This window comes from Dasypus novemcinctus, chromosome 13 (assembly GCF_030445035.2).
Source record: "Dasypus novemcinctus isolate mDasNov1 chromosome 13, mDasNov1.1.hap2, whole genome shotgun sequence".
Classification (NCBI taxonomy): Eukaryota; Metazoa; Chordata; class Mammalia; order Cingulata; family Dasypodidae; genus Dasypus; species Dasypus novemcinctus.
Window position 1 is genome coordinate 42952563 of NC_080685.1, and position 116690 is coordinate 43069252.

At 44.7% G+C, this 116690-nt stretch overlaps 1 protein-coding gene across 3 annotated transcripts; it reads right to left on the reverse strand.

The window, feature by feature from the left end:
* Positions 1-17699: 17699 nt before the first annotated feature.
* RXRG (retinoid X receptor gamma) lies at positions 17700-87847 on the reverse strand. 3 transcript variants are annotated; one of them, XM_071207552.1, is made up of 11 exons: positions 69620-70113; positions 67643-67723; positions 54081-54328; positions 45652-45796; positions 43604-43783; positions 37036-37196; positions 36796-36925; positions 35572-35704; positions 34595-34686; positions 33214-33319; positions 17700-20822 (listed from the first exon to the last, which is right to left on the reverse strand). In XM_071207552.1, exons 3-11 carry the CDS (start codon positions 54297-54299, stop codon positions 20675-20677), a joined length of 1314 nt encoding a protein of 437 aa, XP_071063653.1. In that variant the 5' UTR covers positions 54300-54328; positions 67643-67723; positions 69620-70113; the 3' UTR covers positions 17700-20674. The 3 variants fall into 3 exon arrangements, with proteins under 3 accessions (XP_071063653.1, XP_058166033.1, XP_004464891.1); XM_058310050.2 differs by lacking the exons at positions 67643-67723; positions 69620-70113 and adding an exon at positions 87659-87847; XM_004464834.4 differs by lacking the exon at positions 67643-67723 and having other exon boundaries at positions 69620-70268.
* Between the last annotated feature and the right edge of the window lie 28843 nt (positions 87848-116690).

Here is a 116690-nt window from a genome sequence, read left to right on the forward strand (position 1 = left end):
CTCAATCATCTTCCAAACATGTCACCAAATTCTGCCTTTATCATCCCACTTATTTAATTTCTACATTTTTACCAGCTTCCAAAATGATTTGAAAAGACTCACAATACGTGACCCAGTTACCCACTATGAGAAAGGAAGAAAGCCAAAGGGCAGGTCCTGAAGAAGACTGGGAGGAAGGTGCAGAACAAGAGGCATGAGTGCACCAAAAACGAACGAACTAACTAACTAACAAAAAGCAAATATCAGGAGTTCCTGCAATCTGATATGTAACTTGGCCTAAGCATCCTGGCAGCCAATGTAAAAATAGGAACTCAGATCTATTATAACTCCCTTAGATGGCATGGAAAGGCAAAAAATTCCTAACTCTGAAAAGATGTGAAAGTTTTATTTTAAAGAGCTTTGTATATAGATGAATATTAAAAGGATGTAAAAGCGCTTTCTTTAAATTTAAGCATATGAATAAACCTGTTTTCAGAGATATGAAGGACAATGGAAAATACAAAGAGGCAATGTTTCAGAATACCATAAAATTCCTAAAAAGAGCTTCAAAACACATAAAATGTGAGATAATTAAAAGGAGGAACAGAATTTTAAAATAAATGACATTGGATACAAAAAATAAAGAGCTTTGCATAAATATCACTGAATGATAAATGATAAAATAGACAGTATCCTGAGAAATAGTTTTACCAAAATGGCCCTGTCTATAAAGGTCTCTTAGAGGAATAATGTTAAATTATCAGGTTTTGTTATTTTGGTGGAAAGCTAAATTAATATATTTTATTTTTTTAAAGATTTAATTTTTATTTATTTCTCTCCCCTTCCCCGCCCCTCCCCCCAGTTGTCTGCTCTCTGTCCATTCACTGTGTGTTCCTCTGTGTTCGCTTGTATTTCTTGTCAGTGGCACTGGGAAACTGCATCTATTTTTTGTTGCATCATCTTGCTGCGTCAGCTCTCCGTGTGTGAGGCGCCACTCCTGGGCAGGCTGCACTTTTTTTGCACTTGGTGGCTCTCCTTACGGGGCGCACTCCTTGCACGTGGGGCTCCCCTATGCAGGGCACACCCCTGTGTGGCAGGGCACTCCTTGTGCACATCAGCACTGTGTGTAGGCCAGCTCATCACATGGGTCAGGAGGCCCTGGGTTTGAACCCTGGACCTCCCATGTGGTAGGCAGATGCTCTATCAGGTGAGCCAAATCTGCTTCCATAAATTAACATATTTTAGGATTATAATTTGTAGCAGTTGGGCTGAATATTTGTGTGGGTATATATGGCTTCTGTGGGGCCTGAAATGGCTCCTATGGGGTCAAACCAAGGAGGATGACCTGGGTTTTGCCCAGGAGCTGGGGGTCAGGGTGGGTGGGGTGTAGTAGAGAGTGGGTGACAGTGGCTAAAGGATGAGACTCCAGGAGCCAGGTTCTACTCCTGCCAGGGACATGCCGTCTTTGTCGTACTTGGGAAAATTGCTAACCCTTAAGCATACCCGTAAACACACACACACACGCTGTGACAGTTTGAGATTTTTGTTAATCCCCAAAAGAAAAAGATTATGTTTGTAAACTAAGCTACTCGGGGTGTGATGCCCTTTGATTATATTGGGTTCAGTTGAGGGGCCCTGGATTAACTACCTGTTAGGATTAGGGCTTTGATTCGACCAGGTCAGTAGGATGTGACTCAGGCTGAGTCCCTGCCCCCTTGGTGAGCTGATAGAAACGACACACGGGAAGAGAGCGAGCTCTGTCATGTCTGATCCTGGGGCCCTGGGAAGAGGTGACCATTTGCCCAGCGGCCTAGAGCCGTCGGACAGGAAGCCTGGGGGGGGACTGGGCAGAGACCAGCAACCATCTCGCTTCAGCACGTGGCGACTGGCTTTGGTGAGAAGGCAGCCCTGAGGTGGAGCCTTCACAGCCTTGTAACTGTGAGCTTCTACCCCAAGTAAACACCCTTGTCACCCGTGGCTGACAGTACTGCCCCCTCCTCCTGGTTCTCGCAGCAGCGTCTGCTGCTCTTGCCCCGCTCTCCTTTTGGACTTCCCTGACTGGATGGTCTCCTTCTGCACTGGCTATATCTCCTCACGCGGGGACATCCCCCTGGGTTCTGTCCTGAGCCCTCCGCTCCTCCGGGGCAGCCTCTCACCTCGCCCTCCCCGCCTCCCAGGCCCGTCGGGGCGCTCCACCAGCACCTCAGACCCCTCAGCTGGAAACGAACTCATCGCCCTTCCACTCCAAACCTTGCCCTGCCCCGTGTCTGCCAAGGCCACCACTGCCAGCAGCCCAGGCTCCGAACAGCCGCCTCCCGCCCTCTGTCCTGTTCACTGCCCTCCTCTGCCGCTTCTACTTTAATTCTTCTGTCCCTCCCTCCCTCCCCCTGTCCCTGTTGCCATCCTAATTCAGTCCTCATTTCCTCTTGCTCAGCCTGCTGGGCCGGGGCCCCGCATGCCTCTGCTCTCTCCTTCACCGGGATGGGTGGTTCTGCCGAGATGATCTCCTAAGTCTCGGCCCTCTTCCTGTCGCTAAAATTACCAGCTGCCCCCGCTGTGAGTAGGGACCCCTGGAAACAGACTTTGAGCCTAAGAACTGCACGAGGACAAGAGAGGGCTGCGGGAGAAGGTGGCCCACAGGCAGAGGGGACTGGGATCTCTGCCGAGCCCATGGGGGGCTCATCACCAGGTCCCAAACCGAGGCAAGGGTCCTCACGTGGGCCAGTGCACCCCCTGGAAGGGGGTGTCCCCTTGGGCAGGGCACTGTCCAACCGGCGGTGCAGCTCTGGGACATCAGCAGCCAATAGTTCCAGCAGCTGGGGGGCGGACGGGCTGGCTCTCGTGAGGGGTCTAGGACGAGCACCCCATTATCCACTCCAGTTCCCACAGCTTGGCACCCAAGCCCACTTCCCATCTGACCTTCACTCCTGCATTTTAAACACCTGGACTTAACGTTGACCAAACCGCCCCCCAGCCTGTGAGGTGACTCCTGGCCTCCTGCCCTCCGGCCCAGCACGTGCCTCTCCACCTAGAACGCCCTGCTTCTCTCCTCCCGGTCTCTGAGTTCTTCCCATCCACAGTAGGCAGAAAAAATGCCCTCCATCCGCGAAGATACACTCCCTTCCCAGTGCCCAGCACCTGTGAACATGCCCGCCCGCCTCGGGTTGCCAGGCTGCGGTCACATCGTGCCACAGGCTACGTGGGTGAAACAACAGGGATTATTGTTCTCCCAGTTCTGGAGACCAGGAGCCCACAGTCGAGGCAGCGGCAGGACGGCGCTCTCCTGAGGTCGGCAGCTCTGGGTGGTGGCTTCCCAGCAATCGGCCACCGGGCTCTAGCTCCGTTGCTCGGCCGGCCGTTTGTCCCCTTCCGTCTCCTACTCCGGTGTCCCCATCTCCTCCGCCAGTCGTACTGGTGAGGGCCCCCAATTCAGCCTGCCCTCGCCTTCACGAACACCTTCAGCAATGTTCACAAAGATGTCCACACCCCCAGGCAGGGGCAGGAGGCGAGGGGGTCTCCGTGCGGGGCGTGAATCAATGCACACACCTCACAAGGCAGAAGACGGGACGGCGTGCAGCGCCCTTGGAGGAGGAGCTCAGCGGGACTCTCCAGGCGGGGCCTAAACGCCACCGCACGGGGCCTTCAAAGAGGCTGAGGCAGAGGAGACAGACGGCGACACGGGGCACGGCGCCAAAGCCAGGAAGCACCGCCAATGCGGGGCAGCCGCAGAAGCTGGGCCGAGGAAGAGCGCTCCCTCAGCGCCTCCAGGGTGGAACGCTCCTGCGGACACCTTGCTCTGCTGCCAGCCTCCCCACTGTGAGAAAATAAATTTCTGTTATTTTAAGCTTCCAAGGTTGCTGTAACCTGTTGCCGCAGCCACAGGAACCTAATCGGCATCCTTCAAAGTCCTGCTCAGACTTCACCACCTCCGTGAAGCCTGCCCTGAGTGCCCCTCGTGGAAATCTGAACTCCCTTCTCTGAACCCCTTTGCTCTTTGCTTAATCCTCTTTTATAGGACTTGCAACGTGGTTACAGGTGTGATGTCCCAATTTTTAAATCTCTACAAGCAGCCATAAACTTTAGTTACCTAAGTATTTAAAAATTAAATTCACACACTGTGTACTTAGTGTGACCCAGGCTCTGTTCCAGAGCCTTTGGTTTGGAGCGCATACATTTTCCCATTGTATTATTGTATACGTAATTCATTCATCTAATTAACAAATATTTATTGAACACTTACTTTGTGACAAACACTCTTTTATGTCCTGAAGACCCAATGGTGAACAAAATAAGCAAAGGCCTCACTCTCATAAGAGATACAGAAAGAAAGCACTGACAAGTTATGATGAGTGCTATGAAGCATTTTGGAAGTAATATATGAAACCATGCTCATTTTTAAAAAAGGAATTCAAAGGTGAAAGTACACTTCAACATCACCTCTAATTCCACCGTACTCCCCAGAAATAACCATTGTTAGCAGGGTGCATCCTTCTCAACATTTTTCTACGCGTTTCTATATAAAAATAAATAGAAGACCCATGTGGTTATATCTGGTGTAAATAGAATTATGCTTAAAGTATTATCCTGTGGCTGGGCATAGAATTTCACATAGCATAAATGCTTGATCTACATACAGTAGGTGTTTGACGAGTGTTGGATTTTTTAAACTCCTCAAAAGGCCCACCTAAGGCTGAGCTATGTCCCAGGTCAGCGCCTGGCCCTTCTGGCTCCTTCTGTTAACGGGTGTGAGCTTTGGGGAGCTCCTCAGGTGGAGAGAAGAGGTGCGAACGCCGTTTGCCAGTGCCCTGCAGAGGTTGGGGCAGCACTTCCTCCGGGCCATCTGGAGTTCAGCAGGTGACCGGTGCTTTCGCCCCCAGCTCTAGCGTTCCGTTATTCAAGACTTTCTGGGGAAACAGGAGGCCCCTTCATGTTCAGAGTCAGTATTGTGGACTGGGGACACCTCCCAGCCAGAATCCGCACCCCTTGGCCTGAAGGTGCCACTGATTCCTCAACACACATGACAGTGCAGTGAGGTGCCTGGCACGGGGCCTGTCTGGCCATGTCCACTTCCAGGGTAATGCCAAGAGTCCGAGTGGCACACAAAAGTCAAGGCGCCGGGAAGTGGACCTGGCCCAGTGGTTAGGGCGTCCGCCTACCACATGGGAGGTCCACGGTTCAAACCCCGGGCCTCCTTGACCCGTGTGCAGCTGGCCCATGCACAGTGCTGATGTGCGCAATGAGTGCCGTGCCACGCAGGGGTGTCCCCGCGCAGGGGAGCCCCACGCGCAAGGAGTGCACCCCGTAAGGAGAGCCACCCAGCGCGAAAGAAAGTGCAGCCTGCCCAGGAATGGTGCCACCCACACAGAGAGCTGACACAACCAGATGACGCAACAAAAAGAAACACAGATTCCCGTGGCGCTGACAACAACAGAAGCGGGCAAAGAAAGAATACACAACAAACGCAGCAAATGGGCACAGAGAACAGACAGCTGGGGCGGGGGGTAAGGGGAGAAAAATAAATAAAATAAATCTTTGAAAAAAAAAAGTCAAAGCATCTGCATCACAACCGCCACCAAGCCACAGCTGCCCTGGACAAGAAAAAAGTGCTTGTGATGTCTGCAGCAGCCGTGCTGCCCTCAGAGATGAACAGAAAACAATTCTACTCTTCTCCCAAGCCCGGTGCAGTACTATGCTGTGGGAAATCGTCCTGCTTTCCCCTATACCTCATCCATGGCATCCCGTGGGAGCTTCACCTCATTCCCTAAGATTCCATCCTGCGGGAAGCGGACTTGGCCCAGTGGTTAGGGTGTCCGTCTACCACATGGGAGGTCCGTGGTTCAAACCCCAGGCCTCCTTGACTCATGTGAGGCTGGCCCATGTGTAGTGCTGATGGGCACAAGGAGTGCCCTGCCATGCAGGGGTGCCCCCCGCATAGGGGAGCCCCACGCGCAAGGAACACACCCCGTCAGGAGAGCCACCCAGCACAAAAGAAAGTTCAGCCTGCCCAGGAATGGCGCCGCACTCATGGAGAGTTGACGCAGCAAAATGACACAACAAAAAGAAACACAGATTCCCATGCCGCTGACAACAACAGAAGCAGACAAAGAACACGCAGCAAATGGACACAGAGAACAACACGGGGGGGAGTGGGGGGAAGGGGAGAGAAGTAAATAAAATAAAAATCTTAAAAAAAAAAAAGATTCCATCCTGTGTGTGTGTGTGTGTGTGTGTGAGTCTATGGGCTCTTCATATGCTCCATGTTATTGTGCCCACTGTAAAATGGAAAGATAAAGACATTGAAGAAGATATTCCTGTCTCCAGGAAGCCAGTGGACAGAAAAGCCAACAGCTGCGTTTTTTCCAGCTTTTAAAGCTCTTCGGAGAAATTGGAACATGACTGATCCCAGTCTGGACCAAATTCCAAAATACACTTTTGCAGACACGTGAACTTCCTAGCTGTACCACCTGACTTTCTACTAAACCACACTCTCTCTCCAGTCACCACATGCCCTCAAATAATAGATTTTGCCTTCTCGTCATTACTGACAATTTTCAACTTTACTTCTTGCTCTTTCCTCATATAGGACTTATTTATATTAGATCTTTGCAATGCCATTTTGAAAGGAGGGATACAAGTCATTTGAAAGTATATATGACATATATATCTATTTTTGTTCCGTTTTCAAGTTTACATGCTTCCAACAGTTCGTCCCTTTTTTCTCACGTGAAGTGGTGCTCTGCAACCCAACCGACGGGCTCGTGAGTCAGTGTCGCTGTTTCTAATTATCAGACATCTAGAAGCAGTTCCAGGCAACTGCTCCGCATTACATTCCCACCACCAAAACCTGAGAGACAGAATTCTTGGTTGCAAAATGCTGGAGTTAAGGTTGAAAGACAACTTCCATTATAACCTCCTGTTTTCACTCACTCGTAATTGTCCAAAAATTGTCCTTTTGCTCCAAATCATCCCCTGCTCTGTTTCCACCCCAGGGATGAAATTGCTTGGAAAGTTTGAACAAAAGTGGTTTAGCCAGTTTGGACTCAGGCAAGTTGGGAGAGAATATCCTTGTTCAGCTGAAAAACAAATAAAGTGTCTCCCTGGCTGTGGACAATCCCAAAACAGCTGTCTCCTTCTAACATCGGCTCTCTTGTGTGGGTGGTCAGCTTTTTCCAAGGGAGGAAGCGACTGATAGAGCGGAAATCCAGAATTTCAGGAGAGAAATCAGAGGCAGTTGAGAGTATGGATCTGTGCTCTGCTGTACTACTGGGAGGTGGTGGGGGGAGCAGGTCACGTGTTATATTTTCTGTAGAATGCAGGGTTCGCTTTCCCTGGGATTAGCTGCTTTACTTATTTGCAATAGAGTACAGTGGTTGAAGGTGTATGATTTAAGTTAGACAGTCCTGAGTTTGAGTTTGGTTTCTGACCTTTACTAGCTATATGGCCTGGAATTAGGTATATAACTTCTCAGAATTTCAATTTCCTTATCTGTCAGATGAGGATGGCAGTAGCACCCACCTCATAGAAGTGTGTTGAATAAAATGAGGTAATGTATGTAAAAGGCTTGGCCCAGTGTCTGACACACTGTGTGTGTAGGTGGCCTTGTAGTCGAGTTCTTGGGAGTAATAGAGAAATACACACCTGTGGCTGCATGTGGAGTTTGCCAATTGTGTTGACATCTTGGGTTTTGCTTTCCAGCATCCACTCCCACCTCTTCTGGTGACCTCAGCTTTCATTTTAGGGAACCACCCCTTCCCCATTTCCAACGGTGTATCTGGAACCCAGTTGCAACCCAATTGGAGATGGTGAACACCTGCTTCAGGATTTCTGATGGAGCATCGGGAAAGAAAATCGCGTCTCTTCTGGCCAGGGTTGCTGGGCTGCAAGGACGCCCACTTAGAGCTCTTGGTGGCAATCTTTGGTTGCATTTGCCAAGAATAACTCTAACAGAGAGTAAAGCAGGCCCAAGGGTGGCAGGCGAGTGTCCAGAAAGCATCATCCGTGTGCCTGGGCCCGGCTGTACCTGGAGCTGGCCATGCCTTGAGGCTTTTGTTTGGTGAGACAATACATTGCCTTCGGTGGTGGAGCCAGCTTGAGCTGAGTTTCTGCCATTTGTACTAGTCCTCTTTGGCACAGAAGTGCAAAGCTAAAAGTATCCTTGGGTTTTTATTTGATCTAATCTCCAGCAGTGAGACAGAACTCGGGTCATCCAAAAAATAAGGCCTTGGAGTGAGGACATGTTTGAAAAATGCATTTTCTCTGCTTCTAACTTGATGGCAGCTTTGGACAAGTCTCTTTGGCCTCTGGGCCAATAGATTCTCAGCAGTAAGATCAGACTGTGGTAAGAAGCAATCCCTAAGCTCCAACTGGGTATCTATGATTTCGGGAAGATAAGACATGGAGGGATCATAGTCTATAATTCAGTTTTGGTAACAGAGTAGCTTATCTAGAGTCAGAAAGATTCTACAGACAGGTTTTGAATCCTGGCTCCACTACTTGCTGTGTGGCCATGGGAAGTTCTCAACCTCCCTGAGCCTCATTCTCCTCAACTGTAAATATTATCCAATGAAAGATGCAGGTATAATCCTTTTCTCTTCCTAACCTCACATTCCCACCTCAGATGAAAGACTTTTGCCTTTCTACAGGAGATAGAATTCCTGGAGGAAACCCTTCAGCTTCCTTCCCCATGCTGTTACTTATTCCTCCTTAGAGGAAGAAAGGCGACAAGTTTGAATGGTGAGAGTGGGGAAAACAGACATCTGCTCAGCCATGATTCTCCCGCAGGTCAAGGCCTGCCCTTGCATGTGTCCAAGTCCAGGGAGCCATGAGCTCCAAGCACCCATGGGGTGAACCCTTGGGCAGGGCCACTCTCACCACAAGAGATGCCCCATTCTCCAGCTTCCCAACTGGGAAAGGGTGGGTAAATCAGGTCCGTGCTTCACTGTGGACCTGGCATCTTTAATTCAGGAAGAAAGACCAAGAAAGCCTGTCAGTTCTCCAATCCAAAGCTATCATTTACAAAGATACCTTGACCCCCATTTAGCTCCTGGGGTCAGCTGTCTATCACTTAGGAACAGTGAAAGAATGAGTGGTGATTGGCTGACTGTCATAGCCACAATTCCTATCTTGTAGAATTCTAAAAAATAATTGCCAAGTAGAATGCTTGTAAAGTAACTGGAGATGATGCCTCACAAATAATAAGCACTTAATAAATGCCAGTTATATTATCCCTTATGCCCATTAGAGCTCATGTGTAGAAATCTGTCCATTTTCGAATTTACCCTGATCAAATTCAGATTAAAAACCATTAGCATTTTCTTCTACTAGTTTTCAAGTTTTATCTTTCATATGTAGGGTTTTAGTCTGTTCCATATTTATGGTATGAAGTAGGAATCTCACTTTATTTTTCTTCATATTGTGAACCAATGTTGTCAGTTTAATTACTAAATAATCCACACTCTGTTGGCTTTTTATGCCATTGCTATCAAACATCAAATTCTCATATGGACACAGATCCATATCTGAACTCTATTCTATTTGTATGTTCCTGTGCCAAACAATGCAGAGTTAATTGTGGAAGCTTTGTGTTATGTCTTAATATCTAGTAAGTCATTTCTCCCATATATGCTCTATTTTTTCAGAATTTATATGCTATCATGGAGCTTTATTTTGTTATATGGATTTTGAGAAACAATTTGTCAAGTTCCCTCAAAAATGTACTAGAATTTTTATCAGAATTACATTGACTATTTTGGATTAACTTCTTGAAATTTACACTTCAGAAACCAAGTAGCCCTATTTATGGACATAGATAAAGCTCTATTAATTTAAATATATATTACTTTGATTTAAATCATTCCCCCACAAAAGTCTTGCACATTTTCCCTAGATAATTTAGAAGGGGAAAATATTTCTGGAACCTTGGAATGAAGTTGGTTTCTCCAAAAAGACTCCAAAACTGCCAACCATGAAATGAGGAACTGATGAATTTGACTACATCAAAACTAAAGATTCTGCCCAAATTACTAGATAGATCCTAGAATCGGAGAAGATAGTTGCAACTTCTATAGTTTTCAAAGCTACACTATACATAATATTTAAGGAACTCCTGCCAATCAGTAATAAAAAGTCAAGAAACGTAATGGAAAAATGGCAAATATATATATATTAAGTACTTGCCAAAAAAATAAATAGGATGGCATCCTCCTCTAGGTCAAGCTTAATTTCTAGTTCTTTTAAAGTAAGCCATGAGGCAGAAATTTCAAGACACTACCAAACTATATTTCAGCTGTGCCTTTATTTTCTACTCAAAACAGTATCATACAACTTTCAGATCTACCATATGTATTTCCACATTATACCACTTCTTGAGATTTCTTTCTTCCTATATCCAGGCAAAACTGGACCCTCACCCACACTTATTAGGGGGATTTTATGTGTTTCTGCCTCAGAAAAAAAGAAATAATTATTACGTAAATACCTCTCTTAGAGCAGAAATGATTGGCAGTGATAGCAATCCATCAAAAGACCATTGCTTCATTTGAGGCTGGTTAAATGGGTAGATTACTCTTTCTTCTTTAGTAGTTAAGATAAACAGCAAGCTGGTCCAATTTTTTAACCAAAATTTCTCAGAGGAGTTATACAAGCATTATGTATTCCTTCTGTTGCTAAGATATGAAACTTACCTTTTTGAAAAGCTGCACAGAAATCTTGTGATTTGTTTAGGTAAAAGACAACAGGAGCAATTTTTTAAGCCCATTAGATTCCTAAAGGAAAAAAAAATCAATTTTTGGAATGTTATGAGGACTTCAGGAGAATTTTGTCAAGGGTCCATTAGCATAATATAAATAGGTAATTCACAGAACAGGAAATCTGAATGGCTAAAAAGAACATAGAGAGAAACTCAACTTTTCTAGTAATCAGAGAAAGACATCATTGCATACAGCACACTGGCAAATTAGAGAGTCGAACGCTACCAAATGCTAGGAAGGAAGCGTGAGAAAGGCACCCACAGGCACGGGCTGCCGTACATAAAGGTGCAATGGTTCTTGTAGAGAGCAGCATGCAAGTGTTAGCGAATACCCTGCAACTGGACAAGTCCTTCTCCTGGAAATAAGCCCCAGAGAATCTCCCATCCAAGTAAACAGGGAGACTACAGGAACGACTCTCGTGGCAAAGAACTGTAGGCCACCTCGGTAGTTCATGAATACTATGCAGCAATCAGAAGGAACTGGCTAGGTTTACACAGAGCATCATTAGTACATCTCAAAACGTGGTGCTGAGTAAAACAAAAAAGAATCAAAACGAGATTGATTTTAAAAATCCATGTATATTTTTAAAACACACAAACACAAACAGGGAACTTCAAGTTTAATCATGGACTATAGTTAATAGCACAATTATAAAAATGTGCTTCTTTCAATTGTAACAAATGTACCACACCAATATAATGCATTTAAAAATTGAACACACACATACACCAAATAATAGTATAATTTCCATGGAGGCCATATGTGTAAATACACATACAAAAAGTGAATTTTCAAGTACCTACTACAAATATATAAGAAATGAGTACCTGTGGGGGGATTTGGATCTGGGATAAAGCTGAGAGGTAAAAACTTAAACAAGAGAAACCTTGAATTGTCTCTCTGCCATGAATTGAAGAGGATAAACTCAATTCTGTGCTTTGGGGTTAGAAATGTTATATCTCTTACAGTTGATAGAACACTGAGCCCGTAGCAGATGCACAATTGATAATAATTTTTTCATCTGCATATTTTGTCATCCAGATTCTGGGCTCTCTAAGGAAAATGATCTCTCAGAGTTTTCTGTGGCACCTGTGCTGAGAGCGCAGGGTGACCTCTGCTTTCATGTAAGGTCATTCCGTTTCTAAAGGACACTGTGGATTCAGTGAGGGAGAAGACATCCTAGAGAGGGTCCAGTCAGAATCTTTGGTTTTACCGAGGAGGAATGGGAATCCCAGAGAGGCCCACAATGTCCTGAAGGTCAGACAACGGACATGCTGCGCCACCAGAACAGGAACCCGGGCTTCTGACTCCTGCACGCTGCTCTTTGCCTCTGAAGTTAGCCTGGCTAGTCATCTTACTTCTAAGTGTGCTGTGCCTTCCGCTCACGTTGCCCCTAGTTGGCCCTGCAAATGTGGGAAAGGCTGCTGCAGCGCTTCACTCCGTGCAGCCGCAGCTAGCCACAGCCAGCTCTCTCCCAGGGTCCTTTCTGTCTGGAAAAAAAAAAATCAACAGCATGTTTTCCTAAAATGTAGTGCCATTGAAACTCACATTCAGCCACTCTCAAAAGCTCCAAATTATCTCTCTGAGAAGGAAGTGAAACTGTTGCCTTGGGAACATCTATTGTTAGACACAGTTGCTACCAGCTTTAGAGAACCCGCCACGATGTGGCATTATCCTCCAGATTTGTATGTGATGTTGCTGATGTAACCATTACCGGTCTGCGTCCCCTTTGCTAGAGAGGCGGGATGGCAGCTGAGGAGGCGACTTCTCCTTCCCAGCCTAGACCCCATTCCAAAGGCTCTTCCTAGCATTCTCGTGAACCATCCTTTCTCCCCAGAGATTCCTCCTACGAGTTCATTTTCCCAGATTCTGAAGCAAACACTCCATTGAGTGATACCTTTTCAGAAGTATCTGGCCAAGGGTACCATACCCCCTGATTCTATTTGAGGCCTATTTTTAAAACTATACTTTTTGTTTTCTATTCTAAAAATCCTATTCCTAACTGACCTCCAGGCAAATCGCTTACCTGGGTAAGTGTGTGTGGTGCCCTGAGTTGGCAGCAGAGGGCGCCCTTGTCCAACAATCTTCCCGCAGAGTGTCCTGATAAGGCGGATTGCTCGCCTGGCCGGGCCGCTGCAGAACCACGGCGCCCCGCCCACCTCCTCCACTCCCCGCACCTCCTCCCCCCCCCCGCCTCCTCCCCCCCCCCGCCTCCTCCCCCCCTCCGCCTCCTCCCCCTCCCCCGCCCCCCGGGGTGTCTGGGCCAGGGCCAGTTCCTCTGTGGTCAGACATGGCTCTGTGTTCTAACACTGTCACAGGAGACTTTTCCATGGAGTTTTCCGCGAAGAGGAGTGAAAGCTGCTCTTCCCTGGCCGGGAAAGCGCTTACGTCTCCAGCGCAACTCGCAACTCGACTCCAAGCTAGCCAACGCTCTTTTCCCCAAATCCTTCTTCCCTGCTGGTCCTAGGGGAAAAGGGAGATTTTGTGCTTTCCTTGCTCTCCCCACTCAGCCCCTCCTAGTGATGCCCTGAGGTAACCCCAGATCAGGGGCCCTAAACTCTATCCCACTGAGAAGGCAGCATCAGTTAATTGCCTGGTGCCTTTCAATTATTTAGGGGGAGGATCCTCCAGAGGCTGAGCTTTTATTTTTTCTTCCCAATGACATCAGTGGTGGCAAATGAGCGTCCTTAGAGGGTAGATTCGATTTTTGGAAATAGCTAAAAGTCATTCAGAGCTAACTCTATGAAACAACGTAGGCAATAAGGCTGGGGATAGGAAGGTACGAGTGAAGGCCTGGTAAGCGGAGGCTCTGGGCTGATGGGGGGAGTGTGAATCTGGGTCATGCGATTGTTACTGTAGCTGTTATTTAATGAGTTTTTAATATAAAATAATGAGATCATTTTTTTAGGTGACCTTTAAGCCAGTTCTGGAGGCAAATGTGGAGAGAAATAGCCAAAGGAAACATCATTGTAGTAAAATTCCTGAGGGATATTTCAAAGCTAAATGTTGGTTTGTTTGTCCAAGTCCCACATATATTTTAAATAGAAATCCTTCCTTATTATTTTATATTTGCTGCTATGCACACCAATCCCTCCATCTACAGATATTTCTTGGGCACCACATCTAAATTGTTGGCTGAAGATCAAGGCCCAGAGATCTTGGAATTCTGTGACACTTACTCCGAGTTCCTTAGTACTACCACTTACCAGCCATTTGTCCTGGGGAAAATGTCATTTAATCTCCCGCGTCTTAGTTTCTTCATCTTTAAAATGAAGGCAGCAATAGCTCCCTGGCCTACTTCTCTGAGGCCAGATGAAGATCACGGATCTGGGTGTCCTCTGTAAACTTCAAAACACTGTAAACTTCTTAATTCTTATCACTTGATCCTTCTGCTTTCTGCTTTTCTCAATTACGAGTTCCCTGAAGGCAGAGAGATTGCCTCAGCCTCCCTGGTCACTGCCCACTGATCTCATAAAGAGTAATGGCAGGCAGCTGAGCCCTTATATTTTCTAATATAAGTCTACCCAAGTGTGGTTCCTGGCTCACGGTCTCAGCGGTGTGGCTCCTGGCGTTGTGTGGGACTGTACTACTCGTAATGGACTTTCCACCTATTGTACCTAGAGCTGTCAATCGATACCTCTAAACATATATCGAATGCCAACTTTAGGTGGGGCACTCTGCTCAGAGTTGTCGTGGACACGCAGTTAAACCAGACATGCTCCCTGCTCTTAAGGAGCTAATAAACTAGTTATTTTTCATTTTTGAAAAAAAAAAAGTTGACAGTATATACAACTAGTCAATGATGCAAAGTACAGTGTTAAATGTGTCTAAAATGAAGGCACAGATTAATGAGAAAATTATAGCGATCGAGAAGTAAGGAAAAGCATCGTAGGGACGCTGGCATTTGAGCTGGCTTTCCAGCTTGAGGAAGGCTTGGACAGGTGCAGATCATGCCGTAGTCCTGCAGCCAGAGAGGACAGCCTGAGCAAAATCACGGGCGGCAGGTAGTTAGAGCAATAGCTGGACCGGCTACAGGCGAGTGGGCCATGGGATGTGTGCAGAACGAAAGCTGGGGAGTTTTCCTTTCGGGTCTAGATATGGAGAGCCTTGATTGTCCCACTAAAAGGCTGGGCTTATCTCAGAGGCGAACTAAATCGTAAGTGAAGTATTGGCTTGATGGGCTCTGGCAGGTCATGTCGGCTCACTCCAAGGGGGCAACTGGGAAACGATATTGCTAAAGTTGAGGGGCTAGTAAGCCAAGGAGACAAAGGCTTGCTAGTATAATGGGTATAGCAAACCACCTAAATTCAGTGGAATGCAAACCGGAAAAGGTTTTATTTTCTTCTGGTGACAGCCTTCAAAACTGCTCTGTGGTGCCTCCCCTCCTTGTGCATGGATTGTATCTCAGGCAAAGCTCAGAATATCTCATTTGGGTAGTTTAAATGTCCAGTCTAATCCAAATCGCCCTCTTACATCTAACCCAAAGCCTCTAGCTGGCTCAGGGGCCTGCACTGGCAGGACGACCCGGTCCTTCTTTCGTTCCTCCACCTGCTCCCGGCGCCTTTCTCTTTTGGGTCTTCCTGTCCTCTCTCCACTCGGAAATTGGGGCCATGAAGGAAAGATGGGGAGAAAGGGGGGAATTCCTAAGACCATGTGCTATCTCTGCCTTCCGTGTGGCAAGTACCCAGCAGATGGCTCTCGGGCCCATGGTGAGTCCCTCGGTGGCTGGTGGGGATCGCTGCGCTGCGCAGCAGCCAGGTACGGGCAGTGCACGCCCTGCCTGGCCTCGTGTACATGAAGTCAACCTCCACTTGACCCTTATACTCAACCCACGGCCTCTTACTCTCGGGGTCCTTTCACCCTGAGAGTCCCTTACCTGGGGCTTCGGACCCAGGTATTCTAAGTACAACTTCCTTCCAGGTATCCACTTGGCCCGCATCCTGGCCAAACCAAGTGCAGGGCTGGAGCGTGCTCTGCCGCCCTCTTTCCTTGCCCGCTATCACCCTAAAGGTGACCTCCTGTCTTCAGAAGTCTCCAGTCCAGAAGGAGGCATCAGTCTCTATGATCGCATTGTTCCCAAACTCGAGGGGCCACCCGCCAAGCCCTCCCAAGCACTTTCCCTCAGCTCTCACCACCGAGGGGTGGGGGGAGCTGGGTTTCTGCTGCGGAGTGAGCATCCAGCCAGGGAGGAGAGGCCAGTCCAACGACAATGGGTGGCTCTTTATGTCCCTCATTAGGCTGGGGATGGGGGCTCCTCCCTCCCCCAGGCTCTCCACTGGGGTGAAGCCACAGTTCTCGCACTCAGGGACTCCTCAGTCCAAGTGTCAGAAAGAAACCTTCTTCTGGAAGAAAATAAGGCTTACCGAATTGCAAAGAAGGGCCCACAACCGGAAAACATGGCTGGCGCCCCGAACAAAGAAGAATGACACAATTTATACCCCTAAGCCTAGCACGCAAGCCCTTCCTCTGTTTCTCCATAGATTGGATACTTCAGAGGTTACAGCCTATCCAAGAAGATCTAACTTTCCTGCCCCAAAGTCTGTGATTAACCGCTTCTCCCATCACATTCCAATCATTTTAGTTTTTACCTGCTCCCCTTTGCCAAATAAGGAATGGAATTTTGTGCTGAATTGGTATTGACTAAGCTCTTTCTTGGGCATTTTTTTAATTGCCTATAAGGCTGGCTTAAGCTGGTTTCCTTTTTGTTCCTGTTTAACTCGGGAGTGGGAGACGGAAGCAGTAGGCTGCCAGATTACATTAATTAATATTTTCTTCCTTTATGTGAAAACTAAACTAATCTTCGTTTCTTACACAAGGAACACTCTTCTGGAATTTCAGCCTTCACTGAAGATAGGCTTGAGGTGTGATGAGCTGAAAGTCACAGAATCAAGTCACCCGCCCAAACAAACCTTGTGTGGATGCAGCCAGGAGCTCCTCTTTAGCCTACGAAGGGACTGCCTGGCCTCAACTTGGGACTTGAGTTAAAATTCCAGCACAATGGGAAAGTCCCCTTCAATGTTCCATTCCATTAATTATGCTTTGGCTTTACAGCAGCTTCTCAGCCTCAGAGCTATTGATATTTGGGCCGAGTAATTCTTTGTTGTAGGGCTGTCCTGTGCGGTACAGATACTTAGCAGCGCCCCTCGCCTCTAGCCTGCAGAACCCCCAGTCTGACAATAGACATTGCCTCCAGCCATTGCAAAACTGTCCCCTGGTGAGAACCGCTGCTTAGTAGACAAAAGGTAGTCACTGGAAGTGTTTGTGCAGGGTGTAACAATAAAATATAATCTGGCTGATTTCACTGAATCGATATGGTCAGGAGCAGTCAAGGCCAAAAAATATTTAACACTCCAATGGCACCTTATTGACATTCCTTAGAGTGCACGAAGTGCAGCATGACGTTTTCTCACTGGATTTCCACCCCCACCCTGAGGAGGGCAGGGGAGCGCATCTCACTGGTTATTTATGTGTGGGGAGGAGGGAGCTCTCAGGCTGAAGGATAAGAGTGTAGAGGAGAGAAGTTAGGCATCGGAGGGGGCTTTTCCAGGGAGCTTAGGACTTTCTTTTCAGGGAGGCTGTGGGAAATATTTGGATCAAGAATAAACACCACAACTAAAATTAGTAGTGAGTTCACCATGTTTCGGGCAAGGTTCTGTCTTCCGTGAATCAGCTCGTTTAACTGCCTCCACAAGCCTCTGTTATCCGCGGTTCACAAAGTAGAAAACTAAGGGTTCAAAGCCCGCTCAGCTGTCAGAGACGGAATTGCACTGGAGGCCAGCTGCGCTGACCCGGAGCCCTTGCTCCTCACCACAGTACCTTCCTCCAGCGGTTTGCTGCTTCGACTCAGAATACAGGCTCTGCAGTTTCAAAACCGCCCGCGTGTGCAGAGTCCTCTTGGCTGGCATAAGGCCTTCCCACCCAATATGGTTTTCTAGTCCCATTTGACGGCTAGGAAAAATGGTAGACCAAAAGTAGAAAGCGCAACTTTTTTTTATTAGAGAAGCTGTAGGTTCACAGAAAAATCATGCAGAAAATACAGAGTTCCCATATATCCCCTTACTATTAACACCTTACATTAGTGTGGTATGTTTGTTACAATAGGTGAAAGAATACTTTTATAATTGTGCTTTTAATTACAGTTGATGGTTTACATTAGGGTTCACTGTGCTGTACAGTCCTAAGTTGTTCTTAATTTTATTCTGGTACCGTATTATACAACCTAAAATTGCTCCTTCCAACCACATTCAAATATATGCTTCAGTGCTGCTAATTATGTTCCCAGTGCTGTGCCAGCAGCGCCACCATCCAGTACCAAAACTTTCCATCAACCCCAACAGAAACTGAATAAAGTGAGCACTAGCTCCCCACTCCCCCCATCACCCCAGCCCTGGTGACCAGAACTTTTTCATTCCTTGTAGGGTGTGTTGGATGGCCAGCCAGGCTGTGGAATGGGATGATCTGGCAATCTCCTCAAAAACCCACGATTAAATTTTAACAACAATCCCTCTCTTCAGTAAAAAGTGAATGACTATTTTTGTCACTCTTCTTTGCCAGTCACTGAGAGCTTCACACACGTTATCTCACATACTTCTCACAAGAATCCTGTGGGGTGAGTAGGATTATCACCCCATTTTACAGATCAGGATGTTGAGGCTTGACAAGGCCTAAGTCCATCGTGAATGGCAAAGCCAAGACTCAAACCAAGTCTATCTTGTGACAAATCACAAGTTCCTAGCACTGGGTTGTACACGTGGCATTATTATTCTCTGACTTTCACAGATAAGGGAAGTAACTGAGACTCAGAGAGGTTAAGCAAGCTTCTTCCAGCACAACAGCTCCAACGGGTAGACCCAGGACCCACGCTGTGGTGTCTTTGTCCAGAATCCATACTCCTCTCTCCAAGAAGCCAAGGACCCAGGGGCCACGTGAACCCTGTGGGAAACAAGGCCGAATCCCTCTATTTTGATACCTGTGTAAATTAGGCTGAGTATGTGGGGGTGTGGGGCCCAGAAGATATTCGTTGCCCCGGCCTGGACAATGAGTCCTCGCCAAAGCGCTGGCTGCGCTTGCTCGTGAGGCGAGTGGATGAGGGAGGTCTCTCTCTTCAGAGACTTGGGCCCTAAAGGCTTGTTAAGGACTCTGTGGAGCCTGCTTCCCGAGGAAGAGTGAATCTCCTTCCCGCTGGGGCCCAGGAGCCCCTCAGCTGCTTGGGGGGGGGAGGCCAGGTCAGGAGGAAGGTGGCCTTTGGGGGCCACTGTGAGGAGAGGCCTGGCGGCTCCTGCTGAGCTTCTGTGGTGCTCAGTGAGGCTCCCTAACGGCGACTAGGGACCCAGGCCTGCCGTGTGTGAAGAGCCCCCGCTGGCCTGCATCAGCCTCCTGTTTGCTTGAGGCAGGGCTGAGGAAGGCACCAAAGACTGGAAAGGGACCCAGGTTAAGACCAGTGGCGGGGGGGGGGGGGGGGGGGGCGGGCAATGGTTTTCCCCGGAGGCCAGAATGTGGACTGTGTGTCTACTGAATTATGCTGGCGGAGGGAGAGAAGTCGGGGAGACTACAATTAAATTTTAGTTTACCCTCCCTGCCTCAACCATTTTGACCATGGCTCACATTAAATGTACACTAAAAAAGAACAGGAAAACTACGGCAGAATTAAGCTCTTTTAATCCCTTTGTTTGGTGTGCAAAGCTAAAGGGTCGCTAAGCTTTTACAATAAGATAATTTTCGTTTCTCCTAAATTGTATGATCACCAATGGATGTATTTGGACTTGGTGAGTTAATCCTGGGGTTTTCTGAGAGGAAAGTTGTTGATGGGGCATTTACCGTGTGCCTACTGTGGGCCAACCACTGGGTTAGGTTCTGGTGGTATGGAGAAGAGGGAGCAGGGCCGCCACGCGCAGTTACTCAGGTTGTGCACTCTTCAACCCTGTGATGCAAATCATGCTCAGCATGGATTTGCATATCTGCTCAAGCCTATTTCAGTGGGTGGCAAGAGGAAGGACTGTATAGCCTGGCTGTGGTTAGATGCAGAGCCCACCCTCACCTCCAAGACCACTGGAGGCGCCTTGAGATCCTGGGCTGGAGACTGGGAGAGGTTTTCTCTCTTCCACTTTTAAAGAGCCAAACTACATAGGGTTAGATGATCACAGAAAGTAAATTTGTTGTGCTCTGGTGATTTTGTTGTTGCTGGTTAATGATACAAAATCCCTACCACTTCCCAGGAACCAAAAACTTTCCCTTATCAAGAGAACATCTTCTTTTGGCCTTAAACTCACTTGTTCCAAATAAGGACAAGACTCTCTCTGCTCCTTATTCTTAGAAGGGGGAAAAAACCACAGAAAACCCAAGCTGACTCTGTTAGACAGCGTTTTGGTTTTTCGGGGGTTTTTCATTGTTTTTTCCCCCCTCAGGCTCTCGAGGTGCTGCCCTGGGCGGAGCTGGCTTCACCTGAAGCCGAGCCTTGACTCAGGTATCTAGCTCGGATTCATTCATTGTCTCAGCAGCACAGCCCCGTCCCCCACCCCCACCCCCGACATACCCCCCTCCCACGTCTGAGTTAACCTCCTTGTGGCATAATAACACATCCCGTGCTCCAAGCAGTGCCAACATCATATATATTCTTTTATTCTTTGTTTGTTTGCTTTCCATGGCAAGTGAAAAAATAATTTAAACCAATTGTATGTACAGAGGTTTGGTTAGTTTTCCAAGAACTTCCAGAAAGACCCCCAGCCCCTTAAATAGCAAAGAAGGGTTACATTTAACATCTATACAAAACTCCACCTATAAAAGTCTCATATGTAGAAAGAGTTTCTTTATTATAAGCATCACATTTGAGGACAGGAAGGGGGCCGGGGGGGAGCGGAGGAAGGTGTGCAGGGGGGGTGCACAGGGCGGAGGTCCGCGCACAGCTGCCCAGGGCTGATGCTGGGTGGGGAGGCTGCGCTGAGGTCCGCTCAGGTGATCTGCAGCGGGGTTTCCAACATCTCCATGAGGAAGGTGTCAATGGGCGTGTCCCCGATGAGCTTGAAGAAGAAGAGGTGCTCCAGGCATTTCAAGCCAATGGAGCGCAGGGCTGGGAGGCGAAGCAGCAGCTTGGCAAACCTGCAGGGAAACCAAGGGAGCCTCAGGCACCAGAGGAGGGCACCAGCCTCTCCTGGCAGGAGGGCAGCAGTTTATTTGTTTCTACCAGTAGTGATCTAAGAGCCTGGAAGGGGAGACAGGGAGTTAGAGATGCTCTAATCCTGGGCAGCTTCAGAAATAGGCTAGTGGGAGGGTTCATCTTCTTACAGGTAGAAACCGGACCACTTGGCCTCTTGAGAATCCTTTGCATTCTGTGGCAACGCCCCAGAATTCCCTTCAGCTCCTCTCATCCATGGTGGTTGAGGGGACTCACGTGTCCACCCTTGCTGACTGAGTATTCCTATTCCCGGGAAGATTTGCTGAAGAACTTAGAATAGAACATGGCATAACATAGGCACTGAATATGTGGTAGCTATTATTCTTAGCTGAACATCTTTTAGTACCATCTCTGCACCGGGCATCACCATAGGTTCTGGGATACAAAAGTAAGCAAGAGCAGGGTTCGTCCCTGTGCGCTTTTCCTCACATTACAATATCTTTAGACAATGTGACCCCGATTTGCCTCAGTTACCAAATTTTGGTTACCAAGAATTACCAATTTTGGGAAGCGGATGTGGCTCAACTGATAAAGTGCCCGCCTACCATATGGAGGGTTCAGGGTTCTTTCCCAGGGTCTCCTGGCCCATGTGGTGAGCTGGCCCACGTGCAGTGCTGCTGCACGCAAGGAGTGCCATGCCATGCAGGGGCGCCCCCATGTAGGGGTGCACCCTGCAAGGAGAACCACCCCGCGTGAAAAAAGCACCGCCCACCCAGGAGTGGTGCCGCACATACAAAGAGCTGATGCAGCAAGATGATGCAACAAAAAAGACGCAGTTTCCTGGTGCTGCCTGATAATACAAGTGGACGCAGAATAACATACAGCAAATGGACACAGAGAGTAGACGGAGGGGGGGGTGGTTGGGGAAGGGGAGAGAAATAAATAAAAATAAAAATAAATAAATCTTTTTTAAAAAATTACTGTAAATCTTTAAAAAATAAAAAAGAATTACCAAGTTTTATGATCAGTGTCTCAGTCTGTGCTTACCTTTAAGTTAAGAAGAGAAGGGGATAGAAAACTGTGGTCTCTGGCCCTGAGAAGCCCAAGGTCTATCTGAGGAGCTAATATACACATACACTCAGGCACACATATGCACACACCCTCATTCTCTCTCATATTCATTTACACCCGTGCCTGTGCACACACACACACAGTCCCACACACTCTCACACAAATGTACTCTCACACAGCATGCACACTCATTCACACACTCATATACATATACCTTCACATAGTCTCACACACACATGCTCACAAAACATGCACACTCACACACCTCAGACACACACACTCACACGTGCATGTGCGCACATACTCTCTCATACAAGCACACACTCTATAATGAGGGCTGCGGTTGAGAAGTTCACAAAAGGAAGACAGACTATTGTGTAACAGAATTAGTGTCACAGCTGAATGTCATTTTAGGCCACTAAATCTATGACATTTTTCACTCTGCCTTGGTGGTCCTTCTGTATCTCTCAAAGTCCTTTAGACAATGAAGCTTATTTTTAATGTTATTAACGATAATTGGAAATAAAGTAGCTCTATTCACAACTTCTAATCAAAAGTCCAAGGGACAAAATATTAGTCACTATAGTTTTAAATTGAAGATTCCTGGTTTGGATTCCAATCAAAAGTACAAGGAACAAAATAATAGTCACTATAGTTTTAAATTAAAGATTCCTGGTTTTTTGTTTTTTGTTTTTTTTGGCTTTCTCTGGTACATGTTGTAGAATTTCACTTTCTATAGGGTACATTTATAAAGTATTTGAATTTTAAAATGATACACAGACTTTATTTTGAAACCAGAAAATAAACTCTGCAAAATAAAACCAAACTCTGAAATTTCGAATTGCTTTAAGATAAATGAACAGGGGGGGTTGGAGGACAAATCTGTGAAAATTTTCTGGGAGAGTTATCAGAATTTCAAGTACCTTGAGGAAGAGGCTGAGGCTGCTGGGTCCAAAGCAATTTATCTAGGGCTAACAAGATACCTTGGGGGCATCAACCTTATTTCACACATAAAAGAAAAGACAAGGAGGACTCTGCACTTGGCATTTGCCTTGGGCTGACCTTCTTGATAGAAGAGCTGAATTTTGAAGGAGAAAACCAGTCAATAAAAAGCCAATTTGCAAAGATGGTGAAAGGTGCTTTTTGCTTAAGTTTACCTGGTTTTTTCAGACTCTGGCACTCAAGAAAATATGTCATATCGCTAGCTGGATATAAACTTAAGCAATAGACATCTCAGGGAATAAACCCCAGAACTAACATTTTAAAATAGTAAAATGTACAGTGTGCCACAAATAATTACAAGACAAATAAAGAGACAGGAAATGATGCCCAATCCAAAGGAAGAGGATAAAAATCCAGAAAATATCAATGAAGAAGACAAAACTGTGGACACACTGACCAAAGACTTACAAAAAATGACCTTCAAAGTGCTCAGGAAGATGAAAGAAAATATAGAAAAAGAACTAAGGATATTAGGAAAACCATTAATGAGCAATATGAGAATCAAGGAGCTAGACATGTTTAAAAAGAACCAAATAGAACAACTGGAATTGAAGAACACAATAACTGAAATGAAAAATTTCCAGGAGGGTTTCAAGAGCAGACAGAAGCTTTCAAAAGAAAGAATCAGTGAACTCAAAGACAAGATGATTGGAATGAGTCAGGCAAAGGAAAAGAAAGATAAATGAATTATAAAAAGCAAAAATAGCCTAATTGATCTCTGGGACATCATCAAGCAGAAGGAGTTTTCAAAGAAATAATGATAGAAAACTTTACAAACTTAGCAAAAGACATGAATATGTACATCCAAGAAGCCCAGAAAACACTAAATGGGATATATTTGAAGAAAAATAGGCCCTGCCACATTCTGGTCAAACTGTTGAATGCCAAAGACAAGAAGAGATTTCTGAAAGCCACAAGAGACAAACAACATATTATATACAAGGGAGTCCCAATTAGATCAGAAATGATGTAGGCAGAAAGGCAATGGGCTGAAATACTTAAAGCGCTCAAAGAAAGTAATTACCAACCAAGAATTTTATATCCAGCAAGACTTTCTTTCAAAAACGAGGGAGAGATTAAGGTGTTCCCAGATAAACAAAAGCTGAGGGAGTTCATCACCACTAGACTTGCCCTACAAGCAATGCTGAGAGGAGTTCTTCAGACTGAGAGGAAAGGACACTAGACAGAGGTTCAAAGCAGCATAAAGACCTCTGGTAAAGTTAACAGTATGGGTAATTATAAATCCCAGTAGGATTGTATTGTATTTATTTGGTATGTAACTCCACTTCTTCCTATTGGTGCTGAAATGCACAAAAAGTAATTAGAAATCTATGGCTTTAGGTATACAATGTACAAAGATATAAATAGTAACAAGTACAAAAAGGTGAGGTGACAGAGGAGTATTGGAACAATGTATGTGTATGCTATTGAAGTTAAGTTGGTATTGAATCAAATATGATTGCTATGTATTTAGGATGTTAAATTTCAAACCCATGTGTAACCACAAAGAAAATATATGAAAAACATATCCAGAAAGAAATAAGAAGGGACTTAATGTGGTACAATAAAAAAATTAAATATGGTCTCAACAAACCAATAGCTAGTAAAGAGATTAGGCATCAGTAATCAAAAAACTCCCAACAAGGAAATGTCCAGGACCAGATGGCTTAACAGGTATATTCTACCAAACATTCCAAGAAATAATACCAATCCTGCTTAAACTCTTCCAAAGATTGAAGAGTAAGGACTACTCCCTAATTCATTCCAAGAGGCCAAATTCACCTTCATACCAAAGCCAGATAAACACACCACAAGAAAAAAAAACTACAGACCAATATCCCTTATGAATAGAGATGCAAAAGTCCTCAATAAAATACTAGCAGAATGAATAAACAGCACATTAAAAGTATTATACAGGGAAATGGACTTGGCCCAGTAGTTAGGGCGTCCGTCTACCACATGGGTGGTCCGTGGTTCAAACCCCGGGCCTCCTTGACCGGTGTGGAGCTGGCCCATGCGCAGTGCTGATGTGCACAAGGAGTGCCGTGCCACGCAGAGGTGTACCCACGTAGGGGAGCCCCACGTGCAAGGAGTGCACCCATAAGGAGAGCCACCCAGTGTGAAAGAAAGTGCAGCCTGCCCAGGAATGGCGCCGCCCACACTTCCCGTGCCACTGCTGATGACAACAGAAGTGGACAAGGAAACAAGACGCAGCAAATAGACACAGAGAACAGACAACTGGGGGAGGGGTGGGAATTAAATAAATAATCTTTAAAAAAAAAAAGTATTATACAGGGAAGTGGCTGTGGCTCAATCAGTTGGGCTCCCATCTACCATATGGGAGGTCCTGGGTTTGTGTCCTGGGGCCTCCTTGTGAAGGCAGGCTAGCCCACACACTGCAGAGAGCTGCCGGCTTGCAAGCACCACGGAGCGCCAAGTGGCCTGAAAGCACCACAGAGAGCTGACTCAGCAAGGTGTCACAACAAAAAGGGAGACAGATGAAAACACAGGAGAGCGCACAGCAAATGGACACAGAGAGCAGACAATAAGCAAGCTGCAAGGGAGGGGGGATTTTTAAAAAAAGTATTATACACCATGACCAAATGGGATTTACCCCAGGTATGCAAGGGTGGCTGAACATAATCGTTTCTTGATAAAACATTAGAAAACTAGGAATAGAAGGAAATATCCTCAATATGATAAAGAGCCTTTATGAAAAACCTGCAGCTAATATCATTCTTAAAAATCTACAATTAGACACATCCACTTGAATAGCTACTATTTTTAAAATAGAAAATTACAAGTGTTGGAGAGGATATGGAAGAATAGGGACACTCATTCATTGCTGGTGAGAATGTAAAATGGTGCAGCCACTGTGGAAGACAGTTTGGCAGTTCCTTGGAAAGTTAAATATAGAATTTTCCATATGATTCAGCAATCCCACTTCTAGGTATACACCCAAAGGAATTGAAAGCAGGTATTCAAACAGATATTTTCACACCAAAGTTCATAGTGACATTACTCACAATTGCCAAAAGATAGAAGCAACCCACCATTCATGCACCTCCCCATTCATCAACCGATGAATGAATAAGCAGAACATGTACACGCAATGGAATATTATTCGGTTGTGAAAAGGAATGAAGTTCTGATACATGTGACAGCATGGATGAACCTTGAAGACATCATGTTGAGTGAAATAAGCTAGCCAGAAAAGGACAAATACCGTATGACCTCACTGATATGAAATAATTAGAATCAGTAAACTCATAGAATCAGAATCTAGAATATAGGTTACCAGGGGATGGGGTGAGGGTAAGGAAAAGGGAGTTAATTCTTAAATTGTATGAAGTTTCTACTTGGAATGATGGAAAAGTTTTCATAATGGGTGGTGGTGATGGTAGCACAACATTGTGAATGTAATTAAAAGCCCTAAATTACATATTTCAATGTGGTAAATGGGGACATTTTAGGTTTTATATATGTTACTAGAATAAAAAAAAAAGATCCAAGGGACTTTACAGCACAGTGAACCCTAAGGTAAAACAAGAACTACAGTTGATAGCACAATTATAAAAATGTGCTATTATCACTTGTAATAAATGAACCATGTTATGTATGCAAGGTGTTAATAATAAGATGGCATAGAGAATCTGTATTTTATGCACAAAATTTCTCTGAGCTCCTACCCATGGCTCTGCTGTTAGAGTATTACGGATTTCATCAAAGGAAATGACTTCCCTATAAAGTACAAAGTTAGAGTGATACTAACTCTGAAAACATATTTTTTACTCTGTAAATGCCAAAGTTTTACACTATGCAAAATGCTAAATATATGGATAAACCCACAACTTCTCTACTAAAAAAAGAAAAGAAAAATGCTAAATATGCTGTGAACCCGCTCTCTTTGCTGTCTGGGATTCAGGAACTCAGATTAGGGTTTATAGAAATGAACACACCCCATTAATAGCCATGGTATTGGGGCGGCATTACACTCTTCACTCATGTGTTGGCAACAAGGGGGCAATCAACACTTTGGGAGGTGCTGGAAGAGTGTTGTAGAAAAGTATGAGTTTTGCCCCCTCCGGAGTTTTGATCTCTGCTTTTGAGGGAGTGACGCCGTGCTTAGCCCCAGTGAGGTGTACTTCTAAAAAGTCTCCACGGGGTGGCAGCACACTACCATGGAGAAAATCACCTTGACCTGGCTGTGCCAGGATACCTTTCGACCTGTTTTCAGAAACCAGAGGTGACCAGCCTTCTGCAGATTACCTGCCTGGCAGGGCCCCGTGACAGCCCTGCTGTGCCTGCTGAGCCTCCCATGGGCACTGGGTCAGGTCACCCTCCGTCCAGGCTGGGCTCAGCAAGCCCAGGGGACATGCAAGGACCCAGCCTCTGCACAACCTTCCTGGAATCCGGGCTCTAGTCCAGGTAACAAGAGTTGGCATGTCTCCCAGCTGCCTGGAGGAAGCCCAGACCCCTGCCAGCTCTCTTTCCAGAGCAGACCCAGGTTCCAATGCTTTTAAAGTGGTGCCCATTAGAAACAACTTAAATGTCAACCACAGGAGAAAGACTACATATATTCGGATACACTTACACTATGAAATATTACAAAACCATTGAAAAGGATAATTTTGTACTTTTCAATAATCTAATTGAATGCCTAGAAAGTCCAAGGGAGTTCAATGTGATCTATTAACTTTAATAAAAATAAAAATTAAAAATAAAATAAAAAATACCGCCCCCCAAAAAAGGAAAGTCCAAGGCAAGAAAAAGAAACACAACACTGTATGAATTCATATCTGCAAATGCATATTTCTATGTATACATATATAAACACATAAGTATACTGGAGAGAAAGATACCAAAAAGTTTGCATTCAATTCTTATTACCTGCTTTATTTAAAAATAGATATTTTGCCCTTATTCCCTACCAAAACATGCATTGCTTTTTTAATTAGGGGGAAAATAGAGTACTTTTTGAAAAAAGATAAACAGTAGAACTCAGAGCCAATTCTGGGAAAAAGGATGAACATGATACTGATTATTACTGATGCCTTACACACAAAATATATTCAATAAACATGTTTAATGTTTTAGAACTGGAAGATCTAGTAGAAAGCATCCAGCACAGGGCTTTGACTTGTCAAGGGCTCACACCAGCTCACACCTTGGGCAGGACTCTTTCAATGTTACCCCTTACAGTGTAGAAGAGATTGCCAGGTATCCACCAAACCCCATTCTCTCCTTCTCTTGGCACACAGCTGGGTATATTTCTCAACTGCCTTTGTGGCTAGCTAGGCAATGTAACTAAGTTTCAGCTAGTGGAAGTAAGTGAAAGGGTGTGGGACCTTACCAGGTCTTACCCACATAGCTTCTCATCTGTTTTCCTTCTATTCTCTTTTGTCTTCTACCACCTGGAAGCAAAACTCAATATGGGACGTTAGGCCCTGCCCTGATCAAGATGGTGGAATGAGACATTCAGGGCTCTGACCCCCAGTAAAAGGAAGAACTAACAGAAACATCTTTATCAAAACTCCATGAAAATGTTAAAGGATTTTAGTCACAGAGTGATTACTAAATCAAGAAAAAGCCAACATGGGAAACGGACTTTGGCCCAGTGGTTAGGGCGTCCGTCTACCACATGGGAGGTCCACGGTTCAAGCCCCGGGCCTCCTTGACCCGTGTGGAGCTGGCCCATGCGCAGTGCTGATGCACACAAGGAGTGCCCTGCCACACAGGGGTGTCCCCTGCGTAGGGGAGCCCCACGCACAAGGAGTGCGCCCGTAAGGAGAGCCGGCCAGCGCCAAAGAAAGTGCAGCGTGCCCAGGAATGGCACCGCCCACACTTCCTGTGCCGCTGACAACAACAGAAGCGGACAAAGAAACAAGACGCAGCAAAAAAGACACAGAAAACAGACAACTGGGAGAGGGGAGGGGAATTAAATAAAAATAACTTTATTAAAAAAAAAAAAGAAAAAGTCAACTTAAGAACAGTGGGATCTTATGACACCCTTTTTGGCCCTTCCCTCAATCCTTCAGCAGCTTGGCATGGAGCCAGCCTGCAATCCCAGTGCAGGTCCCTGGTCCTGGTTCTGGAGGGATCAGAGTAACCCTTGTGCATATACTGGGAACATGTTTGTCTGGGCAATCTGTCTGGGGGCAGCCTGAAGGACTGAACCAGAACAAGCAACATGGACCTGCATGTAGAAGGCAACCCACAGAGATCTCCTACAGAATGCTATAAGAGAACAGTCAAATCACATTGCCTGGATCGAAGGTTTACTGACTGTGAGACATACAGAGCAGTGCTCAGAACCATGAGGAAACATGTTTCATAAAGTATAGGGGACATTCATATCCACGTAAATGTGAGAATTCCTAGGGCCATGCATGCATGCCCAGGACAAGACATATGTGCAGAAAGAACCAGTGAAGACCCTTTGCTTTTGCCTTGAGCTATACTCTAAATTCCTTCTAGGACTGAAGCCTTAGAAAAAGTACTCATACAAGTCAATCTGCAAAATCTGTGAAAATATGTATTTTCATTTTAACACTAGCAGTATACAAGTTTAAGGAACATACCCCTCAGAATTTAAATTCCAGTGAGAACACATTAAAATATCAAAACATCCAGGTTTCAGCAAAAGATTACAAAACATACAAATAAATAGGAATCGATGAACCATGCAAAGGAGAATTTCAACGCTTTAGAAATCATCAAGGAGGACCCAAACTGGGACATATGAGATGGCAGCATGTCCTAAATATGCTCAAATGGCTAGAGGAAAACATGGACAAAGAACTAAAGGACATTAGGTAAACAATAGATGAACATAAAGAGAATTCCAATAAAGAGGTAGAAATTATGAAAAGGAACCAAACTGAGCTGAAGATCACAGCAACAGAAATTAAAAATTCTCTAAAGGGGTTCAACAGCAAATTGGAGCTGGCAGAAGAAAGAAACAATGAACCTGAAGATAAGACAATTGAAATCAGTCTGAGAAGAAAAGAAAAAGAAAGGAGGAAAAATGAATAAAGCATTAGAAACCTGTGGGACACCAACAAACATACCAATAAACAAATTATGGGAGTCCTAGAAGGAAAAGAAAGAAAGGGGCAAAGAGAATACTCAAAGAAATTATAAATGAAAAGTTTCCAAATTTACCAAAAGACATGAATATACACATACAAGATGATCAATGGACTCCAAGAGGGTAAACTCAAAAAGACTTTCACCATGGCATTTCATAATCAAGCTGATGAATGCCAAAGGTAAAGAAAGAATTCTGAAAGCCACAAGAGAGAAGCAAACCTGTCCTGGAAAAGGGAACTTCAATGATAACATTAAAGGTCAATTTCTCATTTAGTTATGGAGACAAGAAGACAGTGAAATGACATATTTAAGTCGCTGAAAGGAAAAAATTCCCAACCAAGAATTCGATATCTGGCAAACTGTTTTTCAAAAAGACGTTGAAATTCGACATTCTCAGATAAACAAAAGCTGAGGAAGTTCATCACCACTAGATTGGCCCTATAGAAGATGCTAAAGCGTGTTCTGCAGAATGAATCAAAACCACATGAAGGGGAAACGGCCTTTGGCCCAGTGGTTAGGGCGTCCGTCTACCATATGGGAGGTCCGCGGTTCAAACCCCGGGCCTCCTTGACCCGTGTGGAGCTGGCCATGTGCAGCGCTGATGTGCGCAAGGAGTGCCGTGCCACGCAAGGGTGTCCCCCGCGTGGGGGAGCCCCACACGCAAGGAGTGCGCCCGTGAGGAAAGCCGCCCAGCGTGAAAAGAAAGAGCAGCCTGCCCAGGAATGGCGCTGCCCACACTTCCGTGCCGCTAACGACAACAGAAGCGGACAAAGAAACAAGACGCAGCAAATAGACACCAAGAACAGACAACCAGGGGAGGGGGGGAAATTAAATAAATAAATAAATCTTTAAAAAAAAAAAAAAAAACCACATGAAGAAATAAAGATTTCCAGTAAAGGTAAAAACATGGCTAAACATAGGTGCCAGTAATATTGTATTTTTTGGTTCGTGACTCCACTTTTTGCTTCCTACCAGATCTAAAAGACAAAACATAAAATGTAATGATAAATCAGTGGTTTTGGACTCATAATGTATAAACATGTAATTTGTTAAGAACAATATAAAGGAGGGAGAATGGAGGGGTATAGGAACAGTGTGTATATAATGTAGCTAAGTTGGTATGAAACCAAATGAGATTGTTACCGATTTAGGAGGTTAAATTTAAACCCCATGGTAGCCATAAAGAAAATAACAGAGAATATGCAAACTTACAGAAACAGAGAGTAGAGTACAGGTTACCAGGTGTGGGGGTAGGGGAAGTGGGGAGATAATGCATAATGGGCATAAGGTTTCTGTTTGAGGGATGGGAAAGTCCTGGTAACATATGGTGGTGAGGGTACCACAGCACTATGAATGTGATTAATCCCACTAAAGGGTACATTTGGGAATGGTTGAGATGGGAAAGTTTATATTGTATATATGTTTTCCACAATTAAAAAAAAAAAAGAGCAACTAAAAAGGCAATGACAATAAAATGAAATAAGGCAATTCTGGACAGGATCTAAAAATAGAGGAGAAAGGGCTCAAAAGGACATTATTGGCACACATGAAAAAAAATGGAATATTGACTATAAGCATTATATCAAGGATATGTTTCTTGAACTTGATTACTGCACTTAAGGTGGTTATATAAAAGATCGTCTTTGTTCTTAGGCAATGTATATGGAAGTATTAAGTGTTCAAGGAGTATAATTTATACAACCTATTCTCAAATGTTCAGAAAAGAGATAAATAGATGACGAAGAGGAAGATTATTAAATAGGTAGGTAAGTAGACAGACAGACAGATAGAGAGAGAGAGAGAGAGATGATGGATAGATTGGTAGAATAACATGACAAATATGGGAAAATGTTAAAATTGGTGGATCTGTTTACTGGGGGAGAGTAAGGACATGTTGGAATACTCTATACAGGGTTTGTTTTATTTTTGCACCTGTACTGTATGTTTGAAATTATTACAAAACAAAAAGTTTGAAGACCAAAAATACCCAAAAACCTCAGTGTGGTTCTGGGATATGGTACAATCACAAGAAGGAAGGAAGAATGCTGGGTCCCTGAGTGACGGTTTGGGGAAGAGTGACCCTTCTGACCTGATCATCCACCAAGACTGATTTGTGAGCAAGAAACAAACTTCGATAGTGTTAAACTACTGACATTTGGGAGGTGTATTATTGCAGCTTAATCTCCCTAATACACAAGGCCCACCCATTCATTGTACCAAAAAGGCTGAAATCTACCCTCTTGGATTTGGATATGTATTGCCTCTGGCAAACACAGCTCAGCCTCTTCTGGACAATTGATAGATATTGACTTATGATCCAAGATAATCAACTTATTGGAAATTAAACTTCATGGAGGAATAAAAGTCATTAGTGAGAAGTAGAAGGATGTAAAAAAAATTTTTTTAAGTCTTAAGGACAAAACTAATGTCATTAAGGCAATTTTTTCAAGTTTCACTTTCAGTTTCCTATGAAATTTGAGGATCTTATTTTCTCTTCTTAAGAACTGGAGTTAGCAGAGGACGAGTTTGAAAATTCTTTTATTTAGCTATACTTTGGGAAAAACTTTGAGATAAACATCTTTTTCATGACCCAGGAATACCTATACTACTAGACAACCTCAGAGAACTTCTAAATCAAAGTCCTCATATTTGGATGAGGAGCCCAGACTCGTCATTGGCAGAGGTCACTTAGATGGCACTGTGGACACTAGCAGCCATGTTTCCTGGCTTCCAAGACCTGTCCTTCCTAAATACAGAGGGACTTCCATGGGAGCAGACCAGAAAGCAACACAGCCTTACTTCAAAGCACAGTCTCTCTGAACTAAAACCAACCTAGATTCTCATTTCAGTTTCTCTACATCCCAGCTTTATAAATCTTAGCCAAGTTACTTAATCTTTCTGAGCCTCAGTTTCCCTTTAAAAATTGGAAATAATGATACTCTACATTCATTCGCTAGCTTGATCACTCAAAATTATAGTGTATATATCATTTTTCAGGCACTGCATTAGGCTCTGATGCTAGAATGGTAGAGTGAACAAGACAGACAAGACCTCTAGCTTTATGGAGCTAACATTTTAGTGGCTTGTGGGTTATGAAGATTAAATAACGTTGACAAAATCTCAACAGTTCCTGCTGCACATGCAGTGCTAATAAATGAGAAAATGGGAGGATTTGCTGTTGTTACTACCACTCTTTCAGCACACACTCACCTGCCTGGTTGTTCCGGATACTTCTGCTTGGTGTAGGCCTCAAGGGTGGCATAAACCTTCTCTCGCAGAGTCTCTACCTCAGAGGGGTTGGACAGACCCTTAGCATCTGAAAAAGATGTCTGAATTAGCCTATGGCTACAAACATCAGAGGGCACCCTCCCACAGAGGCTGTCCCCATTCACTCACGTCCCCTTCCCTAGAGTTCCTGGAGATACCCTGGATGGGGACAAATGCAAAATAAACAAAGTTCATGTTTTGCATCCCCTACCTCTCCTTTCTTTGCCCAATCCACCCAGTAAATTCTTGGGGCACAGGTTTAAACTCCCTTAACAGCCAAATGTAACCACCAATAACTCTGGGAGGAGAGTTTTCTTTTATCCAGGGCATTCTAGAAATATGACACGTTTATTGAGTGCCCACTATGTGCTAAGCATGAACGAAGTGATAAGATGGGGTAAAAAAATGGAATCAATGCAGGATCTTCATCAATGAACTGCCTAATTCAGCAGATAAGGTGTATGCATAAATCACTATATAATTCTGAGGCTCATCCTTCTTGACCCACAGCAGCATTTGACAGAGGGGATCACTTCCTCCTTTATGAGACACTTTTCTTCACTGTGCTTCCAGGACAACCACTCTTCTGGCTCTCACCCTACCCCACTGACTGCCCTTCCTCAAACTCCTTTGCCAGCCTTTCCTTTTCTCCCCACACTGTAAGTGTTGGAATTCCCCAGGTTTCAGTCCTCAGTTCTCTTCTCTACTCAGTCTTTACTTACCTTACCTGCCAGGTATAGCTCCCAAATATGTATCTCTGCTCTTGGATTTTCTTCTGAACCCCAGACTCATATAAGCAGTTGTTTCCTGGAGAGCTGCTCTTAGATTCCTACTCTTCATCTCCAACCTTAATGCCCAAAGCCCAACCCCTGATTCCTACCCATCCACCCTCAGAACTTGCTTCCCTGAAGTTTTTACCACCTCAGTAAATGAACTCTATTTTTCCAATTAATCAGGAAAATAAAATCCCTGAGAGTTACACTTAACACCCCTCTTTCTTTCACAGCCTGTATCCAATCCACCAGCAAATTCCATTGGCTTTCCCTAAAATTATGTCTAGAATCTGACTACTCTTTACTGTCTTCCCTTGCTCCTACCCTGAGGCCACTGTCATCTCTTGACTTTCCCACTTGTTCCACTTTCCACACCAAATCAAAACAATTTTCAAAATGGCTCTAGGGGCGGAGGCTGTGAGTAGTTGATACTCTTCCCTCTCCAAGGACAGGATTCCTGGCCCTGCCTTCTTTGTCTCTGCTGAGCTAGAGGACTGAAGAAAGTAGGGGCACTGGAGGCCACGGAGGGTAGCTAGCCACTTCCCCGTCACCTGGGTTAAACAGCACGATGGCTCGCAGACACCCCAGCTCTGATTTATCCATCTGCATGTCCTTCATTTTAGAAACCAGCTCAGTCAGAACTCTGTTCATAGGAGACAAGGACAGGTGATGAGAAAATCATGAGCACCAGGCCAAGGGCTAATAAAATTAATTCAGCCAATGTTTATTATGTGTGCATCCCCTTTTCCAAATGATGTGCCAGGCACCAGGCATACAGAGATAACTAAGATGCAGTCCCTGCTCTCAAAGAGCTCACAGTTTAATTGAAGAAATAGAAACTGCAGGCAGTAACACAAAGCCCACTGAAAGTACTGCCATGAGCAAATTTGAGGCAACACCAAGGAATGAACTCTGAGGGCAGCCCTAGAAAGGCATAGTAGAGGATTGGCAAGTTAGCAGAAATCCAGCAGGTAAACTGGGCAAGGGAATTGCATGTCTAGAAGAGCACAAGAAAGAGCAGCATAAAGGGAAAGGGTAGATACCTCCAGGCACCATGCAGCAGGGTTGAGTCATTCCGGAGACCGGCATTAATCTCCATGTGGGACGTGTTGTGGGAATGGACAGGGAAGGAGTTCGGGCATCTTAGATGAGCATGCGCATGATCCAAGAAGACCATTTATGATCAAGGTGAAAAGGGAACCACTGGGTCCTGGCATTGGCTAGGATAAGCAGTTCAATCCCTCAACTTAGTAGTTTAATAGCAGCAGTCCAGTTTCTCCTTTTAAATCCCATTGGGGTAGTAGGTTCTTACATCTTCCCAGCTAGCCTCTGACTGCATCTTACACTAGCCTCTGACTGCATCCATCTTCTTGTAATCTTGGTCTTTCTTTTAATGTCTCTCTCATTCCCAAGGTTTATTTTCTTATATGCTTAATGGTCTCTGCTTCTAGTCGTGTACAGTCATTTGCACTACACATGCACACATACACACACACATAAGCACTGGAGGCAGAAGGGAGGGAGATACCTGTCAAAGATGGAGCCAACCCCAGCACTATGGGCACTGCTCCGGTGGACATGCAAACCCGTGGCTAGAAGGATGCCATCTTGCACGGAAACCGAGCGGTGGGAGAAGGAGGCAATCAGCAATTCATTCCACCCTGCAAGGATGAGAAGTCCTTGAAGGAAACCCACCATATTCTTGCTTCATTGATAGTCATTCAAGGCATACATCATTATCCCCATGTAATAAAAGGAGAATTGGAAATCTATGGAAGTTAAGAACTAGTTCAAGACCATGCAGCTAATTAGTGAAAGGAAAAAAAAAGGGTAAAACTTGGGTTTTCTGACTTATGGGTCTGCACATCCCCCCCAGTCTCCCCAATGCAGCCCAGGTTGGCAGCTTGAGGGCAAAGGCTCTTTTTCATCTTTTTCAGTCAATCAATAAATATAGATTGAACATTTAGCAGGTAATAGCCACTCTGTTCACTGCCATGGTGGATTAAGTCAGTACACCTTGCTGTCTCTGCCCCCAGGACCTGACAATCTAGTTTCATTTCTTTGACACCATCTAGTGGCACCCAGCACAGTATGTAGCTTTCAGTCGACACTCAGTGATTGCTCATTATCTAACAGGGGATGAAATGAGTGGACCAATTCCCAATGCTCAGCGAATCCTCATGACATTTTCCTGCTGGTTCACTGACAAAGAGGAGACATGGCATATGTCAACAGACTGCACAGTGTCACAAAAATGGGAGGCAAGCAAGAATATAACACATAGAATTTTAAAATAAGAAGGGACCATGGAATCCAACTAATACAAGCTTGGGAAAAAGTCTTTGATCTGCCTTATCTCATCTGTGAAATGGGAATAAGATGTATTTGCTAATTTCAGGACCACTATGAGGCACTGCTTCAGATATTCTTTAATAAGAATTAATTAACATTCTTTGAAAATTATGTGTAAGAAGACCATGGTAAAATCTGCATGGGAGAAAAAGGGCTGCTCCTCCATTAACAAACAATGTTTCATTGGGGAATGGAAGTTTTGGGGGCAGACCATACAAACTTAAGAGTCACAAATAACATTAAAAAAAAAACCCTATGTAGGGTTTTCCCATTGTCAACCTGTTTTTCAGCCTGGATGGGTATAGCCCATCAGGTTACATGCTTTTAGGATTCCAGGATCATTTCAAATGAGCAGCCCAGGGGATTATTCCAGGAAGAAAGAGACCCCAATACGCTTTACCTGCCCTGAGCAAAATGACCTGGTCCTCCAAGGTGAGGTCAGAGAAGTGGGGAATGCGCTTCGCCCATTCAACGAGGGTGAAAAGTTGCTTATCGGCAGCATGGCATATGTTAGTGACAGGGTCGTTTGTCTGAAAAAGGAACAACATATTCTGAGGGTCAGGTCTTAGGACTCTAATGCACCCCCTTCTCCAACTCCACCCAAGAAATGGAAGATGGATGGAGTTCTGAGACCACATACCGAGTTCTCCATGTTCATGTCCCCATAGGATTCTGTCTTTGGCTCAACAGCGAGTTCGGCTTCTAGAATCCTCTCCACAGGCATGTCTTCATGGCCACCACTGGCGCATTCGGCCTCGCTCTCGGCCCGCTCCCGGCTCCTCTGCCTTTCCTCTTGCACAGCTGGCATGCCCAGGACACGCAGAGGTTACCATAATGCCCAAGGCAACCACAGCCAAGTTGGCTAACCTCCCTAAGCCTCAAAGTCCTCATCTGTAAAATGGGGATCCTCATGGTACAAGACTCAGGGATGCTGAAGTGTTGACAGATGAAACACGGAGGCAAAGCAATTGCTTAAGCCTGTTGAGAACTATGGGTTCTGTAGTCCATATTCTTTCTAGGTCATCATGGTGACCACTCTGAGGTTGGATTTTAGGCTTTAACAACCTCCAGTTCTGCCCTCATTCTCCTTCTCTTTTAATGAGCCACCAACTCCTTGCTATTGCTGCAGACTCCCGAATCCTTCCTTTACCTGCTGCCTCTAATACCCTGTGCGCATGCAATAGTTAAGGAGCAAGTGCATTACTTTAAAAGCTACTTCTGTCAGATGCTGAGCATCATCCTTGGCATTCACGTCCCATTAAGTCTGCCCCTCGTGCACCAGCGTGAACATAACATCACCTGATCCGACCTGTCAGGGGAGATCTTCTGGGAGTCAGCTGCGGGTATTTTGTAAGTGAAGGGGTGGAGAGATATCACCTCAATGACATTTCACAATCAGCAGCTGATTTGGGGAGTAGGGGGAGGGTATATAGGCAAAGGTGTAGATTGGAATTATCTTAGCTTCTTAAAATGTAGGATTTTCATCAAACTTCACTCCAACTCTTAGAACGCCCTGGATCTATATAGTAAGATTTAACCCAGACACCCCCCCCCCCCCAAATTCTGTCCTTCTGGCTGGGAGCACAGCCTCTGCTGGATTAATTTCCACCCCCTAGGAGTGGGTGGTTGCTAGCAACTTCTTCCTCTCAGCTTCTCCTTCCTCCCCACAGGCTCCGTGCAAATGCAAGTCCTGGTCTCTGAGTGGATAAAGAGCCACACAGGCTACAGAACGAACTAGACCAGGGATGCAGGGTGCCTAGTCAGGCAAGCAATACTGTCCAGCTCTCAACGTAGGTCAGAGAAGGGATGACTGCAGAAACACAGCTATTCTCTCAAGTCTCTGGGAGAGAGATGCAACAAAGACTCAAGATGAGAATGTTACTCCGTGGTTGGCAGGAGGGAGGGAAGACAGGAGAAAAGGAAGAAAGGGAAGAGAGAAAAAGTAGATGGATGAGAAAAACTAAAAACAAAGGAGAAAGAGAACAAAGAGAAGAAAACAGGAGGGAGGAGAGCCGAATACATGTACTTTGTCGTCAAAGAAATAATTTCAAAATGTAGCTCTACGACTTGCTTACTAGCTAAATGACATTGGACATATTACCTGGCCTAGCTAAGCCTCAGGTTCTCAACCAGTAAAGTGGGATTATAGTATTTAACTGAGAGGGTTTTGAGAAGAATAAATAAAATAATTACTAAAAATTCCATAAAAATTAGCTATATTCCCCCCTTCGCTTTGTCTCCCTTTTCCCCCTTGGACTTGTCTCTGTTTCTCTTCCCATCTCCCTTTCTGGCCTCTTCTTTCCTCTCCTTGTTTCCTCTTCCTCTCTTTCTCAACCTTTCTTTCTGTCTAGTCTATCAGTCTTTATCCACCAGCAACATGTGGAAACTATAATATGTATTTTTATTAAAGTTACTTTACTGGCTAAAGTTGAGTGCCTCTTGTATTATTTTTTTTAAAGAAGGGTTTAATAGGCTTCTACTTGTCTTGATTTTAAATGATGGAGATAGTAAACCAAGTGAAGTTCCTTTTGGGATCCACGATTGATTTCTTCTACAGATTTGTAATACTCAAAGAAAAGAACCTTAAAGCCTTGGCTTCAGGATATTAGATTTGAATTCTGATTCTGCTATTAAGACCCTTTGCCAGACACTCGTCCTCTGTGTACCATAAATATTACTGTCATACCTGAAGGCTCACATATCTGTTGTCGAGCTGCTGTCTGGCAGACATTTAGGGCTACTGCCACTACCAGCATCAGGGGACACTGGGTGATCAAAAATAGTACCTAACTCATGCCTTACAACAGGATTTTATCCATTCATTCAAAATATATTTACTTTGCATTTACTATAAGAGCCAAACTTTATGGAACACTTTCTCTGTGTCAGGAATTATGCTCAACACTTAGATTATATTTCACTTAATCCTCACAATAACCACAAGAGGTAGGGTGCACCACAAAGAAGTTAAGAACCTGGCCCGAGTTCGCAGAGCCAGAAGTAGGGGAGCCAGTATCTGAACCCAGGCCGGCTGTCTCCAGAGCCTACTCCAACCCTTCTGCATTGATTCCAAGGCGCTGGGCTAACTGTATAAATAAATACCACAGAGGGTTCACAGGGATGCCCAGTGCTGCCCACAACTGCCTCAGAGACAATCCATTCTTCAGTTTTGAAATTAAATATATAAGACCAGCAATCTTGGAAACAGACCTCCCTAGAATCCCCTAGGATTGTCTGGTGGTCTGGGAGTCGGACGGTCCTAGTCTTATTCCAGTTCTGCTGTTAGCTTGCTATGAATGCATGGGCAGTTCCCTAGCCTCTCTGAACCTCTGTTTCTTCTTTCAGGAAATGAACAAATTACATTAGAGAATAATGAATGTCCGTTTCAGCTATAACACCAGATAGCCTCAAAGGGCAACAGGTCTGAGCCCTTGGTCCTAGGTGGACAAATTCTGAGCCCAATCAAATCCTCTCTCTTTCTACCTGTCCAATTTGCTGGGAGCATAAATTTCATAGTCCTTCTCAGTTATCTGTTCCAGAATTTTATTATTCCTGCCCTCAAGAAAGTATCCAAACTGAGATCAAATTCTGCAAATCAAGGCCGGGAACAATGGTGTGAAGCATAGTTTGCCCAAGAACATCTTGAAAGCAGTCCTTCATATAGTAGATGAGAAATTAATTAATTTCTTTGGCTTCTCATTGCCAGGGTAAATGGTACCAGCTTCTTTAGAAATTTCTCTGAGTCTCTTTCCCCCTCCTCATTTTTATTACTCAGGTTTTTTTCATTGCTCCTATTTCTCCACATCCTTTTTAAAAATGCACATGCCAAAACTAGACCCAATTTTCTATTAAAGAATCAGACTAATGCTAAATGTCTTAGTTTGCCAGGGCTGCTATAACAAACACCTTAGACGGGTTGGCTTATACAACAGGAATTTATTGTCTTGCAGTTTTGTAGGCTAAAAATCCAAAATCAAGGTATTGGCAGGATATAGCTTTTTCTGAAGTCTCTAGCTTTCTGGTATGGCATGCTGGCAATCTGTAATTCAACCTCTGCCTCTGTCACATGGTCATCTGTCTCCTGCTGTGTCCTACAATTGCATCCAAATTTGCTTGCTTTTAAGGACCTAATCATATGGGATTAAGGCCCACCCTACCTCAGTTTGGCCTCCCCTTCACTAATGACATCTTCAAAGATCCTATTTACAAATGAGTTCACATCCACAGGACTGGGGATTGGGATGTGAACATGTCTTTGTGGGGGGATATGATTCAATCTAGCTTTTAAAAAAGGACTGCTCAGGCTTTTACAATCACATGACCCTGTTTTATTTACTTTGTTTAAATGAAAGAACCACACTTCTTTCCATTTAGCCTGTGGAACACTCTGACCCTAATCAATCTAGGGGGATATATGGGTTGAGTTTTGAGGGATAGAATTAGATAAGCTGTGAAGAAGTAGAAATGATCATTTCTTTGAAGTCATTTCATTAATTTAATCTCATGTTAAAGAAAACTGTTATTTTCCCAAGTCAACTTGACACTTTTCTCTTCTGGGGAAGAAAAATGACCCCTGCAGCCATCTTGCTTTTGCTGATGGGAGACATATTTTGTAGTCATTAATTTTAAGTTCTATCATAGAAGGGATGGGGCTGTACAAGAAGTAATGAGTTTGAAAAACAAAAAGAAGGCAAGACTCACGCCTTCATGAAGACTGACAGTGGACAAGATTAAGAAGTATGTTAGATAGTGATAATTGCTCTCTCTGGGGAGGAGATGATTAAAAGTTGGAAGTGATTGATGCAATTGTAGATAGCAGAGCCAGACAAGGCTTTACTGAACGTAGCAGTTTGACATTGTTTATGAAATCCAAAAATAGATATTGGATTATGTTTGTAAACTGGTCTGCTCCTCTGGGCATATTAGATTGTATTAGATTCAGATGTTTCACTTTTACTTGATTAAATAAAGATTGGGGTTTTGATTTGGCCATGTCAGTAAGGCATTGAGCCCTCACCCCACTGGTGAAACAACAGAGCAGAGGAGAGAGTTGAAATTTTTGATGCTGGAGCCCTGGGAAGTAAACACACAGAGAAGAAGAACACAGAGGAAGAGAGACAGCTCATTGGCCATGGCAGAGATCCCAGGAAGAGAGATAAGCCTGGTAGTCTACAGCTGACCTTGTGGCGAGAACAGAGCAGCTGAGCCCAGAAAGAAATGAGTCCCAGGGAGAGAGACAAGCCTTATCCTAGCCTATGGCTGAGATTGGAAGAACCTGGGACCACGGAGACTTAAGAAAGGAAGGTTAAACCCTTGCAAACATCACCCACCATCTTGCTCCAACATGTGGCCAGTGACTTTCGGTGAGGAATTCTTCTTACGGTGCCTTGAGGTGGACTCTTTAGGGCCTTGTGACTGTAAGCCTCTACCGCAAATCAGTGCCCTTTATAAAAGCCAACAGATTTCTGATACTTTGCACCAGCACCCCTTTAGCTGACTAATACACTGAGAAAGTGACAATAGAGTAAATATGTGAAGGAAGTGAAGAAGTGAGCCATGTAGATACCTCCAGGAAGTCAGAACAGCAAGTGGAAGGGCCCTGATTGGGGAGCACACCTGGCATGACCTTGAAGGATTTTGACTTTTTCTGAGTGAGAAAGGAAGCAATTGGAGGGTTTTGAGTGGAGGAATGACTTGACCTGACTTACTTGTTCAAAGACTAATCTGGTTACTCTGTTAAGAAGAGTGTTAGGAAGGCAAAGATGAAATCAGAGAAAACTGTTAGGAGGCTATTCGGATCACGGGAAAAAATAATGATGGCTTGGATTAGGATGGTAGCAATAAAGCTGTGAGAAACAGAAGGAGAAACAAGATGCTTTCACTTTTTTAATGTGGTATATGAAAGTAAGAGGGGGTCTAAGGTTTTTGGCCCGAGCAAAAAAAAGTATAAAGGTCATTTCCTGCAATGGGAAAGACCATTCAATTTGAACAAGCTGGGAAGAGTAGATTATCAGGAGCTCAGATTTGGATCTGCCAATTTTAAGAGTTATTTAAGCATCTGGATGGGAGAGGCGTTGCAAGGCGAGCACTTATCAGGGAGCCTGGAGACCTGGTCTCTACTCATTATCTACATGAGGGACCTTGGAAAATACACATCACTCCTCTTAGCCTGCATCCTCATCTATTGAATGATTAGGGTTGATCCCATGATTCTGAAGATCCACCTCTCGCTCTGCCGTTCTAAAATTCTAAGAATACCTTGGTTGGTGCTGTTGTTCCCACGGTGGCATTTCCTCTTCACAGGGGCTCAAAGGACCTTTTCCTTCAAAATAGTCTTTCTGGTCAGACTTCCCCTCCTCATAGTAAAGAAGCTCTTCAAGAATGAGGAGTACCTGGGACTAACTAAACACATTCTTATTTCCTAGAGACAGGCAGGGCTTCTTTACTCTAAGATCTATCAAGATCCACCGTTTACACAGTGTGCTTGATTGAATTCACTAGTTAATTAACTGCCCACTTCAATTTATTTGTGTTCATTAACCAGAAAGACTTTTTTGCTCTGATATAGGAACAGAGAGCACTTTCAGGTATTTTTTCTGGCTCTAGAACAACCCAGCTAACCCACACCATAAATTGAGGATGCACAATTTTAAAAGGCATAACAATGGCCTCTCTGAAAGAAAAGGCTAAATCTGCTAGGCCTGGGTAATACCAATAATCCCAAGAAGCCATGAAAAACACCAGCTTCAAAGAATTCATAGCAGACCAAGCTTATCAAAGCTCAGAGAATGAAATCAGACCAGTAGATTTCGCCAGAGTGAGACCTAGGATAAGAGGGGAGAAATTGGCTCCATCCTGAAGGTCAGTCCGATGCCCCATGGCAGGGCAGACCACGTGGTCTCTGAAACTCTGGCTCTGAGATTTGCTGCCTGACTATCAGAAGAACAAGCAAGAGGGTCCGGTTTGGGGAGCACAGTCTGGGCTCCTCGCAAGGATGCATGAGTGTGGAGGAAGGGGATGCCTCTTGCTCTCTTCACTCTAGGGATACACAGTTTCTAGGACAAATAGAAATTTGATCACAGTACTTGAGAAATCATGGTACCCCAAAGCATTCCAACCTCCACCTCAAACTTCTCCTCCCCCATAGCCCAGCAGGGTTCTTTCCTACCTGCCGCAGACTGTGCTCCCTTGAAGGGGGAGGGGCTCACCTTCCCTCTTCATGCCCATGACAAGGCACTTCTGATAGCGACAGTACTGGCAGCGGTTGCGCTGACGCTTGTCAATGAGGCAGTCTTTATTATCCCGACACGTGTAGATGAGGTCTTTCCTTATGGTTCTCTTGAAGAACCCTTTGCAGCCTTCACAACTGTACACCCCGTAGTGCTTTCCTGCTCAAGAGAAGAACATCTCATAGGTGGTTCTTGTGTTTATTTGGCCCTTTCATTTGCAGAGCCCCTTGGCTCTCCCAGGCACTCCCACTTGGGCACCGGGGCAGGAAGCAAAGAAATAACTTGCAGGGAATGCTGATTTGATCATGGGATCCAAAACAAGGCCGAGTGAAAATATGCCTTTTCTTGGGTCTTCCCTCCCTAGTTCTATGTCTCCAGAGAACATAGTTGAAAATTCTAGACCTAAGCTTTTGTTTACATTTATCTTATCCAGGCACCGCTTGTCTTTGGTAAAACAAAATGTCTGGCCTCAATTTACGTGATTAGTGTGTACATAATAAATTAAAATATTTATGCTCATCATGTATTACCCAGCAGGAAAAGAATCTCAGCTCAACCAATATTTCCCATAAACTGAAATCTTAGAAAAGCTACCTAAAATTGTTATCATGTACCATAAGCTATGAACAGGAGCCTGAGTTATAAATTCTTTAAATGCTATTGCCTGTTAGGGAAATCAGTTGGCATATCACCCTTATGGTTTAACATGACACTCAATCTTGAGATGTGACATAATATCTGAAAGGAGTTCGTTTTGCTTGATCCACAATAATCTAGCACATGTTTCCACTGCCCTTATTACTTGTGCCACATTTTCAGTTCCCAACTACCCCAGCCAGGGCTGGCTAATCTGTGACAGGAGAGTCACCACACCCTCCGCACACAGGCACCAGGTATTGATAGCAATACCTTTACTAAGTAGAAGTATTCTCATTACTACACACCAAGCAGCTATGCTCAATTGTCTGGAAATTGTGAACTTGAAAAATATAAGGAAACATATCATTCAAAACATTTATGTCTGATTCTTGAGTATAATATGTGATGACATTTAGCTACAGACCTGAGCTGACTTTCTAGTTATGTTTTATTTGGTCTGATATTAAAGTGAATTTGAAGTATCTGAGAACACATCTAGCAAATGTAAATATCTGTGTCCTAAGAGCTTACATTTCAGAGGAAGCCACACTAAGATGAAGAGTGCCTGAGATAGCCGGCCTGATGCCTAATCAGAAACCAGCCTGTGCCTAATTATTTGAATTCAAATAATCTTGGACCCAAAGAACCTAATGCTCTCAGGTCTGAAACATGTGTCAAGAAATGTGGAACTGATTGTGTCAACTGTACTGTATGACACAGTTATTCCCATGACAACTCAACATGTGAATGAACCTCCCAGAGTTTCAACCAAAGTAAACAAAGTAGAGAAAACTCTTTGCCAGGGTGTGGCTGGCATTCTGTCGCTGTGGTAATTGCCAACCCAGAGTGGCCAAGTCTGCATGATTTGGAAACAACTTTTTGAGGGCAAGCAAGCATCAGCTGTGTAGCTATATGCATCCCAGGCACCAGGAGCTTTCTGTGGAATGACATTTTGTCAAACCTAGAACATTATGGAAGGAAATACGCAAAAATATTAAAGGATTCTTTAGCTATGGTGATGATATTATGGGTAATTTACTTTTTTTCTTTTTGCACTTCTCTAGCTTTTCCAAATCTATTGAAAATAAATTTTTAAAAATTAAAGAAAATCTATCATGAGATACTCACTGATCACAGCAGGTTCTCTATTCCAGATACACATGCAACACAGTAACTTCAAAGGGGGAAATTCTGAAACATTTCATGTAAGTCTAAACTTCAGAAATGAAATCATGCTATAAATTCATCAGGACTACAGGCTCTGAACCCAGTGACAGAAATGCGAAGTCTGGGCCCTAAGTTGGACCCACCCTTTAGCCAGGTGGGCAGTGGAGCAAACCCCTTCCCTGGAACTCCCACTTGGGAGGGACATCTGCTTCTATCCATACCTGAGGATCTGTCCCCACAGATGGCACAGATGTGTTTAACCAGAGATCCAGGACTGGTGGATGGGTAGTTCATATTTCCAATCCCTGGAAGCCCTGGTAAGGGCTTGATATCCTCTGAACTGCTGACACTGTTCACCACATTTAGCTGCAAGGGGAAAAAATATAATAAAACAGAGAGCCAGAATAAACCCAATCCCTGAGGCCTAAAGCAACAAGGGCACCCTTGAGGAAAAATAAGTCCTATTTCAAGAAGCAGTTTTTAGGCCCAGAGTATCTGAAACTGCCTATCTGGCATATGAATGTAAGAGAGAAAAAAAGTGAAACAAGAGGAACTAAATCATTTGCAGAAGTCAAAATCCAGACCTAAAATCACAACACATCTCCATTAGAGCTCTCTGCTTTTATTCATTTTTCTCACGTGCTTTATTTGAGCTAGAATTCATGCTGAACCACACACCTAGGATGCCAGCTGTGCACATTTACATTTTTTATTATGTACCAACTGCCTATTCAGCAGTGCTCCAAGAGTAGCTATGACCTTCCAGCAAAAAGGCTTAGGTCCTAAGAGAGCCATGTGAAACAATGCAAATCCATCCATTTAGTCAATCAACAGACACTTACCAGTGCCAGGCTCAGGGGTACAAAGACCAATGATGCACACCCTTAAGGAGTTCACAGTAAAATGGAGAAAAATGTGCATAACGATCATTGCAATAAGCCTGCTGAGAGATGCCCAAATCATTGCAGGAGCATCAGAAATTGGATAGAAAGTCCAAGATGATGTTTCTGAGCTTGCCTGTAACTGGCAGATCCTCTCCCCAGCTGGATTCTATAAAATCCATACAGCCAGAAATCATGTCTGCACCTGACTTGGGGCCCAGCACTCCATAGGGACTTGATAGATTTGAATGGCTGAATAAACTTCCATTGATTGAGTTCCTCATTCCTTAGCTCCTTAGCACCCTCGAGTCTTCCAGTGCCCTTGGGGAGATAACTGAGAAACTCCTGCTAAGCATTTGGGTTTGTTTTAATCAAAGAAAACAAGTAGATATGAGTGTCCACAGGGTACAAAGCAACAATAAAAACTAGAAGACATGTCTCTCGTTCCTCAAAAATGTACAACAATCTCATTGAGAAGTCAGAACATGAACAAAAATCAAGAAGGCTTACAAGCAAATTCAAAGTGAGGTGGGACAGAAGATGCAGTAGAGACACCCAGTGGATAGCAGGGAGCTTAGGGAGTGGCCACTGAACTTGAGCTTGGTCTACCTGAATTTTGAATCATGTTACCCAGCCAAACTGACTGTACTTCTCAAACTGAACCAAATTTCTTCTATATTCCCCCTTTGGGGGAAAAGGAATGATCACTAAAACATAAAAGACAACAGAACATAATTTGATTCCTTTTGAACTTGTCAGCTTTTTAATTCACTAAGGAAATATTTATTGAACATGGGAAGTGGGCAAAGTCCCTTGAGTTGGATGCTGTGAGGGATGCAAAAAAAAAAAAAGACAGCCTTCAACACCTTGCTTGAAACTAAAGTTGCCAAATTTTTTTTTTTATTTTCAACTTTTTAAAAGTGTCCTTCTTTTTTAAAGATACATAGATCACAAAAAATGTTACATTAAAAAATATGAGGTTCCCCTATACCCCACACCCCACCCCTCCACTCCTCCCACATCAACAGCTTCTTTAATCATTGTGGCACATTCATTGCATTTGGTGGTCACCAGAATTTTTTAAAAAATTAATTTGTAGAAGGCCTGAAAGCACATATGTAATGGGAAAATTTCCTTCCTCTGGTTCTCCCTTATCCCTCCTCCACCCCTCACACTTACCCCCACCCCCTCACCCCCGCTTTTAAAAATAAGACTAAGACAGGACATTTGGAACTGGAATTCAGAATTTTATTTTGTTTTGGTGTAGTAAAGTGGTTCTCAACGCTAGGTGTGTACCTGGGCTCTATGGGAAAAAGTGACATCTGCACTAAATCCCCCACAATTTGGATTGAATCATTCTGAGGTAGGGCCCTGGCACATGTGCATCCAGAACCCCTGGTGTGAGAGAAAGATTGTGGCTTTGAAGTCACAGGGACCTGGGCTCCAGTCCCACTGTGCCTTTATCACCTGCATGACTTCAAAGAATTTATGTGTCTTCTCTGACCCTCGGTTTCCTCATCTGTAAAATAAGCATACTAATATCTACCTTACCAGTTTACTGGAAGGATTTCATGAGATTAGGATGTAAAATGCCCATTGCCAGGCCCAGCACACAATGGGTGTTCCATAAAGTGTAGTTACTATCACTTCAATAACATCTGATTAATTCAGACAAGAATTTTCAGTGTTGCTTTTGGGTCATACATTCTACTATGAGCTGAGGATTCTGCAGAAAGCAAGACCACACTCACAAGAGGGGGTTAACCAATTCTGTTTCTCTGGGAAGGAGGCAGGAATTTATTTTGATATTGTTAAAATATCAGATTATTATTATTTCAAGATATGTGATATATTTAGGTGTGGTATTGATTTTAAGAAAAAGGTAAGAGGGTTTCTATACTTAGATCCACCCCAGGAAAGGGAAGAATTTTAGGTCAGATGACCCCACAGCCAGATCCCTTAAGCTGACCGTGGCCCGGTCCCCCAACCTCAGATGGACAAGAAAGGTCATGGGATCAGGAGGAGGCCACCATCATCGGGGGCTCAAGAGGACCTTGCCCATCCTTCTCTCCCAACCCCGTCTTCAGCAGGACAAGCTCGACCACCTCCAGCCCGCAGTAATCACAGAACAACAATTATCATTATTGCTATTTGTCATTGCTACCAGCTATTGAAAATTTGTTCTCTGTTACTTAATTATTTTAATCCTCACAACAACCCTAGAGACATTCCTGTTTTTCAGATGTGGAAGTTGAGACTTACTGTGGCTTATTCACTCATTTATTCAGAAATACTATGGGGAGAAAAAAAGGAAGATGATTCAGGCATTGCCTTAAGGAACTGACTGTTAGGGCGATTAAAAGTCAGCTAGGATAGCTTAGTATCAAATGCAGTCCAGATCAGGGAAGGCTTCCTGAAGGAGGTGGCATATGAGCTAGAAATTGGAGTTTCTCAAAAATGGGTAGATTTGGATAGAACAGTGATGAGCAAAAGGATTTGAGAACAAAGGTCAGGAGGGAAGCCCAGGTGCTTATGGAGCAACTGTGTCGAGTGGACTGATGGGAGACAAGGCTGGGAGGTAGGCTGTGATAGAGCCTGGAGGCTTGACAACCTGGCTAGGGAGGGTGGATTTAATTTGGGAGGCAAAGAGGAGCCACTAGAGATTTTGAATAGAGGAGTAACACCCTCAAAACTCTACCTCAGTTGGGTAAATGTGGCAGCAGCATAAGGAGAGAAGAGAGAGAAACCCAAAGCTTTTGCACCTGCCCAGGTACCGGGTTAGGTAGCTGGTCCAGGTCCAATGAGCAGTTAAGGACCAACCTGGAGCTAGAACCCCAGGACCCTGATCCCAGGTCATTTGTTCTCCTTCACCACATTGTCTAGTGTGTCAGGAGATGTCCAGTCTTCAGCTGCCCCAGCAGTTTCCTGCCCCACCTCAATGGCGAGGAGCCTGGAGGGCTGACTCGCTTTTCAGCACTCTCGCCCAGGTCTGAGCCAGCAGCCCCTCCAGTACACCTGGTCTTGAGATGTCAGGTGGGATGGGAGGAAGCAGGTTGGGACAGGGGGTGGGCTGATAGGCGTCTCTCCATCCGTACTCTCTGGCTGGCTTGGGGTTTGTGTGGGCTCAGAGCACTGGTGGGTAAGATCGAAGGCAACCGCCAGAATGCAAACCCATGAGCTGCCCGGCACCCCCGCCCTGGCTGTCTGCCTCCGGTTAGGAGAGTTTTGCTGGAGCGAGCGCTCTGGAGCCGGGGTTCACCAGGTGGTTCTGAATGTGCCGCTGCACATGGGCGGGCTGCTCCCTGACCATGGCATGGAAACGCGCGTGGATGCACGTCTTCCAATTGTGGCCTCAGCTGGGGGCTGAGGGCTTCCTGGAAGCTTCAGGAGCCATCACAGGGCAGCAGGTCTCGCATTTCTGAGCTGCCTTCAGCCCAGATTTTTCCTCTAAGCTAGTTGGGGTCCTTGTCAGGAGGATCAATGAGCCTGGACCTCTGACTGGGGAGAGAGGAGCCCAGGGTTCTGAAACGGGCCCAGCACTTCTTAGCCATGTGAGCTTGAGCAGGTATTCAGTTTCCCATCTACAGGCAAGATCAGTAGTTTTCTCACCTAGATGGGGGGCTGAATAAGCGGGTGTGTATCCCACCTCTGGGTTCAGCCGGATCAGCTCAGCTTTGATTTGGCATGTATATTAGGCTTCCAAATATGCTTTCATTTGAAGAAAAGACTTTAGGGCTTATGTTTTTTAATCCTCAGACTAGATAATCTTTAAGGTTTTTCCAGCTCTAACATTCACATTTTTTACTAAGTATTCTCAATAAAAATGCAAACAAATATGAAAGGATGGCAATTCATTTATCAATGAAGACCTAAATAGGAATTAACGGGGACAGAAGTCAGGCAGCAGGATATGGGAGCAGAGAAAGGGAAGGGAGTGCCCAGGGACTCATAGGCCCAGCTCTGGAGTCCAGCCAGCTTATCACACTTGTCAATATTCAGCAGTACACACATGCACACACACACATGCTCAGGAAAATGCGGCCTAGATCACGTCATCTGAAAGTTGCATAGATACGTTCCCAGTTACGTTTTGTGTCTTTGGAAATTGTTCACAGACTCAGTTGCTCCTCAGGACAGGGACAGAATCTTACACATTTTTTGTATCTCTAGTGCCTGGTTCTGTGACTGGTATAAGGAAAGCTCATTGAATGAACTTCTCTAGGACCTTTCAGCAGCAGAGTACTCCTGAATCAATGATTACCGAGGTATATAATACATATCACCTAGGTATATAACATATCATTTAGTTATAACAATAATAATAATATATATTGTACTGTCATTAAGCATTGTACAACTTATAGAATGATTTTTCAAATCCACATCTCCTTTGATGTTCATAAAAATCCCTGTAGGGTAACCTGGGCAGGTATTTGTTACTCCACAATAGAGAAAAGTAAACTGAGACAGAAATAGGTTGAAGTGGTTTGCAAACTATTACACAGACCCTGACTCCTTAGTACCAGCTCAGTTCTCTTTCCTCCTCAAGACTGAAATTCTAACAAGAGCAGAAAAAGAGAAGCTCAAACAACGGAAGGCAGGACACAGACCAGGAGACCATGCCTGCCGATTCCACGCCAGGTGCCTCCTCCCCTCCGCACACCTCAGTGGTACTTACCCCAGACCCAGGTCACCGAAGGAGCATGCTTCTTGTCACAAGTCCCAATTAGACCCAAGCCTGAGGGCAGGATGTGTAGGAACAGTCTTTCCAGATCATTCAGAGTCCACCTCCCCGTGGTGGCCAGCTCTGAGGGCTCTTTCCTGCGTCATCTAGTTCATCAGGCAAAGTTTTGTGCCTTGCGGCTCCAGAACCTTAACTCAGAACACTGTTTAGCTGAGGCTGCTGAGCTTCACCACTGCTTGATGAGCTTAATATAGCTCCCAAAAGCCAAACTTGGCCTTGGCCTCTGCACACAGCCCAGTTGGCCAGGACCAAAGTTTTCAGCCTGACCTTTCAACCCCAATCCCTCTGTACAGACATTTGGTCCAGTAGAGCAGTCCTGTGCTATGAAAACGGCCATGAAAATGAGTTTACTGGCCAGGTTGCTAAAGCAGCTTCAGAGGCTTGCCCACTGCTCACTCGCATGCCCTGTCACTCTCTCACGTCACCATGTTGCCTTTCTTCTTTGGTATAATTATCACTATTTGCAACTACCTTGTTTGTTTGTTTGTGTTTGTTTTGTTTTGTTTTGTCTGTCTTGCCTGCTAGAATGCAGTTGCCTTGGGAGTAGAAACTTTCGTGCTTATCCCAGTACGTGGCCAGTGCCAGGTGGTGCCTGATACATAGGAGGTCCTAATAAATAGTTACTTGGGTCAATGTGGGTGACCTTTCTCAAATTTTATTTTCATCCCAGAACTTAAATGTATCTTTCTGTCTCTAACCTACTGGCTTTGGCTTGCCTTCCTAGAATCCATTTGCATGAAAGAAATGAAATAAATTACTTGATGGCCCTGAGGAAAGCATTCTGAAGACCGGGGTCCTGCCAGCTCTGAGCGAAGCACAAATACATGTGCATCCCCACCACTGTCCAGACCCACTCTTACGGGCACAAGGAATAAATGCCTGGGAGGTTTGTAGGGCCCTTCTCCACGCTCTCTTCGGGTTCTGCCCCTATTTATAGCACATGAAAGGTTGCATTACAATCTATCTGCATATGTGGCCACCTCCCCAACGAGATCCTTAAGGGCACTGATTATGTCACATTCATCTTTTATTCTTGGCAGCCACCAGATCGATCTCAGGGTCACTGCTTAAGTCAGCTTTTACCTCACAGCACTGGGTGAAGGCAGCGTCCTGAATGCAGGCGGGGCTCAGCAGTCGTGGTGTTTAATTTCGGCTCCGTTGCTGATGGGCTGTGTGAGGCTGGACACATTACTTGAGCTCACTAAGCTTTTTGCTTCACTTGCAGAGTGAAGGGTTCAGGCAGGATGAGCAGTCCTCAGCAGGGCAGGGTGGGGCAGTTAGGACCAAAAGCTGCGCAGCTTTTGAACTAATATTAAAAGGAGATGGGGAGAAATGTGCACACTGAAAAAGGTCCTACAGGTGAGAACCATGAGGTTAGAACCTGGGGTGAAAAGGCTAGCTAAATATGACCACAGAAGTACTTTGCTTGGCCTGCAGAGTGCCTTAAAAGTCAAAATTTGAAAAGCTTCAGAGAAGGAGGCAGCGTTCCCCAGCTGCCCACTGCCACACCCCTCCCCCTTGTCTCACACCCAGGCTCGTTTGTTCACTTGTGCTGCCCGCTGGGCCGGGCTCTCCTATGACCCCTACGCTGGATGATCTCGAAGGCCTTTCCCAAATTCCTTACTGGCTCTAAAACTCTGTGGCTCCTCAGGGCTTTTCTTCAGACCCTGAGTACTTGAGATGCCTCAAAAGGGACTTGAGGGATGGGCTCTGAAGTTCTCTCAGCAAGAGGAGGAAGTGCTGACCCAGGGTGGCCTGCCTCTTCTCTGAAACTGTACATTCCAATTCGCAGGACCCGCTAATTCTGCCCCTAGGTTGCTGGTGATCGGCAGAGGGGACTGTGGCTGCTCAAGAGGGTGGGGGGAGGACGTGGTAGATAGGATTATTGTTTCTAACTCTCCACCCCTCCTAATTCATCATATCTTTTGCATTGTGTCTTTGTAGTACCTCCCACTAGAGTAGGCACAGCCTATTTCTTCTCCCACTGATGTTGGAATTGCAACATGATTTTCTTAGGCTGATGGAATATTAGAGAACATGATGTGAGCAGAGGCTTCAGTATGCTTTCCTGATTCGATTCGACCTTTTGCGTTCCTTTGTGACACCATGAGGAAAGCAGACCCAGCTAGCCACTGCTCCTTTAGTCTAGGATGTGAGGAATAGACTTGAGCGCAGCCTGCAGCCTGCAGCCTGGCTTACCTATGATCTGATGCAGAGCCATCCTAACCTACATGCAGACTTGTGAGGAAGAAAAAAATAACTTTTGTTTTTGTAAGGCACTAAGATATTTGGGATATTTGTTACGCAGTTTCAATGCAGCAATAGCTGACCACTACATGAGGGGAAGCAGATGGTCTCAGTGTGGTGTTACTAGAAGCAAGTAGAAGCTAGCTGACCATCCTGCTGGTTCCTCAGAGCAACAATTCGGTGTCTACCAGGCACACACCTCTCCTCCTCCATCCTAGTAGAAGGTCCTTGGAATTAAGGTGAGGTTTCCATCCTGAGTTGTTCCCATAGTCTTTGCCTCTCTCTCAGAGACAGCATGTCTGTAATACAGTCTGCCTTGTTCAAGACGTATCTAAGTGCCCATACCTGCCTCTTTCCCCCTCAATTGTAAGCTCCTGGAGAGCCAAGACCATGTCCTCATCATCTCTGTACACAATCCCTAAAACATGTAGGAGAGCCCTGGACACACACTTCATCTACTCAATAATTACTTACTATTACTGAATTGAAAAGAATAAAGGGGTTCCACCCCATGGTCACACAAACAGCCCTGGCTGAAGCATTAAAACCAGGATGGCCCCGTTCTGGGCACAGCCATGGGACCTGAGGAGTCCTCGGTTCTCTGGGGCTGCTCAGCCGGAGGACGCACTTAACGAAGGCCCCACAGCAGCCAAGTCTGCAGAGTCAACCCAATTCCTTCAGCAAGCACGCGCTGAGCGCCGACTCAATCTGCTCCAGGAGCTGGCGGGGGAGACCATTTAAGTTACCCGGAAAGTCCTTAGAGAGGAAGGACACCTACCTGAGAGCTGGGCGGGGCAACCAGATTGATTCCTGGAGGGGCTGCCAGCGCTCCCGAGGGAGGCCCCATGGCAGAAGTGATGACTCGGTATGGCGAGCCCAGGGCATTGAGGGGAGTCCCCACTGCACTCAGAGTCCGGGGGGCACTCACGGGGGTGTCCGTGTAGCTGGGGTGGGTGTCCATTGGCTTCCCTGTGGACAAGGCTGCCGACGGGCTCATGGACACAGATCCAGTGTGGCCAGGGGAGCCTGTAAGGAGAAGAGGGGTGCAGGTGATGGGAAGGTGGGGACACGCAGAGATGGCACAGGCGAGGGCAGCGGTCCAGCCCTCCTCCCCACTTTGGTTTCCTGTATCCTTCCCTCCTTCCAATCACACCTGCATACCTGCAAACCCTCGGTGCCTACATCTAGCTGGTAGGATGAAGAAAAACAAAGGTAGAGAGGGTTGCTCTAGGACAGAAATACAGTGATGTTTTAGTTTTCCAGACTTTGTCAGATCCACACCTGGGCCTGGGCGGCTCAGACCCGCGCCAGCCAGCCAGGGAAGGCGTGTCAGCACCAAACCCCCACGTGGGAGGGTGGAGCAAGCAGGTGCTCAGGCTACTCCAGAACTCTCTGCCTTCAACTCATAATGTTCTGAGAACTGAGGCAGGGTTGAGGCTGCTAGTCAAGGGATAGTCACCCACTCACATGAAACAAACATTTACTAAAGACTCACGAGGTGCTGGGCATTCTGCTGGGAACTGGGGATTCAGAAATGAGGTGAACACAGCTCCTGCTTTCGGGGGTCACATTCCATAATAATGGGGGGAAGGCAGAGGCTGTCATCACACACTTAGCTGCCTGCATCTTTTGCAGATTTATGCCCCCAAGATTCCTGTTCTTCTCCTCTCTACAGCAGAGGGCTAATCAGCACGCAAGGACGAAGACATGGAACGACTGAGCACGGCTTTATGGCCACAGAGGTCCAGGAAGCACAGAAAGGCAAAAGTGCACATTGTCCCTGCTTCCAGGGATGGGAGCTGAGGCCACAGAAGGAACAGGCTCTGGGCAGATGAACCCAGCAGCAGTACTTTTCTCAGATAAGTTGAGACCCAAAGTCCCCAACAGCCAGATGCAAACTCAAGATGAAAAAGAAGGAAGATGCTCTCCTATCACCTTGGGAGCTCAACATGAAACATACTCCCCAGAAGAAAGGAGCCATAAACCAGAATCTACAACAGCAGAGCAGACACTGGAGAACACAGTAGGGTGACCCCAACCTGAAACATAGTGGCTGGTTCCATGTGGCTGGCATGCAAGAACCCACTCAAAGAACCCACGTGCAGAATGTTCAGCCGTGTCATCCGTGTCATCCAAAGGGATAGGATGCGAGAGGATTAAGTGGTCAGTAAGCACTGCCTGCTGGAGGAGCCACCCATTCCCAATTGCTTTCTGAGTCAGAGGCCACACTGGGTGGCTACGATACTGAGCAGGTGATGTCCTGTGTCTGACCTCAACTGGGTCACTGTTCATTCAACAAATACTTCTTGAGTGTCTACTGTGTGCCAGGGCACCGTTTGAGGTCGTTAGGAGCCATCAGTGGACAGAGAGCATAGTGTTAGCAGTAGGGTGCAGGGAGGGGTGAGCGGCCTTCAAAGTCTGGAGGAGAGCAGGGAGTGTCAGAGATATAACTGGGGAACTCTTCTTCAGCATAAATCTCTCACTTGGAAATGGTTAATGTGGAGAACTTCATAGAGCTTCTACTAGCTTAGCTAAGGGCTTGTGCTGAAACAGTCACTCCCAGAGCCAAGCAAGCTGTGGCCTTCTAGTCATCCTGTCTATGGAGTTTCCAGTCTATTGGAGACAACTATCTCACAAACAGATAAATCTTAAGTTGCCATTTATAAATAACTCAAATGAGGATGAGCTGCATGCTGTGTGTCTGCAGGAGGTGGCAAAGGGGTAAAAATTAGCAGGTCAGATAGTTGCTATGTATCCTGAATAGCAGCAGGCAAACTCATTTAATCCTGACAGTAAACCTGGGAGGGAGGGCTCATTTCTGCCTTTTACAGATGAGAAAACAGGCTGTCTTACCCCCAAGCTGCTCCCTCCCAGTTCTAGGATCATCCTCTCCCACCTCCATTTTGTAGGAAGTTCTTACTCATCCTTCAAGGCCTACCTTAGGTGCCACCTCCTCCAGGAAGCCTTCCTGGGTGTCCTTGGCCTGGTTTGGTGGCCTTTTCTGTTTTCTAAAATAGTTTGTGCTTACTTGTATGTTAGTACTTATTTGTGTTGCCATATTTGTTTATTTGCCAGTCTTCCCCCACTAAATAGTGAGGTAAAAAAACTAGTCTATTCCCCACCCACCCCCACCAGCACAGGAGCTGCCAGAAGCAGCTCAAACAACATTTATTGAATCAACAAGTGAATGCACTGCCCGGGTAGTAAGTGCCCAGCTGAAGCCATGCGCTCTCCTGCGTGGGCTGGCAAGTGCAGCAGAGGTGGTATGGAGAACCCTCCCGAGAGTGAAGTGCCAGATGACTCACTCATGAAGTGGTCTTAAATTGAAAGTTCAGAAGGAGAAAGAAGAGGGCAGCTTCCAAGAACTCAAAGCAAGAAAACCAAACATCTTCCCAGGCAGCCACTGAGTGGAAAGAACAATTTTAGGCTTTTCTGAGACCTTGGAAGGCTGTGACATTTAAAGTGGCCAACATACTAAGTGTGACAGGTGAGTTAGGAGCCAGCCCTGGCAGGTGAGATGCCGTGCGCTCCACTGGGGCGGAGGCCAAAGCCATCTCACAGATATCGACTTTCCTTCCAGCCAAAGACCCTGAAACTCTCCTTTAATTTACTTTCAGCAGAGCTCAGAAAGACTGTGCCTTTCATTTCTGTGCCCCCAGTTCAAGCCCAGCGTCTGACTCCAGGCCCGAGCAAGGGGACAGGCAGGAGCACGATTTTGCTCCATATGTTCATCAGTTCAAGAATTCCCGAGGTGTGGACCTACAAAGGAAGAGGCACTGCAGGTGATATTTAGGCAGTATGGGGTGCCCTTTTCTGCAAGACCTTGACCACTTTATATTTATTTTAACTGTTTCCTTCTGTTTATTAGCAAGTGACTGGAATGCCACTTTTTGTATAAAATTATCTAAGCATATATAGCTGTTTAAGTTTTTATTTAAAAAAAACAACAGCAAATTGATGTAAGGAAAAGTCTAAGTACGGAGGATACCTGATATGTAAAAATTAACGAAAATAGCATGCAAATGAACGAAGTTGAATAAACATCAAACTGCACAAAATATGCAAATATGGACTTCGAAGAACGTACAAGGTTTTCCAAGAATAAAATGAGATAATGATTGTGGAAGAGATTTGAAATTTAAAATGCACTGTTATTATTAACAAAAATTAAGACATGCCTTGACTATTCAATGCAGTGGTGAGAATAGTGCATTGTTGTGAGAGCAGGAAATACTGAGTTAAAAGTCTGATTTTCAGTGCTTTTAAAATGTAGTTGATTTCAGCTGAGTCAATGACCCAGAAGGGGTGGATTATTTTATAACCACATTTTTTAAAAATGAAGCTGAGAAAGACAAACACATCTTACACAAATGCATTTTTGTTCTTTGTCTCTTGCAATGACCCAGTAGTTCTTAGAAATAGCTTTGCTCTTTGAAAAGGTGGGAAACAATGACTTTCATAACAAAAATGTTTCTCAATGAAAAATTAGTCCATTGTCACAAATAGATACTAAAGCACATGCCTGTCCATGACATTTTTTACCACCCTCTTTGGCGCCCGCACTCCTTTTTTCACAGCTGTGTAATCTACAGCCAGTATCTAGAGATTCACCAGTTTTTCCAGAAACCTGGTTTTACCTTGTTATTCGTCCTTGCTCACCAAGCCTTTTGATTGAGCTATGAACAAGAGAAAAATTGATGTGTTTTCCTTCAGGGCCCACCAGGAGAACTGAGGAAAGTCTCCTTTTTGAAGTCCAGTTGTCATTTGCTCCAATTGATCCTGTGTAGACTCTAACTCTCAGCCCACAGTACATCTACTCCGAATCTGAGTTGAGTTTTTCTCTAATCCCCCCCACTTCGGTCCCTTCAACCCAATCCCCCTTTGTGTAATGCCTTTTGCCCTTTGTGTAATGACTCCTGCCCTTTGTAGCCCATCAGCCTTGCTCACTCTTTGGCCCTATACCTTCTTGTTACTCTTTAACCATTCACACCATCCATGCCCACTACCCAGATGCCTGGGAAATGCACAAACTCTGCTCTGCAGAGTCTGATTCTCTTTGTTCAGGCAATGATTTTGTAACATACTTTATGGGAAAGGGCTAGTAGAGTGTGGAAGTGTTGAATAATATACCCCAGGGGGAAGAAAAAAAAAAGCATATTCTTAATATTATCCATTCCTGAATGTGTAAACCCATTGTAAATAGAACATTTTGAAGATGTTATTTTTAGTTAAGGTGTGGCCAACTTAATTAGGGTGGGTCTTAATTCTATGACTGAATACTTTATAGAGAAGATCACTAGAGAAAGGCACCAGGGAGGAGAGGAAGGCAGAAGTAGTGGAATCTGGAAAAGAAAGGAGAGGACATCACCATGTGGCAGAAAGGCTGAGGAGCCTCAAGGATTACGGTCCAGCCAGAAGATACCAACCCAACCCAGGAGGAAGAAAGCCTTCCAGCCTCCATAACTGTGAGCCAGTAAATTCCTGTTGTTAAGCCAACCCACTGTATGGAACGTGTGTTAGCAGATGGGAAACCAAGACGTGGAACTTCTCAGGAGCTTCCCTTTTTTCCTTGCAACATATCCAAGAAAAGTCTTCCAGATTCTTGGGCCTCATTCCCTCAAAGAAGGCAGCACTCGATGATCTCTATAATCCCTTCCGCTCTAATCTTTTATGAACATTGGTGTAGGATATCTGTCATTTAAAAGAAAGAAGTGCTGGTTGCAATGGCCTGGAATGGTCTGAGTCTGGACTATTGGCAGAGGGGACCTTGTCATCATCAACTGGACTGTGTTGGATGTCCAAGTTGTCTGGGATGCAGAATTGCAGTTTGAGATGCTAAGAACGGCATCAAGAATCAAAACTGTTATGGAATCCAGAGTGCACATAACGCTACAATGATTTCTAAAGACACTGTGTGCATTGCTGCACTCTGGGTTCAGAGGTGCAGAGCTATGGAGAAGACAAGAGCTCTCAAGTCAAAATGTCTTGGGTTGGAGTCAAGGCACAACCCCTTACCATCTGCGTAACCTTGAGCAAGGGACTTTACTCTCTGAATCCCAGTTTCCTCACCAGTAAATGGAGATAAAACCCCTATCTCAGAGGATTGCTGAGGGCACCTAAGACCACTGGTCTAGTTTCTAGCAGCTATAATTATTTACTATACTGTAAATGTTGTGTGGGGAGGGACTGCATCTGGCTTGCATGCCATTGTAGTAGATACGGATGTAAAGGGGTTAGTCCAAGCCAGGTCTGTGGAAAAGGCTCAGTTGGGGGTAACCATTGCCACACACTGGTCTGGCCTCTCCAGTTGTTTCACTCAATTTTCTGAATTGTAAATACCAGTGCTCTAAGCCCAGAGTGAAGGCCCTTCTATCACCCCAGCCACACAGTCCCCTCCCCTAGGAACCCCCAGATTTTCCCATAATTCAGCCTGGCACAGCAGGGGTCCTCCATGCTGACTTCCATTCTGAATGCTTGGTGCTCTACTGCTCTTTAGATATTTTTAATTTCACTCCCTTGCTGCTAAAGATAATCATTTTAGTGCCCAGCATTGTGCCTGAAACATGATAGATGCTCAAAAAATATTTGTTGAATAATCAATAAAAGGAACAAATATTTTTGTAAATGATGGATATATTGATGTGTAGGGTTCATCAATAGAAATTATTTGCATAGGAAATCTTTTGCACCTGACCCCTCTAAGCAATGAATTACTTGTGCGTGTGTGTGACTGCACGTGTGAGTGAGAGAGCCTGGTTACTTAGAACTACCGAATTCTTACCAAGGTAAGAAAGTTGCTTAGCAACTCCATCCTCAGCCAGTGGGAGTAAAATGCCCAGCATGCAGCCTTCTGACTGGCTAGACAAGGGTGCTTGGGGCTTGCAGTTCCCCCCCCCCCCTTTGCAGGGTACAGAGTTTGCTGGCCCTTCGGACCCCTCATCGGGATGGAATGTTAATGTGTAATGAATCATTGGTAATGGTTAAGGCCCACCCCTGGGGAAGGGGCCAGAGCAAAGGAACTGCTGTTTCTTTGAGTCAAGACTCTCCTTTTGAAGTCAAAGAGACAACGTGGGCCCTCTCCCACTCTGTTCTCTCCCACGGTGGGAACAATTGCCCTCCAAAGCCTGTCTTCCATTCTCCAGAGAGGAATATGGTGCATACACCTAAGAATCCTAGACTATTCAGATACCTGCTCTTCTTAGTCTAAAGGAAATTTACTCATACAGCCTTTCCCTGCTTAGCCCTCCTCAGTACACAGGCAGGCCGCTGAGCAGGTAGGCAGGGGACTGCCACGCAAGGCACTTTAATGAGCAATGTCATCCCCTTGGCCAAGTAACAATGTTAACCATAACAGCAGCAACAGTTAATGTTTGTTGAGCAATTGCCTGAGCCAGACACGGGTCTAAACATATATATTTTCTCATGTACTAACCCATTTAATACAATGCCCTTTAGGGGCTGGTACTATTATTATCTCCATTGTACAGATGAGAAAACTGGGGCACAGAGATATGAAACAACTTGCCCAAGAGAATGTGGCTAGTAAATGGTAGAACTGGCTTTTGAATTAGGGAGAAAGCATGACCTTGGAGTCATTTACCCCACCATTTACTCTGCTGGCTGGACAACTTCTCACAGCAGTTGCTCAGCCAGCTCTCCATTCCAGCTGCCCCTGTTCCTCCCGCCTTTGGCCCAATTTCTATCACTACTCTGCTCTTTTCCCAACCCACCTCTCGGCCTCTTCAGGATTTTGACACTGGCCTTTTCTGTTTTCAGCTCACTGGGACCTCCCCATCCTGACTCCAACCCCTCACAGTTTTGTCACGGTTTCCAGCCCCTCCCAGCACTGCCCCACCTTCTCCTGCAGCAGCGTCCCTGGAAGGGGCATCAGACCCCAGGGAGTCGCTGTGATGCATTTCTTAGATTTGAATTGCTATCGGTATTTTCAAAAACACATTCACGTTAACACTTGCACTGCACAACCATCCAGAGATGGCAAGGGATCTTTTAAACCCATTTTACAGATGCAGAGCTCTACGTTTAACAGATCTGAAAGCCAAGATATTAGAAGTTAAATTTGCAGCCAGTGGAGAGCAGAAGTACAAGCTGTGTCTCTTATTGGGAAGCTTTCTCTGCTACCGGAGCCCTTTCTGACTTTCTTGACAGGGAAAATAAAAGAAGCTGATGAGATCAGAAAGTGTACAGGAGAAGAGACCCTCCTCCTGTCCCCTTCAGAGGTCCTCGGATTCCGGGGACCCAGTCCTCATGACCTCTTGGCAGGAATGTGAAGACTCAGAGAAGAAGCAGCTGATGGGCTGACAGCTGCCTGCAGCCCCGTGCAACTTGCCAGCCCCTGGAGCCTGCACAGGACAGTTCCACCTAGATGCAGGCAGAACCCAAAGGAGGCTGGCTGTGTTATGGGGTGGGAGTTGCTTCTTCTAGGACTGGGAGGAGGGAGCGGGGGGGGAGAGGGGCATCCCTCCCCCTCTTTCCCTCCCTCCTCCACTTCCCCCTCCGTTGGTTCCTCCTGCCTCCAACTCACCCCCCTAGAACGTGATGATGGAGGTAGTGAAAAGCAGGGAAAGACTGATAATCGGCCTCATTATTACCGGCATTATATATAATTATAGCAAAACCTCACTCATTTGGATCAATTGAGAGAAAAATCAGTCTAAATTCGTGACAAGTTGGCAGATTACTTTTAAATTACAATTTTATTACCTTCAAGTAACACATGTGAAGAGTTTGTGTTTCAAGAACCGCAAGCTAATGGTTACTAAGTGGAGACTTTATAAAAACTGCTTTAAAAGACTTTTTTGCAATTAACACCCTGTTAATATGCTAATGGTGCTCCTAATACGCTTTTTAAATAGCTCCAAAACAGATGTATCTTAAATAGGCTCAACACTTCTCCCACAACGTTTCACTGCTTTAGCGAACCTTCCTTTTCCTTTTTTCATGAATGAACAAATACAAACTATTTCCTATGACCAATTTAATCACCATTCCAAATTAATTATGTCATAAATTAATAAGACCGTGTTGTTGGTTAGAAACGAGACCTGTGGGACTTGAAGAACCATCACATTTGATAGAAGAGGAAATAATCCCAATGAGGCTGAGCGACTTGCTCGAGGCCACAAAGAGCCAGGACCAAAGCACCAGGTGTTCTGGCTCCCAGGTCTGAGCTGACTCCACCCACCACATACTGTTTTACATTCACACAAAAAATGAATCAGATGCCATTTATTTCCCTGTTAGTTATTGGTTCAGTCAGTCAGACGAAAAATGTCAGTTGAGTCCTACCATGTGGCAGACCCTATGCCAGTCCCTGTGGATAGGGTGGTCCCTCCTGGAGCCCACCATCTGTTTCATTCAAACTTGAGACTTTTTAGGGTAGTCTGTAGGGCAGGAATTATCCCCATTAGACAGATTAGGAAACTGAGGCTCAGAATGATAAAGGGATCTTTCAAAGGCTTGCTGTGAATTCCTACGGACCCAAAATCTGAGCCTAGTCTAGCATACTTTCTATCCACCTATCTGCAGATAATAAATGACATGTTACTTGCACACCATCTTTCTCATCCAGGCCCAAATTATGAACCTTGCTGGTACGATGGATGTCCATTCCTAACGTATGAGAGTAACTGGGGTTCCACTAACAAAGAACAGCTACCTGACTCTTTAACCCAGCGCCACACACTGGTACCTGTCAGTCCACAGGGACAAATGCCAGTGAGTGCTTGAGGCATTGGCTGAGCGTGCCCACCAACCCCTTGTTCCAGGTGTCCTTGAACACCAGTTTGATCTGCACCCACTTCTTGAATCCATGACCCTGACCCCAAGGACTTTCTCTGACTCTCTGGACTTGTTTGGATATACTCTCCCTGGTCTGGAAAAATGGATTGTCTTCTAAAGACTGCAGTCATCTTAAAAGACTGAAATATATTCCCACAACAATGTTAGTATCAGGTAATGCACATAACATTATTTGTTCTCCATTTAAATACCTAAATTGCTTGGATCCATTCACTTAACCTCAACCCCAAGAATAATTTCCAGAAATAATTAATCTCCAAATGTTCTGAAGACTCCACAACTTATAACCAGTTTATTCATTCCATCAGGGGGGAGGGAGCGTCTTATGTTCTTGATCTTCTTCCCAACCCTTGCATAAGCCAGGTGCTCAATCAATGTATGCTGACTGACTGATGGCATTCCCAGATCAGTCTAGAATACTCTTCTCCTGCTGGTGATCCCTTACCACTGCTCTGCTCTCCACATTACTGGGGCTGAGAAAACGCAGGATCCATAAGCCCCAGACCCTCCAAAAGACTTCTTCCCCATCACATTAGTGACCAGTAAAATGAAAAGGAAGGACAAAAGTGATGTTGAATCATAGAAATGAAAGCCAGTCTAGAAAAAACATCTCTAAAAATGTATTAAGCACTTTCTTGAACACTCATTTAAACTTATAAAAAAGAAATTCCACTTATTTGAACTAAAGATCACAGGTCTTCTCTGAGGCTTTCTATTTTTAAAGTTTAGGTGTCGAATTTTGAAATCCCATCAGGAGTTGAGATTGATCTGGAGCTGAGAAATTCTTGCTGTGCACCATCTCCTCCACATGTAGTTACAGTATCTGATAAAAGGGAGCAAGAAGCTCCAGGTGGCTCAGTTTCCACTGAGGACACCAAAGGGGTCAGGACTGGCCGAGGTCACTGGCCTGGAGCTAGGGCCTCCTGAAGATGATGGGGGTTGGAGGCCCCTGGCGTCGGCTCCCATTCTGCTCGACCTCACAAACGCCTGCCTGGGAACGATTTGTTCTGAGGTCATTTGCAGAAATCAGCACCTGAGTAGGCTCTGGGAACGTAGTTTGAAGACCAAAAACAGCCAAAGTTCAGGGGCAAGCCACACCCACTTTCCCAAGTGCCCTCATCAGTAAAATAAGGGGTGTGACCCGATGACCACCAAGCCTTTCTTCCTAACTTTGATGATGAAGCTTTGTGGCAGAGAAACCAGAGCTAAAGTGTTAGGAATCACTGCTAACTGAAGAGCAATCAGAAGTAGCAATAAAACTTCTCCAGAACGATATCCTATGTGTTGGTAAACTTATTGAGACACAGCCACGTCCGCGGTCATTCACTTACGCGTTGTCTATGGCTGGGTTGGCACTGCAATGGCAGAGTTGAGTAGTTTCAACAGAGACCGGATGACCTACAAAGACTCAAGTGCTCACTATCTGGACCTTTACAGGAAAAGTTTGCCAATCCCTGCCCTAGAATGTAAAATCGGGCTCCACGTCTTAAAGTGATCTCCAATTGTAAATAATTTTTGACCTTTGTTACATTAGCACCTCATGGCACTCAAATCCATCCCCAAATCTTAGTATTCATTTGCTGCAATTTCATATGTTCAAAAGTGGAAATTCATAAGTAAGTTATGAAGCGCATAGGTTAAAAACAAAATACACTAGTTGTTGCTCCTGTATATAGTCTGCCTGTTTGGGGCTGATCTGGGATTCTAGCCTGAATAGGGTTAAGCCAGCAGCCCCCTTATAAGACTGTTTTGGGTTGAATCCTGGTTCTGCTGCTTACCAGGTGAGTGATCCTAGGCAGGGTTCTCCACAGGGCTGTGTCTCAGTTTCCCTCTCAGCAAGATGGGAATGGTAGTCATAATAGTTCCTGACCTCCAGAGGTCCTCAAGAATATTAAATGAGATGATATATGTAAAGCCCTGGGAAGAGTGCTTGGCACAAAGTAGATACCTAATAAATGTTGGCTATTATTTTTACTCTTGTGAGGATCACTGAGCTGGGACCTGGATCGATCTCATCAGAACTGCCCAAACCCAGGCACTGTAGAAAATCATTTTCTTACAGCCCCTGGGCCACTGTATCTTCTATTTTGAAATGAGGGGAGAAAATGCCAGCTCCCTCTGCGAGTCCCTGGCATCTAAGCCACCCAATTCTGGCGGCTAAGTTCTTTCCAGATACACAAGCTACATGATAGGGGGAAGGAAGACATGGAGAATTTAAAGTACTCTTTGCACAATTTCTTTCCCCAGTTGCTATTCAGCTTTCTATCTTTTGGTAAGATTGTAAATGTTTCAGAAGATAGTTTATACTAAATATGTTCCTTCCTAAATCTCGTAAACATTTATTCCTTCCTACATAAACTCCAACCACTTACACCCATGGTAGGTCCCAATTAATCACCCACACATCTGTGGAGGGAAAAAATATGTTCTGGCATACACATGCACACATACCTCCCAAAAACACACACCCTTATATTCATACACACACCCCTCCCACAAACCCACACACACACACATACCTTCCATAAACATAGTCTCATACACACATGCCCTCCTCCTACAGACACACAGAGGCATATACCACCCGTGAGCACACTCACACACTCACTCTCATGCAAACACAGACCCGTCTCTCAAATACACATCCACACATCCACATACATCTATCTACCCACCCCACACACATTCACACACGTAATACACGTACACACCAATAGGGCCTTCCAACTCAACCCCTCACCTAGGGCTATTCTTAGGTGAAGAGGGGGGTTTTCTCCCTGCATGGACAGAGTCAGTGGGACAGGACTCTTGCAGATCAGTAGACCCCAGGAGAGGCCACCAATTAGTTCTCCAGAGATCACTTCTCAGTAGTTCCAAAGTTACCTTCTGTTTCACTCCTCAATGGCCAGACCATTGTTTCTGCACCTCCTGGGCAACGCTGAGGCTGGACAGCTGAGGCTGGATTGGCGTTCCTGGCTCTTCGGGAGGGGTGCTGTGCTGCTGCCCCCACCTTCGCAAAGCAAATCTGTCACCTCCAGCAGCCCCTGAGAGGCAGCCTGGCAGAGCATGGACTCTGAAGCCAAACTATCTGGGTTCAAATCCTTGGCTGTGCCATTTTCTAGCTGTGTTAATCAAACAAGTTGCTCCACCTCTCCAATGCCTCAGTTCCTCATCTATGGCAGTACTATGATAGTGATAATAATACATACATAGGGTTGCTCTAATCACAAAATAAGTAGATATTGCCAAAGTGCTTAAAAGAGTATATAGCTGGCACTTAGTGTCACCCGTGTTTGTTATGTGAAACGAGAGAAGCCCTCTTGCTGCCTGATCTCCTCTCACCCTGAGGATTACTGCACAATTGGATGGGGGGATTACAGGCTTTGTTTTGCCATCTTCTTAGAGGCAGCAACTGTCGCATCCCAGGAAAACAAATCTCTTACTGAGCAGCTGGCACACCCAGGACTTGGCAGAGAAGGAGAAGAGAAAGTTCCCTTGTCAACGGGGATGCACAGCGGGGCCCAGGGCTGGGAGGGTGTGCGCCTCTGTGGGGCACTGCACCCTGGGGAGACCACCAATCGGACGTGTCTCTTGTTCATTGGAATGATGGTTTGGCACCTGGTAAGCACAGCCTCAGACACAAATCCCAGGTGTTATACCCAAAGGGTGACGTTGATTCCCTGGGACTCTCGCACCAATCAGAGGAGCCCTCTGTGGTTTCTTGTGTGAGTATAGAAAAGGGCAGGGTGTTATACGGCAAATCATTTACCGAGTGCAGCACGATTTGCCGCGTTGGGCAAAGGCGCCTGGGGGCTGCAGGTGAAGTCCCCTCGGGTTCTCAGTTCCCGCTGCCGTGGAGGCATCCTCCTGCTTCCCTTGCTCCCCCCACGGCAAGTTCTCCTGCAGATGGGGGCAGAGGCCTGGGCCTCCCAGTTTCAGCCTCCTCTTAACTGGCGCATACACACAAAATGGAAAACATGAACAGAACTGAACAAAGTAATTGTTTTCTTCCTCAGGAACAGCAGGGAAAGTAGCATTAGAGAGAGACTTCTGAACAAGCTGGATGATGCTTTCCCCTCCGGTTCCCCACATTATATCGCCCTATTTTCTCCCCAGGATGCGGGCTGCACTGTGGGCTTCCTTCTCTCTGAAACCTAATTATGCTAAACACCAGAGCCCCTACAATTGTGGAAATCAAAGCCAGCAAAACGTGGCTTTTTTTGAGGATTTAATTTTCCTGTTCCAGATTCCTAATTCATTATTCTACACTAATGTCTGATTTTTTAACTAATTTGTATGTTACTATCTGAGGAACTCAAGAGGGGGTGGAAAATATTAACTTTCATTAAGTAACAAATACATGGATAACAGTCTAATAGCTACTTTTTCATGCACTAGCTCATTTAATTCTCACAATAATACTCTGAGGATAGCTTTATAAACTCCATTTTAGAGATAAAGAAATTGAGGCTTAACCTGAAGTCACATACTTGGTATGTGAAAGCTGGGAACCAAACTTACCTCACTTGCTTCGTCTCTCTCTCTTTCTTTTTCTCTCTCCTTCTCTCTCTCTTTCTCTGTGTGTGCGTCATGCTTTTTTCACTATAGTAGATAAAAATAATTCTTTCACAAATCTAAGTCAGGACTTCTTCAGGAGGGCTCTGCCATTCAGCTTGCATGACCTTGGACAAGCCTCTGCTTTCCTTTAGGCCTTGGTTTACACATCTCTAAGATGAGAGATCTACGACACTCTTCAAGGTCCCTTAGGGGGCTGACATTCCGAGATTCCAGCAGGGAGCCCCCACGGAATTTTACACTCGACTTTCTTCAACCTCTACCTGAGCGCTCTACCTAAACCTTTCCACCATCAACCCTTTAGTTCACCCCACCTATCTGAAAGGGTCTCCTCTGCATTAAGGAAGTCATACCCTCCTGGAGCTTTGGGAGTCCTGGGAATCTGGCTTAGGAAAAGCATCTTCCTCAGGTAACTGAACTCAGAGGGAAAGGAATAAATGATTCTCAGCTCTGTGAATGGGACAGGGATGGAGTCGAAAAGGCTTTTCACACCCAGGGCCTAACTATGAACTGGAGATCCAATGTCCAGGTCACAGCATTGGCCATCACCCTCTCTCACTGGACTGTCACTGGACTGGCCCAAAGAACTTAAACCTTCCCTTTTCCAGGAAACTTTCCAGGAGGCCCCTCCTTCCTTGTGCCCCCCATGTGGCACACACCAGGCAGGATTCTAATATGTCTGTTTAACAAGCCTGTCGCAGTCGCAAAGGCAGGGACTGCGACTCATTCACGTTTATCTTCCAAGTGCCTACCACCATACTCGGCTCATAAAAACTCCACAATGAGCCTTGAATGAATGAGCAAACCACCTGGCTTAAAGCCTCCTGGGCAGGAACCACATCCACCTTGCAATATTCCACCACCCCACAGGGTGTTCTGCCCAACAGAGGTGGCAGCCTGTCCTCTCCATCCTGCAGCTGAGTTGGCTATTTGTCCACTGAGGCAGTCAGGAGAGCAGGGACTTTTCAGTACTCAAGACCTCATAAGAATTTCTGCTTTGTCCTGCCTGCCAGCTTCCACAGGGCAAAAGCTCTCCTTTGGCTCCCAGGAGCACGAGCTACATGCCACCAACTGACAAATGAGAGGCCGGCTGGTCAGCTGTTTGCTCCATTTACTCAAAGCTGGGTGACTGTGCTGCTTCTGTCACTGGATTGAGGGATCCTGGGCATGAAGACAGCCTATGGACCCCAGCTCCAGGGGCCCTCTGGAGCGGGCCTGGGCTGCCCGGCATGGCTTGACAACTGGGATCTTCAGTCTGCAGGTTGTGTTAGGAGCGTGCAGACCCTCCCCACCCCCCCCAGATCCCGACCCCCAGAGTGGAAGTGATGACTGCAATCCTAGCCGTGGAATTGGGGACAGCAGCGGGGGAGGGGAGAGGAGTCTATTAGCAAATCAAAAGGGAAGAAAACAGAAGACAGCAAACAAGGTGACAAATTAAAGTGCTAGGTTTTCCTGTAAAAAAAATAAATCCAGTTACAGGGAAATCTGCTTTAAAATAAGACAATCATGCCCTTGTTACAAAATATTCCAGGGACTCTTTATACAGGCACAAGCTTTTAAATCCCCTTTTTCTTATCACAAGTTGGATAATAGTTAAATCATCCTCATTTCTCTTTAATGCTCCCACTTTTCAAGCCCACACAAACACACTGGTTGTAACAATGCTCTGATTCTATCTTTGTCTCAAGCACATTCTCAAGCACGGTGCTTTAGGCACTCTCCTCGGAATATCCCTATATCCCTCATCTGTTCACTCCTTCTGATATGCAAACACATCCTCACCTACGGAACACACTATATATGCAGATAAACATATATGCTCGCCTTCTAATTCAATGCCAATCCAGTTATCCATATTTCCCGATTGCCTCTCAGTCCCCTCCAGACAGGTCCTCTCAGTAAAAGCCCAATTGCGCGACTTACCGCCAAAGCCTGTGGGAAACTTCATGAAGTGAGAATAATTTCCATACATGTTTACTCTTCAGTTCATATTTCTCTTGTGTGCGTCTTCTAAGTATTACGACCTCTCCCAGCTTCCAGGCAAAGCCGGGCTTTCTTCAACTTGGGCTAACAAGAGTGGTCATCGCTTCCTAGCAGCTCCGGGAGCACAGGCTGGGCCAGCCCTCTGGGATTAGTCAGGAATCCGCCTCTAGATCTGAGAGTCCACATAGTGCGTTCGAGACGGCTGTGGCAGCAGCAGCTGGTGCCTGTCAGTAATCACGCATAATGCTGATGCCTCCGCCGCCGCCACTGCCGCTACTCTTGCCAGCGCCACTGCTGCTGCCTGAGATCCTGTTGCTAGTTTGATTAACTCAGGGCTGGGCTGCTGCGTGCGACTTCCAGCTCCCGGCTCATCCCCAGAGGTCCCCACCGGTGGCACAATCTATTATCTAGGAAGCCAATCGATGTATGACCGCCCTGTAGGTCAGGAGAGAGGGGGGAGGTGGCAGGAGATGGAAGAGTCTTTAGGTGCTTTTTCCTTGACTTGCACCCACAAAAATCAATGAGGTTTTATTAAAATGCATTTTCTCACTCCAGCTTCTATCTGTCCAATGCACTTGGCATTTGATCTGTGAAAGGGGTTGGGGGTGGGGGCCAAGAAAGAACAGAGCCCTTTCATAAGTGCAAGATTGCAAAAGCCTGAGGCGCCACTGCCAGCTATGGAAGACTGAAATAGAGTGACCCTTATATTTGGGTGGGCCTCTCCTCACTTAGTGGCTGGAAAGTAGGAGCCTGAACAAGCCCAGCTGGGAGCTAGAACTTGCTCACATGGAAAATGTACAGGTAGGGACGAGGTGCTGGCCCAGCCCTGATGTTCACTGGAGGGATGCATTCACCTTACCTACATTGTCATTGTCCCACCTGCTTAAAAAGCACCCCTGGGTCTTCACAGACACAAAGACTTTCGTGGGTAGAACTGACCCACAGATCCTTTGATGTCTGGGTCTGTTATGCAGCTCTCCTGACAAGTCACTGGTTAGCCTATATTTGAACACGTCCAATAATGGGGAGCTCACTACTATGCCATTTCATCTCTGGACTGCTCTTACCATGAGACTGTTTTTTTCCATTGAGCCGAAACCTTCCTCTTCTCTCTACAGCTTCTATTCTCTGGAGCCAGACAAGAGAAGCCTTTGGGGCCTTTCACGGTGGGGGCTTCTACAGATCCTAAGATAGATCTCTCATGCCCACAGGCTCACCTTCTTCAGGCACTCTTGGCTTTTTCAACTGTTCCATGTACCAGAGCATTAAAGTCTATTCACAATCCATGTATTTCCTATGAATGTACTTCAATCTACCTAAACACCCACATGGTAAGGGGAAGTAATGGCCAGACCTGGATGCAATACTCTAGATATGGTCCAAATCTCCTCGTGGTGTAAGTGTTGGGAGGGTGACGGGGGTGTGGACCATCAGCGCACCCACCTAGGGTCAGTGCCGTGGGAGGTTTTCTCCTGATGGAACACGGGACATAGCAAGCCAGAGAGGCAAGTCGTATCAGGGCCCCTTAGACAAAGTCAAGATTCAGATACCAGGGGAACCCAGAACAAAAACTAAAACTATACAGAGGCAGGAACAAAGTCAGGATGAAAAGGAGGAGAGGGCCAAGGTGAGAGCCTGAGCAAGAGCAGGACAGGAAGGAGGAGGAAAGATTCCAGGACATCTCTCTGAAGAGCCCAGGGCACCCAGCTCTCTTGGTTGGTTGCTGGGCTCTCAGAGCACTGGTCAGAGCCAGGGCGGCTAAGACCAGTGCAGGACACAAGTGCACCATTTGCTCACTTGCTTTAGCTTTTAGGCAGCCCACGTGTTAATTCATGTGAAATTAACTTGACAATTCCCCCCCAAGCTGTGTTCTTTTTAATATACATTCCTCATTCCATTTTGGGGCAATTGGTTTGGGGGCATGTATGCAACATCTTCTTACATTTCTCTGAAATGAAAACTTTTTGGGTTCATTCATCATCCCAGATCTTTTGGGAAACTGCTCTGTCATCCATTTCATGACTTCTGAAAATCTGTTGACCTGCTTTCCATATTTTATACAAATCATTGATAAAAATATTGGAAAGGGCATAGCAAGGATGGCATCTTACAGCACACCACTAGAAAGTCTGCTCATTAGTGCCTTTGACACTTGCTAGTCATATGTCCTGGAAAGGCCATATCTATAAAGAACCTCAGTTACTTCATAGGTTTATTGTGAGGATTAAATCAGTCAGTATATACTAATTACTTATACTATGCCATATACATGGTGAATATTCAATATGTAAGATATATTTCTCATGATTTTACTTTAAGCAAGCCACTTAGCCTTTTGTTTTCCTTTTTCTCATTGTTAAAATGATGGAGCAGGCCTATATGGTTTGAATATCCCCTTCAACTTTAAAATTCAATGTAAACTAATCCACATCCATTCCAAAATTGTCCATTTTCTCCACAGAAATCTCTGAACCAAGTGTCTTATTAAAGAACAAACTACATTTTTCTTTCAGTCTCGTATGTCTGTCAGAGAAGGAAGGGAGTTATCCTAACACAACTGACTTATTGGTAAACTCATGCTGGTGAAGGTTCTTTTAAGTTCTCAAAAGGCATGCTTTAAAAACCCATTGTTCAGGCGGCGAACTTGGCCCAGTGGTTAGGGCGTCCGTCTACCACATGGGAGGTCCATGGTTCAAACCCCGGGCCTTCTTGACCCATGTGGAGCTGGCCCATGCACAGTGCTGATGCGTGCAAGGAGTGCCATGCCACACAGGGGTGTCCCCCGCGTCGGGGTGTCCCCCGTGTAGGGGAGCCCCACGCACAAGGAGTGTACCCCATAAGGAGAGCCGCCCAGCATGAAAGAAAGTGCAGCCTGCTCAAGAATGGCGCCGCACACACGGAGAGCTGACACAACAAGATGTCGCCGCAAAAAGAAACACAGACTCCCATGCCGCTGACAACAACAGAAGCAGACAAAGAAGAAGACCCAGCAAATAGACACAGAGAACAGACAACCAGGGTGGGGGGGGGGGTGAAGGGGAGAGAAATAAATAAATCTTTAAACAAAAACCATTGTATTAGTCAGCCAAAGGGGTGCTGATGCAAAGTACCAGAAATCTTTTGACTTTTATAAAGGGAATTTATTTGGGATAAAAGGGAATTTATTTGGGATAAAAGCCTAAAGAAGCCTCTTTCTCACCAAAGTCTGTTGGCACATTTTGAAGCAAGATGGCAGCTGATCTCTGTGAGGGTTCTACCTTCTTCTCTCTCAGCTATAGGCTGGCACAGGGCTTATTTCTTTCTGGGCCTTCTCAGCTGATCAACTGCAAACTATCAGGAGAGTGGCTCATCTCTTTTTCCAGGGCCGCAGGATCAAAGTTCTCTCCTCTTTCGTGTCTATGGAGCTCTCTCTTTTCCTGTGTGCCTTCTTGAGTGAGTGCCCAATATTTATAAGCCCACCAAGGGGGCGGGGACTTGACCTGAGTCACACCTTACTGGTGAAATCAAAGGCCCTAAATTGATTTGATCAAGTAAACTTAAAGCCTTTGAATGTAATACAATCAAAGGATATCACACCCAGAGGGACAGACCAGTTTATAAACATAATCCCTTTTGGGGTTCATAAATTATCTCAAACTGCCACACTCATTCTAGAATCTTGTCCAAGGTCAATGTACAGAATCCGTGGGTTTATGGTAGACTTTACTTTCTTCCCCCTTTGCTAAATACATTGTCTACTTCTTTTCCTCACAGAATATAGTCCAAATTCCTTAGCCTGGCCTGGAAAGCTCCCACCACCACGTCTCAACCCACTTCCCAAGCTCTGGTTAGAGGAAAGTGCTCCCAGAGAGTCACGCCAAGGCGCAAATTCCTATGGCTCTGTTGCTCTCCAGTCGTGTGACCTTGGCAAGCTTGTAATGCCCATGCGGCCTGCCTCACCGAGGTTTCCATTTATTTCTTTGTGTATTGTGGATCATTTGTGATGAGGGTTTGGCACGGTAAAGTTCTATACAAGTACAAGGAATTAATATTTTCTTCTTTTTCTTTCCTCCCTTTCTCTGAATTTCCCTTCTGCTCTAGCTGTTTTCATCACTATGAGGGCATGGTGTATTCATATCGACTTCTGGTTCATGGTTCATGCCCATTTACTTTCTTTTCCCATCTGTCAATTTTTTTACCTTGCATTCAAGTTCCAGCTCAGTTTCCACTGTGACCACACTTATCCACAGAGAGCTCCCCTAGCCTAAGTTTGCCAAAACTTATTGTCCAGTGTGTTCAATATCCATGGCCTTGTGGCATCCCCAATATGACGGAGCTGAACTGGTATTTACCTTTCCTTTGAGTATGAATTCTCTTCATAACATGATTGCTAACTCTTCAAAGATGTGATCATGTATCACATGTCTTTGTTTTCCCACATAAAAGCTAGAACACATAGCAGATGTTCAATAAATTTTTTCCATTAAAAATTATTGATATGCTTATAATACACCAAAAACACCCCAGGCTGCTTTCCTTGTGATACCTTCCATATGACTTAACCTCTAATAACAAACCACAAACTTTGCCTAAAGTTCAAGAAAAAGCCATAAATGAATATGGCTTCTCTTTTTCCTTTTTTTCTTTTTTCTTCCCCTCCCCCTCCCCTGCCCTGCTGTTTTTGCTGTCTGTGTCCATTCACTGTGTAATCTTCTGTATCTGTTTCTCTTTTTGTCTTCTCTTCTCATCTTTCTCCTCTAGGATTCACCGGGATTTGATCGCGGGGACCTCTGATGTGGCGAGAGGTTCTCTGTCAGTTGTGCCACCTCAGTTCCTGGTCTCTGCTGCACTTCACCTTGACTTTCCCCTTCATCTCTCTTTTGTTGCATCATCATCTTGCTGTGTGACTCACTTAACATGGGCACTGGCTCACCACATGGGCACTCAGCTTGCTGCATGGGCACTGGCTCACTACACGGGCACTCATGTGGGCACTTGACTTGCCACACGGGCACTCAGCTCACCATGCAGCACTCGCACAGGCACTTGCTCACCACGTGGGCACTTGACTTGCTGTGCAGGCACCCACATGGGCACTCGGCTCACAGCGCAGGCATGCTTTCTCTTCTTCTTTTTCACCAGGAGGCCTCAGGGATCGAACCCAGTTCCTCCCATATGGCAGGCGGAGGCCTTATCACTTGAGCCACATCTACTTCCCTGGCTTTTCTTTTTTAATACACATTTTTTGCTTGGCACCACTGTGTCTGTGTCTTGTCTAAGAACACTATTGATGTAACAACATTATTGAAACTGTCTGGTATTTCTAACTAAGCCCTTCTCAGACAACTGCCACTTACTTCAAGCATTCCAGTGTCTCCAGCTGTTACTGAATTCTCATTAGGATGTCAAGTGAAAGACCAAATGCTCACTCTCTCTAGTGGAAATTAGCTAATTCATTCATAAGGGTTCTGGGCTTCCTCCTGTCAAAGTTAATTATCTATTCCTCTTAAATTTGTTCTGCTTTTATTGAGGGCATTAGTGCCTTTGAGTAAATGAAAAGGGCATAAGTTTTCACTAGTACAGTTTCCATAGACTCAGAAAATATCTTATATTCACCCTGGTAGTCAAAGAATAAGGCTTTATCTCTCATCTTAATTTTTTCTTTCTTACTTTTTTTTCTTTTGACCAATGGCCATAGCAAATAACTATCCTTTGCAACATGAACAGAATGAAAAATGAAGTTCATTTATCTAAAAATCACTAATAGACATTAGCAAAAGAATATGGATGCAAATGTCCCTAAAACTGCTGTGATGGATTAATATTTTTATATTTGTGTAGTGCTTTACCTGTATAACAGTATATTAAGTTTCATTGTGCTGTCTCAAATATTAGAGTTAGGGCAGGTTTGAAGATCTCTGTTTTATAGATGAGGAATTTGAGACCAAGGCTATAAAGTCAGAGAAAGAGAGACTGTTTTGGATGTGGTCTCACAACTAGGTAGTGGCAAAAATGAGTATAAAACCCAGGACCCTGGCTCTGACTCCCAGCCAATGGATCTTTCACCAGACCATGATTCTTCATCATTAATGATATGCTTCTACTGCATGTGCATGTGTATTCCTGTATACTGTTTTTCCTTTTTGCTGTCCCTCCTGCATTCATGTATATTTTAGCCAACATATCTTGAGAGCTCATTATCTGTCGCTCACTGGAGCTGCACTAAGGAGCAAGAGAGAGTCCCTGACCTCATGGAGTTTGTGCAATGAAGAGAGATATTAAACAGAGTTACAGACATAAATACATCATTATAAACTGTGGTAAGTGCTGGGAAGGAAAATAATTGGATCTATGAAGGACTAATCTAATTTAAATTGAAAGGTCAGGACAGACCTCTTCTGAGGCAATGACAGACTCAAATCTAAATGATGAGTAGGCTTTAGTCTGGAGAATGAAGAAGAAGGTTGGGGAAGGGTGGACCAGGCAGAGGGAACAGTAGGTCAGGTGGTACTGAGGAGGGAGAAAGCTTGGTGCATTCAAGAGGTTGGGGGTAAAAGTGCTCAGGTCTCCCACGGTAGATGGTACAGCCCTCAAGAGTTCCACTGTTCCATGGTCTCACCCAGGATTCCGTGTTTGACCTGCTATATCACCTTTGAACACTGAACTCCTAGAAAACCCCTGTTCCTGGCTTAGTCTTCCCTTCCCAAGCTGGTCATGTGCAGATAACTCACCTTTTCCAATGGCACCCTCTAGTAATCCACCTTCATGGGCATGTTCACTCTGCTCCTCTGCTCAGAACAGCCCCCTCTTTTGCTCTCAGTCCAAATACTGTGGAGCTCAATGCAATCTCCTGGGGCCTTCTAAGTGGTCCTGGGGCTGGGCTATTCTCTCCTTCCTGTAGACTCCCACAGTCTGTGGTTGGGACCTCTTGTGTCATGAAACATGTTCCTCCTTGTCTTATTATCAAGAATGCTCTGAAAGAAATCTTTTCCTAAACAGCAAATCCTAAATTTCTGGCAAGTGGTTCTGATACATTTGTGTAGCCCCTACAGTCTTTAGAGCAAATGTAGCACATGGTAGGAGCCCAGTAAATATGTGATAAGTAGATGGATAAAGTTTGTCGATTATGCCTAGACCTCCTGAGGTCAGCTACAGAACACTGCATGAGGAGGAGAGTGTACCCATTCCTAGGTTCTGATAGTTTTAACAACCCAAATTTCATTTTCAATAGCTACTCATATATGGACAATCTCAATTTTGGCTGCAGTACATTGAATTATTTGCCACAATGACATATTCAAATCCCAACCTCGGTTCTGTGGGTGTGGACTCATTTGTGAATAGGATCTTCAAAGGTCCTATTTAGGTGAGGCCAAATTGAATCAAGGTGGGACTTAATCCATATGACTGGCGTTCTAATGAGCAAAGGAAGTGCAGACAGAGAAGTCTGTAGAAGCCAGAGAAGAAGACAGATATTGCCATGTGATAGAGGCATAAGAGAAAGCTAAGGGGTGCTGAGGATTGCTGGCAAGCTACCACTGAAATGCTACAGACTTGGGAGAGAAAGTCTGTCCTGCTGACACCTTGAATTTGGACTTCTAGACTCCAAAACTGTGAGACAATAAATTTCTGTTGCTTAAGTCAACGAGTGAGTGGAATTTGTCATAGCAGCTGAGGCAAACTAAGACACTGGCCTCAGTACATCAGTCTGGGTGACTGAGATCCTCTCAGAACAGAAATGAGGAACCTAAATCAGAAAAAGCACTGATAAGCCTTAAATTAGAACAGTCTCAGCTATAATAAAAAACTGGTTTATTTCCAAAAGGCCTGATCCAAAGGCACAACTTATATCTACAAGGCTTAACAACCAACCATAAATTTGTATTATAGTTAACTGCTCCAGGTCTTGATTAAATCAGCTGACTAAGCTTGGTTTAAGGCAGTGGTTCCCAAACTAGCCTGCATATTAGAATCACCTTCTAGAAAGCTTACAAAATTACTAATACCTGTGTCCACCCCCAGAGATTATTTAATTGGTCTAGGGTGGTGGTCTGTGTTTTGGAAGTGTTAAAGGAACAACAGGTGATTCTAATGTGCAGACAAGTTAGGGAACCACTGACTTATAAGAGGAGAGTACCTTCTTCCTATAACTAGATGCTAAGAAGGACCATCAGCATAAAATGAGAAACAGCTTCCCAGGATAACTCCAAGAAACCGTTCAGAACCACCTTGCCTACTCGCTAGTACACACAATCCGGCCTTGTACACCCGAGAAGCTCGCTCTTATCAGGATGTGGTGGCTAGGGCCCTCTTCTGTGTAGACTTGGGATATAGAGGCATGAGGTTTGTTCTCACTGTGCCCAGGGAGGCATGCTCAAACCCTGCCCCCTCTGTTGTCAAAACCTTACTTATTAAAGATCCCACTTAAAGGCCGTTTCCTCTATCAATTCTTCCCTTATAGTTTATACTTCCACTGCTCTCCCAAAACCTTTCTTAAATCTCTATCACAGCATTACTTTTAAATTTCTTTGCACATAATTATTTGAACTGTAATCTTCTTGAGCACAAGGACAATCTCTTATTCACTTTTGTATTATCAAAGCATTTTGCTTTGTACACAGTAAGTACCTGATAAATGCTTGGTGAATAGAGGAAGCCATCCTTCATTCATATGTTCAACCTAGGCTGCGTTACTGAGATTATAACAATGAACAGAGCAGATTTTATTCCTCCCCTCATGGAGCTATAAACTATGAATTTATGGGTAACTTACAAATACCCTTAACTCCAAACTAAGTAACACTATCATAAAATTTTCAAGAAGAAGGAACAGTTGCATCTATTCCTCCATTTCTTGGCTCCCCACCAAATGTGTTTTTCACAACATCATGTTGGAGCTCATAAAACTCTCCCTGCCATAAGCAATTCAGCCACAGCTGCAAAGCACATGGGTACTCTCAGGATACAGAACCACCGAGATCACACTGAGAAAAGAATGGGGCTGAGGCCAAGGGAAAACATCTGGTCCTCTCCAGGGAGGGGCCAGAAGTGCAAACATGGGACACTCTGAATCCAGACTGGGTCCAGATCCAAGGCATCCCAGCCAAAGAGATGGATGTCAGCATTAAAGCTCAGGGAAGCCTGTTCAAGTCCCTGAGAAGGAGGAAGAAATGCTGGAGTGGAGTTCAGCTTCCAAGACCAAGCCACTGCAGGCTGGAATCAGGCATTTGTTGAGAACCACTCCATAGGCTGACTACTGGCTACATGTGTACAGGTATCGCTTTGGAGGCTGCAACCCATTCGCACACCAGCAAAGCAGTCTATTTTCAGATCCTGTGCACTCAAGAGGCTCTAATTATACTGCCCAGTGACCACAGGAGGTAGATTATCATCGCTGGCAGCTGAACAGGGTGGGACAGCTTTCACCATTAACTCAACAGAACTCAAAAGCCCCCACCACTTGTAAAGCTATAATTACATAAGGGCAAGTGTATGTTATATTTGACTTGGTTTTCATTTATAAGCTCCTGAGGATGGGTTTTATATGGCGATGAAATCTGTTATATTGTCCCTTCTGAAGACCCACAGAGCAAAGCTTAAGCATGCAGATGTCACAAGGGAGGACTTAGGCAAAACTGGTCTTGGTCTCTTCTGGGGCATTTACACCCAAAGAAGGTCTTGCTATGATACAAAATGATAGTAAAGAAATTTCCCGTGAGGATAGCACCTGAAAATCTATAACATGATTTTGTATCCCATTCATAAATGGGTATGAAATATTGTGAAAAGCAGCCAGAAAGGATGTTCAGTATTAGGACGAGAGGGTATCTTACCATAATGAGATTCTCTGTAACAGGAAAGGCCTTTGGAGTTAGTGTTCAGCCAAGACTTAGTTCTCTTACTGCTGAAAGCCAAACACTGTATAACCTCTGCTGTCACCACCCCCATTTCCAGGCAGCTAATCCCAAAAGACCAGAAGGTATAGTTGCAGAAGTAATTGAAGGAGACTCACGTTTGGGTAATTGTCCAGTAGCAAAAAACAATTAGAAACAGCTCTAGGCAGATTAGTAGCTGAGAGGGGGCAATCTCTTAAGGTCTGTATATTTAGCAATATCAGACAGTGTCTGAGAAATCTCTGTATTTAGTACATTGTATTAGCCTTAGAGGAAGGAATACACCAACTTTGGCCACATCAACCATGGGACCCTGAAGAGAATGAGCAGCACCCATGGGCGATGGAAGATGCCAGGACCTAAGGCAGCGGCCCCTGCGGCAGGTTTGTCCAAGGGCCCAGGCACCGCCTGCATCAGGCTAGCCTGGGAGGCTGGCTAAACATTCAGATTTCTGGACCCTCTCCCTATTCCAAGTCAGAATCTCTGGGGATCAGGGTGCCTAGGCATGTGTACCTTTAACAAACTCCAGAGGTGATGCCTACGAGCAGTGAAATCTGAGAAAAATGGCTTTAGAGAATGGTATATGTACAAAGCCGACTCCTACATGAGCATGATTGGCCAGGTCCTCCTGATCACTTGGTAAGTCCAGCATCTGTGCCATGTCCAGCCTAACTGATTTCCCAAAGTCACAGTTATTACGTAGTGGAGCCAATTCTTTCAACTCAAAATTCTGTGCTCTTTGCACTCCACTTTCCCTAGGAGATGCAATCCTTGTGCTGTCCAAGCCCCTGTCCCTGGCAAGCAGGAGCTCTGGTCAGATGAGGGTTCTGGGAAATTGGTTGGGTGTGGGGCTGAAGAGGGTGTGACATGGTGCTGACTGGAGGCTATAGGTTTTAAAAAGACATGGTGGGGAGAAAGTGGGCCCAAAAGACATTTGCTCAAGGTGTGTAGCGTACAGGTGGCTATGCAAAGATGCACAGCTCAGCGAGGCCAGAGGGTGTGAGACTCCACTTAGAGCAGACCAGAAGCAGTGGCCTACTGCGATGGCATGCAGAGGGAGGCTTTCTGCTGCCTGTGACTTCACCCACGGGCAGCTGTTAAGTATGCTGTGCTATTTCTGAAGTAACCCAAACATCAGTGGCTCTCATGGTGGAAATTAGACACATCAGCAGGCTGGGGTACAGATATTTAGGGACTGGAGCCTTTTTGACGCCAAATCAAAGCCTATATATGAGGCCAGTGTCCACTCCTCCCCTTCTGAAAGGTCACTTGTTCCTACACAGGTACTGTTGGTCTAGATCGGGGGTCCTTAACATTTTTGTTCCACAGACCCCTTTGCCAGTCAGGTGAAAACCACAGACCCCTTACTAAGTCCACGCTATACTGAGAGTTATTTAACAAATATGTCACATGCACACCAACACGTCCCCGTGAGAATAATGGTTTTTTTAAATTTAAATTCAAGCTCACAGACCCTGGTTAAGATCCCCTGGTCTAGATCCTTCGCAGGCATCACCCACCCGAGACTGGAAGGGCTGTGAAAGAAGATGGAGATGGCAGAGGTGACAGAAAGGACTTCCTTTTGACATGCTGGCTGATAAAAATAGCTTCCAAGGACTTCACATCGCCAAAGCAAAGGCAGAGAGGGAGAGAATTCAATTAATTCCACAGTAGTTCTTTAACATCCACTATTTCCTCAATTGTTTGAGGGACATGGATATACCCTCTCCATACTTTGTGCTCACTCTATGCCCCCAGTGTGCCACACTCCAACTCTGCCCACTCCATTGTGTGGGGGATCAATCATGCCTAGTAATTAAGAAAAGCAATATCATGATTAGTGGTAAAAATTAATCACCCTTTTCCCACTGGTGGGCGGTCAGAGGGCACTGTTTAAAAACGACCACTTACTGATCAGCTTACCAACTGTGGAAGCCAGACCAGGAAGGCGCGATGAGTGAGGTGGGGGCGCAGCAATGGAGTAGGGGCAACGCTGCCCCTCCTCCCTCTCCCATTCAACCTACACACTCCTGACAGATGAATCCTCCTAATGCACAGCTCTGATGTGACTCTTTGGACAAGATACTTTAAGTGATTCCCCCTTAGCCCACTGGGTCCCCGCCCACCTCTCCACGCCCTTTAGCTCTCTATCTGACGAAGCACATTCCAGTCTCTAGAAAAGTACACAGTGTTCTCTCTCCCCAAATACACCTTGCACACTCCTTGCACCCTGCTTTCGCTCAAGCTGCCCCCACCCTGCATTCTGGAACATCTTCCTCACTACCCATTCCCATTATCTGAACCCCAGTATCCTTCTCTGGGCATCCTAAATGCCACCTCGTCCTGATCCTAAAATGAGGTAGTTGCTCTGTTCCTCTCTGTCCCACTCCCCACCTCTCTCTCTCCTCTGTTTTTATCTCTTTCTGTAACTCCCTGAGTCTGTCTGTCAGTCTCTCCGTGAAACAAACCCCTGTCCCCAGCATTGTATTCCTCACTGTTTCTGATCTGCAACTGGCTTAGCTAAGCTAAATGACCTTTGGGTTTTCTTCTTGTTGAAGCAAACCAAGGGCAGGGAGCTTGATTTCCTTTTGGGCATGTTACGCCCCCTCTTTGAACCAGTCTCTTTCTTAGGAAGCTTTCCCTGCCCATACCCCATCTTTCCACCCAGGCCAACATCAGAACCTCCATTTCTACCTATTACACATCTATTCTTCCTCCCCAGGACAGCTCACAGTTGCCATTAAATAACTGCTGTATAACTGAGTTCAGGGCCTACTTCTTTCCACAGATAGAAACTTCCATGAGGTCAAGTTCATATCTCTTTTTTGCCTCACTGAATCCCTAAAGCCAGGTACATAGCTGGAGAGCAATAAATAGTTGGTAAGTGCGGAATGGCATTTCTCACACTCTTTATTGGATTCTGGCTGTAAGCACACAGCATGTGCTTCATCCACCCTTTCCTTCTTGAAGAATGTCGGTGGCGTAGGACTCTGTTCCCCGCCCCCCCAACACTTCCAACAGTGCCTTGCCCATAGCATGTGCTCAAAAACACTGGTGAATTGAATGTATTCTTCTACTGGGAAAGTAATTCAACACTCACTGATCATGGGTCAGTAGCATTACATTAAACTCAAAAGCAGGCACTGCATTTCAATAAATCAATAAATAATTATTGAGCACCCACATTGCCAAATTATCTCCCTGGCCATCTGTGTGCCTGGCTGTCTGTCTCTCTACCTGTCTATGAAGAGAGATGCAGTTGTAGAGAGTCTGTGGGGTCTGGTTTGGAGTCTGAGCTTTGTCCCGGAGTGTCTGTGTGACCTTGAGCAAGTCACAGCCCTCCGAATGTCAATTTCCCCTGTTTCCTCAGTCTTTTAAATGAGCGCAAAATTCTTAGTTCACGGGGATATTGTGAGAATTTAAAGAGGGTGTATATTTAAAAGCCTTTTCTTTTTACAGTGTGACAGGTGGTAACATGTATAATTGTTACGAGGGCATGACAAAAAGAAAAAAGGCAAGGAAATGAAATCTGGATGCGGCATCTCAGTCACTGGGCAGGGAGGTCCAGCCCCGAACAAGGCCTGAGGGCCAAGCTCTCTGGGCCCGTCTATCCCAAGCCCCTGACAAATTGCTGAGCCTCTCGAGACACAGGTTCATCATCTTGTCAAACGGTCTCTGAGAAGCCTAGCTGGCTGGGAGGAATGGGCTTACTAATAAAGAGATTGTCTTAATAATGCAAAGTGCCCGGGTGCTATGGTAACGGCCATTACAGGATCTAGAGAAGAGAAGCAGCCTCTGATAACAATCGGGAGCCCTTCTACAGGAGAAAGGAAGGGGAGATGCATGCCAAAGTGGGGAAGAGGCGAGGGGGAGGAAAACGCAAACGTTGATAGAGGAATGAACGAAGGGTAACACTGGTTCCTGCTCCTCCGGGAGGCCTCTCCTGGCCAGGCCCTACCAACTGGAATGTATCTTGAGCATCAGCAGATTTCCAGTTGCTATTACAATTTAGAATCCTGTGTGTGTTTAAGCTGGTAGTCCCAAGGGCTTTTTTAATAAGCATGTGCAAAATCCGGATAAAGCCATGTCGTGGTTTTACAAAATTTAGAAGCACGAATTTTCTGGTATTCACTGATAGATGAGTTTAGCAAATTCTCTCTTGTAACTCCACTTGGCACAGCCTCTTGATCAGGGGTGGTCTTCATGATTCCCATCAACATGGAGAACCAGAAAGATTTTACCCCGAAGGTCAGTGCCATTGCCGATTTTCATACTAGCAAACTTCATTGCCCTACCAAGGCCTACCCATCTTTTTGAGGACATGCTATAGTACAGAAGGCTGCTGATGCAACAGAAAGCACATTAGATGGGGAAATTCATGGACTTCATGAATTGAATTCATGAATTTAGAAGGGAATTCATGCCTAGTGTGTCCTTCTATGTGCCATACACTGATTGGGTACTTTACACACATAAGCTTCTGCCAGGACACTGATAGTTTTGGTTCTAGACCAGTCTCTGCCACTAGACAGCTGTGAGATATCTGGATTTTCTTAGAGAAGCACATCTATAGGCAAATTTTTAAAAATGATTCTGTTATTAAAAGAATATCCTCTTCTTGTGGTCCCTAAATATCTCATTTGTTTTCCTCTTTGATCTGCTATTTCTTCAGTGATAGCCGAAGTCTATCATCATCATCATCATCACAAAGAAGAGAGTTTGGTTCCTTCTTGGTTTTATCTTATATTTTGGCATGGGCTCCAAAGGCAAGTTGCCCCAAAGGCAAGTAGCTGTTTTTATGTTTATTGAATAATAGTTGTTTCCACTGCTGCCAAGAGGAGAGGGGTATAAAAAGAGGGCTTAAATTGGGAGACTGAAAGAACCTCCTGGCTCCCAGGCCAAGAGAGCCTCTGGAATATGGTAATATGCATAGCTCTGAATATTCCTTTTCCATGGATTTTTAAGAAAATACTAGACTCCTCCCTTCCTCCATTAGTGCAAGATGAAGCATGCCTGCAGGAAAAAGAAGAACTGCCACTGATTCCTTTAAATATTTTATGTGATCTTAAAGTGGCTTTGGATTTTTTCAAAAACATTCCTGAGACTGGAAAGAAATACATCTGAATTCAAACAAAGATGAACTCTTGGCAAAGAGATTTTTAGTTGATTTCTATTTTCTTCTGCAAACCTCTTAATATTTTACAAGTGTTTTAAAAATCTTGAACAAAAATATTCCTTAATCTTTTTCTGAATTGTTTGTGTCTGCTATTTATTTATCACAAATTTGCAACCCCTTTCCTCCATACACTTCATTTCATAAGGCAAGTAGCTGAGAAACAACAGAAATAAGCAAAAGTGTGGAATTCTCACCTCCCACAAAAAGCCACAAGGCTGGAAGCAAAGACTAAAGTTTTGTGAGCATCCCTTGGGGTTAGCGCTTCTGGGGTCCATGCACTTGAATTGTATTAGACTATCTCATCCCATTAAACAATCGATCTTGTCAGCTGTCCTGACCCCAACCCACCCCTCCACTCCATCCCACCCTGATAATTTAATTAACATCTGCTTTTCATGTCCCTTGAAAGTCACTGAAAAGATGCACCATTAAGATTCCTCTTCTCCTTCCTCTTCTAACTTGCTGCTTCTCCATATGCCTTAATAAAACGCATGTCCTGTAGAATCAGACCTGGATTCAAATCCTGACTCTGTTATTTATAACACATATGACCTTGGGAAATATACTTACCCCCTCTGAGTTTTCATGAAATGTAGATCACAGTTGTGAAAATAAGACGAGAAAACAAACATGTAAAAACATCTAGCACAATATTTAATACATAGTACCAGCACGTTCACTGGGTCCTTTTCATCTTCCCCAAGCAGAATCTTTAGTCACTTAACTCCCATGGCCCAAACTGACAGCGACTACTCACATGAGCCACAGCTTGTCAACAGCTGCCAACTGTCCGGGGCGAGCAATCTCAGCAACAGTACCTGAGACTCAACCCTGAGTCAGCTCTACTTGTCCTGGAGCTGTAGAACAGTCCTTTCTGCTAAGGCTTTGATTATTCCAAGAGATTCAATAAACATTTATCAATCAATTCTTACATGCAAAGACCTGTGCTCTGCCCAGAGGACAGAAAGAGGTAGAAGAAATGGTGTCTGTCCATCAGTAGCTCCCACTCTAATGAGTAATTTCAATGCGGAAACCTCCCTTGACCTGCTGCCTTCTCTTCCCTTTCATAGTCATTCTTCTTGAAGGGGTTGTCTGAGCCTCTGTCCATTTGCTTTACCTCTCCCTTGCTTCTCCACCCACATAACCTGGCCTCCACATCCACCACTCTAATAGGCTCACTCTTTCTAAGGCCATCAAAAAGTTCTTTGCTTCAAATTGGCTTGAATATGCCTTGGTTATTGTTTTATTTGGCACTGTAACTGCCCTGACACTGCTGACAGCTCTCTTCCCTCCTTGAAGCCATTCCTTTGGCTTCCTTGGCATAATTCTCCACAGACCCAAGTATCCAGTGACCTACAGGAACTTACACTTGGATATTTCATGAACATCTCATACCTAACATGTCAAAACTAAATTCATGAACATCCCTCCAAATCTGCTTCTCTTCCAGAATCGTCAATACCCAAATGATATCTTCATCCACCATCTGGCTCACACCAGAAAGCCAAGAGTCATCCGTGAAATCTTGTTCTGCCTTGTTCCTTCTGTCTCATCCATGAGCAAATCCTGTCACTTCTCTCCATCTATAATCTACCCACTTTGGTCCACCATCTTCATTTGCCTGGACTATTGCAAACTTCTAACTTCTTTGCCTGCCTCCACTCATCCCCACCAGTCCACTAGCCACACAATAGCCAGAATGATTTTTTAAAACATAAATCTGATCATATTACTCCCATGCTTAAAATTCTTTATTTATTTATCATTGCACTGAAAATAAACTCTCTGCCAGTAACTTGATCTTTAAGGTACCCATGACCTGGCCCCTGTTTACTTCTTTACCTAGCCTCATGTACTCTTGCCCTTGGTTACTCTGTCACAGCTACACAGGTCTCCTTTCAGTGCCTTAAACATGCCATACCCTTTCCTTTCCACACGCCATTTCCTGTGTGGAGGGCCACTATACCCAATCTGCCAGGAACTCCAACCCACACTTCAGGACAAAGTATAAATGTCACTTCCTCAGAGAAACCATCTCTAAAACTCCAGCTAAGTTAGATCTTCCAGTGATATTCTCTCATAAAGCCATATTATTTATGTTCATAATTCTATCATAACTATATTTATTTTGTTTTATATTTATGCTTCTTTATCTCATTCATAACTATATTTATTTTGTTTTATATTTATGCTTCTTTATCTCATTATGCATATGATGTTTGCATCCCCAGGACTATAAACACCACAAGGACAGGGACTGCATCTGTGACCTTAGTTGTCTCCCATTTAGGAAAATGGGATTATTACCCACAAAGGAAATGTCTGCTGGCTTCAGGAATTAAGCAACTCATTCCTTCATTTGAAAAGATGTATGTACTTCCAAGGATCACTAGATATTTGAGAAAAATAAGCACCACAAAAAGAAGAATAAATAAAACACTGACCCCAGAGCAAACAAAATAGAAGAGAATTTAAAAAATAATTCTAATTAGTATCTTCAAAGAGATTCAAGGAAATATCACATCCCTAAAACAAAAACAATTGCCACAAAAATAGAACATTCAGAGATCACAAAAGAGTTATTGGAATTTGAGGACACAATTACCAAGGAGAAAAGGTCAATAAAGCAACAGGAAGAAAAATTAAATCCTCCAGGTCATAGATCAAAATAACAAAGAAATGGAATATATCAGAGAAAAGCTAAGAGACATAGAGAATCAATCTAGGAAGTTGACCATCCATTTAATGATGGTTCCAGAAAATGAGTACAAAAAATGAAAATGACAAAAAACATAGAAGAAAGGAATTCCTGGGGCTTATGAAAAAAACAAATTAGGTCTACATTCAAATATATCCCAATTAAAATTTAGAAACACTAAGAATAAGAAAACATCTCACAAGCTTCTAAGAGAAGAAAAAATAAAAATTTACCTGCTGTGGTGTTTGGAGCTGTATGTACCCCAAAAAATCATGTTCTTAAACAATCCATTCCACTGTGTGTGAACCCATCGTAAGTAGAGCTTTTTGATGCGGTTACCTCAGTTAAGGTGTGGTCTGAGCTCAATCAGGATGGGTCTTAATCCTTTTACTGTGTCCTTTATAAGCAAAATGAAATTCAGATACAAAGAGCGAAAGCCATAGACGGAGCAGCCAGAAGTTGAACATCAACAAAACCCAGAAGAGAAGGGAGAGTCCAAGAGATGCCTCCACGTGCCCTGCCATGTGACAAGTTAAGGACTAAGGATCAGCAGCTGCCAGCCCCCAGATGCCACAGTCTTCAGGGAGAAAGCATTGCCTTGCTGATGCCTTGATTTGGACTTTTTCCTAATCTCAAATATGTGAACCATTAAATTCCCATTGTTTAAACCAGCATGGTATTTGCTTAAGCAGTCAAGGAAACTAAAACACCTACAAAGCAAAATGAATCAAATTTTCATCCCTAAATCTGTATGCTGGAAGACAAAGCTAAGAGGAAAAATAATCTTAAGTCTAGAATTCTAGCCAAACCAATCAAGTGTGTGTGTGTGGAGGGGGGGAGGGAGGATTTTCAGACATGCAAAGACACAGAAAATTTCCTTGCAATGCGCTCTTTCTATAAGATAACTTGAAAGCTAAACAGAACATAAATCTAGACTGAGAGAAATAGCATCCAAGAAGAGTGGAATTAACCACAGGTGAAATTAAATCCTACAGTGACAGCGCTGCAGAGGGCCTAGAAGGAACCAGTCAAACCAGAAAAGGGCAAAGTTATTTGAGTAAAATGTCTTCGAGAGTCAAGTAAGTTTCCTGCAACAAGAAATGCAAAGAAGCTGGATGATCTTATTGATAAAGGGGAATGGAGAACATTGTTGTGAACAAGAAGAAAGAAAGGCTGTTAGGAACAGCAGGAAAAATAAAATCGACAATCATTTAAAGAAGCTATGGTCCAAATATATACAAATGAAAATGTGTCATGATTCTGAGCATGGATAGAATCTATGAAAACAGAATCCATTTGACATCAATTCTTGGAGCATTCTCTCTCTCTTCTTTTATTTTTCAAAAAAAATTTTAATGTTTCGGCACAAAAATCATTTAGTGAGCCAAGAGAGGCAGGCATCTGTGTGAGGTGGTAGTGTGAGCAGCATAGTTGCAAAGAGAGCCAAGTTACATACAGACAGCAGTAGAGCAATAAATAAATACATTGAAAATGATAGGATCCAGATTCCTCACTACTGGGGCATTCTCTTTTGAATAAAGGAATTTTAGCAAATTAAAATTGTATCTTTTATATGGCTGTGATCACTCTATTTGGTTCTAAAGAGAATGTAATCATGTTAATGCTCACTGGTTTTCAATTCATAAAGTCAACATATAGACAAAACACAGAGGACTTAATGATAGTTACAGAATAGAATGTTAATTTTATAAATCTAATCAATGTAATAGAGATGGAACAGCTCACAGAAGTTAGAATGTGAAATCAGGGGATAAACCTTATAGAGTGGAATCAGGAGACACTATCTGAAGTTGAGAGGTAAATATTTTAACATAAATTTAAATGTTATTTAAAATTATATAGGTAAATAGCAGAAAAAAGAAAGCGAAATTAGGAGGGGTGTAGTAAATGACCTAAAGTCTTCCTCTTCTATTGTGAGAATCCAATCAACACTGCTTAAAATTGAAAAATCAAGAAAAAGGCATATCAGCATTTAGATAGTCCAACTTTAGAAATAATCACCAGAGAAGCTAAAACCAGAACTGGTTAAATGTAAGGAGGTGAGGGAGAGGGAAGGGACATTTTTACTTTTCATTTCATATTCTTCTAAATTGCTTGAATATTTATTACTCTGTGCCTGTATTATTTTTATTAAATAGCAAGTAAAGAACACGCAAAACTAAATAGATGGAATTCTGAACTCAGAAAGTCAACCACAGCACTCTCTACGGGAGGCACATTTGAATGATCTATCAGAGCGCTTCCAAGTTCTCCCATCGTAAGCAACCCTCCAGGCGAAAATACAAGAGTTCCACATATCTGAGATAAGTGGCTGGTTTGCAGGAAAATAAGACCTAAGGGTTTTAGGTGGCCACAAGTTCAAGACAAACAATCATTTCAAATGACTCTAAACTGGAGAGTCTAAAGCAATGGTCAAAGGTTATATGACATTCAAAATCACAGACTCAGATCTTTTGATGCCAGGGTTCTTAATGTTGGAGTTTGATGCTGAAATCTTAAGCTGGAGCCCCAGGGAAAGAGACAGAGCAGTTCACCTGATAGTCTACAGCTGACCTAGTGGAGAAAACAGGAGCTGAACCCAGAGGAACCCAGGAAGAAGCCTGAACCCTCGCAGACGTCAGCAGACGTCTTGCTCCAACACGTGGAAATAGACTTTGGTGAGGGAAGTAACTTATGCTTAATGGCCTGGTATCTGTAAGCTCCTACCGCAAATAAATACCCTTTATTAAAAAAATTTTTAAAAATCATAGACTCTGGAACAAAAGGCCTTATCTGATCTGGACTGTCACTGGTAGCTGTGTGATCTTAGGCCAGTAAGGAAACATAATTATGCCCATCTCCTAAAGTTGTTGTGTGTTAAGCTCATTTGTGTTAAGCACTTAGAAGAATGCACAAGCTGGTTCTTAGCTATTATTATTACAAAAAGATGCAGATCCCAGCTTAAGTGGGAGCCTAATGACAATAATGAATGTTTTCCAGATTCTGTTAGATGAAAATCCCACACAGCAATTTGGAATGATTCAACGTAAGAGGTAAGTAGCTCAAGCCAGTTAGTAGCAGAGCCAGGCTTCAGGTCTAAGTCTGTCTTGCTGCAAAGCCTGAGTCCTTGATGTGTTTCATATGATAGAACATTCTTGCAATGATGTACGAGGAGGGAACACAAATGATGAACTCAGTCAAGCAAGGAAAAAAGAGGATGTGGGAAACACATGGAAAGTGACTTGGACTTTCTCATGTTATATGAGTCATTAAAATCATTCTAAATTATTCTAATGCAGAGTTACAGGGGTGAATCCAGGTACATAGGACCTGGCGATTATTCAATTTGGAGACCCTCTTAAAAAAGAATCAAAGTATTTACTAATGCGAAATTGAGTATTTTGCTTACCTTCTCTTGTTCTGATTCATTTCTTTCTATGATTTCACACATCCTTAGTCATTCTTACAGGTTGAATTGTGTCCCCCAAACAGATATGTTGAAGTCCTAACCTCCAGTACCTCAGAATATGACCTGGAAATAGGATCATTACAGACAGAATTAGGCAAGTTAAAATGAAGTCACACTGGAGTAGGGCGGACCCTTCATCAAATATAACTGGTGTCCTTATTAGAAGGAGAGAGGAAGCAGAGACAAAAGATGGCCATCTGAAGAGGGAGGTAGAGAGTGGGTTATATCACAGGCCAAGTATGCCAGTGACTGCCAGCCACCACCAGAGGCCAATGGAGAGGCATGGAGCAGATCCTTCCCTAGAGGCTCCAGAAGGAGCATGGCATTTCTGACACCTTGAATTTGGACTTCTACCTCCTACAACCTCCTACAACCCTCCACTTTGTGGTCCTTTGTTACAGCAGCCCTGGGCAACTGAGACAGTCGCCAAGGGTGCCTCAGGACATGCGTGTTGATAAAAGTCAAATGGGTGGCCAAGGCTGTAGACAGCATTGCAGGTTGTTTTCATCAGCATGAAATATATGGGGAGGCAGAAGAGTGAAGGGATTTGACCAATCAGAGACACTCAAAGTATGTGCAGTCTTCATGCATTGCCCTGATGTAGAAACAAGTGCAGAATCACTCCATCCCACAGGCCCGATCCTGCTACAGCTGAGGTGGTTGGCCTCAGTAGACACTCTGTGTTCTAGGCGCATCTCCCTTGAAATGTGAGTGCACAATGAAAGGTCCCTTTACACTCAGGGTGTGCAATCACTGTTGTGCACCCTAAGCCCCACCTCACCCACCTGGCCTCACACTCCCGACACCCTCCCTCTTCTTTCATCACCACTTGATACATCTCTGCTCCCAGAGCACTTCAGCACAGACTCAGGCTTCCTCTTCTTATTACTTTCAGAAGATTCTGTAGGTGGAAAGAAATTTAGTAGGTAATAATAATGCTTTCTATTTTTAGAGCTTCTGCTTTCTGAGCAACTGAAGAAAGCCACAGTTATAAAAGAATCTGTTGAAAGGTTGAAAGGGTCTTACAGAGGTCTTCTAGGAAAGTCCCCTGCAGTGAGGGAAAACTTCCCTGCAACCTGCCTTGGGCAGATGGTGAACACTCCCAATCGGACTCTGGAGTGAAATTCAGCTTCATGCCAGAATCTCAACCTCCAGACCCTCTCTCCACTCCTAGTCAGGCTCCTTCTTTCCATTTCCTGCTCTAGTTCCTCTCTCCCTGGAAAGATTGCAACCGACTCCTAATGTTCTCCCATCCTTTAGCCTCTTGTCCCACCAACCTCTCCACCATCAGTACAACAATGGTCTTTCTAGACCACAGCTCTGATCTTACTTGAAATGCATGGTCAGATGTGCAAAGTGTTGCAGGAACACAAGTGGGGATGGGGATCAAAGGCAAGTGTCGCAAGGTGGGTCTCACAAGATCCTCAGAGATGAGTGAAAAGAGTGGGGAGAAGATATGTCAGGCAAAGGGCATAGCAGGTACAAAAGTTTGGAGGCTTAAAAGCATGTGAATGTTTGAGGAACAGTAAGTAATTCAGAGTGGCATGAGTGAAGAGGGAGGCAGAGAGATGTTACTAGAGGAGAGGAGGGAGGGGTGGACTAGGCTGAATTGGGAGCCAGCACATTTTCTCTGTGGCAGTCAGGTGGTTGAGTGATGGGAACCATGGCAGAGGACTTCGGCAGCCAGAGTTAGGTTGAAATACCCTGATCCCAAGGAGAAGAGGAGACATCTATCAAAGAAGAGTGTACTAAAGACAAATGCAACTGACATCATCTTCTGACCGATTACCAGAGCTCGAAAATCCTTAAAATGCTCTCTCTCTCTCACACACACACACATACACATAGAGAGAATCTAAACAAACCTTTTTACCAATTTAACTCCCCTTTCTAAACCATTTGGGGTGGTGAAGAAGGTCCTAGACTTGGAATGAAAAGACCTGCTTTCAGTCTACCAGTGCTGAACTAAAGTGTTTGACCTAAGCACTGTGCCTCAGCTTCTTCAGTCCTACAATACAACACAAGTACCTCCTTCCTGCAAGGGCTGAGTGTGTCATAGGAGATAATGTATGTGAACCACCTAGGGCTGTTCCTGGCACAGAGGTAGTGTTCAATATATGTAATTGCAACATGAAGTCTGTTGTTCTCTTTGGGATCTTGTCTTTCTTCCCTTGATCATCCATCTAGGGGTGAAGATGTCTTTAACCAGCAAAAAAATGTCTGTAGACTCTAGCTAATGGTCATTTTTGGTACTATTCTAGTGGTGCTTTCCTAGGATTTCCAGCACGGGGTTGGGATGGGTGGGAGGACACTGAGAAGGTCAGGTTTATGGGGGAGAGACAGCATGGACTGTGGGAGAGTGTGGGCTATGGTGTGAACCATTGACCATGGGGTGCAGTGGTGCTCAGAGATGTATTCACCAAGTGCAATGAATGTCTCATGATGATGGAGGAAATTGTAGTTATGGGGGGAGGAGTGGGGTAAGGAGGTGGGGGGTATATGGGACCTCATAATTTTTTAATGTAACATTTAAAAAATAAAGACAAAAAAAAAAAGGCAAATGAAGGCAAAGAAGTGGATCACAATCCAGCTGTGAAAGGAGAGGGTTAAAGCAGATGAGAGGGCAGAGGTCTGAGCAGGGGCACCAGGGCCCAGCTTGCTCAGTTCTCCACTGACAGCCTGGGTGGGTGAGCAGGGAGAGCACAGAAGAGGACAGAATGCCCCACTTGGGCTGGCAGAGTCCTTCCCCCAGTGCGCTACCTCCTGGGCAAGGGGCTGGGTGAGGGTGGGGAGTGGGAAGGAGGATGGGTAATTCCACCAGATTTCATGGACCGCCAACAGTTTCCAGTGCTCCTTTCAAGGACGGGCTCTCTGACCACATGCTTTTCCGTGACATCACTGTCGGTGACCTTTGGGGCCAGCAGGGTGGAGTCTGAGGGGAAGTGTACAGGCCACGATTCTTTGGTCATCACAAAGGTTGGGATTGTGAGCTGCAGAGAGCTGGAGAGAGGCCTCAATGAGGACAATGTCTCTTGCAGGACTGGCAACAGCTTCCCTGTCCTAGGACATCTCAGGACTATAGTGGACCTGTTGTTTTTGCTCCTTTGCTACATTAAAAAGCACATTGTTGAGCACAGAGGCTGTGTGTGTGCATGTGTGTGTGTGCACATCTGTGTGTACAGAAGTGTAAAGAGTCTCGGAAAACTGCATTTTGCTTTCAAAACAAGTGATGATGTGAAGCGGAAAACTCACAGCCCAGTCAGGGGAAAGAGTGCATTTTAGCTTTTCAGAGGCCTGAGGAAGGCAGAGGACTGGAGGAAGGGGAGACGTTTCAAGGAGAACACCAGATAGCGCTGGAAGAGATCAATATGCCCGACGACTCCAAAGCTGATTTCAGCAGAGCAAATGCAACCAATTGCCCTGAGTTCACTTAAAGTAATAGCCTCGAACACTTGAAGGAAATAACTCAATTACCTTATTGATTCGGGATTTCAGCCACCTCCCCCCAACACACAGGCACTGCCACAGACCCATATATATTATCTGTTTTATTGTTTTGCTTCTTTTTAAAAACAAATGTAACTGGCATGACCTGCTCCACCAGCTTGGAAAATAAAGTTGTGTTTGTTTCTTTCTGTACACATTAATCACTCAAGTCCCTGCCCAAATTGAAGCACGGCCAATACTATCTCCCTTGGACCTCCTCCCCAAAACTAAAGAGCCCCAAGTGCTTGCTCAGTCCAAATTGGTGAAGGTAAAGAAATAATTGAGAAATCTGGTCAGTTCACCAGCAGCCTTCTCTCCTCACCCCCATTTCCTGCTGTTGTCACTTCTAGTCCCTGCCACTTCTAGCGGTCCCAAGCAGCTTGCCACTGTTGTGTGGGTGATCGGCTAGTTCAGCCCCTACTTAGGCAGCAGGGTTTCTTGAGGGAGGACAATTCTGTGGCTACAGTATTTGCCCACTCAGCCTCCCTTTTAAAAAAAAAAGATTTATTTTACTTATTTATTCCCACCCCCTTGTTGTTTGCACTCGCTATCTTCTCTGTGTCCATTTGTTATGTGCTTTCTGTGTCTGCTCATCTTCTCTTTAGGAGGCATCAGGAACCGAACCTGGGACCCCCCATGTGGAAGAGAGGCACTCAATCACTTGAGCCATCTCAGCTCCTTAGTTTTTTGTGTCCTTCATTGTCTTTTCTCTTTGTGTCTCTTCGTTGCATAATCTTGCTGCACCAGCTTGCTGCACCTGCCCATCGCGCCAGCTCGCTGTCTTGCTCGTCTTCCCTAGGAGGCACTGGGAACCAAACCCGGGACCTCCCATATGGTAGGTGGGAGCTTAATTGCTTGAGCCACATCCACTTCCTCACCCTCCCATTTATGCTCTTATGCTTACTCATGGTCCCAAAGCCACTTCTTCCAAAACAAGACGGGCTTCCAGTGAAGGCCAGAACCAGCTCTACCTAAAGATTTCCTCTTGGAGGCCCCTGATGCTTTCTCTAGCTAACAGATCTCAAAGCCATAAAAAACAACAACAACAACAACAACTTACAGCATTGATTGTCAAAAACCCAACAGGGACTGGAAAGTACCTCAGAGATCATCCAGCCCAATGCCTTTTTTCACATATGAGGCCTAGCAAGATTAAGCAATTGGTCCAGGGTCACACTGCTAGCCTGGAGAATTCTATTTTTGTGGTGGTGGAGAGGGGGTGGGGGTGTGGGGGCAGCTTAATGCCCAGGCTCCATGCTCCCCAGCATAAAGAACTGCTGTCCACATGGTTTTCTCACCACCCCCAGCCCCCTGCTGCCATCAGGCTCCAGCCCCCAGGCACTCTCCTCCTTCATGGAAGACATGGCTTGCGGTTTGCCACCTACTTCATCCCTAAATGCTCTCATCATCCCAGGAGACCTCAACCTCCAGTGCTGCCCTTCTTAGTTCCTCCTAAGGACTCCTCATCTCCACTCCTCAGCCACTCTTCCTATGACCACACTCTGGACACTGGGGTCACCCAGAACTGTTCCTTCTTGGAAATACTAAATCTGAACTTCTCTCTAATGTCAACCTCCTCTCCTCCCAGCTCCCACTATACTGGTCCCTTGACATCAGAGGAGACGCCGTGGCCCCTGCCCCTCTGTATTTTCTCTCTATAACAGCCCCATCCTGTCTTTACCTCCCTCCCCATCCAGCTTAGGCATCAAGGTCTTTCAGCCTCCACCCCCCACTATACCTCCATTGCATCTGCCTTGCCAAACCCCAAGCACGGATGCACCGAAGCTTCACTCCTACACCCAGCTGCTGAGTGCTGCTGGAGGACATTCACTCACCTGCCTGTCTAGATGTCTCCTTCCACACTGGGCCCTCGAGTGTGTCCTCTGCCCTAGTGAGCCTTTCCTCCTGTTCATCACGGCTTTCCCTTCAAACTCTGCCCAGACCACTGACCCTCCTCCCTCATCCTCAGCTCCCATCTCACAAAGAAAGTCAAAGGTATCCAACAGGAACTCCCTGAGTTTCCTGTTACCAAAAGAGCAAGCTTACCCACATCTGCACCCAGCCTTTCCTCCTTTCCCCTGGTTACAACTTAATACAGGAAGTTGATTCCTAAGTAATGGAGATGCTGAGAAGCCAACAGGGAAAGATGAAACATCCCAGAGACTAGAGTCAGCAGGGAGCCACTGCCACCACTAGGCTGGAGGCAAAAAGGGAAGAAGTGTCATTATCAGAGCCCAGGGGCTCAAGTCCCCCAGCAGAAGGCAGATCAGGGGCTGCCATCTAATGGGAGTTTGAAGTTCTTTTATGAATCCCAAAGAGAAAAAGTTTAGGTTTCTGAGCTCATCCATTCCTGTCGGTGTGGGGCCTTTTGAGGCATGAGCTGACTTGGGTCTCTGCCCTCTTGCAGGTCCGAAATAAATGGAGACAGAGAGAGAAAGACACACGCTGAGAAAGGAAGCTGCCATATTTGATCTGGCCACGTGAGAGAAAAGACTCCAGGGCCGTCCACAGCTGAGCTCATGCAGAGAAGCCAGTAGCTGATTTTGGTGAGAAAGCTTCTCTGATGGTGCATTGATGTGGACATTTCACAGCCTTGGGACTATAAGTTTTACCTAAATAAAATCCCCATTATAAAAGCCAACCCATTTCTGGTACTTTGCCTCGGCAGTTCCGTGGCAAACCAAGACAGCCCAGTTTGCCTGGGACTGTCCTGATTTTAGCACTGCAAGTCCCACATCATGAGAAACCTCTCAGCCACAGGCAAACCAGGTAAATTAGACTCTAATTCTGAGCCTTTTCTATCCCGTATCTTCAAACTCTCTCTCTCTCAGCTGGCTCCTTCCCACCGACATTGAAGTATGTTCAATCCTTTCCCAAATTACATCATGTTAAATCTCTTGACCCAACATATCTCTCCCCCTCCCCCCTCTCCCTTCCTCTCTTCCCCTTTCCTCCACCTTTTCCTTTCCTTCTCTTTCGTCCTCTCCCATTTCTCCCTCTAAAGGATGGACACCCCCCCTTCCATCACAGACACATGTGCATGTGCATCTTAGAGCAGGGCACGGGGTGAGAGAGCTCCCCAGCTGGAACAGCCTGCTCCGTAGCCAGGAGGCGGGAGACCGGGCCACGACCAAGACAGGCTCTGGGTGTGGAAAAGCCCACATGAACGAAGCACCAGAAAGGCAAGGGATGGACAGCCAGAAGTGGGCCAGGCCAGCTTGTCTTGGCAAGGTCAGCCCATGTCATTCAGGAAGTGCCCAGACTTGTGCCCATTACCTGAGGGATTCCATGTGCCCAGCTGCTGCAGTTGGGGCCACCCCAAAACCAGGCTCCTTAGGTGGAAAGCGGCATTTGCTCTGCTGCCTCAGATTAGAAATTCACTGGGACCTGTCCCTCTCCCCACTCTGCTCCCACCGATCTTCCTCTTTCTGTAGGAAAGCTTTTTATATTTTAAGGGCCCCTTCTTGATATATGTACAGGCATACCTCAACACTGCAATGAAGCCATGTCACAATAAAGCAAGTCATACAAACTTTTTGGTTTCCCAGTGCATATAAAAGTTATGCTTACACCACACTGTAGTCTAGTAAAATACACAATAGCGCTATGTCTATTTAAAAAACAATGTATATACCTTAATTAAAATGTGACACAGAGACTCAAAATAAGCACATCTCTTGGAAAAATGGCACCAATAGATTTGTTAGACACAAGATTGCCACAAACCTTCAATTTGTGAAAAACACAATATCTGTGACATGCAATGAAGTGAAACACAATAAAATGAGGTAGGCCTATTTACTCCAACCTCCATGTCATCCCAGGAGCTTTCTTAGTGGTTTACATGAGAGCTTCTGTCTTCCTACGACTGAGCCTCAGTCTAATTACTGAATAAAGAGAACCAAAATGTATGAAACACCAACTATGCCCCAGGCCTTGTTCCAGGAGTTAGGGGAAGGGAAACACAATATACAAATACACAAATAAAATAATGGACTGTAAGAAGTAATCAGAAGCAATTACCAGGGTGTTATGGCATGTGGCAACAGAGGACTTCCAAGCCCCCTCTGTAAACGGGACCTCGAAGCTGAGAGCTGAACAACGGCAGTTGAAGACAGACTAGGATGGAATTGAAAGATATGGACACTAAAACTTCCACTACCTGTGCTGTCATCATCCGCAATTTACACGTGAAGAAATCAAGGCTCTGGGAGATGAGCTAACTTGCCCAAGTGGCAGAGCAGGGCTTCAAACAGATGTGACTGCCACCAACGTCACACATTCTTCATTATCTTCCTGAGCGGGATGTCCGTGGACCTTCATTTGGAATAAGAAAAAGTACCCAGGATTCACTTAGCAACTAACTATTGCGCTGCCTTAGAGAAGAAAAAGACTTTACTCTTCCATGCTTCACAATTTGCGGTCACCAAACAGGTTTTTTAAAAAATTACAGTTCCATATGACAAGAGTTGCATTAGAATAACTATAAATCCTTTGTGGTTAAGGCCAGTTTGGAAGTTGGACCACTAGCTCCATCTAAATTCTGGTTCCATCACTTTTAAGCTGTATGCCCTTAGCCAAGTCATTTAATGCTTCTGCGCCTCAGTTTCTTCATCTGTAAAATAAAAATAATATTAATGTTCTTTACCTTACAGGTTTGCAGTGAAGAATAAATTATATAAAGCAAGTTTAAAAATATCAAATAAGAAGCATCAGGAAGCTTTCAAATCTGAGAACTGTATGTAGATTTGAGCTGACCCTTCCTGGAAATCAAGGTCTAGTCCAGTCCTGATAAAGGGTAAGTCATGCTCTCTTTTCTCAAGGTTCTGGGAAGACAAGGCAGGGCAAAATCAAGCACCCCAAGATGGTGGGTGGTACACAAAAGGGGTGCTGAGAAGGACAGACACCAAGGTCAGAGACCTGTGACAACAAACTCTGCTCTGGGCTGGCCCTGCAGGGACAGAGATGTCTGGCCTGGCAGAGAGGAGGCCAAAGGAGATTCAAGCCAGGGCACAGTGTGAGTTCAGGCAGGAAGCCGCCTCTTCCAGAAGAGCGCTGAGGGCTGCAACGGACTGACTAGAAAAGTCCAGACTTTTCTGCAACCTGCCACAACCATGAGAAAGTAGAGGAATGGATCCAATTCCTTGGATAAGTCCATCAGTTGACAGGCTGTGTGCTTTGCTTGTGGGTAATAAGAACTGTATGAGGCACGCTAATGAAATTCAAAGAGCAGAGAAGCACAATCTTAACCCTGCAGTACCTGAAAAAAAAAACCTTGAAAAGAAGTGAGCAGGCATAGGAAAGAACCAAAGAGCCCTTGCACAGTCAGGGAGCACGTGGAAGCTGCACACCACACGCCAGGACCAGCTGAGGTTGTGAGATCAGAGAGTGCAGCTGGGAAGACTGGAGGGAGCTTGACGGGGGGCTTCTTGGAGGAGGTGGGCTGTGTATGCATCAGGGTTTAAAAGGGGAGATCCAGATTGGCAGGGAGATAGGGGGGCACTTTTCAGGTAAAGGAAGGGTCATTTACAAGAGCACAGGTAAGGCCTGGCTGGAGCAGGGACAGTGAGAGCATAAAGCACGGGAAGGTCTCAGCAGAGTCTGGGTTTGGGAGGACAGACTCTCCACTGGGTCAGGGAAGAGTGAATCACAGAAGGTTCTGAAGCAAGGGTGTCCGGATGAAAGCAACACTTTGGAAATGATGGTAGTAATAGTCTGCTTTTCTGTAGATTTCCAACTTTCAGAGTAACTCCACATACATGATTTCACTGGATTCTCCCAACCACCCAGCGAAAGACAAAATTATCATTCCCTTTTGTAGCTGAGGAAACAGTTGGGAAAAGTTAAGTGACTTGCCTAAGCTCACACATAGATGAGGGGGCAAAACTAGAACCCAGTCCATTGTCCCCTGGAAGGAGGAACAAGTCCAACAGGCCATGGATGAAGGAACCAGAGAGGTCTGAGTTTCAACGCCAGTTCCGCCAATTACTAGTAAGCTCTGTGGCCTTGGGCAGCTCACTTAACCTCTCTGAGCCTCTGTTTTCTCATTTTAAAAATAGAAATAATAATACTTCAGAGAGATGCCGGTTTGTTGTGAAGCTTAAAGTAATGATGGCTCCTGACCCAGCAAAGATAACCTACAAATATTAGTTTCCTTCCCCTTTTCCTCCTGCTTAGCAGCCAGGTCTCGAACAAACCAAGTTATTCACCTGTGCCCACCAAACCCACAGTGGTTCCACGGAAGCTCTGGAGGCAAATGACTTCGCCCTGGTCACCAACCAGCAGTGACCAGGCTTTCAGCAAGACCATGGCCCTGCCCCAGGCCTCGGGCCTTGCAAGGGGTCAGGCCGGCTGGGGAGGGGGCACTTAGTTAATACCTCCCTGCCTGAGAACACGCTGCTGTGGGAGAGCAAGGCTGGGCTGCAGAGAGATGGGTTACTTGTGAAGCTGCACGTTACACTTCTGTTCTTTTTTGATACAGCAGGCCCAGATTTTTTTTAAAAAAACAAACAAAACAGGATTTAAAATAACATCCTACACAAATGACTTCTCAGAAATTTCACCCTTGTCTCATCATTTGAAATGAAAGCAATTTCTCACCCTGGCAAGCTCTTGATTCTTTTCAGAACATTTTCATATACATTATTTCACTTGATCCTCAGAGCCCTGGAAGTGAGTTGGGACAGGCTTTACTGTTCCCTTCAAACAGATGAAAAACCCATGGTGTAGCGGGCGGGGGGACTCAGAGCTCCCAGCTCCCTGCCCGTGGTGCTTTCCCTCTCCCCCTCAGAGCCGGAATCGACTGGCAAGCTTGGCTCTAAACATTTGCAGTCGTGCCCCAGCCAATTCGGCTGCTGAATCATCAGACTTGTCCACAAGCAGCCTTTGCTCCTGGGAGGGCTGGGGTGGGCGGGGACAGAAGTTTTCAAAAGAGACAAGGACCACCCTGGGCGCATCCTGTGCGTGTGCTATGCTCCCGCGCAGGACTGACAGGGTCCCTAAGCCACCCCCTGCCCAGGACCCCTTCCCTGCTACTCCAACCACTACCTCCAACCCTTTCTCAAATAGTAAAGCAGAAGACTCGTTGGCAGTCAGCTCACCTTAACTTCAGTTTGAGAATTCAGGTAAGTCATTTCACTCCTGGAACCTAACTTTGCAATCCTACGGGACCCTGGGGCTGCGAGCCCAAGCCACTGACAGACAGGTACGCAGACCCACCTGGCCCATCCACCAGCACGGACAGGCTAAGGACAAAACAGCCAAGGAATACTTAAAATAACAGAGTTCTAAGTACTTAGGAGACATCCGTGGGTAAAACAAAGTCCCCTGCCTTCACTTGGCCTCTATTCTAGGGAGGAGAGCCAGAAAATAAATAAACGAAGAGGCCCGTTAGGTGATAAGTGCTATGTGAGGAAAGAAAAGTGTTACTGGGTAATGGAGATGGGCTGTGCTGGGGTTACTATTTTAAGCAGGGTTGTAACAAGCTTCATTAAGAAGTTGACATTTGAACAAAGATTTGCAGTGATGAGGGAGTTAGCGTGGGGCTATCTGGAGGAAAGGCTTTCCAAACAGAGACAGCCAGAGCAGGGCCCTAAGGACGAAAGCAGGCCACGTGGGTAGAGCAGAGGGCACGAGGGGCAAGTAGCAGGAGATGAGGCAGGGTAGTCGCCGGGAACAGAAGCCAGGCCCTTACCTTGTTCTCTGCATAAAACCAGTGCAGGCCTTTAAGTGAAGGATTGCATGATCTAACTTAGGTGTTAGCAGGATTTTGACCTGAGCGCGTGGGAAAACGGAGTTTGGTGTTGGCCGTGCTGAGTTTAGGAAGACCAGGCAGAGTGGAGGCAGGAAGCCGCTTGAGCCGCCAGCTGCTGTCTCCTCCCTGAAGAGAGACGGACCACAGAGGCAGCACCCACGTCCACTTCCCTGCCCTGAGGGGATGGCCTGTGACCAGCCTCACTCTGTCATCGCTGGCACACGTCTGTCCAGGCCTTGCCAGTCTGTAAGTCCCCATGGGCCCCTGTGCCATCCACAAGGTGACTTTGAAGGCTCCCAGGTCTGTGACACAAAAAGTAGGGAGCATGGTCAGACCAGGCTAATGGTGTCTTGTACATCTCTGGGGGAACCAAGTTCCTCTCCACTCCTGGTCTCCATGCTTGCTGAACAAAAGCTGGTCCAGACCTTACGGCAATAAATACTTCAGACTCCGTACCTGCGATGTGTCAGGTACTCTGGGGAGCACTGGCACTCTTATTTCTATTTGATTCTCATCCCAGCTACAGAAATTATTAGCCCGCTCTTTTTCGAAGATTTTTTATTTATTTATCTCTCCCCACCTCCTCATTGTTTGCACTTGCTGTGTCTGTTCGTCTCCTTTGTTTCTTTTAAGAGGCACCAGGAATTGAACCCAGGACCTCTGATGTGGGAGGAAGGCATGTAATGACTTAAACCATCTCTGTTCTCTGCTTTGTTGTGTCTCTCGTTATGTTTTTCCACTCATGTCTCTTGTTGCATCATCTTTTCGCATCAGCTCACCCACCTGCCTGTTGCACCACCTGCCTGTTGTCCTGCTCCTCTTCATTAGGAGGCACCAGAAATCTCTGCCCCCTGCTTTGTTGTGTCTCATGTTTTTCTTCTTGATTCTCTTGTTGTGTGTCAACTTCCCCCCTGCCTGTCATGCCAGTTCACTCTGTTCTTTAGGAGGCACCAGGAACCGAACCATGGACCTCCCATGTGGTAGGTGGGAGTCCAATTGCTTGAACCATGTCTGCTTCCCTATTATCACCTTTTGAAGATGAGACAACTAAGGTTCAGCCAGAAAGGTTCAAACTTGCCTGAGTTCACAGAACTAGTGAGGGTAAATACTAATATGCAAACCAGTCTTTTTACTCCAAATCTACTCCATCACACAGTAATATTTTATAATTACTCACGCTGCAAGGCCCAGTTCAAATCATTGCTCCTCTATGAGATCTCTGTCAACCCCCAGGTCACATCCTCCCTGGTGTGGCATTCTGATTATACTTCTCCCATGGAAAGTGTGCCTATGCTTGAACTGTTGTAATCTGTGTCTCTTCTGGTCCTTCCCACTGGATTACAGCTTTCTTGAAAGCAGAAGCTATATCTTTTCATCCTGACTCCCACAGCCTCTAATAATCCCCTGACCCCATAAAGTAATAGTTTCAGATGTTTGTAAATATCTAACACTTTACGTTTTTTACTCTCACATAGAACAATGGAGTTGGGTGTCACCCAGCTTGGTAAATTATAGGCCACTCAAGTTTCTGGTTAGCCTCATTTTATTGATTGAGAATATTTTCACTCAAAGAGGGTAGAGTTGCTGTTCTGAGCCATACAGCTGTGGAGGAGAGTAGGATACGACCCCAGGATTGTGACACCCAATTCAGCGCCCTTTGCATGATCATGGTGGTTAGGACTAGCCTAGAGCCTCCTAAAGCTTCTTGGGCACATCCTAAACCTAGGGCAGGGCCCTAGAAGTTGTATCATCTCTTCCTTTTCCTCTCTCTCTGGCTTCTCTTCCTTAGTATCCTCATTACCATGTTCCTCAGGTTGCCCTTTCCCTGCCCAGAGCTTCTAGCACCAGGCAAGGGGAGATAAGCTCTGACCCAGAGAGCAGTTCTGGGAAGAAAGACCTCCGTAACACTCCTGGGATGGAGAGTGAGAGGTGAGGTATCTTCACCAGGTTATCTTTATTTTCTTATAAATTTTTAAGAACAATTTTAGATTTACAGATAGATTGCAAATATAGTACAGACAGTTCCCTTTGCTCAGCTTTCCCTAATGGTAACCTTGTACACAGCCATGGCACATTTATCCAAACTAAGAAATTAACTGACCCAATCGGGAATTCACGTTTTCCCACTACTGTCCCGTTTCTATTTCAGGACTCAATGGCATTTAGCCATCATGTCTCCTTAGTCTTCTCTGGTCTCTCACAGTTTTTCAGTCTTTCCTTGTTTCTCATGATGTTAACACTTTTGAGGAGTACTGGGTAGGTGTTTTATAGAATGTCTCCCACTGTGGGTCTGTCTGATGGGTTTTCATGCTTAACCTGGGGTTGTGGGCTTTTGGAGAGAAAGCCACAGAGGTGTGGTGCCCTTACATATTGGGGGTCAGATAATAACCACATGACATCACTGACGATGTCAATCTTCATTATTCGGTTAAGGTGGTATCTTCCAGATTTCTCTATGCAATTACTATTTGTCCCTTTCCAGATTCTATTCTTTGGAAGTAAATCACTAGGTCCAGCCAGAAAACTCAGGGGGAGCAGAATGAAACTTTACATCCTGAAAGGGAGAGTGTTTCCTTATATTATTTGGAATTATTTGATAGGAAATACTTGTCTCTTTTCCCCATTTACTTATTCAATCATTTATTTAGATCAGCAGGGAGTGATGGGTATTTATTTTGTCCTTTGGATTATAATCCAATATAATCATTTTTCATTTTGTTGTTAAAATTGTTCCAGTTTTGGCCATAGGGAGCTCTTTCAGGTTGGCTCCTTTGTCTTTTGACATACCCCCACTTTTTTTCCCTTAGCACTTCTTTACTCTTTAGAACTACAAGATACTCCCAGTTTATCTTGTAATTTCCATTATCATCCTCGAGTCTGCCATTTTTTTCTCCAAAGAGCCCTAGTTCTTTTTTTTTTTAGGAGAATGGTAATTAGAAATCACAATCTACGTACTGAAAGTGCTTGTTGCTACTGGAGTGTCACTGCATCTAAGCTCTCTCAACAGAGTTAGGAAATACATTTATGTGTGCTAACCCATATATATATACATATCAGTAATTAATTCTATATCTGTCTGTCTAGATGTAATAAACACAAGTTGCTATCTCTGACTCTAATCCAATCACAAAAAGGTTCATTCTAGCTTTCTCCCATTGTTTATTTGTAACTTCTTACAGACTACCACTCTTTGCCTTCTTTTTCTTAATAATCTTCCACTAGTGTTCAATTTAACCTGATTTCAACTATAAAAATACTTTGAGGCAAAGCAGTGGTTCCCAAACTTCAACATGCATCAGAATCACTCAGAGGGCTTGTTAAAATACAGATTGCTTGATCTACCCCCAGAGCATGGATTCAGTAAGTCTGGGTTAGGGCCCAGTAATTTATAATTCTTACGGGTTCCCCTGTGATGCTGCTAGTCTGGGTACCACGCTTTGAGAACCCCTGGTCTACAGAGGCCCTGGACTCTCAGTGAACAGGCCTTTACAATTAGAAGCAAAGTAGCTTGAATCTTCACTGTGATTGCTGGAAAAGGGAAGTCTACCTTCTGCTGGCAAATCAACATGGGGGCAGATATATGTATTGCAGTTTACCCTCTGGAACCACAGGCATGGCTATTTATCACCCTGAAACTATTTGGGGTAAAGAGTACAAGCTCTAGGGCAGGAAGACCCAGTGTCCAGTCCTTATTCCACTACTTACAAGCTGTGGGGTCTGGGCAAGTTACCTTAAGTCTCTGAGTCTCCATTTTCTCATCTATTAAATGGGGGGAAATAATATCTACCTCATGGGTTTTGCTTTGCGGCTTAGGTATATGCTTACATTTTAAAATCCTTTAAGGGAAGGTCTTCCTTCCTTTTAAAATATTGCTACAAAATTGTTCTAGGGAAAAGTAAATTACCATTTAATCTGAGAAGCCTATAAAGCTGCAAGTTCTTCAAAGGTCACCTTCAGCTGCTAAGAGAATTTGTTAGGCTACAATGCAGAAACTTCTCAGAATGTCCAACAAACTTGCTATCATCTGTCACACTAGTTGAGAGGAAGAAAAATTTTCTCTTTTTAAAATAAAGTTCAACATTAATCTTGCTGATTACTAGATTTTCACTTTTCATGCCCTAGAGTTTTGGATCATCTCTGTGCTATAGAATGTTCTGCAATGATGGAAATGTTCTGTATCTATGCTGTCCAATGCGATAGCTATTAGCCACATATGGCTGTTGAGAACTTGAAATGTGCCTGGAGCAACTGAGACACTAAATAATTTATTTTATTTTAATTAATTTAAATCTAAATAGGTACATGTGGCTAGCAGCTACCATATTGGACAGCACAGTTCTAGACTGTCCTTACCCCTCCTCCCCACCTAGCCAAACTCTCTCTCTACTCAGCATGCAAGCCCTAGTTCCAATGTCTCTAACCTTCCTGTCTCCATTCCATGCTCGGTACTCCCATAGCCCTTTACACAATTTCCAATGTCTCAGGTATAAGAATGATTTGATTGCATTTCTTCTCCCCCAAAAGACTGTGAGCTTCTCACAGTCAAGGATTGGGAGTTTCTTATCTCTCAGGTGCTTGTACATGGCACAATGTCTAGCACATAGTAAGTGTTTAATAAACACTTGTTGAATAAATGGATGAATAAGAACAAGTTTCATACTTGGACCCCTTTATTTCCTATATCTACTGAGTAGAAAGGAAGTTTAAGAAAGGTCAGGGATGGGAAACTGAGACCTGTTGTATCTTCTCCTTCCCCTCCTCTACCTCTGCTGAGAGATTAGAACAAGGGTCCTAGTCCATTGCCACCATCTGTTTAAAAAATTTTGATGTCATTAATGCCAATGAAGCTTCAGGGCTTTCAATACCAAGACAGGTAATTGAGGGGGAGTTTCTAACTTCAAAACCACAGAGGGAAGTTTAAAAAAAAAAAATTAGTTAATAAGGCACTGCATTTTACCTAGGCATTTGTCTATGAAAGCTACTTGATACAATTATCTACTTTATATCTTTTTGTCTTTTTTTTTAAGATTTATTTATTTTATTTATTTCTCTCTCCCCCCCCACACCCCCATTGTCTGCTCTCTGTGTCTGTTTGCTGTGTGTGTTCTTCTGTTGTCCGCTTGGATACTTGTCAACGGCACTGGGAATCTGTGTCTCTTTGTTGTGCCGTCTTGCTGCATCAGCTCTCCATGTGTGCAGCACCACTCCTGGGCAGGCTGTGCTTTTTTGTGTAGGACAGCTCTCCTTTCCGGGGCACACCCCTTGTTAAAAAAAGTCATATTTGTGGGTTAAAAAAAACCTAGGGAAGTAGATGTGGCTCAAGCAACTAGGCTCCTGTCTACCATATAGGAGGTCCAGGGTTCGATTCTCAGGGTCTCCTGGTGAAGGCAAGCTGGCCCACGTGGCAAGCTGGCCCACACAGAGTGTTGGCCTGTGCAGAGTGCTGGTTCGTGTAGAGTGCTGGCTTGCATAGGAGTGCCAGCCCATGCGGAGAGCTGACGCAGCAAGATGACACAACAAAAAAGACAGACAGACAGTAAGAGATGCAGCAGACCAGGGAGCTGAGGTGGTGCAAGAGATTGAGTACCTTTCTCCCACTCTGGAAGATCCCAGGATCAGTTCCTGGTGCTGCCTAAAGAGAAAAGAAGTAAGCACAGAAGAACACACAGCAAGTGGACACAGAAAGCAGACAGTGAGCACAAAACAACAGTGTGTGTGTGTGGGGGGGCGATAAATAAATAAATAAAATCTTTAAAAAAAAACAAAAACCTATACCTATTGCTAAACTTGGTGATTCAAGTTCCATCACCAAAGTAACTAACAGCACTCATCCTAGTAGCACATACCAGCTCCAGTTTTGGGTTACTGATGGGCTTACCAAGTTTCTTTAAAGCTAACTATAGGCCTAAGCTTCTCAGAGGGAGTCATATTATTCTTATAGTTTGATTACAATTCTTCACAAATTTTTTGAGCATTCTTATGTGTGAGGCATTGTACTAAGGGCTATGGAGGATACAATATGGTCCCTGTTCACGAGAAGCTAATACTCTAGATAAGAATTATAAGGAAAATGATCGTGCCTTAAGAAAGAAATGCAGTACTCAGCATAAAAGAGAGCTTTAATATAACTGTTAGTTTGGTAAATTCTAATTTTACAATAGGTCAGACATTGACTAAGAAAGACCCAATGTTGCAGGATACCCAAATTAAGCCCTGAGAGTGATGAGAATGGGAAGGAAAAAGAAAAAGAAAAAGAAAAAGAAAAAGAGATGACTGGAAAATGAGCAATAAAATAGAAAAAGATAAAGAGGAGCGTTTGTGGCCAAGATGCCTCTGGCTGTGGTTATTTCGTTGTTCCAAGACTGGGTGTGTGGCACTTTGGATGATTCACCATGTAGGAGGGGTGTTGAGGGAAGAAGGGAGAAAACCACCAAGACAGGAACCCCCTTAATTCCTTTCAGGAGTGATCCTGGCACTTTATCTCATGGCCTCACACAGGCTGGATAATAGTATGCTATTTTTCACTCAGAAACCATTTTACGAGGTGGTTGGGAGAGCCCCCAAAATTCCCAGGGGCTCACTCAGGAACCCAGTGATTTAAGCTTCCTTGTTTACAAACCTGAGCAACCATGGCTGAAGCTTAAGTCTTCCTCCTAGGAAAAGGGAAGGTTGGGGAGGAGGGAGGACATGCCTGGAGCCTGGAATCTCATATATGTTTTTATACAGGGCTGGATCATGAAGACCCACATTGTCTTGTGACTTGAGCTCCTCATGCAAGCTCAGAAAGTTGCTGAGGAAAGAGTTCTTCACATGGTCTGAATGACAACTCCTAGGCAGCTTCTTGGCTGTGGAACAACCCTTTAACGTCACTGTCTGTTTTACTGAGATCAATCTTAACCCCAAACCGTCTTTACAAGCAACTAATATTTATTGACCTTTTCCCCATATACTAGGCTTCTTTTCCATATAGTATAACATTTAATCATTAATGCAACCCCAAGACTCAAAGGAAGTTCATTGGTTTCCCCAAGGCTACCCAGTTAATGACACTCTGGATTCAATATGGAAGCCCAGGCCCTCTGATTCCAGGTCCATAGTTTTCTCTGCCATGCCCTAGTGGGCTCTGTGGGAGTTTGCAAAGATCAGAGGTGTTAGAGACTCCAGACCACTTTCACTTTCAAAAGTCAGCTCCAGGGAAGCAGCTGTAGCTCAACCAACTGGGCTCCTGTCTACCATAAGGGAGGCCCTGGGTTCGCGTCCCAGGGCCTCCTTGTGAAGGCAGGCTCACCCACACACTGGGGAGCGCTGCCCAGTCCGCAAGTGCCATAGAGAGCTGATTCAGCAAGGTGATGCAACGAAAAAAGGGAGACAAACAAAAAACACAGAAGAGAGCACAGTGAATGGACACAGAGAGCAGAAAGCAAGCAAGCTGCAAGGGGGGAGGGGAAATTAAATAAATACAGACACAGAAGAACACACAGCAGATGGACACAGAGAGCAGTCAGCATGCAAAGAAAGCCATAAGGAGGGGGGGCTATAAAATTTTTTAAAAAAAAGAAACTAACCATGTACAAGTGGGCCTACTGTCTTCAAAAGGAAGGCAATGGCATTAAAAAAAAAAGTCAGCTCCGTCCTCCCAGAAACAGTCTCCCTCAACTCTTCACTGCTGTTTATATGTAAGTCCTATGACATAGAGAGAAAAAATTTGTATTAAGCCATAATTGCACATTTCTCTCAGTGGGTAGAGACCCCCACAATAGCCAAAAGAACATAAATTCCCCTCCTGGGGAGTCCTGCTACATTATCTAATAGAGTGGCAAGAATCCCTAGAGTACTTGAGAAGTGCCTCTAGAAGGAGGATAGATCAATATACCAGGACCTGGATATTGATGATTGTACTTATGAACCTCATTCTTGAGAAACTGAAACTTAGCCTAGTAGTATGTATTGCCTAAGAGTTACCTCCTGAAAGCCTCCTTGTTGCTCAAATATGGCCTCTCTCCAATCCAAACTCAGCATGTAAACTTGCTACTTTCCCCCTGACCTGGCACGTGACTCCCAGGGATGAGCCTCCCTGGCATCAAGGGAATATTGTCAAGCACCAACTAACAATGCATTTTTTTTTTTTAAAAAAAAAGACTTTGACCAAAAGGGGGAAATATTACATATAAATTAGTGTTCATGGCTAAGAGATTTCAAAGTGAGTCGGGAGGTCATTCTAGAGGTTATACTTATGCAGGTCTTAGGAGGACCTCACTGACTGTCACAGTAAACTGTGCCTCAAGCAGGGGGCTCCTGAGGGCTCTGGAGACATCTGGACACTATAGGCAGGGCAGACAACCCCAGGAATTCAGCACCCTGTCAGTGGGCCTTAGCTTGGAATATATGATAACCTATCCACCCAGTGGAGCAGACATGGACTCTTATGCATGGCTTTTTTTCTTATGCATGGCTCTTATGTCTCTTTTATTTGAACCTGTAATTAGCACTATACCTGTTAAATATGTGCCCTAGAGACTGAAATCTTTTGGCTGTTCATATGCCAATTGAGCCTTGAATCTCAGCAGAGTTGCAACCAACACCTACTCTCCAGTTCAACAGACTCACCCAGGACAACTAACAAAAGAATGATGATGGCCAGTGCCTATCTAAAAAACAAAGTATCTACAACTGCAAGCAAGACAATTTTTCCATCTGCCCGATGGGATCTAAATCCCCTCTCAGTCGGAAGCAGAGTGGGCATCACCACCCCAAAATCCTCAAATTGAGGAATGAACAACATAAGGGGGGAATGAAACTATGGACTAAAGTAGACTTATTATTATTCTAGTAATGGAAGAACTTGTATCATTGATATAAAGACAGTGGTCACCAGAGGTTCTGAGGGGAGGGAGATGGAAGAATAGGTGTAATGTGGGGCATTTTGGGGACATAGGGATTTTACTGCATGACATTGCAATGATGGATGGGCCATCATACATTTTATCAAAACCTGTAAATTTGTGTGGTGCAAAGTATAAACCATAATGTAAACTGTAGATCATAGTTAGTAGCAATGCATCAATATGTGTTTACATTTTAACAAATGTACCAAATTAATGAAAGATTCTGATAATGGAGAAAATTGTGGGAGAGGGAGGAGGTGAGGTATATGGGAATCCCCTATATTTTCGATGTAACATTTACGTAATCTAAAGCTTCTTTAAAAATAAAATTTTAGGAAACGGACTTTGGCCCAGTGGTTAGGGCGTCCGTCTACCATATGGGAGGTCCGCGGTTCAAACCCCGGGCCTCCTTGACCCGTGTGGAGCTGGCCATGTGCAGCGCTGATGCGCGCAAGGAGTGCCGTGCCATGCAAGGGTGTCCCCCGCGTGGGGGAGCCCCACGCGCAAGGAGTGCACCCGTGAGGAAAGCCGCCCAGCGTGAAAAGAAAGAGCAGCCTGCCCAGGAATGGCGCCGCCCACACTTCCAGTGCCGCTGACGACAACAGAAGCGGACAAAAGAAACAAGATGCAGCAAACAGACACCAAGAACAGACAACTGGGGGGGGGGGGGAATTAAATAAATAAATAAATCTTAAAAAAAAAAAAAAAAGACATCATGTTGGAAAATATTTAAAAAAATAATAATAATAAAAATAAAAATAAAATTTTAGGGAGCAGATGTGGCTCAAGTGGTTGAGTGCCTGCTTCCCACATGGGAAGTCAGTTCCCACTGCCTTCTAAAAAAAACAACAAAAACAAACAATAAACAAACAAATGAAAAAACCAACTCAGGTATGCTGATGTGGCTCAATGGTTAAGCACCAGCTTCCTACATACTAGGTCGCAGGTACAATCCCCAGCCCCTGTCCACAAAAAAATAAAATAAAATGAAGTAAATTTAAAAAAAAAAAGTTTACAAAAATTTTTAAATAAGAAATACATATATATTTATAAAATACTACCTCAGAAATTATAGTAATATCAAAGTTCAGGAAGAACAAAATTAAATGACAGAAAAACTAAAAAAAAAATTCCACATTTCCTAAACTTTCCAATCCAAATCCTTCTCTGATCACCCTATATTATTTAGTAACTCTTCAAGGGGAATATACAGCCCTAAATATATTACTGAGGAGTGATTTAAGATAGTATCATTGCCTTCTCAAAAATAGGCTACTTTGTTCTCAGAAGTTGTTTGCCGAGCACAACTTGGTCTGGACTCCTTGTCAATATCTATTTTTATTGGGGTATATTTATAATTGGATATATTTATAACCTCCTCCTCATGGGCACTTGTTTTCTTTTTGGCATCACAGAGCCATTTTGATAGACTGGTTATGGCAGCAGAGGAGTGACTAGAAAAATGTTGGGCCTGGTTGTCTATAGAGCCTGAGAATCCTGACTATTCTCAGCTGAGTTCCTGCTTCACTTTATGAAGAAAACCACTTGGCCACTGTGCTCTGGTTTCAAGTTCTACAAAAGAGATGTATATCACTCCTGGGAGGGACAGAGGGTGTCAGGTGATTAAAAGGTCCAGTGAATGCCGAGAAACCTTCAAGGCCAATCCCCATGAGTTTAAGTCAGTTTGACAAATATTTATTGTGTATCCATTATGTGCTGAGCACAGATTCATTGTTTGAAACTTGGTGTCTTTAGCAAAATTATTGAACACAATAGTCAGAGCTGGAAGAGCATATCATCTGATTCTCTCACTTTGCAGATAAGGAACACCAGGTCCAGGCAAGGGGGGCGGGACTGGTCAAGGTCAAAGTATTTGTCCCTGGCAGACAGGGACTAGGATCTTCATTGTCCAGACTCCTGGTCCCGTGGTTCCAATATACCCTGCAGCAGTCAGATCCGTATTAGACAATCAAGTCCAACTTGGTTCACCACATTGTGAAAACCAAGTGCACATCTGGAAAGGATCCAGAAAAAATAACCAAAATTGGCAAAGCAAGGACAACAGATTTTTAAGTTAAATAACAAAGATTCCCCAGGACCGGAGGAAGCTTATGGCTGCCGGGCTGATGAAATGTCCAAATGAGCAAGCCGAAGGAAAGGACCCCCAGTGATTCTCAAGAAGACAAGAGATAAGGATCTGTCTTGGATCACTGGCGGATCACTTGCCCCAATACAGGGAGCTGGAGAAAATAATTTTTTACCTCTACTAGAATTCAGGTCTGATTCCAAATCCTTCTGTGGGGCCCCAGCCAAATGAACTGAATTTACCAAATCCTTCTGCATCCCTGCTCCTATAATTTGCTTGAAATCTCTGCTTAAAACCTTTTTTTTTTTCATTTATAAAAGCCTTTCTAGTAAAAAAAAAAAAAAAAGTCTTTGGAAGGGAACAGAGCAGAGCCTAACATGTCTGAATCTTGGGGGTGTTTTGTTTTTTCGGCCAGAGGTGACTTGTAGAGAGATATTTCAGTCCTAACAGTAACTACAGATCCAGGTGAGCAAAAGGTCAAGTGCAGACGAGGAGCCAGTTGACAGACACCATAGATCTAGACAAGGTAAGGTCCTGGAGATCAAAGCGGCATGATCAGCCACAGCTGAACTCTGACCTTAGGGCAAAAGGGCATTTGCTTTCTATTCTTTTTACATAGTCTCCTAAATACAGGTGACTGAAGTTTAAGATATAAATCAGAAGCAGAATGAGGTCAGGGGCCTGACAACAATAAGGGCAGCGACGCCAGGATTACCTTGCAACAGGTCTCCACCGTGCATCTCTCCTTGCCGGTGACACCCAAAGTTCCTCCAGCACATTCGGAAAGAAAATTTGCTGCACTTAAGAGGCTTCCAACCACTGTAATTAGGTACCCTTGTGTATGTAGGAAATAAGATAACAACATACAGCCCTGGTATGTAGATGTATCTGTCCCTCCTCCTTCCCAACATCTTTCGAAACATTCCTTTAGAAGGCAACTCTGCAAAATCCCTGAACAAATGTCAACAACTGCCTCTGCCCTTCCCTCAGACCATCCTCAGTCCCTCTTTCCTGCTCCTTCTGGGACCCATCTTTGTTCTCTGGTCACCCTGAAGTTGAGCAAGGACAAAATATTACTGAAGCGTCTGCCTCCCATGGTTTTGTTTTCCCCTCATAAAAACTAGAATTAGCCAACTAACCTGCCCCTTGAACCAGTAACTGTTACTCTGTTCAGAATGAATCTCCACGGCTGTCAAACGAAGAGCGACATCTCAGCTAAAGGTCACTTGCTAAAAGTCAAGACCAAAAGGATATACGTTATTGACAGAGACAAAAAGGAGCATAGTAACCTTTCAGGCTTGCATATGTTGCTGAACGTGTGCCTCCTCCTGGGCAAGTTTAACTTTCTGTGTTCAAAGAGTTTAGCAAAAGTACCGGATGCTTGTACAGCAAGGCCAGTCTAACAAGAAAGGCCAGATGCTAAACTCATTTGTTTCAAACCCTTCCCCAAAAGATGTTGGGAAACTCACTAAACAAGCCCCCTCTGTTCTAAGGTGTTGTGAGGTTAAATTCATCTTACTGGTCTCTGGGATTTGTCCTGAAGCCCTACATCCTGCTGATGCCCATTAGTTTTGAGCCCAAAGAAAGTAGATAGCTTAGAATTGATTAATTTTCCTTTCCCCACAACCTGCAATGTGCTGGGTTCCACTTATACTTGAACCAGAAAAATGTTAAGAAAAAATCTATTGGTCCTTCCCCCTTTCTTCCTGTCCTATCCCAGGAGAGAATTCTTTCTACATGAGGAATGGGTATGCAGGCATGCCCCTATGTGTGTGTGTGTACCCACCAGCACACAAACTCATAATTCACAGATATTCAGGCTAGAATCTGGCAGTTGATCGGGTGCTTTTTTTGTAAAACAACTGAAGTCATTTCAAAAGATTCCAAAAGTAATTCTCTAACCTCCAGATACAAGAAGCCACCATTTATCAAACAATATGTGCTCACTTGAATCTCCATGAAACCACCGCCTCCTTGAGGACACACATTCTGTCATTATTTGGGGATTCTGGCAGCTAGCCCTGGTAAGAATCACCTGATAAATGTATTTTTAAATGAATGAAAATTCCTCCCTTATTCTGGAAACCAGTCCCAGCTATAAGAAAGGTCTTTTCTAAATGTCTTCAGTAGCATCTTTCTCCTTGGTGCCCAAGTCACATCTCTACGTCTAGGAAAATGAAAACAGAAATTTCCAAATGCCATTGTGAAGTAATGTGGCTAGTTAGCATCAAAACCAGGTTCTCACTGGTGCTGTTATGGCACACTCTATTATGGGTTTATCATAAATTAGAAGTGTACTTCAAAATATAAGTTTACAAAGTACCTTTAAAAAGGGGGTATCATTTTAAGGCAAACAGTGATATCATCAATGCACTATTGGTTTTGGTGGCAACTGAGACAGTCTCCTTTGCTACTTCTCTACTGCTAAACTAGACCCTGTAGAAAGGAAAAACCAACTTCTAACATCCTAGAACAGTGCCTGGCACTCGTAGCCACTCACTAGGTATTTCTTGGTTTAATCGAGTATTTACATGAATGAATAAATGAATGAGATACTGACATTTTCTATGCTGCTGCTAGGAGCTCCAGTTCTGGTCAGCTGACAGTCTGAATCCCAGAGCCTGAGATGATAGTTTAACCAAATGCTTCACTAGGTTGGTTAAACTACTAGCTTGCCAGCTTTCTAAGCCAGGATCGGTGCCTTCTCATGTCTTCTTACTTCCATTTATCCAATCCCAAAATGCAGGCTTCATCACATCAATCACCTTACTCTACTATCAATTTCTGTATTTCTTAGGACTCCCAATCACTTGAGGCAGGAACTAAACTAGAATTATCTCATGCAAAAAAGCAGGTGGAGGTAACATAAGAATCCTGGGGCCATAAAAAAATCAAATAATATCAATACAGGTGGACTCCAGAAACAGTTGGCACCAGAGATGCTAATGCTCTTAGGATTTCTTTACATCTCTCATCTCTATTCCTCTCTCTGGGTCTGTTTCATTCTCTCTGAATGACATTCCTCCTTCTAAGGTCCATATAGGAAGCATGACTGTTGAAAGCTCATGAAATTTTGGTACAAAAAGAGAGAGTTTCCTGATGGAATTCTAAGACCCCCAAATCCAAGGAAGGGCCCCTTTGCCCACTTTGTACTTTTCTGAACCAATCAACTGGCGTAAAAGGTGAAAATCACATTGTAAAATGGGCCACAAGGATGGAGAATAGCAAGGTTGAGAAAATTTTAGGAAAAAAGTATGTCTAATCCCACACGGGTCCACTCAGTTGGGATCATTTGTGCATGGTCCACTGTATGAATTCATTATGCTGAGCCGTGGTGTAGGCAAGGTATGTGTGAGAATTGTACATTATTGGTTGGTGCAAATTAAATCGTAGTGGCGGCGGACTTGGCCCAGTGGTTAAGGCGTCCGTTTACCATATGGGAGGTCCGTGGTTCAAACCCTGGGCCTCCTTGACCCGTGTGGAGCTGGCCCATGTGCAGTGCCAATGCAAGGAGTGCCGTCCTGCAGGGGTGTCCCCCGTGTAGGGGAGCCCCACACGCAAGGAGTGCGCCCCGTAAGGAGAGCTG

Excerpts from the sequence above, each read along its gene's own strand:
- RXRG (XM_004464834.4), bottom strand. The coding sequence starts at position 69,668 with ATGTATGGAAATTATTCTCACTTCATGAAGTTTCCCACAGGCTTTGGC. Across the intron at positions 45,797-54,080 it reads TTGCCCCGCCCAGCTCTCAG|CTAAATGTGGTGAACAGTGT; the intron begins GTAGGTGTCCTT and ends TTCCCCTTGCAG. Across the intron at positions 33,320-34,594 it reads CATCGTGCTGTTTAACCCAG|ATGCTAAGGGTCTGTCCAAC; the intron begins GTGACGGGGAAG and ends CATCTTTTTCAG.